Source organism: Pseudopipra pipra, chromosome 5 (assembly GCF_036250125.1).
Source record: "Pseudopipra pipra isolate bDixPip1 chromosome 5, bDixPip1.hap1, whole genome shotgun sequence".
Classification (NCBI taxonomy): Eukaryota; Metazoa; Chordata; class Aves; order Passeriformes; family Pipridae; genus Pseudopipra; species Pseudopipra pipra.
In genome coordinates, this window is record NC_087553.1 from 16,663,048 (window position 1) to 16,807,226 (window position 144,179).

At 38.4% G+C, this 144,179-nt stretch overlaps 1 protein-coding gene across 1 annotated transcript; it reads right to left on the minus strand.

The window, feature by feature from the left end:
- Nucleotides 1-10,476: 10,476 nt before the first annotated feature.
- MTPN (myotrophin) lies at nucleotides 10,477-47,017 on the minus strand. The gene is made up of 4 exons (XM_064654694.1): nucleotides 46,668-47,017; nucleotides 22,553-22,666; nucleotides 21,350-21,433; nucleotides 10,477-13,734 (listed from the first exon to the last, which is right to left on the minus strand). Exons 1-4 carry the CDS (start codon nucleotides 46,737-46,739, stop codon nucleotides 13,648-13,650), a joined length of 357 nt encoding a protein of 118 aa, XP_064510764.1. The 5' UTR covers nucleotides 46,740-47,017; the 3' UTR covers nucleotides 10,477-13,647.
- Nucleotides 47,018-144,179: the final 97,162 nt, after the last annotated feature.

Here is a 144,179-nt window from a genome sequence, read left to right on the forward strand (position 1 = left end):
TGCAGGTTAATTACTGATTGTTAAGGAACTATGCTTTGTAAAATAATTGTCCATATTGTTTTTTTCCCTATTGCTTCCCCACCCAATAGCCAATTGATTTTAAATAGAGAAACTTCTAGATAGAAAAACTTTCCAAAGACTTTTTACAACCTCCTTCACAAGAAGCTATTGAAGAAACCTGGCAATCAGCACGAGGAAAAGTTGTGGCACAGTTTAAAACTGGAGACAGAGGGAATTAGACATCAGTAGCTATTTCTCACTGTTGACAGAGGTTAATACTGGAGTGACCTAGGGACCAGCCTTAGGATTGGACTGAGGACATTCAACCCACATATTAATGAATTGAAAGGGAAGGTGAACAGCAAGGTGACTATGTCCCCTTGATTATTCTAGATGCTTGTGGCCAGTAAGGATTACAAGAAACTTTGGAAAGACCTAGCAAAGACCTGGGGAATGTGCCAGATGTGATGAGTTCACCAATAGCTATGTACAATTTTTGTTACTGCTGTAAATTAAGAAAGAAAAATTTGCTTCTTCTCCCTAACATCAGATAAACTCTTGTCTCAGGGTTATCACAGTTTTGTTATTTCTGTTAGGCCATTTTCTGCTTTTTCAGCTTTCTTTAGGATCAGGTGAGCATTAGTGCTAACACAGGACAAGAGGCTAGGGCTCAGCCCAAGACAGGGGGGAAAAAACCTGCCTTTTAAAGCATTTGTTAATTTAACTGTTTCATCAAACTGCAGCATAAATGATTTGTCCAAAGATCAAACAAAATCTGTCACACGAGGAAATCAGCTCTCCTGGCTCTGGAGACAGCCAGTTAATCATTTGGTACATCATTCTTCTCAGCAGGGGAAAGCACTGAACAGCAATATTCTACTGGCTGTCCACTCTGTCTTTCTGTACTGGGGGGTATCTGTAATTCTCTCACTACTGCTGCAGTGACAGCAACACATTTGTAGAAGCCATGAGAGCTCACATCACTGTACCTCACACCAGTTGCATAAGGATCCTTTACATCAGACCCCAATATGTTACCCTTTAAATAGATTTTTCTTCTTCCTCCTCTCTGGCTCACGGAAGCTCACCAAGCAAGGCCTGCAACATTATAAACTAAAAAGGTGTTTAACAGTGCTTAAAGCAAGCCTAGAGGTGACAGCTGTGAAAAATGAAGTCATTTACAGCCAACCTGCCCAGGCACTGCTGCCACTGCCAGCTAGGAGATGGGGAGCCTCCTCAAGGACAGGACTTTAGCAGGAGAACCTGAAGCTTTGTCACAGTGGATTAGCTACCCTTCAGCCAAATAAATTCATACTTCCCAACCTCTACTGGGATTGCTTATTCCAAAATGAAAAGAGTTTAGTGCTTGTTTATTTCAGTGAAATGTACATTTATCTGTGTTATTTCTGTATTAAGGATTACTGGGCTGGGTGACTGATTCCCAGACTTTTCTCTATAAGGAGGCTACATCAAAGTAGAAGAAAATTTCTCAACTACAAGCCAGCTATAAATAAATAAACAGAACTTGGCCATTCCCAATGAAAAGACAGAGTATGAAAGTGTAGAAAGCCTGTGGAAAGCAGCCTTTGGTAATTATTGTTCGCTTATACACTGCCAATTTTAAATACACTTTTGCATTTTAGAAGGGCTGCTGTGCTTGCCTATTTCAGGAAAAAAATATTACAACTGCTTTCCTGTGCATTTTGCAACACTATATTTCACAATGCTATTTCAACCCAGCAGAATTTAGTGGTTTTACAGTTCAAGATCAAATAATAGTACCAGTTAGAAAGCAAATATACCTTCAAAGCTGCAACCCGCACTTATGCAAGTATTTAAAATTGTAATAAAAGAAAAAGAAAACTAAATGAAAAAGCGCAATTAATTAATTTGAAAATATAATTACTATCTCAAGTTTGGACTTATTTCTTTTGCTCTCTCCCAAATTACAGCATAAAAAACCCCACAAACCTTTTTCAACTCTTGTATTACTATACTGAGTCAAAGCCCTCTGAAGCAGAAACTATTGGAGTAAACCTGAAGTTAATTAGTGAACGTATTGCAACACTCATTTCTTTCCTTTCCTATAGAGTAAAAACTCTTTCTGTTGCCCTGGCCACAAAGACACCTTTCCTCCAAGAATCATGGATAGGAATGCTGGCCATATTTCACCATTCTGTATTTTTTTCCCAAGTTGTTGTTGTAATGCATACTTTGCATTATTTCCCTCTTTCTTTATCACGTTGCCTGATAATTTTCTGTGTCCCCTAATAACACTAAGAATGTCCTGCTTTGCCCTTCTTATGTATTACCTTTAAAAATATTCTCTGCAGCAGCACCTTCCAATGTGACTTCCTCCAAAATTCATCAGTTCATCATCAAAGAGAAAGCAATGGTTTGGACCCTTTCCCCAGCTGGGATGACAATGTTTATGGTCATCAGTTCTCACTGGTTTGAGGAGACTGAGTTTCATTCAATCCTACATTTTTCTTCCTTGATTAGCAGGTACAATGAATACTGATGAATGGCTGCAGTCCTGGTATATTCCTTAGCTTTGGAAGGACATCACTCTCAGTGACAAGAGCTCCAAAAAAGCTATGTTGGGGTTCTTCCCCCAGAGGGTGGTTGGGCAGTGGCACAGGCTCCCCAGAGAAGTGGTCACAGCACCAAGCCTGACAGAGCTCAAGAAGAGTTTGGACAATATCCTTGGGCACATGGTGTGACTTGGGGATGGTCCTAAGGGCTAAGAATTGGACTTCATGATCCTTCCAACCCAGTATATTCCGTGATTCTGTAATCACCTACAAAGTGCAGCTGCTTTGACAGTAGAGCCACATGCACTGCAGGAAACCCTGCACACTTTAGCTTCTTGTCTTTTGTTTGCTGAAAAGTCCTCCCTGCCATTGGCTCTGCTGCTTAACCATATTTTCTTTTCCAGCCAAATGTAAATTCTTGATATGCAAGCAGGGCAAATTCAGAGTTCTTCAACTCGGCAGTAACATCCTGGGCACCTGCACTGCACGGGTGAACAGTGCTGAAACTCATGAGTATTTCCTCCTTTTCATCATCTCTTTCCAGAGGGAAATCATAACTGGCAAGGTCAAACCCAATCTTTTCAAGGAGGGATTTGCTAAATAACCATGAAACTAAATAACCATTTGCTAAATAACCATGCACCATGAGGGGTGCAAAGATTTTCTGGGGACTTAGCTTATTTATATGTTGGAGAACCAAAAATAAAAAAAATTCTTTTTTCCTCACTCCTCTACATACTTCTTGTATGAGTCCGAATTCCTTTATTGCAAAAATAACTTGTTGCAGGAACAACACTCAAAGTTCAAATTTAGCTTTACAAAAGCTAAACACTGCAGATGAAAACTGTGAAACTATTTAACACTATCTCTAATATTTTCCTCTAGTATTTCTCAAGAAAGGGAAGCACAGAAATAGAAAAGATCACTTGGCCTGGATATCAATTAGAACAATGCCAAGTGGAAACATTTGCCTGAAGACATGGTGGAAAAAAGAGAGCAGATGGCTAATACACAGCCTTTGAGCCCTAGTATCTCATGTTTCTCTGATCAGTCACATAACTTTGGGGAAATCAGGTTTAAGAGGCTACCAGTACTGACACAGGTATAGAGACAAGTCCCTCTGTAGGCTTTAGTATCAAAACACAGATAAGAAGCTGAGTTGCAATTCTCAGTTTGGTGGACAAGACAATAATCTCCCAACTGTCTCAGGCAGGACCACAAGAGTTATTTTTGCTGTTGGTTTTGTCCTTTTTTTGTTTTGGTTTGGTTTTGTTGTTGTTGTTTTGCTTGGAGTTTTTTGTTTGTCTGGGTTTTTTGTGAGGGAGGTTGTTTGTTTGTTTTGCATTTGAAAAGGAAGTGGAAGATTACCATGGTTATTTCCATACCTGCTTACCAGCTGCCTAAAACAAAGTACAGTCATTTAAATCCTCATTACAATGAAAGAGTTTGCATTAAATAGCTCTAAATTCTTCACTTTTCAAGAGGAAATTCGTATATATTAGGTATCAATTGTGATAACAATGATGTCTGGTGTGATCCATTTATGTACCATTCAATCAGTAGAAAAATTTCACCAGGTCTTATTCTTATACTAACCCTGCCAAAGATATACTGATGAAGGCATCAATTTTTAATGACAAAATTTTATCAAAGTCCAGGGATCAGAGAAATTCCTACCTGGTGATCAATGGTCCCTGAGTAAGATAAATTACCTTCTCACTTCCTCTCTAAAATGAAAGAACAATAACTAAAAAAAAAAAAAAAAGTCAACTTCTATGCCAGATATTAGTTTGCCTGTTTACACGTACAGAAGTTTCCCCCAGGCTGCAAGGGATTATTCTATTTTAATCAAAGAGCATACAAAGCACATATCCCAGCTTTAAAACAGAGAACTGAGACACAGAATAATGATTTCATCTACCATTATAGGTACATGAATTCATGAACACAAGGGAAAAAGCTGACAAAATTTCTCATTGTGACAAAAGAAACCCTGAAAAAATCCCAACTGCAGATAACATGTTAAAAAGTGACATTTCTTACCATTAACCTGTCAAAAGATAAATTTGGTCTAATTTCAAGGCCTCTGTAAGGCAAGCTTTATATTTCCTATCAGTCAAATACCTTATGAAGTGGAATCCCTTACTAGGTATTAGCCTTTATCACTGCTGCACTTACACAAACAAAAAGAAACTTGCTAAATCCTCAGTAAGCGACAACATGACCCATCTGTAGGTGCATCCTAGCACATAAACCTACAACCTGGCAATGATTTGAAAATTTCCTTGGGAGAGGATCCAGTAGAATGCGCTTTTTTTTTCTGAAGGAAGGTTATACTAGACAGGTTCAAATCATCATTTCCTCGCTTTGGTACGTTGCCACTACACAAAAAGAACAACTTGGCTGAAACCTTTTTTTTTTAAAAATGCGACAGCTTTCTGCCTAGATGGCCATGAAATTATTGATGGGTTTTCACAGCCACCAGTGGGGAAAGTGCATTTGGAAGTCCACATTGTGTCGCAGCTGCTCTTCACAGCGAAAATGCTTTTGTGTGCAGCAGGCAGCTCTGCACTGACACGGGCCTCTGCTTCACAGCAAAACTCCAGTGCAATAAAGCAGCATTTTTCAGTCTAAATGGCTGAGGAGCAAATGACACCTAAGCTCTTCTGGAAAAAAAAAAAACCAAACACAAAACCAAAAACACCAGAAACGAACAAACAAACAAATTCAGAGAATATGTTTCATCAATCATTGTGGAGCAGGAAGGCAACGAACATCATGTTCAGCATGAATGCACAAAAGTACTACCAAACACTGTAAGTCAAAATATTAATAAGAAAAGCCAACAAGTTTCATTCATTGGATTATATCTCACAAATGCACACAGAAATCTTATCCATTACATTACCAAGGACTCAGAGAAACAGGCTGATTTGTAGAACACAAAAACTGAATGTAATACACCTTTCTGTGCCTTACCTCAACTAGTATTGCCCTCCACCCCCTAGTATGAAGCTTAGGTGTTTATGAACTTGGCTTATAATAGTTACTGAAAAGTGTTTTTTCTCCAATGGAAATTGTGAAGAAATCAGCCTGAAATAGAAAAGTCTGTGAAAAACTACTCAGTCACTATGGGATCCTATTTTTTTATCCTTCACTTGCCTGCCTTAATATTCTAACTCTAGCTCCTCTTGGGCTTCTATGTCTGTCGTTTTACTCTTCTGCATTATGGCTGGTCTTTTAAATCCCGATCTTGAATGAAAAATGTCTGTTTCTGAGTCATCCTTCTATCAAAATGCCTAATCTTGGACAGGTGCATTTGCACTAGCGTGAAACAACTAACGTGAAAATTAGGAATCTCAAAGCCAGCTACACCGTAAAAAGCAGTAGGACCACAACATGTGATGTCTTCTATTTCTGCCAGCAGTATGATGGATTAACCATCAACAGTTCAGTACAATTAATTCAGTACCTTGTAGGTTTGAGATAATTATCTTGTTGCAGAGGTTGGAACAAAATAAAAGTCACTTACATGCTTCCTACCAACCTGTAGCATTACCATAGAATTGTAGAATGGCCTGGGTTGGAAGGGACCTTAAAGATCATCTAGTGCCAACTCCTCTGCCATGGGCAGGGACACCTTTCACTAGAAATTATGAGAGAAGCAGTCAAAAGGACATCAACAACTCAAACAATATGCACTACTTCCGTTACATCCACCGTACTTCAGGTTAGCACCAAGGATCTCTGTGCCACTACTGATATTAGTGGATTTTTGCAATCATTTTGTCTCCTAATAACTTTCAGGGAAAAAAAAAAAAAAGAAGTAAATTATTTTATTCCAACCCTACAACTACTCACTGTGCACCCACTGTGAAGAAAAGTAGAAAGGACATGAAGTATCCAAATTTTTTAAAAAATGTACAAACTACTATAATATTTAAAGTGAAGAATATGCCTGTAGTAGCAAAGAGATAAGAAGGAAAAAAAACCCTTTCACTTACTTAATTTCTCCCTTGTCTTTCCTCTTGTGATTTTAATTCTTCCTTTCTTGTTATAGATGACAGCCTTAGATCAAGTTTTTTCTAGTAACATCTACTAACGAGTTCTCTGCCTACTTTCTAGGCAGCTATTAAAAAGGGAAACTGTGACAGGGTAAAGCAAAGCTTTTGAAAGCTGTGCATTCAGGAGGGGCAGGTAAAGATGACAGATAGAATGGGAGCACGTGTCACAGGTCAGCTCTGGCATGCGGGGAACAAAGTCTTTTGACAGAATGTGATCTTTAGAAACCACTCTGGGAGGTTTTGACGTTAATTTATAGCACATTTCAATCTCCGTGCATCTCTGTAAGTCTCAACCTCTGAGCTTTGCAAATTGGGAACAAGGGAATTCTTTTTTTCCCCCCAAAGCAACTATCTGCTAAGTAAGTGCTGGTTACTTTCTCATTTTTTTAAAAGCCAAAAGAAAAAATGGCCAATATATATTCAGCTGCTTATAGTGAGAACACAGCCCTAGGAGCACCTCCTTGTTAAGTATACAGGTTATGCAGCTTCATTGCTGTAGGCTGCATCTCGTAAAAGCTACTGTTTAATATGGCTTTGTAAATATTTAAATTTATAGGTATCTTTAGAAATTTCTTTCATTTATAAGCTTGGGTCTTGTTCTTATGTTTTAAGCCCCTGACACTAGGAACTGGTGTGTGCTTCCCCCCTCTGTTTCATCACTCTCTTTAAACAAGCTCTTCTGTGCTTTTGAGAATATTGACATTGATTGCAAAGCACACTTTAGGGTGTGTCAAGACCTGACAGCTAATTCTCCCATCAGCTCACAGGTTAAGTGAACAAAAGAGAAGGAAAGAAGTTTTCCTACTGATAAGAGAAGTTTGTGAATAGACACAGAACAAAAATCTGCTGCTGTTGCACTGGACTCCAGTTCTAATGGTATCTCACTCCGTGTCTCAAAACCTGTTCTGGATTTATCTACATGTAGATATAGGTATCAGGTGCAGGACTAGCTTTTCATAACAATTTGTCAAAAGTATAGATGTGGGGTATCTTTCAGCACAAAAGTTGTTGCATAATAGATAAGAACACACAAACAGAGCCTGTATTTTTTTATTTCAAAATAATGTAAAAGTTAAACTTCTGTTGTAAAAGGTAAAATTACCACCTCACTTTATGCAAAAGAGCAATGAAAAAAACCCTCAAGAGTAATGTTGCTTGAGGAAGCTTCCTAAAGCACATGCAAGACAAAGCCCACGAAAATATATGCATGTAACAAGAATTACTTAGGGAAAGACTTCTGGAACTTAACAACAGGATTTATTGGCTCTTTCTAGAACACTATTATGTTATAAAGGCCATAGCTCTCCAGCATGATGACAAATTACTGTTTAACAAGCTTTAACAACAGTCTTCTGCATTACAGAAACTGAGCTAGGTAATAACAACCCCATCCATCATCTGTCTTTAGATTAGTCCTAATTAAACCACTACATCTGCCTTGTTCTACTGTGGACCATAGCACAAAGCTCAAATAAAAGATGCTACAGTGGTCTAAGGCATCATGCAGCTCTCTCAGGGATGTCATCACCCACAGATGTGAGTGATTCAAGCCAAGCTGAATCATTCCATAGGGACATTCAAATACTGATCTGGTTTGGTGGCAGAGAGAAGCTGGCAAAAAACAAAGAAAAAGATGTTTTCTGTCAATCTGGAACAGATCTGTTGGTTTTCCACTGAAGTAAATAATACGAAACAAAACAAGGTGGTTGGACTTTGTCACAATGTGCTGTCACTCTTTAGATACAAGGCTACAATTCTTAATTAACAGTGTATTCAAAAACTAAAGAGGAAATACAACTTTACTTCCCTGAAGTTAGATAGTTTTCAAGACTTCCCGCCTCCAGATACTTTTGAGGCAAAATAGTTAAAACATTGATCCAAAATAATCTTGTTTATTTTACTTTGAAACAAAAGCTTTAGTTGAACAAACTGAATGTTTTTCCATATGTGATGAGGAATTACTTTCACTTAGAGGAAACTAATAAGAAACAAATAAAAAGAAATATTTCAAAGGTAAATTATTTAATATATGCACCAAACCCGAGTTTACTGTAGGTCAAGAAACTACTTTTGAGACTCAGTTTTGGATCCTTCAAATTTATGCCCAGCTTGAGACAACTGAAAGAAATTTTCCTTTAATGAATTGCAAGTTTGATAGATGGATTGAGACATGCACTCTGTTGTGGTTTTGGCACACTGTCTTGCCTCTTAACTTCAATGGCCACGAGATGAACATCAGTGCATGAAAGCCTCTATTCTTAGTTTTGAAATGTTGCAAAATCATGTAGTAAATAAGAAGTGACTGAAAAGTACAGAAGAATCCTGTATTCTGTTGCAGCCTGCAGTGTACCAAAAACAGAGACGTTTGGGACATAGGAGAATGGAGATGTGCACTCAAGTGCTTTCCAAATGCCATTTGAAGAGCAAAGACTCAAGAGATTCCCATATTTCTATTAGAAAGAAGGCTCTCCAAATTAACGTTAGATCAAAATAGCAAGCAATGGTATGTAAAGGCAACATTTCCTAGTTTAAAATTATTAGAAACGCTGTTTTGACTACTAAGGTGGGGAGAGAGGAGTGCTGCTCCAAGGAAAAAAATGCTTATTCGCTTCCCAAACAACTCATCTGGTAAGTTTATGGCATAAGTTTGTTGAAAGCTCTTCCAAGATGTCAGATTATGAGTAAAACAAAAATATTTTGAGTAGAGCTCTGAGAATACAGTTTTCTCCAAACAGAGAAAAAAAATCAAGTGATGCAATTGAAAAAATTCTTTTCTTGAGCCAGCATCCTTTTGGAAGGGAGCTGAGAAACCAATTTCTTTCAAAAGATCAGCCATAGACAAATATTAGAAAGTCTTTATAGGCATAGACGAATTTGATCACCAGTCACTGAGAACTGTGAGTGACAGAAACCTGCATTCTGAACCTTATATTTCCTCCTACAGAAAAACTGTCCTTTAAAACAAACAAACAAGTCCAAAACAAAGCAAAAAACCAAACAAACAAAACTCCCAGAAACAAAACCCATAAAAAAAAATAAACAGTAATATGAACAGAGGAACTGAAGCACACACATCAGTTGCCACTGTTACACTATTTCAACTGCTTTGGTATTTATAGTGAACACATATTTGTTTTCTCCAACACATACAGCATTAGAAGTTCTTGTTTTCAAAGTTTAGCACAGAAAACCATAAAAAATTATTTTGAAATATTTTTTTATATTTCTAGGTTTTTTTACTTTGACACGTCTTCCTGTACTTCTTCTTTATAAGTGTATATTTTTAAAATAAATCATATCAAACACTTCAAGTAATTGGATCTAAATTTCTACTGAGAAACAAAGTTATAAAAGGAAGTTCTGACAAAGTCACTGTAGAGATGCCACAAGAATAATGGATAAACATTTCTATACAATTTTATTTATACTTCAGCTGTGTTTAAGGTAAACAAATATTTCACTTACTTTGATGAAGGAGACAACAAATTGCTTTAGTCTTCACAGGTAATGGGAGAAACATTCCACTATCTACAGACTATCTCTTAGAATTTAATATGAATAGAAGATCCTCAACATTATGCATTACCACTTAAGCAGGAAATGCAGACAAGACCACAGCAAATAATCAAAACCTCTTTTAAATGGATTTAAAAAAAAAAAAAAAGAACAACCCACAAAATAAACAACCACAAATAACATTATATATTTAGTTTTCAAAGCAGCTTCCAATCCACATTTTAGTCTTATAAGCACCCAAACTGTTGAATCACTGCACATGTGAGCCGGAACTTGGATCCCTTCCAGGCAAATAAAAAGTTGCAGCCCAAGGCCAATAAAACACAGGAGCAGGAAGGAAAATAAAACTCTACAGTCTCATATCGCACAATTCAAGTTTATTCCATTCATTCTTGCAACACAAACTTAAAAATACAGTATCATTTAGCATTCTGATGTCTATGAACCATGATAATGATGAACCCAACTGTGTCAAAACAGTTAACAATGGTGAAAAGAGAAAGTCAAATATCAAAATGCACAGAGCACTAATTTTTCTTCTGTCACTGCGTAGAAAGATGATTGTTTATCCATTTACAAAATATAGTTAAGACAAGTTCATTTTGAAATTTTGCATGCAACACTGCAATTGCTTGACCTAGGACACTCAATTCTTACCAGCCTCTTCTACAAATAATCAATGTTATGTTCAGTTCCATTGAACTATTGTACTCCTTTTCTCATTTGCTCCCCATTACGAAAAAGGAGCGGAGGGTACAAAATCTGAAATATACTTAAGGTTATAACTTATTCAGCACAAATTTTAAAGGAAAAGATTTAAGAACAGAGTGGATTTCCAAGCATATGCAATTCCAGTCTGATAAAGTTATTTAAGTTCTGTTAATAGAATGAAAAATAATTTACAGTTTGGTATTTTCATCTAGTTAGGACCTACTCAAAGATAGAGGAAGCCACCCATTATTTTTTCCACAAAATAGCTGACAAGAAAGGAACAAACAAACAAGCCCAGTCTCCAGACAATTACAAAAGCATAAGCTTTTATTTTTTTTTTTTTAAATCCTGGGCAAAATGATTAATCACCTGTTATGTAGTGCAAAAAGCAAAAAAGTATTTCTTCTTTATAAGCCAAGCATTAAATGCCATCTTTTCACTATCTTGAAAGGCAGCTTGGGTATATATTACAGCCAAATTAACACTTGTCTCACTGAAGTCTGTTTGCTTTTTTTCCCCCCTAGGGTGAAGTAAGAAAAAATAAGGTGTTCCCATAATTGTAGAAAAAGGGAGGCAAAATTGCCTCAGTGAATCACCAGAAGAGTTAGTACAAAGATGATGTTTCTTTGCTCATTTAAATGAGAGTTGAAGGGAAGGGCAGGAAAGAATACAGAGGAAAAATAACCCAACGAAAAACCGAAACCACTATGGCCAGACAACTTGACACTAATCAACATAAAAAACTTGAATGATCAAGTTCTCCACGTAAAAACAGATTGCAGTTTTCTAGACTAGTATTTTAATAGCTAAGTATTTAATAGCATAATATGGAGGCAAATTGATGCCAAAGATTGTTACTTTCATAGCTGAATAAAGAGTTAAACCTATAGTCTGTGTTCACACTATTACAATGACATGACAATCCAGCACTGATCAGAGATAAGATTTAAGAGTTCTCTTATAAATAGTTATTAAAAGCATTGTTCACCAAATATTCTCGTTCTTTTAACAGCAGCTCACCAATTGATTTATCACTGATTTCCAACCCTTCTGCTCTTCCTTGCCACCCATCTCCAAGAAAGAAAGAGTAATTGCACTGTACAGTTTATGGCCAGAGTTGATTGTTTTCTCCATTGTTTTTCTTATGGTATGTGTAGATGTAAATCAGTTTCTGCTCTCATTTTACAGTCTAAATGCAATGCTTTTCATAGCTGACACATTCAATCGTAATATGCAACGTGATTCAAGTAAAACTAAGTCTCCATTAAATATGAGTGGTAGTCACCAGTCTACTTCTACATACCCTCTCAATTTCAACAGTAATACCAAAATAATATCGGCTACATTTGTTTAAGAATTCATCATGAGACATTATATACATTTGATTTCTGTATTGTGTTCGTTACCACAAAGTTTGAAATCTGTATTCCAAAAAATAGGAAGATGTATAGTTTGTGGTATACAATTTTTTGTTATAGAATCTGTTACTCAGTTTTGGGTGAAACTGCAGTCTAGTGAAAATTTTCAGGATGAAAGCCAGAAGCTCAGACATTGCTGAGGACCATAAGATGTGATGACAATCCCTACAACGTCATTAAATACCTTCCCAGCAATTATCAAGCCTGTCATAGTACTGTCACACTTACTGGCATAGTAAATCTTATCTAAAAGTCAATGGTTAATGTTGTCTGTTTGCTCTGGGATCTTTCAGAACAAGCCTCATGCCTTAATGAAATTTAAGAGGTTCATTAATTCAACATTGAAACACTGATTTGAAGATATGCACAATTAAAAGGTTTTTTTCTACAGTAGTTAGAGCAAGTTAAGACTTCTACTTATACATCTTCCTTTTTCTACATCTGAACTTGGAAAGCTTACATGTTTTCTAGGAAATTTCAGCAACAATATTCATCTGATATGAATGTCTAAATAATTACTGTTCATTTTCCACGTTTGACTTGATTATCCTTGCGTACCAAACAGCCTATAAGCTTTCACATGTGTCCAGAAATTTTATGTTGACATGGTGAGTAAAGAAATTCTATCTTGCAATCCTTTTGGAAATAATTACAGTGAAATTTTGAAGTGTCTCAAAGCAGTTACTTAAAATGTCTGTCCTGGACTAGAACAAATATTGGACAGAAAAACTTCAAATTCAAGCATCCAAAAGTACCTTGATGCAGATGGCAGATATTATGGAGTGTAACACCACCATGCCTCAACTGGTCTTTCCTGGTTTACTCAAGAGTCAGAAAAACATTAGTGTGACATCCAATTAGTCAATATAAAGAACAGCTCAAATAACTAGTATCAAAAGTCCTCAAAACTGCAACGTAAGCTTTAGGCAGAAGAATAAAGCTACCCACTGAGAGAGAAGGGAGAAAAGCAACCCAGCCACCTACATTACTAGACTTCAGATTATGGTAGACACTTAAGAGCATGGGACTATTGTCTCCTTCACAATTAGTTTCAGGTACATAGCACAGTACTTCCATCTAAAGGAAGTACTTCCATCCATCTAAAAAAATCTTAGTTCTAACCTAGGAGGCTTATAAGAGCATGGTCTGTCTTCCTTCTTCCATTTTCACTAGAAATGGGAAGGGATTGTACACTGAAAAGAAGTCCTGGAGGGACACTGTTCATAATAGTTTTCAACCCTTTCCAACCAGATTATCTTCGATACAAGCCCCTAACTAGTCTGATTCATAAAGAATTTCCCTCCCCCCAAAGTATTTAGCTGAAGAAGCTGGAAGATGCAAAGAGTGACAGACAGGCAGCAGTGTGAGGCCACAGGAGAGACATTTAAGATATCAGTCCATCCGTCACTGAAGCAGAGTCTTGATTGCCTGGTTGTCAGTGGCTTCAAAGGCAGTTAGTCCATCTGGGCCTTTCACAGTCTTATCAGCACCCTGTAAAGACATTGAGAAGGGCTGTCAATTCAGAAAGCCAGGCTGTATCAGTATGAAGTGTGTCAAAACACTTACCTACCTTGCATAATTATATTGATTAGATACAGCTTTTTAGAGCAGTGCATTGTTTTCATTCAGAGACCAAACAGACAAGATTTATGTACAAAAGTATTCATCAAACAACTAGTCTAAGTTTCCAACTTTATCATTTAGAATCAGGAGAAATGTCACATAACTTTTGTTACACAGCAAGTTGAAAGTCCAAAATATTACCAGTTAATCTTGGGCAGAAACAGAACAACTACTCTTACAAATGCAGAAAATCAGTGTTACACACTTCTATGAAATATATGGTGCAACAAGCTCTCACATGCTAAATTAGATAGATAACATCTGGAAGAGCTTACTTACTAACAAATCATACTATATTCTTTCTATATAATAAAAGACTACACTCATCTAAGATTGTGCTTCTCTTCCATTTTGAAGAAAGTCCCTATTGCTACATCGGAAAAACAGCAACACAAAATCATTCCAAGTCCTAAACTGCTCAACTTTGTTCTGGATGAGTTATGTACACACCTAAAAGGTAACAAAACAGAGCAGGGAGGCATTGGGAGTATGCATCAGGTAGCTAAATTGCACAATAGTAAGCACAAGCACAGTGCCAGAATTATGGGATGAGAACAAAAGAAGAGAAACAGAGTGATTAACTAGTCATGTCTGCTTTGAGCACTGTGCAGTCATATTCACAGAAGGGAAAACACAGACTAAACTGTAAACAGGGTAATTAAATAAAGGGACAAAAGTTACTAGAGACTATAGGACTGATTTCAGAACAACTCTTCTCAAAGACAACATCCAAATCTTGCTTTAAAATGTGTGTATTTGCTCAATGACAGAAAAAACGTGGGTACAAACACACTTTGTCAAAAGTGTGTACAGCACAGGGTTGTCTTCAGTTTATGCATAAATTCTCCATAGAGTAAGTACAAATCCCTTCTCAATTAGATTACAAGGAAGAAAGAGCACAGACTGTTACTTTTAAGGACACTCTATAGTTTAAGAACATAATGGACGTAGAATTTCCAGAGCTTCTTTACTGGTTATGCACACAAAACCCCACTAAACCTCCATACATAATATCATGTCTGTTCCCAAGACAACTTTCACTTCACTAAACTTTCCACTGTAACTGTTCCTAACAGTCTAATAAGCTGGATCTGATACTATTATGATTTGCTGTCAATACTACTTTTCACAGTATAGGATATTTCCCTCTCTGAAACTTCTGTTGCCTTTATTTGCAAGTATTGAACCTGTCATTCTAAAAAGGTGGTTTTGCAGTGGCTTTTAAGGCAGCATTGCCCATCTTGTGGTCCGCTGGCCAAACCGATCCTGTTGGAGCTGTTCATCTTCTTTATATCCCCTAGAGACACTCAGTGCAAGATATGAGCTTGAGCAGACTGCTTTATCAGGGAAAAAGCTTGGGAAAAACAAAAATGTCTCAAGAACTCTAGTTAAAAAAAAAAAAAAAATCAGATAGGGATATTCATAAATGTAGCAACATCATCCATGCAGCTTATTTCCCCCAGTACCTTTCAGGTAGTGGAATACAGACATAGATTTTGAATATATGCAATGGATTCACGGCAGTGACAGGAGCAATTGAATATTTTTCTCTCTCCTAACACTATGTAACATCCTTGACCCAAACAACTCCCAACATGCTGCAACACCACTGTCCTGTGGGGTATGAACAGGAGCTGAATCGGCCTATTCCCAAATAGTGATGTTAGTCATTGCACACACACACACTTAGGTTGAAACCACTGAAAGCTATTGCTTATGAAACATTCATTTTTCCCTGAAAAAACACCCTGAGAGATTTAACAGGTATTCAACACTTATCTTAGTTGTCCAGGGAGAAGAAAGCCAACCATGAGAGTAGTAATGCCTTCTTTGGCAGGTGTTGATTAATCCTGCTGCTTTAGATAGCAGTCAGATTAGAATCCATGTGGAAATCAAGAGGGCTTCAAAGCTGTGCTTTGATGTTAAGCTCAGAAAACCTGAAGGAACTTCAACTTGAAGAAAAGTGGAACTATGCAGTAACTGACCTGCCAGAGTTTAAAGAATTTTAATTTATAAAACTCTCCACTAATGTATCAGCATTTAGGGTACAAAAGATAAAACTGTTAACTGAAGTAACTTTAAAGAGAGCTTTAATTTCAATACAGGACTACTTTCCTCCCTTGTGCACCTTTGTACTTCAGGAAAGTTACAGACATGCAAGACCTGAGTTTCTAAAACAGCTTTACTGAATGTAGGATAAGAGGGTCATGACTATCTAAGGAGGACATCGTTTATTACACTCTGTGTTAATAAATTAAGAGAATGGCCCATTAGCTAGACAGAAAGATTCCTGCCTAAATTGAATAGAAAGAGAAGGAAATAACAAAGTTCAGGTCAAGAGGAATTTAATTTTCAGAAGTACAACACTGACTGGAAGCAAGTTTAATAAAAACCTCATAAAAGTACAATGATTCCACAGTATTCTCTACTTCCTCAAAGTAAAAAGTTATTAACGTTTTATATTTGTGTTATGTTCTATTCTTAAAATACACATATACAAATAAATATAAACCCTCTTTCTTTGGCAGGGTAATAGGAAACAATGTTTGCCCTCTTAAGCCACCAGGGAAAGCACAAATGCTAAACACCCTCCGAAGGCGGCACAAGAGCTACTGGGCTGCAATTGTAGTTCCAGAAAAAAACCCAAATAAACAAACACAAAACCACTACAGCAGCTGATAAAGGCAATGCAGAGCTGTCACCAAACCACGTGAAACCAGCACTAGGGGCACTTAATGAAGCTGGGAGAAGACTGATTTACAGAGCAAGCAGCAAACTTCTAGAAGGAGTTGCCAGATGACACAATGGAGGCTGATGTCTTCTTGTTCAAAAAGCATATAGATAAATTCATGGACAACAAATCTAGAAACACTTCTTAATAAGTGATAGATGTGTGCACCTCTAAAATCCCCAATACAACAACTAGGAATGAGGGGAATGAGCGAGCAGAAGTGGTCATACTCACAACTCTTCCCAAATGGCCTTCTTTCTACCACTGTCAGAGGAGAAAAAAGGTGCTAAATTGCTCAACTCAGCAGGATATTTCTTATAACACATTTTTAGTAGCAAGCAGAGATCAAATTGCCTTAGATATCTTACAAAAAGCACAACTATTTTGAAAGTTGAAAAAATTACAAGCTTCCATTAGAAGCTTTCAAAGCCATTGTCTATTTTAACATATTGGTTTCTTCTACATTAAAAAACCCATAACTTCTTACATTACAAATCAAACATCAGATTCTTAAAGACAAACATTGAGCAACTTGAATTTTTATCTATCTATCTCCTTTTCAAATAGATATCCCTTAAATCCAATGTCCCTGAAAAAGCTAAAAGCAAATCAAAATCCAGTGACTGATATTACTTCAGTCTAGTTCTTTGTACTCACTACTTTATTTGTTATTTTGCTTTGTAGAAGGCTGGCACTTAGCGTGAGTAAAATAAAAACAATTCAGTTCCAACTTTGTCAAAAGCTACTAAAAATTCTTTTCCTCACTAAAAGTAAAAAACCTTCCAATAATATTATAATTATTAAATTAATAATTTAACATTATTAATAGTAATGAAAACGCTGAATTGAAAGAAATGAACATATAACACTTCTGTTTCACTTTGAAGTCACAATATTCTTGAAACAACTCTATTCTTTAAAATTACAAAGGACATTTTAATATGCTTAAAATTCCTAAAAAAAATTTAAATATTAATAAAAAGGTTTATCTACTGTAGTGTAGTAGTAAGACAAGCAGCCCTACCTTTGAACTAAAAGCTAAATTACTTTCATGTATGACAGTAAATCAGAGCAAAGGAACATTTTTCAACTGAAGCTCAGATGCTGATAGAGCAGTTTTAGGTATCAGCCCCAAACTTCCGCTCTGTGGAATGTCTACAGTATAATATTTCATGCATTTTTATTATGGTGAAAGATATACTAAGAATTTCTAAGACTCTGTCTAGGCTACATCTGTATTTTAGACAGAGTGTCATCATAGCATTCGTTCCATGTGTTATAAGCATTAGCTAAAAACCTCAAAATAGTCCTTTCTGAGGAGCAAAGTAACAAATTGTGGTTTAGCTTAGGAACACCTCATTGAAAGTTAGTTGAAATTCCTGCTTTTTAAGGGACAGCAGTTTTTACAGTTGGTGTAATGGCTTCAGCTATTAATATCATCTACAGCAAATTCTGTTACTCACGTGGCATGTACATTAAAAACTTCTGTAGAGATTGAACTGCTAAAAAACAATGTGGGTCCTGCAGTACTTTTCAGGTCATACTCTTATGAGTGCAAACATTCTAATATGAGCCTCAGAAGCGTGTTTAGTGCAACTGCATGACCACCAGTATCTATAACAGATTTAAGAGAGTGCAACACAAAGTGAAACTAAATGGAATCTCAGGAGCCGGCCAGTGGCATCCTGGCCTGTTATCAGAAATAGTGTGGCCAGCAAGACCAGGGCAGTGATTATCCCCTTGTCCTTGGTACTGGTGAGGCTGCACCTCAAATCCTGTGTTCAGTTTTGGGTCCTTCACCACAGGAAAGACATTGAGGTGCTGGAGCATGTCCAGAGAAGGGACACGCTGCTGAAGAGTCTGGAGCACAAGTCTGATGAGGAGTAGCTGAGGGAGCTGGGGGTGTTTAATCTGAATGAAAGGAGGCTCGGGGGAGACCTTATTGCTCTCTACAACTACCTGCAAGGCGGTTGTAGTGAGGTGGGTATCAGTATCTTCTCCCAGGTAACAAGTGACAGGATGAGAGGAAAAGGCCTCGAGCTGCACTAGGGAAGGTTTAGATTAGAGGTCAGGAAAAGTTTCTTCATGGAAAGAGCTGTCAAGCATTGGAATAGGATGCCCAGGGAAGACGTGGAATCACCAATCCCTAAAGTATTCAAAAAACATGTGGATATGGCACCTGAGTATGTTGTTTAGTGGTGAACACGGTGGTGGTGCTGGGTTAATGGCTGAACCCTTAGAGGTTTTTTCTTTTCCAATCTTACTGATTCTTTGATTCTATGATTGCTTAAAGGACGCTCTGTGGTCACACTACATGAAAGAGTAAACAGCTTACTTTCATCAGATGAGCGAATCTTCTACAGTAACAGAATATTTACAAAAATCCTAGATGTCACCTTGACTATCCTTTTTCATATTTGGTACTTTCATTAAAGAAGATTTTTTTGAATTTTACGTCTGATCAATGTTTGAAACACTCCTCCTCCCTTCAATAGCTCAAGAGTCTCACCTGAAAGATTTACAAATGTCCCCATGATTCATACACTACATAAGGCAATGGAGAGTGTTAGCTTAAAACAATTCCATTGCCAAATTAACAACTGTTTTCAACATGGAATTATTTATATTAAATCTAATCTTAGAAGAACAGTCTCTTATTTCTGATATAATTTTAACTTGATCAAGCTGCTAACTTTTTGATATTTGTGGTATGTGAACAGACTAAGGAGATAAGCATCATTGTTCACCGGTTCTCAAAACTTGTGAAAGTACAAATATTCATTATTTGTGCTTCCTTTTTAAAAATGAGTTAATGAGATAGTTGAATTCTAGTCCAACAGCTTAAGAGATACTGTATGATACAGGCCATGTATGTAAGAAATCAACTAACAAGGTAACTGAAGACAGCTGGAAGTAGGTATGTGTAACAATGCAGCTTCTTAGCAGTAAGTAGAAATTTAGTGTTTACAAAAGTAACAAAGAACAGCTTTGAAGAAGAAAAAAAATCTTAAAAATATTGCTCCATCATTCACAATTTAGTTCCACTACTTACATACACTAACATAAGACATTCAATATTTGCCCTGCATTTGCAGCAATGATAAAATACAGCCCACTCCAAAAGTGGAGAACATTAAGCAGTCAATAATTTTTAGGTGTTTCAGTAAGGGTTGAACTACCTGATCTCCCAGGTATCTGCTGTCAAAGAACATATGACTAGGTTACAAACAAACTGTGACATGTTTAAACAAATGTTTACACAAGGGTCATAAGATAACTGCATTAAGAGACAGAATAGCCTCTACATATAAGCCCTGCCTCAAACAGACTCAGCTGATGAGCAAAGTTCCAGTTTATAATATTTCATCAGCTAGCCCATGTGAATGGAAGCAATCACTTGTGGTACAACATTTAACTCTATTATCTGAAAATAATACCAGCTTTGCCAAATTATCCGATTGCAGTAACATTTTTAAAATCTCAACTAGTCCAAGTTCACTTTCTTTCAACATTCTGCACATCTTTGTAAAATTGCCTCATCTTTAGGACTGTTGAACTTAACCAATGCCCTTCAAACTGTACCAGGTAAAGAGATCTATACTTTCTCACATGCTGTGTGAAAAACAGTTGGTTCAGGATGGACCTCAGTGCCCTCACTGACAGAGACTACAATGAATGCACAACCTTTTGTAGCTGCCAAACCATTTGTGTGTGAACTCAAGTTTTGAGGCATCTTATTTATTATTTGAACAACTTTTCTAGAATGGAGAACCCTTCAAAACAGAAATGGAAATAAATCAACATGGGATAAAGGATACTTTTTTTTTATCATCCTAAATGAAGGATCAGTCCTCACAATAAATTTAAATAAGTTGGATGCACCATTTGAATCTTAAATTAACAGTCACAGTGTTTCTTCACAGAAAGGCATAACTAACATCAGACAAGATCAAGGAAGTTAAGAAAAGTGAAATTCACGCAGCATTAAGGCAGTTCAGGAAAACTTTACCCTGGAAGTGGCATATGAAAATATTACTCAGCATGATATCCTTTGGCCAAATTATTTTGGTGGGTTTACATAATGAAAATGTACTGTTAACTTTCTCTTTTCAAAGTGAGGTGTAAGAAGAAGGAGCACATATGAATGGGGACAAAACATTGCTTGAATTAACTACTGGTTTTTAAAACCGATCACCTTTGTAATACGAATCAATATTATGAAATAATATGAAAACTGAGACAGATTAAGCTTATTCTCCCAAAGACAAAATTTAGAAGCTCCATGACAGAGAAATCTTGGCTTCCTACTTTTACTTCCCCTCCCTCTGCCAACACAGATGGGTTTTCAGTCATCTGGCAAAAGCAGAGGGAAACCACACCTCCGAGCAACTTCACAGTAGAGATTCCATCACATGAAACACTTAAACAGCTGCCAAAGCTAAATCCCACTCCTCCCTGTCTGCTGAAGGAATGCATTTTCTTTTTTTGACTGATTTGCTGTTATACTCTCTAGTTAGAGCTCAGAATACTCTTAGTGGTCATTCTTACTTTTGCTACACCACAAAAGTCCTGGAACTTTCTCCTTCAACTCTCTCTCACCATAATCAGAGTACCCTCTTTGGTTTAGGAACACAAACAGCATTGGTTTGATGCTCTGAAGATATAATCCAGAGCATCACAATATTATTGAAAAGAATCAGAGTATTATATGCTTTGCTAATGGATAACTTATTCTAAATATTTGTATCTTACCTTTGACAGAAGCAATTTCACACAGGAAACGTGGCCCTCATAGACTGCTGATAGGAGTGGTGTGATATTATGTTTGTCTGGAGCCTGTAAATTGAGACAGTTATCTGAAGGACAATTTCACACAGCATTATAAGGTTTCACTTAACTTTTTAATTTTTTTTATCAACAGTAGAAAGAAGTAAAAACTTAAGAATATTATCCAGAAATGCATTCCTTTAGAATTTTTTCTTCCTTTTTTGAGAAAAGTCATCATTTAGAAAACAGGTAATAGCAAGATATTTCTTCCATAAGACTTCTAGGCATCTCAGAGCTTGTCTATTATTTTAGACCAATGATGGAAATTGTGAGGTTTCAGCTGACAAATTTTGCCCAATTTAAAAACATTACTCCTAATTCTCTGATTTCACAGCCAGTCTCACTTCAGAAAACAGTTTTGGCTGAAACATTGTTTTGGCTGTCTTCTCTCTAAACCATAGTCCTGGAAAGAATAAGAAATGGAAGAACAGAAATGTTATTTTTAACTCTTCTCCAATGAAGAACTCCCAAGGTGAACATAATCTCTCAAGACATCAAAAAATCAAGCCTTTCTGTTATGAACTAAAGCTAAAATGTTAAAATTAATATTTTAACTTGTAGACAAGCATTCTAAGGCACAGTATTTGAAATGTATGGTTAAAGTATTTAGGAACTTAACTTCAGGGAGAAATTCACTATTTTGAAGTGCCAATACAGCTTAGTCAAGTCTCTTCACCACAAAAACCCCATTCATGTCAGGCTACAGCGAAATGACTAAGTTTGTAAAAGAAAGAAGGTCTCCAAAGCAGAAAAAAAGCACACTGATTTAAACAGTTGACCCTGGCTTGGCCAAGGATGTCTTCTGAAATCCCTTTCAACAAATGTAATACACATTTCATGCAAATGTTATATTGATGGGATCACTGGATTTATTTTTCTAATTGTGGTGAAATTAAATTTAAACTTTTTATAGCTACACACAACTTTTCCTAGTGTGTCCCAAAAGAATTAAAACATTTAATAAACAAAATTTTAAGCTTCTAACCTCTAGGAGACCACCTCTCAAAAATGCATCAAATTGTTTAGTTTGATTACGTTTTTCAGTAACCATTTAGGCACTTATACCAATCCCTTATATGAGTGTGTGTGGGAAGATCCTAACACCTGCTTGCAAACTGATGTACATACATTAATGTCAGCTCCTTTCAATAGCAGAAATTCCAGAATCTCAAGCTGTCCACAGTCTGCTGCATAGTGAAGAGGCTTCCTCCCACCTTCAAGTGTCCGGTTGACATCTTCACCCTTCAAGGTAAAAATAATCTAATAAGCAAAATTTTCGAACTAACACGCCATGGAGAGCTTGAAAGAAATCCAACACCTTCAAATATGCTGAAGAATGTTCCATCAAAGTATTTCGGTCATTGCCTAAGAAAAATGAAAATTAAGTGGCTCAATTTCTTTTTCCTCACCCATGCATTAAGACTGTTAGACCACCTTGATCCCTCCTTCCATACTGCATGTCAAGTGTAGTGAGTACCCACGTGCACTATGAAACTCATGATTGAAAAAACAAAAAAGAAATTAATATGAAAATCATTTGAGCTTGTAAACAATGCTCACATTGGTTCATTTCATTTCTCCCTCCCCACAACAGAGATCCTAGTGACCTGGTCAAGTTACTTTATCTGTCTCAATGAATTTGAAGTTTTGCATATTGAGAAAGCTGCATAGAAGTAAGTCAGCATCACAACTACTAGCAAGTGAGTACAGGCCATCCACAATTTAAAACTCAATTTTGAAACTGTCCACCCTGTTTTATAAGTGGTACTTTCCAATTCTACGTGATACAAACAACTCTGAAGACAGTAAACCAAATCAGGACACAGGAAGTTGTATTCTAATGCCACTCAAACTAGTGGATTGAGACATCTCTTAAGGCGTAAACAAAATTTAATTTACTGAGTGCCTAATCAGCTTTGTTTCTTCACCTTGGGTTGTGCAACTGAGGATAAACTGATTTGCTGGCCTTCAGTAATGACAAGAAGTTACTGGAAACCAACTACGAGCAAGCTATGTGGTAAGTGGCTTCTTGTACGTAGGTGCAAGCAATCTTAGTATTTTAGGAAATGGCTAAATTTAGCATCATACCTTGAGCCCTGCATCTCCACAGAAAAGGGACCAAAACAATTTCAAGTGCAGTACCAACTCATAACTTCTCTATAGAGCTCCTGCACTTCCCTCAGTCCTGCCCCAAATTTCCAGGAAGTGCACAATATAGAGGGACTGACATAAATCTTCCAAACACCACTTTCCTTTTAAGAATGGAAGAGACAATTGTCAGAAGGATTTCTTACTCTGCTTTTGATGTTCTATATTATGAGAGTTTTACACTACTAGTTAAATAAGACGACCTCAGAATTCTCCTCTCTTCTCAACAGGATATTCTCATAATATACCCTGCTGCAAGTAAAAGCAACAAAACAGTTGTTTAACAGGTGTTTATGTAACAGAAACACTGCACACATTCTGTGGTCTCAGAGGTCAGGCCCTGGTTCTCACACTATTGGAAATTCTGGCTCCAAAGTAGCACAATGAAAAAAAAATCTCTGCAACTGCTGTTACTGACCCTGAAACATATTCAGCTCTGGCTTCTGAAGCATGTTGTACATCAGGAAAAAGGAAGCTTTATCTATGATTTTCAGAACAGCAACAAACCGTACTTCTAAACAAAGCCTACTACAACTTAAGCTATGTGGACTATCAACACTGTACAATAGCTCGTAACACAATATTCCGATGAGACTTCAAGGTCTAATTCTTTTTTTACCAGTAAAGTTGTCGCAGATAACATTGTGATATAACTTCTCTTTTGCTGAATTTCAGTACAGAACATTAGTGGGGATATGTTAACAACTGTGTTTCAATAAAAAAAAGTCATCCAGATCAAAGTACACTAAAAGCACATAAATAGCCACATCAGTCTGAAACGCATACAAGGAAGCATCATAGACTCATGCAGAAAGTTAAGCTCTACCCATATTCTTATTTGCACCTTGACCCTTCCCATGAATTTTAAAACAGCTGGCATTTAAATAAGCCATCATGTTTGCAGATACATTAAGGATTGGGTGCATAAGTTTAAGGAGCCAACCATATGAAAGCCACACAATCACTAAACCAAAATAGGCTCTAAAAACTCCTGTGAAGTCTAACATATGCCAAGCCATGGTAAGTAAAGGGGCCTGGAAGAAGGACAAGCAAGCTAACTCCTGGGACTGCACACAGTAAAGCCACAAGTTCACATTCAAAAGGAAAGTTAGAAGCATCACATCTTAAGATTAGGACAGTCCAGCAAAGCTCCCACTTCCTTAAGCTTATAAATATTATTTGGCTCACTGGTTTGCACTATAGGATTTTTTCTTTTTTTTTAAAGAATGAAACACAGATCCCTCTGTTCTCGCCTAAGCTGGCTGTGGAATGAATTCCTGCTGGACAATGAGCTTTCAGAAGGAAAAAACAGCACCCAAACACCTAGTTCTCTAAAAGATGATGAAAGCTTGTTTATAGGGGAGTACTTAGCAAAAAGTCTGCAAACAAGCATGTCCCAAACACAGATTACATGGATTTGAATACTAGGACTGAGAACACAGAAGCATTCAAAGCAAGTACTCCTAGATTCTGCAATAAACCAAGTGAAATATCCAGTTGTTTTATGGGTGTGAGAAGCCACTGTAAAACAGACCACTAAACGTTCTAAAGCTTTATTTGGCCTTTTCTACTGCCAGTCCAAGACATAAAAGTAGGAAGGGAAGATAAACCAATCTATTTAATATGCAGGAATCAAACCCCAGCAAAAACACCTGTTTCAAACACAGTCTCTAACACATGTACATCAGAAAATTGGCAGGACTCTTCATAGGTAATTTTTTTCTGTCCTTTAGATCTCCTATTTATATTGCCTAGGGCATCTCTCCATAACAAAAGCAGTGGTCTCCAAAGTGAGGTGTGAAAACCCAGAGAGGTGTGCAAGACAATCCACTAGGGTGTGAAAAGAAAATCTTATTGCGCTATTAAAAAAGTGTAAAAATAGTATTTATTTAATCTTTCTCTCATCTCTTTTTTGGGTATGTTTTATAACTGCATCTTACATAGTACAATAGTACATGTTACAGCTGCCTTAAAAATCATTAAGTTCCAACTGCCCTGCCCAGGGTCAGATTGGATGGGGTTTTGAGCAACCCAGAAGTGGAAGGTGTCCCTGCCCACGGCAGGCTGGTTGTAACTCAATCTTTAAGGTCACTTCCAACCCAAACCATTCTATGACTGCATATTTAAAAATATGTAGATACTGGTAGTGCATGCTCAATTAATTTTTTTTTACTGATGGGGTGCATGAGCAAAGTATTTGGTCAAGAGCTCTATCAGTATCCATGGAAACAAGTTAATTATTTTTCAGAGGGTGTTTCACGTTGGAAGACTAAGCGGTTTCAATGGTAATTCTATAGGTCAATTTAAAAAAACCTTAAACCTTACCCCTACACACAAATTATTCAGATTAAAGACCAACTGTTATAAAACTCACCAGAATAGTTCCACTTTTGTAAAGACAGAGTGCCTTTACGTGTGAAAATATTGACTTTATATATTTAATTAAACTGTATTTTAGGTTTTAATACTTATCTATACCAGCTGCCATTTATGTGCTTATGTAAAGCCTCCAAGATAAAAGTTGCACATAAAATCAGCTGTGAAATGGCAAAGTCAGAGAACTGCTTGAACCTTTGTGATCCAAACTGGTAGTACACTGGTTACCATAGCTGCAATAACCCTTTTACTTGGCTAGACAGAGATGTGAAACACAGCTAACATCCTAGATAAGGTTGACAAAGGTTATCTGAATAAGCTGCTGTTTTCCTTTAAGCTTCGAGTGTACAGTCCTGTGGGCGATGATTTTTGCCTTCACTGGATGAGAACTCCAAGTTGGATTTGCTCACTATTCCATGAGAAGTTTTCTGTTCAGCTAAGTGAGGGGAAGATGTTGACTTACGTGGGCAGTTGGGTTCTCAGCTTTGACAGACCAGCCAGCCATAACAGGCATTTTATACAGGGAACAGATCTTCTCTATATGGTGACAGCTCTACATGATTGACTACACACTAGAGAATTTAAGGATTCACCTTAGTGAAGAAATTATATGTTGGAGTTTTAGCAGCAAGCTCCAAATGCTGATTCACATCTTCATATGCTGAAAGAAAGTCTAAGCATCAGATAAAGATTTATGCCCCTTTCATAAATAGGGCAGCTCTGGTGAAGGTGTGGTTAATTATGTCAACAGAATGAGGCAAAGTGGTCTCACAAGCCCTGTAATACATTGCATCAGGAAACAGCACAGGAAGTAAAGACATAAAGAGTTATCCCTGTGCAAGTTTTCTGAAATTACTGTTTTTTTAATAACTATTGGCAAAACACATCATACTGAATGTCATTAAATTGGGTATCAGCAATCTTATCACAGGTGATGATTCTCAATACTGGACTTTGAGACAGCAAGGTAACCAATATACTGGTAGACTGAAACTAAAACTGTATTAAATAGCTGCTAAAGGTTTACTTTAAAAAAAGACCAGACTCTGCACAGGCATATGGTCAGAATCCACATGAACTGTCAAAAAGGAGCACAATTTTTCCTTTATGCCTCCAGGAACAAAATCTTGCACACTAGACAAAAAATGACAGAATGATTCTCCAGGGAAGTTTTATGGGACTTCAGTCAACTCCTAGAGTCTAACAGAGCAGCAACAAGGTTAATAGTTACACGAGTCATCCGAAGGAGATATAATTAAGCCAGCATCAAGGAATCATATCAACCCCAAAATAAAACATACCTTCAATCAAAGGTCACGCTTCTCCCGAAAAAAGATTATTTATTTTCACTTTCTAGAGCAGAGCTACAAATTCAGTAACTTGTGCAGATATTAGTGCAAAGGCTCAGAAAGTTTTCCCCATGCAAAAGGAAAGCCATGATCACATCTTTAACGACCTTCCAGAATACACTGAGTTTACTTAGTCAGATATTTAAGGCAAAGTCTGGCATAAACCACATCAGTAACGTTTTTCACTGCAGATCAAGACCTCGGGCACCAGCTATGCAATAACACTAAAAACCGGTTCAACACATGAAACATCAGAAACAGCAGATCACAGGTATCTGCTTTAATCCCCTCCATTAAAATCTGATTAAGGGTAAAGAAAAGCCTCTGTGAATCACCAATTACTAAACAAGGGAATGAAAGATTTTTATGCCCTATTTCAAAAAGTCACATACATGGATAACAGAAGAATATTCAATTAGAAGGACTTTAAGTATCACTGTCAGTTGAAAGCCAGCTATCAACTTTTCACTGAAGGAAAGGAAAATAAAAACATGAAGCTCGCTTCCAAATACTTTTAAGAACTTTATCTGCTTTTTAAACAACTAATAGTAGGATTCACTATAGCATCCTCCGAATGCGACTTTCACCCACTTTCTGTAATGGAGCAATTTAATCCATAAAAAGATCTGTTCTAACTAATTTCTTAAGTGAGTACTGTCAAAATTAGTTACTCTTGAACTTAATTCTTCCATTACCCTCTATCTCACACATTTTCCTTGCTTTACCTTTTCTTGCCAATATACCTACACAAAACCCCTGGTTATATCTCATGTCCTTTTCCAGTTTAGCTCTAGTCAAGGCTTTGACTTTTTTAGTTCTACACCTGCAAACCCTGGGAGTGCATCTACATTCTTCTTGGGTATCCACCCCCAATTCCACTTTTCATGCTCCCCCTCTTTCTATATGAGCTCAAAGAGACATTCCCTGAAAGCCAAGCTGCCCTCCTGTCACACCTGCTGGATGTCCCAGAGTAATCTGGAAGGACCTGCACCTTAACAGCTGCCCCGAATAAATTCTGCCAAATTTAATTCCTTATTCTTTTGCAGCCCTACTTAAAGGAATGAATCAGAGTTCACTGACTTTGTCCCTAATGCACATTATGACATCAGCTCATTGAAAATGTTGAACGAACAAGTTTAGTCATAAAGTACAAGTTCTAAAGCTCATTATTTTCCAGGCGGATTATTTAGCCACACCAAACTGACACTGTCCTTGAACAGCCCCCAGCTTTCTGTAGCCTTTATTACACAAGACTCTTCCATGCCTTCCTTGGCTTAGCTTTATCTGCTAACTCCCTCTTTTCCTGGTTCCTGCCAGTTTCAAAAGCATCAACACTTAAAGCCAAATGAGCTAAACTCAACACTCCCTGTGCTTCAATCACAGGCCTGTTTTGCAGTGGCACACCCACTGAAGGCAAACCTGAGCCAGCTCTTCATGTGGGCACCGTGGTTTGTCAGTCAGGAGTGTTGCTCCAGAACATTACTGCCATGCTACTCATGTCACAGCTCACCCATCAGTCTAGCACTGATTTTCTCCTGTGTGGCAGCTACAGCTTCACTACTCCCAGCCACAGTTTGATCCTTCCCATCCCTGCACCAGAATTAGTGGCTGAACAATGAACCCAGCCTGAGAATTAATTCGATCATTTTCTTCTTCCCAGACGAATCTGTTCCTTCATCTGTTCCACAACTTGGCATCTGAACACAGCAAAAATTAGTAGCTGGGATTTACACTGCAGTTCTACCATAGGAAGAGAAACTGAAAATTGTGGCCTCATTAAATCCTATTGCATAGGTTAACTGTATTAGTAGAGCAGTGTCTGTAATACTGGTGGCATTAAAATGCTCTTTCAGATTTAGAATCAACCCCACAGCCCCATCTGTACTTATCCTGCCATGCAAAAATAACTTCATCTCCCCATTTCATGCATTCCTTTCATTTCAGGTTTAATGAAGGAAATCAGATTCCATGCAGTCAGATGTCCCTAGAGCACAGGAAAGCATCTTACAGGAGCTACACTACTGTGTAATTTCTGTCTTCATTATTCTGGGAAAAAAATAACTCAGCCTGTTGCATTGCTTCCATCTCTTTGCCTGGCCAGGATGGCCATTCTTACACGGTTTTAGATAACTCTGACATTTTAAATAAATCAACAATTTTATTGTTATTGTCTGAGTGGGAAAGAGGAAGAATGAAAAATTCTCTTTCTATAAAGAAAAACTTAAGTCCTATGGATATTTTGAATATCTTGCTGCATATTTGGAATACTACTTCCAAATACTTCATATTTTACTCTCTTCCTCACAGGCCTTTGATCATGCTGGTTGTATTATTTGTTTTTAAAAATTCAAAGAGATTGAGTGAGATAGTTCATCAGAAATATTTCCAACCAATCTCACTGTACGGATCTACAGCAAAAGGCATTAAAAATTCAACTTGCAGAAAGCAGGAGTGTCTCAGGATTTGAGCATTTATATTCCTCAGGTGTTGGAACAATAAGCAAATATGTCCAGATGAAGGAGAAAAGCAAAATTTAGGTGTTGTACCTTATTGTTTCTTCGTCACATCACATTGCATGGCCTCTACATCAGAAGGACCACATGTGTAATGTTCCTTTATGCAACGTTATCAACATTTTTCACTTTAAAGTGCATGGTGTAACACCTAAAAAGAATACTCCTGGGATCTTATGCCAGAAGAAACACTTGGAAACAAACAGGTGAAATTCAGTGTAGCATTTGCTTTCTGTGTTAATCTTCACAAGGTATCTTTTAGAAAAAAAAAAGCTAGGTAAGCTTTGATACACACAATAGCAATGATGAAGGTTTAACTGAAATGTAAAATCTTCTTTTACATTGTGATATTCAGAATAGAGATCCACTCTGATTGAAAATACCATGGTAAGGTGTCCCATTCTAATTCTAACTTTGTAAAATGGAACTGGCAGAAATAAACTGTAATTTATGCTTTTGGATACAATCTCAAGATATATTTTGACATAACAGAAATTATATAGGTATCCACTGAATGAAATCTTTTCCTCCAATCTAATTTTTAGTTTTTAGATCAAACTAATTGCTTGTATTTTAAGTATTTAAGCCAAAGTTTACTGCTTAACCTGTTTGTTTCAGTTGTATGTTCATAGACTTTTCAAGTGTTTCCTGCTGCCACATGTCAGCCCTGCCATGTCATCTAACCCAAAAGTTACCTCTCTAGCACTGAAGATGTAAACACCTTGACTGAAAATCCTTAAAAACAAAACAGCAGAAACAACTGAAAAAACCACCCATTTTCTACACAGAAGGTCAATCATTCTACGATCTCTAAAATAACTGTGAGCTTAAAGATACTGTAAGCCAAACAAAAACTTCAGCCCTTATTCTAACAGTAAAAACAAGATGATGGTTTTTATATATCTAATCCATGGGTCATAAACACTGGTGGTAATGAGGGAAAACTCAAATACCACGCTTCCTGAAATCTGACTAATAATCCAAAAATACAAGGACAGTTTAACGCTGCAAGCTTGTCAGTGTAGTGACTCAGAATCACAGACTATTTAAGGCTGAAAGGGAACTCTGGAGGTTATGTAGTCCAACACTTGCTCAAAGTGGGCCCAATCAGATCAGGCTGCTTCAGGACATTGCCCAGCTGAGTTCCATACACCTTCGAGGACAGAGGATCACACAAGCTCTCTGGGCATAAGCCCTTCCCAGGGTTTGATCATTCTCACATTCAAGTATTTTTTGTCTTACACCTGATTAGAATTTCTCACATTTCAACAGGATCTGTTGTCTCTTACACTTTCGCTGTGCACAACTAAGCAAACTTCTCTATATCCTGCCCTTCATACAGAAAGATAATTGTAAAATCTCCCCTTTATCTTCTTCAGGGGAAAAAAAAAAAATCAAAACCACCAAAACAAATCCACCACCACCAAACCCCAAAAAGTCCTTCACCTGCCAATAAAAACTGAGGCAAAAGAGCTTTTACGTATTTTATCAGTAGGTCCTCTGCTCCATAAAGCAGTAGATACAGATCTTCCTTTGCCTTCCAGACCCCTTGCTAATTTAACCAAACTTCAGCTGTCACACCTCCACCTCTGCACATTTGAGCAATGTTTCTACTTTCCTTCCAGGGGACTACTTTGCTTTTACCTTCTGAAGAACTCGGTGTATTGGTTACAGATTCCTTAAAATATGTGACCTGGGACATAAGTTGCAGCACTGAAAAACACTCAACATCTCTCATGCTGCCATAAGCAAGTTCCAGAATCTTAAAAAAGGGCCCCTAAAGGATCTTAAGCTTCTTTACTTCAGAAAGGCTGCAGTGTCATCTCACCTGTATTCAAATAGCACAAGTACAATCTGGCCAGAGAATGGATGGAGAGCTGCCCTGGGGAGAAGGGGTGTTGGTGTCCTTGGGGGTGTTGGTGAGTAGGAAGCTTAACATGTCCCAGCAGTGTGTGCTTGTAGCCCAGAAAGCCAACTGTATCCTGGGCTGTATCAAAAGCAGTATGGCCAGCAGGTCAAGAGAAGCAACTGTCCCCCTCTACTCCAATCTCCTGAGACCCCACCTGGAGCACTGTATCCAGCTCTGTGCCCACAGCATAACACCACAGACCCACTGGAGCAAGTCCAGAGAGGAGCCACAAAGATGATCAGAAGGCTGGAGCTCCTCTCCTATGATGACAGGCTGAGAATTTAGGATTGTTCTGCCCGGAGAAGAGAAGGCTCTGGGGAGAATTTAGGGCACCTTCCAGTACCTGAAGGGGGCTATAAGACAACTGGAGAAGGACTTTTTACAAGGGTACAAGGGCATGCAGTGACAGGAAATGGGGTAATGGCTTTAAACTGACAGAGAACAGGTTTAAATTAGATATTAGGAAGAAATTCTTCACTGTGAGGGTGGTGAGACATGGAAGAGGTTGTCCAGAGAGGATGTGGATGCCCCAACCCTGGAAGTGTGTTCAAGGCCAGGTTGGACAACCTGATCTAGTGGAAGATGTCCCTGCCCATGGCAGGAGGCTTGAAACTAGATGATCTTTGAGGTTCCTTCCAACCCAAACCATTATATGATTCTATGGAATAACACAAAAAAAGGGAATCTGATCTTCCATTATAGAAACAGATTTTTATAGCTTTCCTCCCCTGAATTCTTCTTCCACTAATCAGCTGCTTAAGCACAGAACTGGAGCCTCGAATACACTGTTTGTCAACTAATTTGGAAGACTTCAGAAGACCTAAATTGAATATTATGAGTTCAAACACAAAAACCCAACACAAAATAGAATCATAGAATCAGCGAGGTTGGAAGGGACCTCTGAGATCATCAAGTCCAACCCACCACTTCCATGGTCACTAGACCATGGCACTAAATGCCATAATAAAAAGCTGAGTTTTATGAATGAAAAACTCAAGTCCTACTACCTCAGTGTTCTTACTACTGGAATTTTATCACTATTGAAACATTCCTTGGACTTGTGTGCAGAGAGCCCAGATTTCTCATGAGACCTGAAAGAGAGTGCTTTCATACTCCTTGGTCTGCCTCTGGAGTGGTTCCATACCTATTTCATTCTGTAACCCCAATTCTCACCTTATGACTGCTAACATGCTGATTCACATACTGCTAACCTTGACTCGAAGTAGGAACAAAGACAGCTACAAACCCAACATATGTATTTATGTAAAATATGTTGAAGAAATCTGACAACATTATAGAATACCAGTTCCTAACAACACAGCTCGCTACACGAAAGTATTCACCTGATTTGCCCTTTAGGCCTTCAGTTCAACGATCCCACAACATTCCATCCAATCTTTTGAAGCAATTTTGCAGTTCAATTGACTTTTGCCCCCACTCAAAGAATAGTTTCAGGGTATAAAAAGCAGCATTGACTCTGATGAAGCAGTTTTCATTCTTGTCAAGACAAACTGATTTAGCCAACCAAAATCCACGCTAGCCCTTTCACAGGTCCTTGGAGATTACTAGTAGGAAAAGACATTACGTCTGAATTACTGAATTAATTTTAAGAGTGTTTCTAAAAAACTTATTCATTGTTTTCAGATGTTAAAATTAACACTACTTGAAACACCTTTAACAGCAGGAAGAATAAATTAATTTCTTCTTCCAAGCTGCTATACCATTTTCTCATGGTAACTGAAATGGAGCACTAGCCTGAAGCAGTTTCTGCTGGGAGAGGTTAAATATCTACATTTATTACTGAAACTGTCACAGTTTGAAACTGATACAGTAGACAGACCCTCACATCATCTACCTTACTACAAATCCAAAGGTAACTGAACCACTAGTCCAGTACTTCAGACAAGAAAACCTTTTTTGTAAGCTTTTGGGTATTTCATCATAACCTGAGCTTAACATGCTGTTATCACACTCCCATCTGGTTTTATTAACTAGAAGCAAGAATAATTCAAATGACCAGCTCCTAACACAAGTCAGTGAAGCATATTATTTAAATCTCTGTACATTTTTTTTTGCTGTAAGAGTTAAAAACCTCTTGACATATGGTGCTTCAGGGACTGCAGACCTAAGAATGGGGTAGAGCAGTTGAAAATAATAAACTTCACATTTCCACTCAACCCGGTGCATTGAAAAAACTACTGAAAAAATACAGAAAGCCAAAGAAGAAGGAACAATTTCCTATGGCTTCTGTTCAGCAGGTTTGAATCTCAATTTTCTTATCTCTACCTTCTGATTCATAAGAAAAATTACCCTGTTTCACATGGTCAATAATATTCAACCCAAGAGCAAGAGTGGAACCTGGTGCAATGACTAATAACTCAAAGGCTGGGTGAAGTCCAAAGAGCAGAAAGGGAAGTAAAAAAATTAATGTTGTAACTTGTGAATTGTTTATGATTTTGAAGCAGATTTCTTCAGTTAAAAACTTGCAGGAAGATCCTGCCAAAGCCGAGAAATCAACTCATTGTAACTGTAAGTAGGCAGTTTCCCATGGCAACTGCAAAAATTTTGTGCAGGATCCAAGTTTTCATTTGAATCCCCTATACTTTCAAAAAATTACTTACTTTCAGTCCACTAAAAAAAATTTAACATAACCTGGCTTCTTTCAGCCTGCCACAGAGAGACTACTGCTGCTGTTGCTCCGTGGTTCAGCAAATTCTGACCATTCCAGTACTTTTCCAACTGCAGCCTGAGTGGACTACAGTTGTCTGTGGACAACTGAACCGAAGCAAATGACCTAGATTTATTGTATGGGATAACTACTTTCCACTTGGAGAATTTCAGAAAACCTAGAAGTTTTTTTGGTGTTTGTTTAACAGCTGAGACCAATTCCATTAGCCAAGTCTTTCTACTGATTATTTTTACGTTCATCCAAAGAGATATTTAATAACACCTTTTCAACACTGCTGGGTGTTTTATTCCCTGTCCTCTAAATTTTATTACCTAAAGCTGTCTTCTTTCTACCCTGTATGCTTTGGGAAATATATGGGACAAGCTGTCTTTACACCTCCCCCTTACCACATCTTACTGAAACAAACAGAAATAGCAAAAACATCCTCAAGAAATCCTGTAGATAGTGATCAAAAAGCAAATTCAAGTTAACAGATGTTGAGAAGAGAACTTGAACACAGAAAGTCAGAACTCTGTGGAAGAAGCTGCAGACATCAGTATCAAGTTTTTATCACTTTTCTGGATCCGTATCTAGTATTTTCTATTAGCTTTGCCTGCCACATCCATCTGAGTTTCAGTATTTAAAAAGCTGGAAAAAGGCTACTCAAAGAATTTCAGTATAACATTCCCACTAAACAACCCTCATTTGTTTATCAAAAAGGGATATCTGCTCTGATGATGCTGTGTGTCTCTCTAGTTGGCATTTTTTAGCAAGTTCTACAACCAGAGGAGAGAGACATAGATAAAAGAATCACAGAATATGCTGAGTTGGAAGGGACCCACAAGGATTATCCAGTCCAACCCTTAGCCCTGCACAGGACCATCCCCAAGAATCACACCATGTGCCTGAGCGTATCATCCAAACGCTTTTTGAACTCTGTCAGTCTTGGTGCTGTGACCACTTCCCTGGGGAGCCTGTTCCAGTGCCCAATCATCCTCTGGATGAAGAACTTTTTTGCAATATCCAACCTAAACCTCCCCTGACACAACTTCAGGCCATTCCCTCGGGTCCTGTCACTGATCACCACAGAGATCAGCACCTGCCCCTCCTCTTCCCCTCACAAGGAAGTTGTAATTGCAATGAGGTCTCCCCTCAGTCTCCTCTTCTCCAGGCTGAATAGACCAAGTGACCTCAGCCCCTCCTCCTACGGCTTCCCCTCAAGGCCCTTCACCATGTTCATTGCCCTCCTTTGTATGCTTAAAATGGATACCTACTTGGCAATTTTCAACTTTAGTAGAAGCCTTAACTGCTAATAACAACATTGACACTTGGTCTACACAAGTTAAGAAAATGATTTATGAACCTGTTGATGAATTTTGCCTGTTTTGATATGGTATTTAAAGTACTCTGAAAAGCTTTTAGAGGCACTGCTACACTTATTCTGGCTTAAGCCAACAAAAAGGTGCTTAACAAGCATACTTTTCAGGTTTTGTTAGTGGTAAACAAGTATCTAGCTTATCCACCATAATCAAATGCAATCTGAAGTCCTTTGTCTCAGTCAAAAGAACACAATTCCAGAAACAACTGCTAAATAAATTGAACTACTGAGCCATCTGTGCTTCAGTTGTTGTATCAGCATTTTGGGAGACAAACAAACCTGATACATGAGTTGTTCTGTAGAAGAGTAATGAACCAACTGCTTCCTAGCTACAGCTTCTAGAAACTTGTCCTACAATCCCAGCTTCAAAGATGTGCCAAATCCATGAGTTATTGAATACAGTTGTTCTCCCCTCCCCAAACACTTAATCAGTGTAAGACTTGAGTGACAAATAGTGTCACTATATGCATTAGCAAGTGATGAAACAGAAATGAAGGGATCAGTTGTACGTGGTCAGCTCCTATGAATTCTCATTTAAAAATCTGGTCCAAAAGCACTTGTCTCTCAGTTTGGCAACAGCTCAGAGTAATGTAAGCATCTAGTTCTGACAGAATAAGCTGATGCAGGCAAAGGTATTATTACTTCTAACAAGAGACTCTCTGTCCCAATTACCACTTTAATTGATAAATGTTACTGCACTAGATATTCTAGATCACGAACTGAAGCACCCAATGGTCAGACACTTTCCAAGCTATCTCCACTTAGAAAGACTGTTAGAATTTGGAATTAAAGTTAAAATGCTTTAGATATAGCTCGACATGATCCAGGGGCACAAACATAAATGAAAGCCTTTAACCATTAATTCTGAAGGAATTGCAGATCAATCTAATGTAATGTTCACTCTGAAGAGATGTGGAAGTACTGTATCTATTGAACATAGTGCTGTGTCCATTTTCACAAGCAACACTGAGCTGGCCTAAAACAGTTTTGCCTTTTTTCTCCAGAAGTAATTGGCCAGACACCATGTTTTACCACTGCTGCATTTTGGGTGACTTGATTTGGATAATACCTGCTCTAAGGGTATACTGAGCAGAAAATATTCCAGCTCATGTGGGTGCCAGATGATGGCTAAAGAGGAGACATCAACCATACTTAAACCACAAATCAGAGGAGGTCTCAGTAATCCAGTACTATTCCATCAGCAGACTGACAACAGATGACACTATCGAAAAATCTGCAAAACACCTGTTCCTACAGTTTCACATAAATTCAAATTTAACATGTCAGACATCGTCCCAAAATTTAACCAGCTGAGCAAAGAACAACAGCCCTTACCATGAAATCTGCACCGAGCTGCTAAATTCAAACACTTTCTCTAAGAGCCCTGCATCAACATCAGTATTAAACTCCTCAGCACAGGTTTGTCCAAAGAATGCACAGGAAGTGGGTGTTTTCCTTCAAGGCAAACAGTCGGCGCCAGCTACTGGGTTTCAGTTTCAATAGATGCCAGGTTGATATTTTGAATTCTCAGCACGATCTAAAGACACAGTAATTAAAAAATCCCCCACAACAATAATAAATATGAGTTCTCAAAGTTAAGGTTGTACTCTCTCAGGGAGATATGAGAGAATAAACAGGAAGATGAGTGTATCTCCCAAAGATTACTGCTTTAGTTACAAAAATACTGAATTTAAATGCTTTAATTGGGGCTTAGAATCATAGGCAGGAATTATTTCTCTAGAATCTGAACAAAGGATATGTCCAAGGCAAAATCAAGTGTTCTGTCAAATCCAGAGCAATGAAGCTTCGCTTCTAAATAGGTTTTCCTATAACAGGCATTATTTTCCTGTGCACATTGTTTACATTTTCTTCATGCAGCAATGCAGAAGAAAATATGAAATATCAAAAGTAGCATTAATGAGTTCTAGAAGATTTGTGCCTTAAGTTTTGTTGACATGTTGAAGTAGTTGATGACTGGAATCATGCAAAAACAAGACAAAGAAGCAAAAAACTTTGATCAGAAAAGCTATTTTTATATCCATAAAATAAATGCTGCTTTCTAAGCAATACATATTTTAAAAGGATGCATTAGCATTGACAGAATGGCTCCCTAAACCAATTATATACACTTGAAATATTCAGCTTCACTGTAATATTTTCATTAAAACTTACAAATATTCATATTGCACTTTTAAATTTTAAATAATCCACCTACAAAAGTTAAGCTATGATCTCCAGATTTCACCAGGAATTACTGCTGAAAATGATTTTGGTAAGTACAGTCTACTAACTTATCATAGGAACTGAACTACAGACTTTCATGTTATAATCTAATTAGAGGAACATACTTTGAAATTAAATATATTTACTGTCACTATGTCCAAGATAAATTTAAATAACAGACAATTCCTGCTTTGTCACAAGCCAAATTCGAGTTTTTTAAACCATGCTAAATATCCACCATTTTAGCCAAGGAAGCCTTAATAGTATTATTGAAGTTATTAAGAAGTCAGCAATCCAAAAAATAAGAATTATCCAAAATGCCTCACTTGAATACAAATGATTCTGTGATTTTTTTTTGTTATTGTTTCTTTTTATACAGGGCATACACAGAAATGCAGAGCTCACCTCACAGGAACTTTCCTGACCTGTCTTTTTTATTTAAGGACTCTAAACCTTCTCCTTCCGATTGCATGGCATGAATCAAGTACTGGAAGTATTTTTGAACAAGCATAAAAATACTTTTTAAACATTTATTGCCTAAGGCATTTGCATTCATAGCATAATTAACAAATCAGTTTAAAAGAGAGATGCTGATGGTAATTGCTCTATGGACAGCTCTCTCTATTGTCTCAAATGGCCTTCCAGCTCATCTTTCCTGCTTGAAGTTTATCACTAATTTATAGGTCACAAGTGTGTTCAAAAACAAGTTCATAAATTACTGGAGTCTGGGAAATGAAAGTGTCAGTCTTTCAATAATAATTATCAAGACTTGATCTTGGCTCATAAGAAACTTGGAGCACACAATTTTGTTTTAAAAACTGACTCCATAATTAGATATGCTTTAGAACATTCTCTGAACTTTGGCTGGAAGTATGACAGGGAAATCTCCAGAATACCTTTCTAGTGGTGTTTTGGTCTGTTCAGCTTATTAGCCACTGCATGCAATTACTCCATTTGATTTTCAAAGTGCAGCTGAAGGCTAACTCAAATGATTTCACTATTTCCCTTCTGGGCTGAAACCAGGGAGGAAGGCAGTAATATAGAGAAGAAAAGACAAAACTGCAGACCATCCTTCAATTCTTGGTGCAGCAAGAAAGACACAAAAATTCTTTCTTTGGAGAAAGGCAATAACCCTTGGCATATTATGTATCTGTACTGAGCTACAGATTTACACTGCATACAAAATAGTAATAAAGACTGTAAAAACGGGCAAAGTGCTAAAAGCACCAAAACCCAAGTCCCCCAGGCTACTTCAAAGCCACAGTTGTGTGCATTACGAGTTTTCAAGACCATATTTTTCTTTCCCTTCCTGCTCTCCCTCATCAGGATTTCAATTGCTTTCAGGATAACATCAAGTTATTTGCTATTCTTGTCTTTATTAAAAAGAGAGAAAAAACCCGCCACAAAACACACACAAGTACTCTCCAGTCAAAGAGGGAATTAAGACAAGAAATGTAGCTTGTTCAGCAGGACTTATTAAATGCTGATTGCCTTCCAAGTCAAGAGAGCAACACTATAGATACTAGTCCCTTAAACATTTAAAGGAAACTATTGTTTCCCTCCCCATCTCTGGCCTGAGATTGTTGAATTTGCCACCACTGGTCACAATCAACATAGGATTTAACATCAGTCTGCTGTAAAAAGAATCCAGTATCATATCCAGCATCCAAAAAAGGTTTCAAATTCATTTTAATATCAGCTGTGCTGATTTGTACCTACCTCTCCTTATAACGAGCTAAAGCAGAGAAACATCTAATTGTTTAAAACTGCTGAAAGTGCAACTTTTAAGAAAAACAATTGTATAACCAACTGGTCAGTTATTGGCACTCATTAATTCCAGCTAATGCTTTTGTCCTAGTAAGATCTGTCTACACATATGATAACTGCCTCTTTCCACAGAATTGTACTGGCTGGTAAATTCAACATTCATTTTGCTATGGGGGATAAAAAATTAACACAAACCTTCAACTTGGGAAGTGTGCAAATTAGGTACAAAGGAGTAATTTTGCTCACATTTTTGTCTGGATGCATATTCAGAAGTTCAAACAAGCATAAACCCAAAGCCATAAAAAAAAAAAAAAATCTGCTAAACTCAGCTGAGGATGCACATAAAAATGTGTATGTGACTTAAGCAATACAACTGTATACATCCCCTGGTTTTCTGTATCTTTCCTAAATTTTCTCTTCTGACCTTTGACTGGCCTTAGAAATTCTTGAACATGAGAACCCTCAATTCTGAGTCCACTATTTCTCGTTGCACTTGAGTACAATATTTGACTTTCAAGTCCTGATATCTTAACAACTAACCACACAGTCCTTCAGAGTAAGCATATGGAAGTTGTTTGGTCTATTTTAACTATCCAAAGGAATCCTTATTTATGCATTTTGACATTGCTTCAAGATTCATTCATTCACTATGAATTCACTTACATGTCCTGCATGACTCACCAATCCCACAGTACCCAAGTCAACATTCAATGCACAATCTTCACAACCAACACAACTTTTCATATTCCAAATGAATACAGATACAAACCACTGCAGAACTGTTCTCTTGGACTTTTAGAAAGCCTAGCTCATCATCTGGAGGCCCTCCTGTTGAAGTCAAAATTAACTAACTGAATTGGAAGAAAAGAGTTAGGCTTGAAAAGCAAGAATTTATTAAAGATAAAACTGATGCAAGAAGGAAAACTGTGGTTAGAATAAGGGAGGGCAGGAAGAAAAGCAGTATTAGAAGTAAATATTTTCCTCACACTCTTGCATTCTCTGCTTATTACTCAGAACCTATTCCTAACTTTGACTGTCATACTTACAAATGCACATGCCGTATATTACAAACTAGACAAAACAGGATATATTCACTATAGAGATAAAATTTGCTTTCAGTTTAGGGAACAAAATATATTAGCACATCAACAAAAAAAAAAATTGAAACTCCATGTTTTATTAAAATCTGATTTTAATAACTCTCTCTAGTTTTTGCAGCAAACACCAACTAGACACAGGACAAGTCAGCATAATAAGAACAGCCCAAACAGAAACAAATAAGGAAGTACTTGACTTGGTATTTTTAAACATAAAAAAGTCACACGTGAGTCACTTAGACAACATGTTAAAGCCACCAAGAGTTTCAGAGCACAGAAACCAACTCGATGAACAAAATCATCATAGCCCTGACGACAACATCTCAGAAAGAAAATACTACATTTAGCAGTTACAGATTCGTCATCAATTCAATGATCACAGCTGAGGTGAGCTCCACATACACTGCAGACTAAAATGGCTTAAGAATTAGTTATATCTTTACCTTCACAAAATGGACAGATTTGAGAATCCTGGGTTGTTCATTCAGCCAGTGAGTCACACATTCCACCACAATGCCAGGTTTGCAGGCAAGTTTGTTACTCCATGCTGTTCCTATTAACTACTTGAAGAACTGATGCACAAACTATTAATATTTGTGAGCAATTCTTTGCCATGTCCTCAGACTGGGGAAATTAATAAGCCATCCTGAAAAGGTGTTTTTTAACAACCTCATTAATTTTATTGTACACACTACTAAAAAGCAGTGGCTGTGCTGTGTTTTTCTAGCACATTTGTGGGGTTTTAGTTACGAATAAATCTACTATGAATATAGAACCTGCTAACAGCAGGTTACAGTAGCAAACAAGTGTCTTGTCCCATAAAAGAAAGATTTAGGTCATCATGTTCAAATTTACAAAATGTAAATTGAACACCAAGTTTAATTAGAACTAAGCAGTAAAAAAACCTGTATCTTTAGCAATCACACTCCAGCAGATTCAACAGCAAGAGTCTGGAAAGCAGAAAATAACAGAAGGCCTAGAATCTCCAGATAAAGACAAACCCACACAGTACAAGTATTGGCATAACACTGAGGAGTTACAACACAGAGACATCCAAGAGGCTCCACAGGGAATAAAGTCAGTCAGCAGTTCCCAGGTCAGGTCCCTGATATGCCCCTGGACAAACTACTGAGGCATAGATACCCTGCACTGTAATCCAGACAGGCTTTCAGGCTGTCACTTAAGAGCAAGAAATCTGTTGCCCAACCAGAAGCAACTCAGGTATCAATGTAGCAATAATAATAAAGTGCACTTCAGCATTCAACATAATGAGACAAGGTGAATTTCAGTGTATCCATGGTACGCTTACTCTGTAACTCAAGTAACCCACCCATACATACTAACCATGGAAGTGTTTGTTTTCATTTAGTTTGTAACTGAAGGTGGAAAAATCGTTTGAATGGACACTCAAAAGAACAGTTTGCCCCACAAAAGTTAAAAGATATTTATTTCTCCATGTTAATCTCTCTTCTCTCAGACATATTTAAGTATACCCCTGACTGCTACTTCTGTTTCAAAAAGGTATTTCTAAACAATGTTTTTACTTTAGTCTCTCTAGTTAGTTTTGCAGTAAAGGTTTCTGCATTTCTCAAGATGTATTCAAACTTCATTACATCCCAAAGAACTGCAAGACTGTTTGTAGTAGCACAGTTTTGACATGAATGCATAGGTGGTTGCTGTTTTCAAGTGGAGTTCTTGGAGGTCCTCTAGGCATTTGGGTTGGTTTGTTTTGTTATTTAAAAAAACAAGACCCTACAACAGAAATGCCTACTAGGCCAGTAGTACAGCATATACATACTTATTAAAAACATCCATTTCACAGGCTACCACCACTTCAACATCCCAGTCCCCTCAGCAGTAAAAGCCTGGTGCTTCCAGTTTGGTTGGCTGTCCTATCTTCTTATGGTATTAGGTTAGTTGATTTACCAAACATAACTGTAAGCAGTGGTAGGGGATTAAAGCAGCTCATGAAGTGAAGGAGTTCTCAGTTAAGCTACGGGAGATGAAATTACTTTAGAACAAACATTTATTGAAGACTCTTTGCTACAAATCTAAGTTTATTTTGCCAGAAACTTTGTGCCTGGTGAATGAACAGAAATTGTACTCAGCCCGAACAATCTGCTGCTGACTGGAAATGCTACATGCACGTGCTCATAGAGAAGTCTTTTTGAGCAACTGTACAGTTTATCGAATTCCAGTGGGGAAAAGGCTAAAGAAAAGGAAAGAGCAAACACCATCCATGTTAAGAAATTCCATAGGCTTAACATAACCTGCTCTTCTTTTAACTAATACTTTTTAACCCCTTCCCTACCTTGAGAGAAAGAAATCTCTCTAATCTGCGTGGGTCTTCCTCGCCTATGAAACTGCATATTTGATTAACCTGTTCCGATGAAAGCTTCTGCTTTCTTGAGGAATTTTAAAAATTTGAGTGGATGTACGTGGGAAGGGTGCAGAATTCCTTCAATCCCTTAGATTCCTGCGAAGACACCTCTGAAGCCAACATATGCTGGCTATATTCAGGACACCAAAGAGAGCAAACAGTAAAAACTACTTTTTCATCTAGTCATCATAAAAATAGCTGACATCGTACTTTGCTGGCAGAACACACTAGCAACAATACTTCAGGAGAAATTAACATTTACCATAAAGAAAAAGTTGACACTGCTACAAGTTGAGAAATGTAGATGCTAATAAGATGTTTCTTACAAAAAAGAAAAGTCTTAGAAGATTATTCAAACTATAAAAATAATCTTTCATATTTTTATCAAGTAGAAGCCAAAAATGTCTTCCGAATGCACAGACTGGCAGCACTAATATCTCTTTTGCTAAGCAACAAAGCAGTATCATTTGGCACTTGTCTGTTCACTGCCACCCCTCAGAACTACTGTTTCTGTGAAACATTTTTTTCTGAAGTATCTTCAGGAGAATGCAAGATCTCTTTACATAGAAATATATAAAAAGCAATCAGAGACTCTTGCTTCTGTTACTGCATCCTTTCTTTGTCCAGGAACTGTTGAAGTGGCAGAAACATTCTTTACTTGAAGAGGATAAGCCATGTCATTGAAAAGAAAGGTTTCCATATTATACTTTAAGTTTCACCTGCTGTTTGAATTAAAGTCTGAGAACCAGTAAGATACTTTCCTCTTGGTACCTACAAACCAAACATCATATGAAAAAAAAAAAGAGATACTAATGACTCCAAAGACAGAACCTCCACAGCTTATTATGCACAAGTGAAGAAAAGTCATGACTGATTAACAGAGTTCAACTCTTACAGTCCCATTTATACTATTATTTTTAAAGTGCTCAGGTTCATCTTAGTATTTCAAGCATTGCCATTCAGATATGAAACAAATTCAGAGGTCAAACCTTTCATGTGGTAATTGGCAGCAAAGCTGCAAGATTATAGTTAAAAGCTGTATGTTTCCAATCACATAATGAGGAAACAAGGCTAGAACAAGAAACAAAACAAACAAGAAGATGGGAAACAAAAGTTTCAGGAAGATAGACAAGAAAAATTTTTATGAAGATGCAGACTGTAAGATATATGACTGCCTCCCCCATTACAGGGAGAGGAAATTTCTGCTACTGCAAAGTTTATATAAGTAAAATTCCTGAACACTAAATCATACTTAGAACAGGAAAGCAGCAGGGAGCAGAAGCCATGTAACTGATAAGGAATAAAGTCAAAGAAGAACATGCAGCACAGAACAGATACTTTTCTGAGAACTGTAACTACCAAAGCATGATTTGCCCTCACATACTTCATTAATTTTGGAACCAAGAATGTGAAGTTCCAACTGAGGCTTCTCCTACATTCAGAGGATTTATAGAGTGCTCTTGCTCCTCCTTAACGTACATTTCCTCTTGTGTAGTAAAACCTAAGCTCATTCTTGTGTTCTTCTCTTCCGTGATGGTACCTCTCTTTATCTCATTTAGTTTCACAAAACCCACCTACCTGCACCCCTTTTACAAAAAATTAGCCAAAAAAATTAACAAACCATTAGGACGGAAGAGTCAAAACTTGCTCAAATAAGCTTTGTTTCCACAGGAAACCAGCCTATGAGTTTACTAGCCCACAATCTGTCAAGAAAACAGAAAGGACTGAGAACATTTGATTTCTTGTGTTATTGTCAAGTAGGATGTTTAACAACTGACAATAGAAAACACATTTGCATGTGGGAGAAAAGTGTGAATAAGATAGATCACAAACAAAAAAAGTTCCCATAGTTTATTCACCCTCTACATTAGAAGCAGATCCAAAATGTAAGATTGTTCAAGAATTGCAGGTTTCCTTTACTCTAAAAATCTAACCACCATCAGTATCTCTCTTTCTGCCTCATTAGTGCAGTTAGATGATGCCCTTCAGCCTCTTTACTACGGTACCATCCAGGCTGGCTCAAGCCTCTTTCAGTAGCAGATGGAACCAAGTATTTGACTTTGCACTGAAGCAGATGAAGAGTGATCACATAAATCCATTTGCTAAGAGTTGCAGTGCCACTCAGGAAGAGTGGGAATATATAAAAAAAAAAAAAGCTTTCTAATTAGTACTGCAGTGATATTGTAGATATAAACTGAATCAAGATGGCTACTGCCAAACCTTTTGCCTCAGCAACAGATACAAAAGGATCCAATAATTACTAGTGTGCAGTGAATTTTCTAGATACGCAAAGAATTCCTTTAAAAGCTGTAGGAAGAATTCAAATCTGCTGCTGACAGACTCTGCAAGTCCCCAAATATGAGAAGAAATTAGACACATCAATGTGTTATCCAGCGTTAGCAGAGAAGACATTGTACACAACTTTTAACAAGCAGCTGAAGTGGGATAATTTCATTACTCCCAGTTATTACCTCCAGCCCTTTATAGACAGCATGTGAGTGCACAGCCACTTTGATGCAAAGTCCAGTAGCTTAGCTGAAACTGTCAGAGAAGACTATTCAAGCTAAGCTGCTGGACTTTGTACCATAGCAGCTGGAAGTACTTGCACACATTTCTCTTTGCCAGGAGCCCTTCAAGTTTTAAAGTTGACAACTGGAGTAGAAAGAAATCATCCCAGCAAGTTGTGTCAGCATGTGTCAAGCTCCCAAAGACAATCATTAACTTGTTCAGAGATCTAAGTAATTACAGCTAAATTACATGTGAACCTCTGCTCTGATGTAACAGTTTCCAGACAATATTCCTGAACAGTAAGGATCCACCGAAGCAGAATCTTACCCTTACACACACATACTTTTCCTACAAACCTCATGGACAACCATGAGGCAAACGAGGACACAAACCAGCCTCCAAACACTGCCGTGTACCTGAAGGCTTTTCACCCATTGCCCAGGTGTCCACTGCTCCCGCAGCACTCACCCTAACTAGATATCAAAACAATTCGCAGAAGGTTAATGAATTAAGCCCCAACACACCCGGTAGCTTAACACCACCCTATTAAGGATGAGCCCGGAGGCACAGGGAGGAAGGATAACCAAACCGAGGCCACAAATACACCCGAGATCAGCGGGACAGGACCAGGATATTGCCAGTCAATCCATTTAAGTTCCACGCAGTGACACAGAACAACTCCGGCAGGACGCGGGAGGGCCGGCCGGGGGCAGCGGGAGAAACCCAGGAAGGAGGAAGCCCAGGAAGCGAGAGGCCCCAGGGAGGGGGAGGGGACCCCCGGCCCCGCACAGAGCTCACCGAGCCCGGGCGGGCCAAGGCTCCGCCGCCCCGGCCCCCACCCCCGGGGGGGCTGCGCGCACATCCCTCCCCCCGCATCCCCCGAGGCAGCGCCGCCTCGCCCACCCCGGACCCGCCGCCTCCGTCTACCTTGGCCACGTAGTCCTTCACCTCGTCCAGGTCGCCGTTCTTGAGGGCCCACATAAACTCCTTGTCGGACATCGCGGCCGTGCGGGCTCTGGGGCGGGCGGGGCGCGCGCGGGGCCGGCGGCAGCTCGGGGGGACGGCGCGCGGGCGGCGGCGCGAGCCCCTCCCCGGCGGCCGGGCGGGGCGGGGCGGGGCGGGGCCGGGGCGCGCGGGCGGCGCGGGAGAGGCGCGCGGGAGAGGCGCGCGGGAAAAAGGGCGCGCGGGACGGGGCGGGGCTGGGCCGGGCGCGCGCGAGGATAGCGCGGGAAAAGGTGCCGCCGGGGCGAACAGCTGCTTCGCTCGCTCGCGCGCACGGCGCTTCCGCTTCCGGTTCTCGTCCCGGCCCCCGCTCCGCTCCGGCCCCGACACCCACGCGGGAGCGCGGCTCGCGCGGCGCAGGGCGCATGCGCAGCGGGAGCGTCCCCTCGTTCCCCGAGATACCGCGGGGGGGTGGTGTGTGTGAGAGGGATGCGCATGCGCCCTCAGCTCCCGCCGCCCCGCCCCGGCAGTCGCGCCCCGGTGCGGAGTTGCCATGGAGACGCGGCCTGGCCGGGCACCGCCGCTATCTCGGTCCTGCGGGGCTCGGTCGGGCCCTCAGGGGCCGCTGGCTCGTGCCGCCAAACCGGCTGAGGAGCCCCGTGTTTAAGTGTCTGTGCCCGCTGAGCGAACAGCTAAATAGCTGTTCTGCAAGCCCCGAGGCGCTGAGCGCGCCGTGGGTAATTATCGTAATGCTGCCAAAACATGAGCTGGGGAGACATGAAAGTTGAGATGCGGTCGTTAATTAATATGTTGGGGCTCGGCGGTTGCATCTGAAGCCGCATGTTTTGCGTATGGAACAGGCGGCCTGTTGTGTGAGTTGTGCTTGTCTGCTGCTCTTCCTGACCCCCCCCCCGGCAAAGAGCATCCTCAGCATCCCTGGAGCTGGAGCTGCTCTGGGGCGACTGCACCCCGTCTGGACCACACAACCACGCAATCAGTTTGGTTGGAAAACATCTCTGAGATCAGCAAGACCAACCTTTGACTGAACACCACCATGTCAACTAGACCATGGCACCGAGTGCCACGTCCAGGCTTTCCTTAAACACCTCCAGGGGCGGTGACTGGAGACAATATGAAAATGTTCAGGCACTGTACAGACACTGTACATTTTCACACATCTCTTCTTAATGCGATGGAGATGGCACACCGTCATACAGCCAGAAAAAAAATTTGTTAGGTGGAGTGGTGGTACCACACAGCTTGTGATTTTTCCATGCTTTCTTTGTCTTTCTAAACTGCAGAAATGTTAAATGTGTAGGGCTTTGCAGGTTTGTTTTTGTCAGGGCTGGAAAGGTGTTTAATTGAAATAGCTGGAATGTTACTTGCAAAGAAATAAAAATCTATAAAGGTTCAAATAGGATTGATTACTGATTTCACTTATAAACAGAAACACACGATTTCATTCTTGTTCCATTTCTTAATGTCACTACTGAAAAAGAAGACCAAAAAAGTGAGAAAGACAAACTGTCAAATGCCCTTCCATGGTTTTGTCAATGCTCCCAGTTCACACATAGTATGAATTTTTCGCTGATTACTTTTTAGTCTGCAGAAAGAATATACAAGTTTGAATTTTTTTAATAACTGAAATCCAACTTCTGCCTTTTTTTTTTTTTTTTTTTTTGGAAGACCAAATAATCCTGAGTTAATAAGTCTGGTGAAAACATATTTAAAGTTCTGTATACTGACTTACATAGTGACTTATATACTGTATATACACCATGGAGTCAAGTTGTGACCATATATTTTAAAACGTTGCTGGACACTTCTGTTGGCCTATTTGCACTCACCAGCCTGTGAATCCAGTCTTCCAATTTTGCCAACAACCTACCTATGTTATCCTTACTCCTATCTCATCACTGAAGCACTTCATGCTTTCCACTTTCCTTCAAGTTCTGTTGCCCAAAGTACTTGGTTTAGCCGGACATTTCTCCCTTTCTACCTGATACCTGCCTTTTCTAGAAGTACCTCATCACTTAGATTCAAGCCCAAATTCTAAATGGCTTTTGTCAGCTTGGTGACCAACACTGGATCTCTCAGGCAGGCATCCAGAAATAAAAACCCATGCCTGATACCATTTTCTAACTGTGGGATGCTGTCACACATGCCATAAAAGCTTCATGCACCACCTTAGCCCTCTTGTACTCTTTTTTGAGCTTAGGTCCCTCTCCTAGAAGTCTGTTTGCATGTAAGGACTGTGGTTCTTTGGCATATTAATCAGAAAAAAATGTGAAAGAGATTCAGTGAATAAACAGTTAGCAAAGTAGTTTCTTAAATAGATTTTTTTTTCTCAAAGCACTATCAAGTTACAGATATTTGAAAAAGAAATGCAGTAATAAATATACGAAGTCTGTGGGAGCTGGGTTTGATTATAATTTTTAAACTAGGAACTTCTTTCACCCATCCCTCTGCTTGCCTTGTGCCTTGTAAACAGCAGTAGAACCACTTTCTGTTTGTGCAGAGGGTCTTCTCTTTGTGCTGTCTTTAACCACACTAACCAAAGCACTGGGCCAGCTGCAGTTTCATTGACTGGAGAGTTAATTCATTGTTGAGAGGGAATCCTGGCTTCTTGGATATACACCTTCACCTGATGATGTTCCCTATTTCAAAGGACTATTTTAGTCTATCAACAAAAGTCTCACCATAATATGCAAGTTGTGCTCCACGAGAGTTACGGTGTGAAGGAGACCCTTGAACAAAGTGCTGTTTGTATTTGGGTAGAGGCTGGCAAGAAGAAACATTATGCTGGTCAGCATAGCATAATTTCTCAGGTTCTCTATGAACCTTCATTTTCTGATTAAAAAGCGGTTCTTACTATTCTGTGTATTCTAGAAAATTTGTGAAGGGACAGGAGGTGCATTGCCCCATCATTCGAATGGCTGAAGGAGACAGGGAGGGATAATAAGCACCCCAGCACAGGAAGGACATGGACCTGTTGGAGCAAGTGCAGAGAAGGGCCACCAAGATTATCAGATGGATGGAGCATCTCCCCTGTGAGGAAAGGCTGAGAGACTAGGGATTGTTCAGCCTAGAAAAGAGAAGGCTTGGGGGTGACCTAATTGTGGCCTTCCAGTACTGGAAAGGAGCCTACAAGAAAAATGGGGAGAGACTATTTACAAGAGCTTGTAGTGACAGGACAAGGGGGAATGATTTTAAACTGAAAGCAGGTGGGTTTAGATTAGATATTAGGAAAAAATTCTTTACTGTGAGCATGGTGAGGCACTGGCAGAGGTTGCCCAGAGAAGTTATGGATCCCCCATCACTGCAAGTGTCAAGGACACATTGAATGGGGCTCTGACCGACCTGGTGTAGTGAAAGGTATCCATGTCCATGGCACAGAGCTTGGAACTAGTCCCTTCTAACACAAACCATTCTATGATTCTGTGAATCTATGATAATGAGTTAAAGTGTAGGAAGATTGCTAGACCAATGAACTGTGTCTTTTCTAGCCCAGTTATTCCCTTTGAGATAAAATTCAACTCTCTGCTTGCTGGTTAAGCCCTGCTTTGAAGTTCTATGTAATTGCTAAAGTGTCCCAGTCTGTTTCAATAAATAAATTTTAATTCATTGTTACATTTGGTTATAGAGTGTTATTATTCTATAATGCATATGCTTGTATAAATCATGAATGCAGTACACAAACAGTCTAGAATACACAACAACCTAATTAATTTAGCTATCCAAATAAAAAATAAAAAACAAAACTGAAAACTGAAGTGCAAACAAAACATAAAAAAATGAGAAAGAGACTTGAATATGTACTGGTACCATTGCTATTTTTATTTAAAAACATGTTTGATCTCATTATATTTCCTTTGTGTGATGCTGAACAATCCATATACTACAGCTGTTAGTTCAGCAACAATAACCAAGCAATAATATAAAATATCATCATATAGAACTCAGTCTATTGAGGAGAAAATAATAAATAGATAGCAACCTAGATAAAGTTATGGAACTCACACGAGAGATCTAGGAATGACAGGTGAAAATTGGACAATTGATTTTCTTTCTTTTTATTAGTTGGTTGTGTTTATACTGAAGGAAAAGGGAGTGTAAAGGAAAAGGAAATAAGAGTTATTTTTTCTCTCCCAAAGTCAAGCAAGGCTTGCAGGCAGGGAAACTCAACAGTTATTGACTTCATTTGATGTTGGACATACAGTTCCAGTTCTTTGGTCCTTGTTCATGAATCCCAATGAGCCTGGACCTTGGAAAGTAATGCAGTAACTTGGGGGCCAGCCTTTGGTAGTGAGGAAGGACGTCATACTGTGGAAATGCGTCTTCCCATGGACTGGAAATGCCTTTTCCTTGGACACTGTTCAGTAAACACAATTAGCAATTGCTAAACAAGGGGCTGGCTCTGAAAACTGAAGCAAGGAGTGATTCAGTGCTGACAAATACTTACAGCAGAATCAGAAGGCGAATAATAGTTTGGAAATTTGACATAATAAATAATCAGGCTGGGCTTATTTATTAACACAGAGTACAAATCTCCTTTTGGCTGTAGGCTGTCTTTCTTTCACTATTATTTGTGGATGCCCGTAGGTTCTTATAGCTTTCTTTGTTTATTTTACATTTAAGTACTTCACCTTCTTTTATTTACAAGCATGTGGGTATAAGTCATTCATACATTCTCCATGTCTAAACTAAATTAATATCATTGTGCCTTTGCACAAGAGAAGATACCTTTTATTTTTATAACCTTATTTCTCTTTTCAGGAGCAGTTCATAGGAAATGTAAGTTCAAGAAATTATCTTTTGATAATCTCAGGTATTTCTCTTAATCAAAATCATAAAGTTCTAGAAACACAGAATAATTTAGGTTGGAAGGAACCTCTGCAGATCACTTGATCTAATTCCCTGCTCAATCAGGGCTAATTTAAATGAAGTTGCTTAGAGCAACCAGTCAAGTTCTGAATATCTCAAAGTGTGATGAAACCACAACTTTTTCTGGCAACTTGTTCAGATAGTTAAACAAAACAAACAAAAAACCCTTCTACCTAATCAAAATTTCACTGCTGTAACTTTATATTTGTTACCTATTATCCTATACCTACCTCTTCAAGAAGAATCTGGCTCTATCTTCTCTCTGGATTCTCAGGAGATGGTTGAAGACAGCAGTAAGATCTTAAGATCTCCCTACCTTAACCTTGTCATCTCAGATCTGAACAAGCCAATTTCTTTGAGCATTTTGTCATACGTCATATGTTTAGAGCATCTTATCACATGTATTTTGGTCATCTTCCAATGCACTAAATCCAGTATGGCAGTGTCTTTTTTACCCTGAGAAGTGAAAAACTGGAAGCAGTATTTCATCTGCAGCCTCACAAGGGATGACTAAAACAGATCAATCCCTTGTTACTGATTTTCCTTTGAAGACTGAAATTGCGTTAAAGAAAACTTTGCAATGAAGGGTTAAACATCAGAGCATTTAACCATGTCATGCTGCCAGTGAGTGTCAACTGTCTCATTTCCAAAGCAAGGGGCTGTTCTGTGTAGTTGAGCATCACAAGCAGGAGAACTTAGCCCAAAGTTTTGCTGATGGTGCAGAGGCTGAATAGGTTGCAGTTTGTTTTTTTTTCACAACTGTATGGGCTTTGCACTGCTGACAAAGGTGAAATCTTTTGCTGGTAAGCAAACGACAGTTGGTGGGTGCATTAGGGACTGATACTGACAAAGAGGAAGCATAAGCAACATCATTTCCCTCACAGTACTCATTGTTAAAGCAATAAACAACTGACTACTAAAAATGATACCAATGTGATTTTTTAGCTAAATGAAAATAAATTGTTATTGCACTTTCTCAGCTGCATAGAGGTAATTCTGAATTATAATACCACAGGCGAATTTCTAAGATTTTACAAAGAGTTAGAAACCTGAAATTGCCTGACTCTTTAGTGAAGAATTGCAGATAGCAAAATTCTGCCTTTTGTACAAATGAGAGTCATTGAGGAAAAAAAACCCAAAACATCTATGGATGCATTTTTACCCTGATTCAGAAAATGTTTCTGTGTGAAAGTTGCATTTGGAAATTGAGTGTAAATTGGTGTAATTTATATGTTGGATTAAGGAAGGATTGGAGAGGTTGCGTAATACTAGAAGTAGAACAAACAAACAAAAAATGTCTAAAAGGTTCAAGAAAGCTGCCTCTGAATCTTCTGCTTGTTAGATCTGCGATTTTCCAGTCATGGACTATGTACTTCAGGATGTGTTACGGTTTTCTTACCCTTCTAAGTTGAGAATTTCCTGAGAGCCCCTTTTTTCATGGTGGCAAGATTTTGCAATCAGGAGAGGTATTGACTGCTGGCTTCGAAGTCTTGTAATTTTTGAAACAGTCTCATAATTTTTTTAGTGCTTTAAGCACTGTCTGAAACCCTACATTTTCAACCCAAATCACGAATTGAACAATCTTAGTACAGCATCCTAAGCTACAAAATGAGAGACAAGCATTTATATAACCCACATAAAAAAACCCTGAAATATGCTGTATTTCTGGTCTTTGAATGTTTTATGGATCAGTATTTATGGGTCTAGCTGTAAGCAGTAGAAGAAAACGCAGCTGCCTGAGTGTTGGACACAGATTTTACAGGGTATATAGTCTGTGTCTTTACTGTTAACTATAATTGTTCTAGAAAGTAAAGAGGTTTTGATTAAGAGGTATGCAGTAAATTTTCTTTAATCAAACCCACAGTTTTCAAGTTTAGAATGTCCAAGTTAATCATACAGATTATATATAGGGAATGTAATGTTTGAGCATTTAAAAACACTGATGAAAAATGTATGCTCATATTCCATTCACTACCGTAATAAAATAGGGACCACTGTTTCCACCCTGAGATGTACCATTTCAGTCCAGTATGATCCTGGCTTTGTGTAGCTGGTCACAGGTATAATGGTTGTCCTGTGAGCATCAGAGGCTAAAAAAAAAATAAATTATATAGCAAAATTCATTCGGTTATGCATGTTTGTGCTGATGTAAATAGTAATACTTTGAGAAATATTTTGAATATACTAATGATAAGCCAAGTGTCTGCTTACAGATATAAGGGCAAAGACAATAACTTCCTTATTTTCTTGGAGTTTGCATTATTCACTAGTTCAGTTAAACAAGCAACAAGGAATAACAGTATCGGTCATGGTGCCACAGGGAGACACTGTTGTCCAAACCATCATTTCCCATTCCTTCATTTTCCCATCTGTAATGCAATACTTTTCTAAAATTGTTAAGAGCCTTGAGAATCTCAGATGAAGGATTCTATATCAGTGAAAAATATTACAAACATGTGGTTAATGGGGTTATTCCTGACAATCATATGCTGTGATGAAGGATAGATAAGCGTAAGGAATCAATTACAATTGTTATTGCTTGTGTTCGGAGAAGAATTTAAAAAAAAAGCCACAAGCTAGGATACTTTGTTGAAAAGTAGATTTCTTCACAAAAATGGAACACATACTGTTTTTTTCAGACTCTTTGTGTCAAAAAATGAATATGTTTGGAAACAGTTGCAAGAAAGGCCTTAACCTCTCTACAAATTCTCGTTCCTGGTACAGCACTGAAAAAATTTGGTTTTTTACATTAATAAAAATGTTCTTCTTACATCATTTATATTTCAATTGTGTCTCCAACTGTGTCTTTCTTGTGAAAATACAGACAGGTTACATCAACTAAAAATGCTGTCCTTGAGATCTCTTCAGTGTTTTTCAGATACCCTGCTGACTTGATGTCCAGTTTTAATCAGCAACCTTTCCTTATGTGAAGCAACAACTGGGGTTTTTTTTAGCTTTGTCCTTTTAATTCTTGATCTTTTCTTTCTTTCTTTCTCTTTCTTTCTTTCTTTCTTTCTTTCTTTCCTTCTTTCTTTCTTTCTTTCTTTTTCCCTATTTTCTCTTTCTCTTGTCCATTTCCTGTTTAATACATGAACTATCCCTTCATGTTAACAGAGCCAGAACTGTGGTAATGCTCTTACCATAATCTATTTATGTAACAGTTTGGGCTACGTTCTCCTTTTTAGCAAAGGGGAATAGCTTCCTTGAGTGAATATATATTTCTCCTTGCTACATTGGCTGCATGGATTATGAAACATTTTGCTCTCAATTTGATGCGGATCTCCAGTATAGTACAGTCTGGAGCAGTGTTGTGTTGCAATGCTGCCCATTCCATCCTCCCAAGGTATGTTTTGCTGCATTTTCCCTGGTCTTAGCAGGCATTGGAAGGACTAAATGACACGCTAAATTTAAATGGCCTAAAGTTTGTCTTTGACCTCAACAGTGCAGTTACCGAGGGCCCTGGCAAACTTGTAACATTCATTGTTTCAACACCGTCTGCGGGAATACTGCAGGAGCCTTAGTAATCTCAAGACAATAGCTAGGTAATGCTCAGTATATTGTCAGACTGCTTGTGTTCTGTGTGTGTCACACCAGAAACACGGCTGCTAATGTTTGTGGTGATAGGTACAGTGACACAGCACACAGCCATCAGTATTGTTAACAGGCTGTAACTCTCCGTCAGGTATGTGCCCTTTACACAGAAACATCTGCATTGCTCTTTCTCATCCCTGGAGATGCTTTGCTGGAGCAGTGGGACCAGCTCAGATGCCTCTGTGCTGTGCTATCCGGTGCCTCCCAGAGTGTCTGCAGTACCCTTGATAATGGAAAAGACTGTGCACCGTAGCCCCTCCTGATTCTGCCACTTAGAGTTTATTGGTACTTTTAATCAACCAAGTATGTGCTAAGGGACACTTCTGATTAATTCCTTATCAGATTCATGAGATTATAAAGTCTCAACACAGAAAAAGAGAGGGAGAGTCCTATGCCCAGAATATTTCTGCAGCTATAGCTGTTCCTGAAACTTTGTTCTCATCCACCATGATTTGGCAGAGCCATGCAGTCAGTATGCTCAGGAGCTCTGTCACTATAAGGTTTCTCGGTTTCTGCCGAAGGGGATGGAGTATAGAAGCAGTGTGTCGACGCAGCCTGTCTGGATAAATCAACATGCAGTGTGTATGCCTTATCCCATATCTCTTCTCTGTTTCTGGTATGATCTTTGTTACCTTGCAAAATCACTAATAGTACCCTACTGAGTATTTGGAGTGTTTTCTCACAATTCCTGTTTCAAAGGCAATTGCAGATTACATTGTGTACGTGGTAATAATAAAGCCTGTACTGTGCTATGCTCAGAGATGTGACATTTATTTCTCTATCCATCCACCAGGTGTTACTCTCCAATTTCCGGGTGCTGTGTGCAATGTGAAATTCAGGGCCTAGCAGTGGAGGTGGAAATACAAACAAGAGACAAACTGAATTTTCTTATGTCTGTATAATTCCTTTTTCCTCTCCATGGAAACTGATGAGAACTTAGACCTCTCTTGTGGGTTTTTTGGGGGTTTTCATTGTTTGTTTTGTGGGGGATTTTTTTTTTTAATCTAGGGAAACTGAAGGATACATGGGTATTTGTCTGTGCACATGGTTTAGACTTATTAAAACAACATATATAAAATGTACAGGGACACACAAACCACAGAAGACTTTATTAACACTTTTCAATTTGCCTCTGTAGTCCCTGTTCATAGTGATAAGAGGTAGATCACTCCTATGAAAAATAAGCGAGTATGAGCCACATTTGCAGAAACAAGTCTACACCATTACAGGCAGCAATTAGACATTCATTTTTGTGTACCTATTCAGATAGATACCACCCAGTTTAGAACAGAAGAGTTCCCAGTTTTTCCCACTTTGTGTCATGCCAGTTCTGACATTGAAGCAGCTGCATAGAAGCTGTAGGACTTATTTCTTAATATCTGTAAAAGATGACATGAGCTATTGTAGGAGGAAAAGGTTTATCAGAAATCAACAATTATTAAAACATTAGCAGATTCTCTTTTAATGAGTAATATATGTTATGCATGGTTTCCTTTTTTTTAATTTCCTATCATATTGTGGCAAGTAGGTGTAAATTTTTTTGTGTTTCTTTTTTACCTAATACCACTAAGGACTTACATATTTATCACAACTGTCTCACAGTCCAGTAGATGGCAAGTACCTATACAGATTTTGGCTAACTTGAATAAAGTGATATTTCTGCTGGATGTGCTGATTTTGAAAGAGGTATCAGAGAGAAGTATCTCTAAATATAGATTTACAGATCTATACTGAATTAGGAATGTAGGAGATACAGCTAGATGTGAAGCTCAGTACATGTTACTGAATTTTCAATTATTTCTTCTATGCACTCTGGGTATGGGATCTGATAAAATATAGCTATTTGCAACTGAGTAAGCAAACCAAAGCCACTGTAGCCTTCTTTTGGATAATCGAGGCTACTTCAGTTTCAGTGTTAGTGGAATTATTTCAAATGCCTCCAAGAAATATAGAACTGCTGTCATAGCACTCAGCTGCACATCAGGCAGGATGATGAGTGCACCAGGTGGTGAAGTGGCACGTGGGAAAAAGAGACATGATTGTTTGAGGAAGTTCTCTGAGACATGCTCTGAAGTACAAAATACTACCCAGCCTTTTAGCTTACAACTCAATATGGGATGAAGGGGAATATGAGCATGTGTATTGGCGGGGTATTTTGATCAGAAGTACCACTTTTGTGGCCAGGAAAACCTGTGAGGCAAAGCAGGCCCTGGCAGTGTGGGCTGGCTCTCCCACTGAATGGTGCTACTGGTTTTGTGACAAGAGGTGGTCAACAGTGCACCTACTGAGCTTAACTTGTCGTGTTCCACTGAAGGAATAGATATCCCTGAGGAACTCACCAGAACAATGACAACTGAGTGGGAGATTCAAGGAAGTAGTTGCTGAGCGATTTTGCACATTTCAGTATGATATTCTGCATGTATTCTAAGATTGGGACTGCATTTCTCAGTCAGAGAAGAAAAAGAAGAAGAAAGCATTATAGTATTTTTCTGCATCTTATCTTTCCCAGGCATACTTTGTGTAAAGAAAGCAATGTGGAAAACCTGTTTCAGGTGGCAATTTGAAGATCCAGCAAAAAAGTAAACTTCAGGTAGATTTGAAGACTTGGTGGATGTTTAATGATCAACTGTGTTTACTGTGACCAACTTCTACTTATATAGAATGCCTATATTTAGCTGCATACCTCTTTTCTATACAACTATAAAGCTATTTACTCACTGATACCTTCATACCAGTACATGTGATCTGTCTTGAATATATCAGTTTTCAAGAGCGCATTTTTGCTTTCTGACATGAAAAGTAGCCAATATTTAAATCTTTTAATTTAAGTGTCACTTTGGTTACTCATTTCTCTTGCTAATGGCATGCTCAGAAAAATCTCCCTTCTCTTTGTAGCCATGATTATATCCCGCCTGACCTCTAGTGGTTTCTTCATGAACTGAGTCTCCTGCGTACAGAGTTCACTTAGGTTTGGCAGTCGGGAAAGAGATGAGCACAGATTTGAGACTACCGCCGGTTTAAGAGAGTGCAGCACAAAGAGAAACTAAATCGGATCCCGGGATCATGCCAACGGCATCCCGACCTGTATCAGGAACAGTGTGTCCAGCAGGACCAGGGCGGTGATTATCTCCCTATACTCAGCTCTAGTGAGGTCACACCTCAAATTCTGTGTCCAGTTTTGGGGCCTCACTACAAGAAAGACATTGAGATGCTGGAGCATGTCCAGAGGAGGGCAACAAAGATGATGAAGGGTCTGGAGCACAAGTCTGATGAGGAGCAGCTGAGGGACCTGAGGTCGTTTAGCTTGGAGAAAAGGAGGCTCAGGGAGACCTTATCACTCCCTACAACTGCCCAAAAGGAGGTTGCAGCCAGGTGGATGTCAGTCTCTTCTCCTAAGTAAACAATCAATAGGAGAAGAGGAAATGGGCTCAAGTTGTGCCAGGAGGGGATTAGATTGGATTTTAGGAAAAATTTCTTCACTGAAAGGGTTGACAAACACTGAAACAGGCTGCCCAGGGAAGTGGTGGAATCACCATCCCTGGAGGTGTGTAAAAGACTGGTAGATATGGCACTTAAAAAAATGGGTAATTAGTAGGACTTTGCAGTGTTAGGTTAATGGTTGGACTTGATGATCTTAGATGTCTTTTTCAACATAAATAATTGTATGATTCTATGATTTTTTTCTCAGTTAGGGTTGTTGCATGAAGGATTGCATGATTAGTTGTGTGTGGTTAAAGACCTGAAGATCCCTACATGACTTTAGGCATATCCTGTACACATCTTCGAGTTGAAATAAAATACCAAGCCATCTTTATATGGTGCTTTGAGATCTATGGATAAGTTTTTCATGAATTTAGGTCATCTTGATCTACGAGTGCTGGACACAAAACAGAAGCTATCCTGACCTAATGTTATAAAGGAGGAATGATCTTCTAGATCCATGTAAGCATGTGTGTATTCTCATTGTTGCGTATGTATTCATCATACACCAGTGCCTGCATACTCAAAGGTTATCTCTGTTGCTTTTAAGATCAAATTAAGACATCACAGTAATTATATGTCTTATCCCTTTGTAGGTAATTATGAAGGATGCCTGTCTTATCTCCTTGCAGGTAATTATGAAGCATGCAGGCATGCATGTACGTGTAGATTATGCTGATATGTGTTTGTACATATTTCTGCATGTTGAATCTGCATACAGGTTTCTATATGGTGTAATCCTATTTCAGTGGGTACAAAATCAATCTGATGTCCTCAAACCTGTTTTTCCTTTGCGCGTTAGTCATGTTCCTATTCTGTGTATTTAAACATTTCATGACTGTCTGCTTACTTAACAATTGCTATATGAAACTATGGATGAAGCATAAATAATTCATAATCACCAGAACAGGCATGTAAATAACCACGTTACCTGAGAAATGAATAGTCATGACTTATATCTCAGCAGATCAGCTCCACCAAATTCCCAGATGCTGCTGCACCTTTCCATCTAGAATCTTTTTGGCTACATTTACTGTGCTAATAGAAAAACAGTCTTGCTGTAAAGTGTGCACCTACTTCTGAAAAATGATCACTATATGTAGCTTTTTCTCCTAGAAGAACGGATGTGGCATTAGAATGTTTAATGTCAGTGCATACACCATTTTCTCTTTGTAATGATTTTAATGTAAGCAGTTCTGCTTCAACACGTTGACATTACTGATTTTTTTTTAGCTTGATGTTAATGTTTCCTGTCTGTATTGCAGATGCTAAAATTGGTAGGAGAAGCCTTCCTGTATTTGGAAGGGATTTCTGGTAAATAGATCCACCAGCCTGGGTAATGATATAAAATCTCAGTGCATCATAGTCTGAACATCTGAGAAGGAAATAAGGTTTTCTGTGCAAACAGCAAGAGAAAATAGGAGAAAGTGTGGGAATGTACTCTGAGTAACAGTAAACAATTTTTTTTCCTTTTCTCTGGAGCCTGTCACTGTCGTACCTAACTACTGCTTTAAAATATTAAATTTTAAATTTAATTTTCTGTTGTTGCACCTTGTGTGATTGATGAATCAGCCATAGTCTTTGAAGTATTACCTCAGTAAACTGCAGTTTTAGAGTTGAACTGAAAGTTCTGTGTAATATTCTACACTATCATCAGCAAGTAACTGGTCCATTTGCTTACAGTTAGGGGAATTTTACTCTGTAATCACCTGACATCAAAATAGTAACTAGTGTTTCAATTCAATACTATAGAATATCAAAATAATAGAATCTGAATTAAAACTCTATTTAGTGAAAAATACTAGTAGATGAATCATGAGATAGGAGGCAAGAAACTTCTATAATCCATTGGCAATTTTGATATTATCTACTTTTATAGCCTTGGGCTAATAATATCAAACATATTCTGTCAAGGCTTTCTGAATCAGGTAATTATGTAATTGAAGTATACAGTGTCTGTGTGGAGTTTTGACCATCATAAGTAGGCTTTACCTGCTCAAGACCATTGTTAATGAAAGTAAATTAAAAATGCAAGGTCAAGCGTTTCTAAATCAGGATGTACCCGAATAATTATTGTCCTCTTTGCAACTATTAACCAGAGGCTAAAATTTAGCAAAATTAAGAAGAATTGGGATAATGAACAGGCAGCCTTAATTAAAATCACCATTCCCACCTACTCTGAGAAAAAGAATTAGATATAGGTAAAGGTTAAACCCAGCTTTAGCCTTGCTATCTGTCATGGGTATCCCAGCAGTTGGGTTTAGTGTTACTGAGATCCACTTTCTAAGACACTAAGAACTGGATTTAATCTGCACTGGTGTTTTGAAATGTTTGCTTATTTTACTAGTGAACATCATATAAAACATATTGTTCCCTGATTCATTATGTATCTAAAATAATTCGGGGCACTTTATTTGAGAGTCGTATATTTTTTACTGCTGTCCTTAACGGAGCGACTCCAGTTGAAGGAAACAGAAAGAGTTCATTTATAGATGTCAGCACAGCACCTGTAATGGGATGCAAATGGAAGCTTTGCTCTGTTATCCTGTCAGTAAACTGCCTGTGCCTTCTTCAAGTAGACGGATTCAGCATTGCCTTCCTGTCAGAGTGGATGGAGGAGGCAGTTAGCTCATGCTCCTGTCCTTAATGCAATGTTAGGGTGTTAATTTTGGAGGAGTCATCACCGGGAGAAATGCTTGGAGATATTTTTGGGGAGTGGCATAGTGATTTTTTACCTTTTTAAATGAGATGGTATTAAACTGAATTCATCTGGAAGCTGTTCTGCATGGGAGTGGGGAGGTGAGAGAAGAGAGGGATGGTGCAGGATCCTGTCTGAACCTCAATAAGAAAAACAAATTGCTTAATAAGAGAACTGCTTTAATAAGATAAAATAATAAGAAGAACATGGATGGCCAGTAAATCTTATGTCCCTTCAGATTCTGGACACAGGAAGTTCATCTGATGGAGCCTGGATAGATTTTCCCACAGCACTGCCACAGGGCAGAACAGAAGAGAAGCTCTCCCTTTTGGTCATTTAAACTAATATATAATTTCCTTATAAGAACAAAACCCTCTTTTCCTACGGGATGATCTCATGAGAGATCATTCTTGCTGCACTTTTAGATAAAGGCAAGGCCAAGAAGGCAGGTGGTGCCAGTGCTGGCACCGTGTGGGATCTGTCTGCAGCCTCCTCAGTTGCAATGAAAGTAGGAAAGTAGGGCAACAGAGATGATCAGGGGGCTGGAGCTCCTCTCCCATGAAGACAGGCTGAGAGAGCTGGGGTTGTTCAGCCTGGAGAAGAGAAGGCTCCAGGGAGCCCTTAGAGCACCTTCCAGTACCTAAAGAGGGCTGCAAGAGAGCTGGAGAGGGACTTTTATAAGGGCATGCACTGACTTTAAACTGGTTTAGATTAGATATTAGCTAGAAATTCATCACCAGGAGAGTGCTGAGGCACTGGCACGGGTTGCCCAGAGAACTCATGGATGCCCCATCCCTGGAAGTATTCAAGGCCAGGCTAGATGGGACTCTTAGCAGCCTGAGCTAGTGGAAGGTGTCCCTGCCCATGGCAGGAGGGCAATTAAATGATCTATAAGGTCCTTTCCAAACCATTGTTTGATTCTATGATCTGGTGGTTATCCTGTGGCCAAGGATGCTGTGCAGTACCACACAGGCCAGAGGCCATTCTGGATGTGAAGGACAGCACAGCACAGACTTGTTCCTATGCAGGTTAGCTATCGTGTGGATCATTGACTCCCAAACATGCAGTGGTTTCTTGTTCAGGAATGATACAGAAGAGGGGAATAAAAGAAGGTTTAATCTCTCAGTGCCATACCTTCTCTTCAAACTTGCAAATCTCTGCAGAGATCACAGACAAATCAGCATGACTTTATGCAGTGTTTTGCTAGCACAAGAACTGAGTCACTAACCCCAAAGGATTATGATTTCTTTCTCTGTTTTCCTCATGGCATTCTAGGAAGTAAAGTGTCATTTACTTCACAAATACATGCATATTTTCTCCTGTTTCCTTGCTTTGTTTTATTACTATTTTCTATGTGAACTGTGTCTAAAATATATTTTCCTTATTGAACTTTCAAATGCAGGAGAAAGTGCCAGGATCTGTAGAAATGATGCATTTGCATTTAGATCTGACAAGCTATAGAATTTTCATGCAGTTTTCATATTTGTTGTTTCCAGAACAGAAGCTAGGTTTTCACTCCATGCATTAAAAACAAACTAACAAAACTTCAGGCATAAGCTTTTGAATTTTTTCTGTAATATACTCATGTTCAAGAAGTGAATTATCCTGAAAAATTAAGTGAACAGGTGACATTTGACATTTTAAAGCCTATTAAAATAATGATAGGTTATCAAATAAACTGTGTGCAAATTTGACAGTCTAACATCCCCAAGGTATTAGGGGATGCAGCATCCCTCCTTCAGTTTCCACAGTTTCAAGGTGATATTTCAATTTGTACTGTAGGAATGGAAGGGATCAGATAGCCAGCAGTGACAAGGTACATTATGAAATCTGCAATAATGAGCAAATTTTTGTTAAAAGGCAGGCTTCAACTCTCTAGAAAATCCATATTTTCTGTCAGGTTCAAGAGAAAACTGTAGTGCATGAAGGGAGAGATTGGCTAAAACTAGCTGGGGAAGATGAAAATAACACCTTGCGTTGTCACTGTCGCTTCTTGTGAATTGCAAAGGATTGACACACAGGCTGAATGTGAAGGGTTATCACCAGCAGCATTTATTTTGTCCCAAGAGCAGCAGTGTTGGCTGCATCTACACATCTATCAAGTCTTGGCCACTCAGCATGATCCTCGTCCATCTGACTTCTCCTTCACTGCTCCCCACAGCAAGGGCTTGCCTCCCATATTGACAGGACTTGTCTTTGACATTTTCTCCTGATATCCTTATCAAGGGCAGCAGTGAAGGAGACCACCTGTGAGGTCATGGGCTGAGATCATAAAATGGAGAAGAAATAGAGGCACCGTGTTGCTGCAAAGGAGCTGGTTACTAGTCAGACCTGACATGTAACATTGTCCTGCTGAGTGGCACAATCTGCACCCAAAGCCCAGAGCTGTGGTTTTTCCCAACTGCATGACCTGAAGCTCCGGGAATGCCTCTTGCCTGATGGGAAGATGCAGTATTCTCTCTTGAACTTCAGAAAAAGAAATCTGAAATGTCTGTCTGTGCTCAGCTGAATGGTTGGAATCATTTACTGAATCTGGTTTCTAGCATGGATTTGCTTAACTAAAGCATTTGTTTGCACTTCCAAACTGAAATCTCATTTTAGATGCCCTCAGAATATGAAAGAATTCATGTCTCACTTCTGGAATGTGGTTGTAACCATTTCTAGTCACTATAGATCTTTGTGGAGATTTTTTTCGCCAAGGGTCATAGCTATGTGATATGATAGCTGTTATAGTTCAACATAGAAAACAAAACTCAGTTTATAAATAAGAGGAACCGTGAAGAGGCTATAAAATATGTAATGCTATTTTGTGAATCAATTTTTCATTTAATACAATATTTTATATACTGACAGGCTTCCTTTTATCTATATTTGTTATCTGCCACTTGTCTTGAAATGAGAAATAGAACTACTTTGATAAATGGATTTGAAAGGTTATCTAGTTTCATGGTGGCTTCTCTGAGTTACCATTATGTGCTTTGCTAAAGTGCTATTTAGTAAGTTTCTGAAAGGATATTTTCAGAATCTGGGAGAGTGTTCTGGGAGAGTGATAGCTCTCCCTTTTTTCATTGTATGGATATACGTGAGAGGACATGTGAGAGGCAGGAACGGTTTCACTTTCCTTTGTGCAGACATCATTAAAATAGTCCAGAACTCTTTTCATTGTGTGTGGAGGTCAGTCATTCCAACCCCTTCTTCAGACCTTTAAAAACCACCCTAAGTCACTTTTTTTCTTAAACTTGAAGTGATCCATGAGATTTAGCTTTATCTTGGGCTGAATGTCTCAAACAGAACATAAGCTTACATGCTTGCTGATTTGCTTATTACATGATATACCTCAAGGTTTTTTAAAATAGCAATCCTTTTTACTTAGATAAGTTCCTTTATACTGGATCATTAGTTCAGCAGCAGAATTTGTTGCATCTGATATTTTAGAGTGATTCAGCGGTTTTCAGTATCCATATTTATGTGTTAGAGAACCAGCCATCACAGGGGTCACCACCCACACCTGAGATGATGATGTCTTGCAGGGCCAGTGCTGAGCTGAGGAAAGGCAAGTTAGCTAAAGGACAGTCCCTCCATGGGATTCTTCCTCACTGTCCCTAGTGAGAACTTTCCCATTGACTCCAGCAGTTGCAAACTCAGGCTGTATGACCAGAACCAAAGGCCCATGCACGAATGGTAGTCTTTCATGCAACTTGGGATAAAAGAGCCTGAGAAGATTCCATAGGCAGGATATGACCCTGGTTACTTTTTGATGCATCCAGAGACTTCCACCTGATAATTTATTTTGAAGAGAGCACTCTCATTGCCTAAGTGCTGTTACTCCTTCCATCTTCCTGTCAGGAGATATAGGGCTGGGAAAAGTAAGGTACTTATCTGGGGGAACAGTCCAAGAAAAGTAATGCTTTCAGGTATTTTCTGTTCTTTTATTTCAGCCAAAGACACTGTGCTCTTGCTCCCTGGTAAGAAAGGACTGTCCTGTTTTTCGCTATGGCAAATGACATTCTCTACTGTTGACCCACCATTTATCTTATGCAGATAGTTAACATTTTATATATATATATATTGCCCCTTTTGTCAGGACAATTTATTCTCCACTATGGTTTTTGGATCTCTTTCTCTTCCTCTTCACCAGCATCCCTTGTACAATCACTGGCTAAAACACCTATCTCTATTAATCACAGTTAGGTGTGCAGATTTATAGTGCATCATCTGTACTTTTATGGTACCTGCTTTATGTTTGAATCATCTATCTCAAGACAACTGACTGAAGCAGGATAAAACAAAAATATAAGTACTACTCTAAGCACTCTGCAACTGAATAACCCCTTCTCAAAAATGCTGAAGGAGATTGTCAAGGATATGGCAATGAAATATAAGTTCATTATTCATCATAATAAAGAGAGCTGGGAGGGGAAAAAGTACTGCCTTGTGTGGATATATTCATATATAACAGGCAGGAGAGGAAGCTAGACTTCTTAAACTGAAAACATTAAGTCATTTTTTTCTGGATGGGTCAAACAGAAGAAGGTTCAAATTTTGTACCTAAGTTTCTCGAGTTAATATATTGTAGTCATTTAATATAATTTTTTTTAACTGATTCTCTACACCTTTTTTCAAGTAGCAAGGGCATTTTCTTTAGTACTTTGTTTTGCTTGCCTATGATATTTTTTTCGAAGGCTACTTACTCAACCATTTCTTTATGCAATGCCCGATATTTTTACGAGAGGAGGAAGGACTGCGCTCTAGTGGGCTCACAAGCTGCTGCAGCTTAAAGGGCAGCAATAACAGGGCCTTTGTCAGACCTCGGCTGTGCTTAGGTTAACTGACAAAAATATTTGCCTTTGGAATGTAAAGTTCAGACCAGCTAGAAAACGTGTTGATGTGCCATTTCAGCAGGGGAAAGGAGCCGTGCTCTTCACCATTCTTTCTCCTGTTATTTTAAGACCTTTCTTCAGCCTTGCTTAAGTACAGGCAAGGAAGTTGAAATCTTCTGCTGAATCAGGGTCTGCATGTGAAGGGTAGAGTTAGAATAGGAATATAGAGGAAGCTAATTTAAAATCAGGAGGAAAAGGTAACAAACCCCTTTTGTTACTGTTGTATTGTTAACTGTCACACAAAGCCTGTTTTGCTAAGAACAGTGAATGTGATGCAGCTCCCAAAGAGCAAATCTGATGACAAGGAGTCATAGGTTTTCATTGTCTTTGCTTGAAAGAGTAGCAATTTAGACCCAAGTGAATAATTCACAGCAAACTATTTATCTGATGAGTTTGGCATTTTTCTTAGGTCATGAAATATCCATGAGCAAATTGTAGCTACCTCATACTCATTTTTTGACGAGTGCATTTTTGAATTTTTATCTTTCAAGATTGTGATTTACAGAAGTGCTTTAAATACAAACTGTGTTGTAATTGGTCATTTAAGTCGACATTTTGTGTTTTCTGACTCTTCAAGATGCTCTTTTGCCTCCATCATCTCATTCTAAGTGTGATGGGGACACTTAGTGGGCCTAGAGCTTTGGGATTTTTCCCCCAGAATTCTCCTCCATTGCCTATATGGACTAAATGTGAATATTGTTGTATGTATATGAAGAAAACACAAAAAAATCTGATGGGAAACTATATGGGTAGCAAAATTACCACAGGGATGACTGACACGACTGTTGAGAGAAGGGTGATTTGGGTTTCTGGGTGTCCTATCCATCTACCTGGTAGGTTATAGTTAATTGCCCTGCTTTGAAGATATATTTTCTGTCAGTCGGTTTCACCCTTTTTCCCCTGCTTTCCAAACACATACAAAGGCACAAGCATTACTGAAGTGAATTTCATTAAAACTGTAAATGAACATTGGTGGATATTTTTCTTTTATTTTTTGATTAGTTCTTCTGGTAACATAGAAGAGCTGCATATGTGTGACAGCTGAACAAGGCATGGAAAGATGGTAGTTTATTGAGATCTTTTTCTGTAAAAAGATATTCTGTTACAGCGCTAGCAAGCTCCTGGTATAGTTTGCTCTGTCAGCTAATCATTGGAGATAGAATGATGAAGCTTTTCCAGGAAAGGAAAAAGTCACCAGCTAGGGAAAAAAGAAAAGGAGCAGAAGGAGAGGAAAACAAGAAGATTATTATGCCAGATGCTGACTTGCACTTGATTTGTTATATGGGGTCATTCTAATGCAACATATTACCTTGTCCACCTGGGTATGTGCCTGCCTAATATGACAGTATTACTGTAAATGGAAAAGAGGTCCTGGGCTTGAGGGTCCAAATAAGGATTCAGAAATCTAAGGATCAGTCCCTAGACTGAGACACCTGTGCTATTTTAGACAAATCTTTTATCATCCCACGTTTGTGTTCTCCATGTGTAAAATGAGTGTCTATGCCTTTTTCTCTCCTGCTGCCATACCTGTAATGTTTGCAGTCCTCATGGGCAGAATCTCTTTCTAGCAGAGAGAGATCATTTTAACAGTTAGTGTTGAGGGTAAAGTTAATAAATCAGCAGCACACAACAGGTCTTATATTCAAAGCCTCTCTGTCAGCTGTGCCAGCTGAAAAGCGCTCTTAGTCACCTTCAATTCAAGAAGAGTGCAACCTTCCCCACCCTATTATGTCTGGCTTCTCACCGTCATCTTCTGCATGGGACCAGCTTCACTTCCTATCCTCAGATTTGATCTTCACTCCCCAGTACATGCTGTGAGTTTCTCAGCAAGCAGAAGTACCTTACATTGTCCATGTGGGGCACTAACAGTAACTCATACAGTTATCAAGCTCTCTTTTAAGAACCACATAATATTTACTTAGAATAAAATGTTTTCAAGAAAAATGTATCACAGAATTAGTAAACACAAAGGGTGTGTACTCTTTTTCCTAAGTCTTAATGTTTCCTGGATCCAAGAATATCCTTAGGCTCCCTTCACAAACTCTGCCTGTCAGCCTGGCATCAGTTCTGGTAATTGACCTTCTGTCCCTTCATCAAAAGTGCTGTAAAACACATTATAGTTCTTTTGATCTGCAGCCTGCTGACTTTGTTAGGAGAGTGATTGCTATCTTGGAGCTAGGATGCTTGAATCTAACAGCTTGTCTGCCACATTCCCACTGGAGCCTTTACTGTGTGTCTCCTGTCTCCTCCAGATATGTTGTGTGGCATTTCTTCATGCATTCCAAAAACCCCAAATCAGTTTTAATCAGTAAGTTCCTGTAAGGCACAGTGATACCTCACTGTAAGACTACAGTAACTAACCACCTGGAAAGTATACCTACTCTAACCTGCAATCTTTATGCTGTAACAGCACATAAGTAGTCCTTTTCAGTTTCTTCACTGTAGAGATTATCAAGCACTGGAACAGGCTGCCTGGGGAGGTGGTTGGGTCACCAACCTTGAAGGTATTTAAAAGACACATAGATGTGGCACACAGTGACATGGATTAGTGGTGGACTTGGCAAAGTTAAACCAATGGTTGAACTCAATGATCTTAGAGGTATTTACCAACCTAAACAATTCTACCATTTTATGTTATTACTCAGAAGTTCCATATACGAAACTCTAAGGATGTGAGAAATGTCCTACTAGCTCAGACTCATGGTCCATCAAGCTCAGTGTTGTGTTTCAGTGGCATTAGGAGATGTTGTTTAAAGAGTGTATGTCACTCTTGGTGCTTTCTTCAGTATGTTCCCCTTATACTCCACCTGTCCAAGATTATGGTGCTAGGATTGTTAGAAATATCTGCTCAGAGACATGTTGTAAAATGACTCTGTCTAACCATTTTGTAACCTACTCACACACTTATTACATTCACAAATTTATTTGATGATATATTCCAGAGGTTGACTACCCTTTGTGTTAATCACTTTCTTTTATCCATTTTAAATTGATTTTTGAATAGTTTTGATGTGTATCCTTTAGTTCCTATATTGTGATACAGTGGATAACAGTTCTTCATTCACTTTATCCACTGTTTTAATTATCTTGGAAATCTTTATCTCACCTTCCCTCATCCTGTTCTTCTCCAAATTGAAGAATGATGTCCTTTTAAGTGTCTTCTCATGAAGTAGCTTCTCCATCACCATGATCATCTTAGCTTCTCTCCTCTGTACCTTCTCTAAATCTGATATATCCTTCTTGAGTTACAGGGATCAGAACTGGTCACATGACTCAAGATGTGGGCAAACAAAGGTTTTAACAGCAACAAAATAATGCCCTTTGTCTTGTTCTCACTACCTTTCCAAATGATATCAAACTTTGTTGGTTTTTTTTTGACTTGTTGACAGCTGCTCCATAATGAATTGATGGTCTCAGCTGTTTCTGGGGTTTTGGTAAATTATATGTCAGTTCTGATTTTGGTAGCTCGTAACCATGGTTCAGGTTATTCTTTCCCTGGGGTCATTGCCTTATATTTGTGGCATAACGTGTATCTACATTCCCACAAAACATTTTTCTATAGTGTCACTCTAATTTATGAAGTTCTTTACGAGTTCTGCACTACTGACCATTTGATCACTTGTAAATCTCTCAAAACAGCATAAAGAACTCCACCAGAAAGAAGCATGTCCCCAGATTGTGTGCAAAACCTGCATTTTTCTTACTGCCAGCAGAAATGTAAGAGCAGATGGGGAGGCACACATGCCATATCTTTTCAAGGCCATGTTTTTGTGCAGGGCTTAAAAACATGGCCTCAGCAGTTTGATTTAACTCAACAGCTAGAAAATTGAGCACAAAAGTAACTACAGTGGAGCCAAAGAAAATCAAATCATATCTGTCTGACGTCACACTAATTCTTCTGACATGTAATATCCTGAAAACTAAGCACAACACCTTTGAGTTAAGAGTTGTGTTTCAGACTTTACTCTCAGCTCTATCATTCTCTTGAGCTTAATTTTTGCCTCCAATATTACTGTGTATAGAACTTCAACTTTTACAACTGCTTTAATTTTTAAAACAAGGAAAGTACAGGTCTGTAAGCGTCAAGAAGAACTGGATCTCAGCTGCCATTTTAGCTTCCACCAAGGTTTCCATCAAGGTTTCCATGAGTACATATATTCCAGTTCTTACAGCAGATGGGCCCAATTAATCATGCTGTCCTGAAAATCTTGCAGAACACATCAGATTATGCAGAGAGACCACATTTTGATGTAATATGGCAACCTTCACAGATAGCTTTACAGTGGTTAATGTAAGTCATCCCTGCTTTATGGGGATAAAGAGATAAGGTAAGGAAGCCTGTGATCATGGGGAAAATCTTTGCTTTGTCCTAAAATACAATAGGCTTTTGTAGAAACTCTTTAAAATGCCCAGAATATCTTAGCTAGAAGCTGAAATTGTGCCCCTTTATGCCTTTATGTACATGAAGTGTCCTGTCTAATGTTTTTTTTTTCTATGGTTTCAGGAGATGTATTTCTTAATTTTTTAACAATCAGCAGAAGCCACAGCTTTTACACCACAAAGGAATTAAATGTATGCAGTAACTTAATGAATGCATTTCCAATGACATTTCTCCTTGATGAGCCTGCAGCAGATTCATAGTCCAAAGACATCTTTTGTTCAGAATGACATGCTTTCTAATTTATTACAACGTGCTACCATCTTGCACTTTAAAATTAACAGGTGGAGCTTTTCAGAGCCACAGATGTCATTTACATGCCTCATTTCTACATAAAGTAAATGGGAATGAGATATACAGTTGTCATTCATACCTTTGAATAACTTTTCTGCTCTTATTGGTCCTCATAAATTGTTTGGTTAAATCTACTGTATTTTTAAAAAGAGGTCTCAGGAACCTCCAGTAACTTCCCACACAAATGGGTACCTCATTAATGGCCCAACCAGGAATGCTTGGCAAGATTTTATGTCTCCACAAGCTGCACTGAGCCAACAATCATGGCTTTAAATATGGATCCTGAGTGCTCTGGACGATGCTTTTCAGGCTGCAGTAGGGAGTTGGGCTGCATGTTTACTGTCAGCAAAGACAGTGAAGCAGGTTTTAAGAGTGCCTTTGGGTGTTCTGAGAAGACAGCAGCAAGCACACCCCTTGGAGTCATTCCCTGCCCCATTTGTTATTGCTTTGTCATAAACATTTGTCAGTGAAGACTGATTTTCAAAAGAACCACGTTTAGGAGTCTGGAAGTAAAGAGCTATAATATGAAACATCTTTAAAGGTAAATCAATTTTGTGGACTAATCAACTGAACAGCATCTCTTCAGCTTCAGCATCAGAAATGCTGCCGTGTATTAATCTGCAGGATTTTTATTTTCTTTTTCTTCTTTCTCAGGGACAATATGTTCTTGAATAGTATTTCTATTGCAGGAAAGACAGACATGTATAAATAACTGTACACATGGTGGTGATTTTTAACAAGAAGGTAATGAAAAAAGGCAACCAGAAACTCATTTTAACTCTTTATCCTGCAAGAAAAAGCTTTAAATATAGTAATGAAAGATGGATGGGTCTGCTTTGTTAAATACACTTTTCCATTGTGCTTAGAAGCAAACAGTAAAAGAATGAAAAAATGGATGAATTAAACATTCAGCCTTATCAGCTTGTACTTTTACCTGCAAGTAATCTTAGAATGTATAACAAATATCCCCCAAATATTGATTTAACAATGGTTTTAGATACTCACTTTTGGTGAATTTTATTTTGGGGAAGATATTGACCTAGACTATAAAGGCCTAGACCCATGAAAAGTTACAGGTGCTCAGCTCATTCTATTCTGTTCTATTCCATTCTATTCTGTTCTATTCCATTCTATTCTGTTCTGTTCTATTCTATTGCTTATTTGTTGTGCCTAAATGCCTCTCTGGATCTGGTCTTCAGTGCCTTACTCTAATTTCTGTTGAATGAATAAAAGTCATATTTTCCTGTGAAATTATAGTCTTTTTAGACAATACATTTGAACAAAAGAAACATATGGTTTACTTTAAAGGCAAGCCTGAATCCCATTACACATTTAGTTATTTGAATAGATGAGTTTAACTGGACCCTAAAACTAAAGATGTCTATACTGGATTAAGGCTGTAAGAAACTGTACTAAAGAAGTTTGTCAGCCTTTCTCTCTTAGAAGTACAAATAGAAAGAGGGATGGCAGAGATTTTGAAACTCCTGCTTATCCTCCCAGTTTGGAGCTAGTCTGTTTTACAGCTTTGTTTTTGTCCCCAGAATCCACAGTGCAGCCAGAATTACACTGTGCTGGAGTAAATGTCTCATATTAGTCTTATTAGTCTTGTTACTTCAACTGCATTCCCTTATTTTATATTCATTTGAATGTACCTCATAAAAATAGAACAATATATCTACCACAAATTAAGAAAAAAAAATAATACTTTAATACTCACTGATCCACTGTAAGGTTGTAAAGGTTGTCATTTACAATGGTAACTACTGTTCTGACTTATATTTTTTCCATAGTGTCCTGGGATTAAAGTAAAATCTAAAATTTGGAATTTACCCTCTTTTGGGAAATATTAGAAGTCATTTCAGGTCATCAAGACAAATTCTGCACTGCATTTAGTAAGTAGCCTGCAGAAATTTGGTTCATTACATGGGTTTTATTAGTCTTTCTCCTCTTTCCTACCTCTGACCCCTGAAAGGACTACAAATATTTCACAGATAGAAAAGGATTGCTGAGTTATAAGTGAATAATGAATAAGTTCACTCATATCACTGTAGAGAAAATTTATGTGGAGGAAAGTGAAGCTTATGTGTGTCAAGCCCATAAAAATTAACTTGAACAGGACTTCAGTGGTGCATGGGATCCTACCTACTCTGTTAGGCACAGCAGCAAAAACTGTCTAAATTTAGATGTCTACAAGTAAACTCCCCTGGCAGTTTTATGATTTTATCAATTTTTTTGCTTGGCTTTTGTTTCAAATATTTGGAAACACCATTTCCTTTGAATATTTCAATGTGGGAAATAAAAATCACCAGACTGCTAAATGGAAAAGACAGTTGAGGTTAGTATGCAGCTAAAAATCCTACTTTTTACCTGGTTTTGTTTTGCAATTTTAAATAGCTGCTGTGTGTTCTGACAGCTGCATGGAACTTCAAGCCCAGATCTGCCCTTTCCTGCTAATGACCCAATATCATCCTTTTCATCCATTTCATTTAAGACTGATAATTGTATATTCTCTGGAGCAAAGATGGTTTTATCTTTGTGAATGTCTGAGCAGTGCAGCTTGCACCTAAACTACTCAAATAATGAATGTTGATCATTATAGCCACCTTGTTGTGTTTTCTTCTCAGGCAAAAAAAAAAGAAAGCTTTCTGCAGAAGGCTTTTTGACTGCAATAACCCACTACTTCCTGTTGTGCAGATATCTTTTCTGTATTTAAAGATGAACAATTGTCACTTAAGCTGCTTTTACAAAGAAGGTTTATTACTTACTTCCCGGGTGATATGACAATTATTGAAATCTTAATAGTGGAATCCCCAGTTTGCAATTAACAGTATTTCTGTTATAGCAGGTGACAGCAGCAAAGCTTAAGCCTCTTTTTTTGCACTGCAGTTTTTCCTGGAGAAATACTATAGATCATAGTTGGGAGTTATTAGGCTTGAAGAGCAATTATTCCAGCTGCATAAATAATTATAAAATTAAAGATTATAATCCCATGGGGTATAACTGAATATGTGTAAATATATAAACTGCACTGTCTTGCATATATGTATACGTATATAAGAAGTAGATACACTTAAAAATATAATTATATTTTGTTAAACAATATATGATTATATATTTTAAATATATTTAGAGAGAAAGAGGTATTCAACATTACATTAACTAAATATTATGGCTGCAGAAACTTCTAAGATTCAAAAGCCAAAGAAAACCTGATTTAATTTTTTTTTCTTTTCTTTATGTACTTGCATTATTACATCATGCCTTCTTATGTAATCACTCACTATTTTAATGCTAATTTTGGTGGAAACAAAGCTTAGGAAATCACACTTCCAGGGTGTGATGTCACCTCCTAAAAACATCCATATCCAGTGGAGAATTTCAATTGGTTTCCAGATATAGAAGTTTCAAGAGCAATTCTGTTCTGCTAGATTTGCTGAAGAATGGGCTGTAGAGGATAAGAAACATTTACTTATAAACACTTGCAACGTTGTCCTGGATAAGTTTCCTTTCTCTTGGCTGTCACTGCTCATATATATGCAGGTAGTGGGAGATAATGTAGGGGAAATAGATTACTTTAGCCTAATACTTCAGATGCTTGAGTGGACAAAGAGATGGAATTTTTTGTTCGTACTTTGCTGGAGGACAGTTTGAGGGGGAAGAGATGGAAAAACAAGTTACCTCAGCTTCATAATCCAGTTATATATGGAGATAAAAGAAAATGTTGCTATAATTCAGTTAAAAAGTCAATCAAAAAAGAGACATAAATTCAGAAGAAACAAGGCTTTATCAATTTTGGTCCTTGCAGTACGATTTGTCTCCATGGGAAATCCTAAAGAAGAAAAAAATGCTTATTCAATGACTGGACCCAATACTAATTCAGTTTTCATTTTTTCTAGTTTGTTGCCTGGTGAGGTACTTTGAGTTCTTCCTTCCTCCAGTGTAAACAGAATTATTCATTTCCTTAGGGCATTTTTATGATGCTTTCACTCCATTAACTTAAGACTTTACTTTCCTTCATGGATTTAGTTGTGCAAAATCTCAGAGGGTTGAGGAGCATTTATTATTCACATCTGACACGTTTGGAACTGAGGTAGAGGGGTTAAGCCCCGCAGTTCTTAATTCATTTTAGTCAGGGCTGAAGTGAGCATCTCTAACACTTTCAGGGCATGTTTCTCTCCTTGATGTTTTTTTCACCTGCTCTTTACAACCTCCTCAGGCTGCACAGGTCCCCCATCTCAGTCCTTTCTGTGGAAATATTTAAAGGCTGAGGCAAGGGACGAATGTAGGTTCCATGGGGTGCAGGAAGGAGTGTGGGAAGGAATGAAGAGCAGGCAGCAATATCTTTTAAGCCTCATATGCTCTCCTTTTACTTCACAGCTTTCTCAGGCTTTGGCTGCTGCTGTAGAGCAGTTCTCAAGCAGTTGCCCATGGGGCAGCAGTGGAGGGCATTGAAATGAGGAAGGCTCTTCCAAAAAGTGGTAGACCACCAAAAGTGCTAGACCACCATTCATTAATAGTCTTAGTACTCCTTACCCCCTGTTTCCATACCCTAGTGCCCTGACAGGGATTTAGAATGTCTCCTAATATGGGAAATATTTGAAAAAATTAGCAATCCCAGAATTCTAGAATAGTTTGGGTTGGAAGAGACCTTTAAAGGCCATATAGTACAAGCCCACTGCAGTGAGCAGGGACATTTTCAACTAGATTAAGTTGCTCATTCAACCTGACCTTCAGTGTTTCCAGGGATGGGAGAAGGGGTATATTTAGTTTTGGAGCCCCATGCTTACTTCTTTCTGCCAATACATTTCTTATTCTCTCTTTCTACATGTTGCCAAAATTTTTTGTTGTAACATCAGATTAATAAAAACGTCTGATTCTCTAGGAAATGATACATGGTTTAGTAGGTGAAACAGTTTTTACCAGTACTACAGCATTTATCACTTTTTCATTTCCCACAGGAAAAGGAAGTGTCACAAATGATTTTGTAGCAGAATTGATTTCCCCTTTGTTTTAATGCTGACTCTCTTCCTTTCTTCTTGCAAAGAAATAGATTGTGCCTGTTTCCCGTCCTCCACTCTAATATACTCCGTTTTTCCTCCAAACCTGACCCTTATTAATTACACACAGAGATCAAAATATGAATAATTCTGGAAAAATTTTGGAGCATCTGACCTGGGATCTGTATATTATTGTACAGCTTAATGTGACAAGGCTTTGGTTGTTTTCGTCTCAGTGAAGCAAATGAGATAAACTCTGCAGCCAGAAATCTGCTGTTTACTTTAATTAGCTGCACTTAATTAAAGAGGATCTTATCTCTACATAGAGTTTTTACCAAAGCACATATTTAGTGCATCTGCCATCATCTCTCAGTCTCAAATTCTACGAAAGCCCTTAAACACATGCTCAACTTGAGCTATGCTTTAATTAAAGTCATAACTATGGATGGGCCTCACCTTTTCCTAATGCTGGACTTTCTCACAACACCATCCCTTGCCATACACCTGGGCCTTGTTGAGAACAAGGACTGAAATAAGGAATGTTTTTCTGTATTTAAACAAAATACTCAGATTGTTTTCTTGGTGGGCTAGAAATTACTCTTCCTATTTGACTTGTATATATATATATATTCACACTTTGATAGCTCTTGTGATGAGTAGCAGTAAGTGAGGCACTCCTGTATTAATTAGTCAGTGGAGACAGTTTCTTGGGCATGTTGGAGAAAAGGCAAGTGTGATCAGAGGACAGCAACAGAGTAGTTAGTAAGTGGTAGCTAGGGATGGAGATAGGAGGCAGAGAAATGGAATGATAAAAATATGAAGAAAAGGAGGAGCAGGGGAGTAAGAGCATAATCATCCAAAAGGATATAAGTGCAGGGAAGAAATACATGGCATGTATAGCCCAGCCTGTGCAAGGAATTAGACCACAACTGTACTGTTAACCATGTCATCAAAATGAGTTCCTCCTTCGCTTCTGCTGAAGAGGATAACCAGAAGGTTGTGACACCTGGGCTGAAATCCAATTTCCTCCAGTTTTACTTCAAAACACTTGAACTCGTTTACAGAAAAAGACCAACAACACTCTCTCCTTCTCTAGCAGCTTTGCACATGTGTGAACCTACTCATTGCTACATGTTTTAACCTCCAGCTCACAGCAAGGTCTTGGTGAGTGTGATTAAGCATCTTGGAAAGGGATGAAAAAATCTGCTGCTCCATCCCTGGCTACAGCACTGGCAGCTGGGGCCCTACACTGCTTCTGTTCACACCATACCACATCTTTGCTTCTCTGTAACCTAACTCTTTTTTTATCTGTTATATGAACAACATCTTTGATGGTGATCACTGCTACTACTGGGCCACGACCTTACGAGAAACCCTTTGTTTTGAAGAGGTTTTCAGGCATTGTGTTGAGTGCTGCCAGGGAGTGAAGGCTGTGAAGGAGGCACTGAGAAAGGGAAAACCAGTGCTTTTCCATTTTGCCTATTTAATTTTATAATTATAATTCTATTTCAGAACAAATTTTAAATTATTCCTATGAAAGTTTTCCTGATTAGTTAGCATTTACAAAGGTCAAGGTTGCTCAGCCACGTGAAGGAGATGGAGCCTTCAGAGCTCTTCCCACTGGCCCCACACTCACACAGCCCTCAGCTGCTTCTGCCTGTGCCCTGGAGAGAAAACCCAAAAGCTGACAGCTTATTTGAGAGACAGGGTGCTTTTCTCTTGCTTTCAGTAGGTAAGCCACCCTTCTCCCCCTTCTGTGCACACAGGATTTCTGGGAGGCAAAGGCAATACAGCTGGAAATCCAACACCTTGAATTCCAGTCTACAAACCCCTGGAGAAATTTGTGCAAACACAGATGTCTTGTTGCTCTGACACACAAAGGGTTCTTTTTTGCCCTACCTTTTCTAGATCAATATGAGATGTTTCTAAAATATAATAAGTACAAGTTCAATGCTTGCATTTTTGAGTAATACTACAGTATTAGTTTGATAAAAGTGAGGCTTTATCATAGGCAATATTTGAATGTAATCTAGACATAATGAAGCACTTGTTTAGATGCAAGCTTGGGCTATGTATGTGTACAAGGATACGGGACGCATTTCAAAGGCTTTTAGGTGCCTCATTCTAATTCCGTGACTGTTTAAAAATCTGAACCATAGTTTAACAAATCTTGTGAGCTACAGCTACCAAGAAGGGCACATAATAGGAAGAGAGAACTGACTATCAAATCATATTACTGCCTCCTGCAGAATACACATGTCAACACTTTCAGCTCAGTTGTAAGAATGTAAGTAAAAAACTCCAGGCCACTTCCATGTACTCTTTTTCACCTTAAAATTAAACTGTAGAAAATCTTAAGATATTTTGTTTCTTTATTCTTGTTCTAAGCAAGTTGGTGTTAATAATTATCCTTTACAGATGAAGACTTAGACTAGAGTTGATTGGCAGTATTTTTTTGTGTGTTTATCTTCTGTAGCTAGTGGGTATACTGGAACTGATTTTCTTTTATGTTTTGTTGTTGAAACATGTTTAAAAGCTGTCATTTTGCTGACATTTCAGTTGGAACTTCTTTTCCAAAATTATATATTATTGTAATGTTTCAATTTTTTTCTTTTGATACTGTTAGAATATTTGGGGCTTTTCAATAAAGAAAAAAATTTTGGAAATTAATACATAGATGTTCTACATAAGAGGCTTGACACCAGGATAAAACAAAAAAAGCTTATTTTTTATGAAAACAAAATATTTTGATCCATGGCCATTTTTTTGCTTCTCTACTGCTCACCAGCTTGTGTTTATCTCACAGCACAGCTGTTTCATTTGTAATTTTTCCTGCTGGTTAAAAAAATAAAATGTAGTGCCACTCAATTATCCCCTTTATCTCTGCTACCTGCCCTTCTATTCACTCTGTTCTTAGTCACTTAACCTTTCCCATGTCACTTCCCAGAGCCTACACCCTCAACACAATGAAGGTCTCTCATGAGTTACACCCACGTTTATGCTGAGGTTATAACTGTGATGGAACACAAGCACAGATTTGATGAGGAATAAATATAGCCCTGTCTTTAACTAGGTGTTCATTTACCTGGAGAGTAAAAACATTAAACTGTGTGTTTTACACATACTCAGTGGGCAATAGTAGAGCCTACATCACGTCTCTAACAGACAGGACAGTTGCAGTCCATCTGTAAACAAAATTGGTGAGACTCCAGTCTCAGACACGTGGGTAACAGAAGCAGGGCTCCAGTCCAATTACCTTGAAATTATATTCTATAGCTGAGAGTGGAAGGCAATTTACTATAGTTGAAGAACTTTTTTTCCAGCTTTCAAGCAGCAAATGTGCCCAGTATGGACAAAGCTATTGCAATCCTTTTTTACTTTTTGAGCAAATTCTCATATTCTCTCTTTCACCAGTTGCAGATGATATTTTGTAATTCTTTCAGTTCTGGACTTCTCAACAAAATTAGTCAATCCCAAAGCTAAATGAAGTCATGTTAGTGGTTCTGGATCTAGTGATAGGCAATCCATTGGGCCATGACAATGTATGTGGGGGCAGCATCAATTCCTATTTAAACTGTGGGATCAAATTCTGTGCTCATTGTGATTGATTTTTGCCATAAATTTAGAAGACTCTACAGTACATTTCCTTGCTTTATTTCTAGCTATCTGCCATCTGTTGTGTAGCACTCCAGCATATATTGATACTTCAAATTAAATGGAATACCCCTCCTTCAGCATTTCTTACTGTTTCTGATTTCTCAACCATGTAGAAACACGTAAAATATTTATAGCAAACATCTTTTAGTTTTTGTTTATTTCATGGAATACTTAGAAAATGTAATTACATTTTTTTCAATGAAATTATGAGCCTTTTACTGTGAGGATGATCATGAGTATATAAATGAGGATACACACACAGAGAGATTTATTAGACTCCATATGCCATTTTAGTTGCAGGTTTGTCTCAAAGAAGTGCTGACCAAAAACAAGATTCAAAGTGCCAGAAAAGTGCTTGGAGAGTTTCCTAGACCAACAAATACCACTGAGGTTGGTCGTTTTCTTTAAGCCTGTTTATCAAACATTTAAGAAGCTTTTCTAGGATTAAGAGGAGTGCCCAAACCCCTCAGAAAATGAAACACAACCAGAAAAAGGTTTTTCCCTGCTATCTCAGTAGAACAAGCATTAACCTACCAGTAGCCTGGAGATGAGGAGGTTCAGGGGAGGTTCTTTTTAGTGCCTATAAATGTCTGATGTGAGGGAGTGAAGATGAGGCAGCCAGACTCCCCTCTAGAGTGCCCATGGACAGGACAACAGGGAAGGAGTAGAAATTGAAATTTGGGAAATTCAGTCTGAACACAAACGTGTTTTTACCATGAGGGTGGTCAAACACCGGAACAAGCTTCCCAGAGAGGATTCAGATTCTCATCAGTGGAGATAATAAAAATCTGATTGAACGTGACCCCAGGCCATGTCAGCAGGTGTAGGTGATCCTGCTGGAGCAGCAGGGTTTGACTGGATGCTCTCAGTTGATCACTTCCTACCTCAACTGTCCTGTGCATAGTAGCCACTCTTTGAGTAGACACTCAAAGTTATTGAAGTTATAGCATGTGTTCAATGCAGAAAAACTTTTGCTGTCAGTGGAAGTCCTAAATCTTCTTCAGATTTTGGAAAACAGAACAAAACAAGTGTGTGGAAGAAAGTCAAAATGGTCTAGCATTTCTGAAGTGGTCTTAGTTCTTGATGTAACAATATTTAATTTAATTAGGGACATGCTGGAAAATGGACTGGAACCAAGGTGTCTCTGAGTTCCTGGAAAATACCCCTGATATTCAGGCAGTTTCAGCGATTTGTCTTTTTCATTCCCAAATTAAATCCAAGTCAATTCAAATTCCTGATGCTTTCCTTTTTGACCATTAGAACATTAATATGCTAGTGAGTAATGCCTCAATGCTTTCACAGGATGAATTTGCACTGTTTTCTTGTTGATACACTTGGGGATCTTTTAACAGGCTACGAGGTCATTGGCTTGCTTTCAAAAGCCATCAAATGCTTAAATATTCTGTCTGGAACATTTTGAAAAATGATAAGGACCAACCTCACCTCACCTGATGGTTGATAGCCTGGAACATTTGGAGTAGGCAAAGATCAGACACTTCTCTAGGGGCAGCAGAATAATCCCTCACATCCCAAGGAAGGTGGAAAGGAGGTTGTTTTGCATGTGTTGAGGGCCAAACCAGCACTGGATCGCTTCAAAAACTAAGAGAAGAGCTGCAAGCATGTAGGATATATAAAGATGTTCAGATGTTCAGGTGAAAAGCATAAAATTTAGGTCATTCGTGATTTAAATGGCTGATGAAAGGGCTTTTAAAAATTATTATGTTGGAAAGGAGTACTAACAGAAGCAGTTATGCCAAATTCAGATGCTTACATACTATTATATGTAAAACTAAATGGCTTGCTCAGAGCCAATGGATGTATCAAGAGAAAAAGTAATACTAACTCTCTTGAATTCCAGCTGGGTCACCTAATAATTCCAACTGCACCAGGAGGTGAAATCTTATGTTTGCAGCCTGGATGATCAGAAATTGTAGAAGATTAAAGTAGGCATTGTATTCAAGGTATTCATAGTATTGGAGATTTTCTAAAAAGGAAATACATCTTGAGTACATTTGTGGTCCCCTTTTTAGCAGCATTAGGACCCACATTTTTAGATTTTCTGACAAATGATGGGCTAATGACTTACTGAAAATAAGGATGGCTCTTGTGATTTTATGAAGGTCTTGGCTTTTCTTTTAAAAAGTATTGAAAAGTAGCATTTCAGAGAAGTATTACAATCCCACTTTCCAGGGAGTTTTGAAATTGTAGACTTTATTTCAGTTAGAATCCAGTACAAAGCCAGTTTACACAAGCTGCTGTGTTTGGCACATTGTCTGGAAAATCCAGAAGGCTGCTGGGAATGCAGTGTTTACGATAAATTTCATCTTTCCCCTTGGCAGCAAGTTGCAATAGCTCACGTGGCAGGTCAGAGTAAAGTAAGTTTGGAATTCCAGAAACCACACTGAAGATAGATACACATCTCCTAGCTTGTCTTAAGAACTAGAGTGCAACAGAAGTTGAAAATATTAGGAAAATCACAATAAAGAAAAGGAGAAAGGACTTCCTTTCCAGCTGATCTTTTAGGCCATGTAGAGCTCATTTCGGTCAGTAGGACTTTGGTGGATCTTAGGCAGGTAGAAGAGCTTGGGTGCTTGTAGTTAAAAAGAGGATGTTGCATAAAAAAGTAGCCTCAATAAAGTCATTCCTTACTTTCATGAGAAACTAGTTTCACGAGATGAAAGTCTTTAAAAATTACTCAAATGTCTTGAGTGATTCAGGATCTGTATGTAAAAAGTAGTTGAGGTGTTGCAAATTATTTTTCTTGTTTTTCTGTAACTAAGGATGATCGTTTGCCTGGTCTTGCTGACCACTGCAAAGGTTTAACAAGAAGAGTAGCACTCAGCTCAAACACCAGTAATCAGTATTGCTTTTTTTTTTCCCCTCAGCATCTGGAGAATTCATTCTGCTATCCAGGCTTCCACCCTGCAGACAATACAAAAAAAGACTTTCAAACAGAGCTTGGAGTAGGTTCTGGTCTGATTTATTCTTTCTGGTTGTCTATGTGTACACGGGCATATGCTACACAGCAGTGATGTCAGATGGTTACTGTGGAGTTACTGAGCTAAGAGTGGAGACTCTTGTTTATTCCAGAATAATAACCACCACACACATCTACAATCATTGATAAAGAAAATCTAATAGAATTGACACAACTGGGGGAAAAAAATGATCCTTACTTTTATACATTTGTATTATTACAGTTTAAACACCACATGCTGCACTGTAAAATAATTCTCTGCAGTGTGATTAAAAAACTACTTCCTCTGTTGTTTTTCACAATTTGCAAGGAGCCTCCATTCCTGCTTTCAAAGAAGATTAAGGTACTGCATCATGAAGACTTTCTAATCATCCAAATCCACTGTACCTGGTGATTTCAATTAAAATCATTAGATGTTTCCGATGAAGTTGGAAAATAGAGAAAGAAAAGACTAATGGTTATAGGACAAAAAAAATCACAAACATCTGAGCAGGCATGGAATCTTTAGGCAGGAACTGGAATCACCCTTTCCTGAATCTCAAGGAAAGGATGTGCTAATGCTACAGCAGAGGTAGTTTCTAGAAATCTGAGTATTTGCAGGGCATTTGTATTTGTGGGCAACTGCAGTGGAATCCAGGTGTGCTTGGTGCCTCCTGGGGATTAGCTCACACTGGAGCAAACAAGATTAAATGAGGTTGATTTTGCTTCCCACACAAGCCATTCTTGAGAGTAAGGTTTAGGTAAGGTTAGAAGTGAAGAAAGACAAACATTTTATAGTGTAGGTCTTAGTTTTGTGCCAGGATCTGATGTGTAGGAGAATGCTAGAGGTTGGTTGTTTTTAAGCAAACTGCTACAACAATACCATGTTGAATCTGGAAGTTGAAAGCAATTTTGAAAAATAGACTAGAGCTTACAAGGAAAAACACTGCTAACAAACATAACAGTTAAACAATGTGGACATGAAAGAATAAACCTGGCTGTTTTACGGGGAGATAAATCACCATTTGAGAAGGAGAAAACCAAATTCCAGGACACTTCTGATAAAAGTACATGCTGTATCAAGAAATATTTAAGGAGTAGAGAAATATGAACTAACATGGCTGGGTGCGGCCCTAACTATTGTGACATTTATGACATTACTGGTCATCAGCAGCATCAGTAACTGATGTAGTTCAGTGGAGTCTAAAAAATAAAACAATAAAATATTTTCTACCACAGCTGCATGAGGTTAAACATATTAGATACATGCCTCAGAAGGGCAGAAATAGAGTTAGTGACAGTGAGAAGCAGAGAAAGGGCAGTCTGGGTGTCCTACCATTAATGTTAATGAGGACTCCTATTGTTGAGTCACTCAAGACTGAGTCATGTATCTATCCTGGACTCTGTCTCAAAAGGACTAAAAGGAGGCTACATGTCGTATTCATTGCTATGGTCTGGAGGTTCCTGGAACTTTGTTTGAAATAACGTTAATTATTTTGGAGGGTTCCTATTATTTCTACACCAAAAGCATTTAAACAACATCTATAACACAAAAATAAAGAATTAGGGAACTGCACAGAGCAAACACAATGTGTTAAAGAGGACTAGGTGAGATAAACAACTAATTCAAGAGGAGCTCTCTGTAAGAATCTCAGAGTGTCTCATTATCTTCCTCAGCCTCCTCATTGAAATGCCCCCAGCCTCAGAACAACTAGAAAAAGGTTTGGCTGCTGGCATGCCTTCCCTTTTGATCATCATATTAAGTGATATTTCCTCATACATTGTTATGCATCCTTTTCTGTCAAGACTTATTTCTCCTATCTTGCCTTAAATTCATTTCTCTGGAGCCAGAAGCAAATTCATGTTGTCTGAATGATTAGCTTTGCATGGTGATCTGGGTCCATCTCTGCTGCCCCTTGTTCCTGTAGCATACAAGAGCAGCAGCCCTTCAGTGGGCTGGGCTGAGACTGAGCACAGCCAAATGGTAAGGGGAGGAAATTTTCCTATTCTGAAACATGTCTGTACAGATTCTGACATGCTCAGGTTATCATGCAAAACCCCTCTGCTGACTTAAGACAACTGCAGAGAAACATGTGCTAAAAGACTGATTTTTGTTCTTTTCATTTTGTCCCTTCATTAGGCTTGAAGATAAAATAAATATAACCCACATTAGGTTGGCTTTTTTCCGTGCTCTGTAGATCTGCTCAGGCAATCCACTGCATGAAAGGTATTTGATTTCAAGGTTGTTTTAGAGAGTAATAAAATTGCTAAAACAAGACTTAACAGTGACAGATTTTCAGTCTTGCTGTAGAGTTTTTTTCTTGGGATCTCATAATTGCTATACAGCTTCCTGCAATGAAACTGTATGTAACTCAAATTCTATTAAACATTTTTGGGGGAATCTTTTATAATTCAAACCCACAAATCTTCAAATATTTAAACATTTATTTGTCTTGTAGTAGTTGTTTGATATAATTTGGAATGTATGCATTCATTTAATGCAGCAAAGGCATGCCTGGAAGATGCTGTTTAAGTTTCAGAGGAATCAATCTTATCCAGTTGAGTTATCTGGCTGGCCTGCCTAAGTTTTGTATAATTTATTCCTGCTGTGAAAGAGGCCACCATTCCCAGCTGATTGTAGAGTAGAGCTTTAAGGACTAGCATTTGTTCTTATACAGCCAAATAACACATCTCCACTTAATCAGTGAAAATACCTCCTTTAGCTACAAGGCTGTGTAAAACATAGTCAAGGTGCAATGTGGTAAACTGCAGTTTTGGACTTTTCACTTTCAGCAGGAAGTCTTGCTGTTCAAGAGTTATCTTACAGGTAAATATTAATTTGGATGACAAAAGGAAACATTATTTAAGCATTCACTGTAATGTATTAACTCCTTTGTGAGTAAGTACATTGTGATTATGTTATATTGAAGTAAGCCTACTTGAAGAATTACTGCATTACCTGAAAAAAACCCATGCATTAAACTTTATCCTCTCTAGGAGTCCCTATTAACTATGTTCACTGTGCAGAAGAATATGTTAAATCCAAAATATTTTCACTACTGGTATTTTAATCAAATGAGAGACATCCCTCACGGATGCTTAACTAGGGACTTAAAAATCTGCATTTAAATTGAGATTCTAAAATATGCAACTTAAGAGGATGTACCTTTTTCAGTCATATTGTACATGAAGAGCATGATCCTTTAACTTATTTGTCATAACTTACTAGTTATCAGGAAGCCAAACTGGAGACTTAGATAAAATGAGAAATACGAGGTTTGGGAAAAATAACTGAAACATTGTTAGGGATTGATTTCTTGCCATCTTGAATAGATGAACAATTCAGAAGTTAACATTAAAGGCTGTGATTTATATTTACCATGACTATCTGGTGCTGTCTTTTCACAGAATGGGAGCAGATATAAACAATTTGGAAAAGATATTGCACTCGTCTTTCCTGGCATGAATATCTGCACAAAGGGCAGCAATATTGTGAACTATTGGTTGCACAGAAATTTAACTGTCTGATATTCTCCACAGTCTGGTGCTTTCCTCCACTGGTATAAGATGGCATCATTGGGCATTGAGCCCAATAACATACGAAAAGTCTCTGTCCACTGGAAATATTTAACATTTTCTTGTGTTGTCAAAATGACCTATTTTGAGGTAGTAAATTTTATTCCTTGAAATGAGAAAGCAACTTGGATCTGCAAAGCAAATCCCATTTCCCAAATGCTTCCTAGCATCACATAGCCTTAATAAGAGTAAAAATTTAACTGGGGAGGAAAGCCAGTTCCACTCTTCTGCCACAGCTTTCATGAGTTAGGTGAAAACAACAACAACAAAAAAAAGGCAAACCAAACCAAAACTGAAAAATCCCCATCATATTACCATAGTCTTAATCTGAGAAGGGTTTTATATCTTCTCCAACTAGTGTCTTAATCTGTCTCCATAAAACCCTGGAATGACTCCACAGCAACATCAGGACTTCAGTAGTTTGATTATTTGCTGTATATTGGTGTTTTCACCCCACAATAAAAAAAGTGTTTGCATATCTGAGAATTTGAATGTCAGAGAACCTTCCATCATTAAATATCTGTACCTAGGAAAAAGGCAGTATGTCCCAGAAGCAAGTTGTGTTATATCTTGTTAAATGTATTTATTAGAGCTGTTTGAGCAAACAAGGGAATAATTCACAATACTTTTAATCTTATTCACTTGCTCTGCTTAAAAATTTTAGGACAATGACTTTGTAATTGGCTCTAGAATCCCTAGAAGATTTTACAATTTTAGCTGGGCATTAGAATTTAATAAAAACAAACAAACAAACAAACAAACAAATCAAAAAACCCTAAAGTAAAAAAGGCATTGGATTTCGTTTTAAAAATCTGTTTGCTTGAGCTCAGTGTTTGTTCAGCACAATGAGTGGTCACAAGAAGAACCTCAAAATATTTTCTTCTCCTATACTGAAATGTCTTTTTCACTGAACTGCCCTTGCATTTCCTAGGGGAGACTGGTGGAAGTGTTACTTACGTTTTTATTTATGACAGGTAAAAACGGCAAGTACACTATAAATCACTTTAATCTGTGCTGATTTTAATTTCAGACCACTTTGGCAATCTGTTATTACTAATCCTCAGCAATTAGAACATACTTTCGAAGTTGTCTGAAGATTTACAGGTAAGCCAAAGTACAAGGTTTACATTGAAGCATATAAAAGTGATATTGTGTGTTTATATTACACAGGTGGCATCGTGTGCCTGCCAATCATATAAAGCATATAAACTATAAAAGTAAGAAAATTAGATACTAGATATTCTAGTAATCATTAAAAAACCCCAAACAAACTCACAACTGTGATAACCCCCTCCCTATTGCCTTAAAGTAGTTTAATTATAACCAAGTCAATGACATACAAGCTCAGGAATCAATCTGAAAAAATGTCATGGTTGCTTTCATGAGGACTGCTATAGTGAAAAGATTCAAAGGACCTCAGTGACACATATTTGTCTACTTTATCTTATTGCCATACAATAATTGATATCATATACTACTTTGTTCTTCACCAAAACCCCAACAAGAGTTTTATTCCACATAGTGCAGGCTAATGATCCCAGAGTAATGCCTCTTTAACTCAAATATATTTCATTATTTAGCAACCTGTTATAGGAGTCCAACTATGGTTTGACTGCCTCAGTTAATGCCTTTCAGCTCTACAGAAACAGCACCTGATCATATTCTATTGGTTTCAGAAAACTTTATCAGGATTGCACCCATAATCCTTTTTCTATAGAGTAAGGTACTGTTCTATTGTAGCTCAAATTATGAGGTTAAACCCCCACCCCCAAGTATAAATTAAAAAAGAATAACTTCCTCTCTGACAACACTACTAGGTAAAAAAAACCCCACAAAAATAAAAATTAAAATTATTAAGATGACCAAATGAGTAAAAAAAACATTTGCAACATCCAGCTTAATTTTCCAGACTCTGACTGCAGCTAGGGGTGGGATCCCTGTCTGGATCTACTGCACTATCCCCCAGAAAACATTGTCTCTGTGCATCTATAACAGAGCCCTAGTACTCTGATGGCACCTAGTGCCCTAATTGAAGTAGGCTAACTCAGGTGCCTAAAGAAAAAGAGAGCCTCCCTTTAAGTATGTCATGTGTCTACTACTTGTGTCTCACACAAGTAGTATGTTGTTTATTATTGAGAAGGTGATGAATGGAATAATGAAAAAAAACCAAACAACAAAAAACAGTGTAGAAGTTGAAAAGCTAGGATAAAAAATTTATATAAATGGTGATTTAGAAGAAGAAAGACCGTTCAAAGCCCAAGCAGAGGAAAAACATATAGGCAAGGCTTTTGTACCTAGGCTTGTTGTAGAACATTTTATTGCTCTCAAACCACTGTTTCAAGTAAAAGTCTTCACTATTTGTTATAAGTTTTGTTCCTGTGCCACAGCTAACTTGGAGTACTGAGAGCCACAAGAGCTCTGCAGTGATATGGTGTTTATTGTGGGCTGTATAACTCATCTTCCCTTTCCAACAGTTTTAGCAGTCCCACCCAAGCTCCCTGCTGCTGCAACTCTGTTCTGCCTGGTGTATGAATTAATCCTGGGTATGCTTGTAAGAACTGTTTAGCCCTTGACTCCAGCATTGATAGACTAATGATGTGCAATTAATGACTGCCCTCACTCCTGCCTGGAAAATCTTGAAAATACTTCTGAAACGCTTTCTCTTGGATTAAGTTATAAAAATACATCACTTTGGTTAACCGAAGTATTTTATTTCTAAGCCTTTTCCCCCTGCTTCTTATTTGCCTGGCAATTTGTTTGAGGTTCTGTTTGTTTGCTTGTTTTGTAATTTTAAAACAACAAAGGCTTCTTCAAAATTAGAATTTTCTTTAGGAGATATGTTAATGAAATTTTTTTTTCCCATTTTTCATCAAAATTATTTGCTGAATACTACCCTGATTGTCATATGATTTTGTTTCTCCTCATTCTTTTTTCCAACTCAGTGTTCTGAATCTCACCATTGTTATACTACTCTAGTATATATAATGTCTGTTTTCAAGAGGTTGGGCTGAGTGACCAAGCCAGATTAGATGTAAGACTGAATCAGTCACTGTGCAGTGGTCTGAAAAGAATGTTAACATCAGTTTTACTAGCAGTATGTGAACTTCAGTGTCTCATAATGATTAAAAAATCCTTGGCTTGAAGAAACACTATACTAAACTGCAATGGCAGTGACTTGTCTGGGCCGTGTTATAAAAATAACAGAAATTCGTCTCCTGTTCTCCCAAAAAGTAAAACAAAAAGAGGAAAAATTATTCTTTCCAATATGTACAGCAAACATAACAAATCAAGAGCATGAGCATAATTTTGGCAAACTATGGCAATTTAATGTTTTTTAGCTAATCAGAGGTACAAATCCTTCCGATGTTTACGTACATGTTGCTTGCAGAGGAACAATTTCACACATTTTGCAAGTATTACCATGTCTTTATAGATTATATTGTAGTGGAAAAGAAAAAAAGGGAAGTAAAAGACAGGGAGCACTTAAAATGGGTCATTTAGTATAGGAATCAAATGTGGTTGTGGTTAACATGTGAAGACACCTCTATATATTAGAAAGGGATCAAGGCTGTCATGTGCTTCTCTTAGTTTAAAGGCAATGGGAAAGGGGTAACTCAGTTTAATAGTCTTAGAAATACATCCAAAACTAAGCAACCAAGATATAGAAGACTTCAGAAAAGAAAGCCAGTCTGTGTAGATCTGACATGATACTTTGTAAGGAAAAATAAATGAAGTGGTTCAACAGAGAGAAAGGTTAAAACACTCTTTTTAGTGTGGCAAAATCAATTTTTTCCAGATGAAACTACAAATGTAGAATTTTTTATTCCATTTATAAATGAGGAAGTTCAATTAGCTAAAGTGCATCTCATCAGCAAGATTTCCCAAAGCATTGGCACTGACCTGACAGTCCCACTGATACCTATACTGATTTCAATACAGAAATGTAAAAGTCACCAGTGACAATTTTGTAGCAACATAATCCTCTTTGCTTTGTTGTATGGCGCAATCTCTGGGAAAGGTAGTGTGGCATATGGATGACTTTGGTTTGACTGGGGGACCAGAAAAAATTTAAGCAATCTCCATCTGCAAGTGAACTCTTGAAATTTTAATTTAGCTTCTTTGGCTGCATCTAAAGGATAATTTTTGTATAATTTCTCAAAAGAGAAATTTTTCCTGTACTTATGGTTTGTTCTCACACTTTTCCATGACATGCATCCGCATGTGTGTGTGTGTGTGTGTGTGTATTGCAGCTCCATATTTCAGAGGCAGGAGAAAGAAATGTGATAAACTGCTGAACTATCTTTTCTCTGAATATTAAAAGTCAGAGAAAATAGATTTCAGGCCACCAGGCTACTTCTGACAGGGGATGGAAAGGTCTTTGCTCCTGAGATCATCTGCCTGTAGGCATTAGACAGCAAGCCAGGATTTTGAAGCCCTCCAAATCTCTTTTTGTCCCTTTAAAAAAACAAACAAACATAACAAATTGAAGGTGGATTTCTCTCTTTGTGGATCACAGCTCTATGGCTGTGGTTTACTTACTCCATTGACCCCTGTGACCAATTCTAGCAGTCTCAATGACTTGGAAGTGAAGTTCAAGCACCTCCTCTGATTAATTCCCTGCAGCAACCACACTCCATTCAAATTACTGCCTATTTACAAAGAAGCATGTAACGATTTTATACCAAAAATCAGAGGCTGGAAAATTGCTTTGGAAGGCTGAGAATGATTTCTTGGAGTTTCTGAAGATAGACATCATTCACATTCAGTAACATAGTGACTTTGGGACCTAACGAGTTTGGTAGTATAACTAGTAAACTGGACCCACAAGATTTTTTGTGGTTTTGAATGGCTCATTTTTGCCCTAGTCACTGATTAACACTTTAAAGACAGAGTGATGACACCTCCAGGCTCCCTGAGCTTGTGCAGCTGGAAAACTTTGCCAGTTTGAACCCAGGACTTCCTAAATAAATTTTATGTGATTCAATTTCAACAGCAGACTTTTGTAGCAGCGCACTGAAAAAATACAGAATCCTAGAATTTAGTAAGATGTCTTGCAAGCTGTCTCACTCTGTGCTACAAATCCATCAGGTCTCACTGGTTAAGCAGCCATGGCATCAGTGCTTGGATAGGCACCTCCAAGAAGTGCCCATTACCAATTCTGTAGCCTTTCCAGATCAATGAATTAATAACACACTGCAGTGTGTGTGACCTGGGAGCGCAGGTAACACTGTTTTTTGGCTACACATCAATCTGTGGTCCTGTTCCACTGCAGCCAGAGGATTTATAGTGTTTTCTTAAGAGCTACTTTATAAAAATTCTCAAAGATATAAAATAATGAATAAATTTTCCACTTTCATCCTCGAAGTATACTATTTCTCCTAGATTTCAAAGCCAGGCACTGTTTAATTTTAGCATTTTTTCTTTGAACTTCTCTTCTTTCCCTCACCCTTTATTTCCCATCACAATCTATAATCAAGTAGTCCTTGTAGTATTTCTCATTCTTTCAGATCATGCACTCCCCCACATCCTGGGCTACTTCCCCCACCCCATGTCTATTTATTTAAATAAAACAAAGAAAAACTGGCTTTCTCGAAGCACAATGGCAAAGTTGGGCAGACAACTTGGACAAAGAAGGAAAATGTGTGAATGAGTATGGAAAGGCCCTGCAATGTCATGGAGAAGGTCAGGCAGGGGAGAAATGAGTAATTAAATGTCCAAGGACTGGCATCAGTAGAATAGATTATGCATTTCCAATTTAGATACTTCTGTACTGTAAGTGCTGATGATTGGTCATGTGGATATTCCCAACACCTTCATCTGGACTGTCTGTAAAAGATACAGTCATTTATGTAAGGAATGATGTCCTAAGACAGGCTCTGAGTCTGTGCATCTATCCAGCTCCAGTGTTAGCTACCCTTGTGGTAATCTTTGCATAGCATTACATTAAAAAAAAAAAAAAGACTTTTCTGTTTAGTACAGAATTTTAATTTGTGTCTTGCTGGCAATTGTGCTGCCTGCAGAATCCCTTTTCTTTCCCTGTCCTAAGAGTATTTAGTGTTTTATTGAATTACAGCTTTGTTCCAAAGACTACACTTTGGAAGAGTATGAAATGATCTATCCTATTCATTTGTAAAACATTTTGTGATGAGACTCTGTGTACATGTTTAGTCTTATTGTTGGTATTTAAATCTGAAAACTGTCTGTCTACAAAGGATGTATTCTCTGTACATTTTGTTGGTTTCCCAGCCTGTCTGCCCACACATCTTTCACTCCTCCCAATAGTTTTTGAAGCTATTATATCTGGTTATAAATCAGATAGCTGAAAGATGTTAAATTCCCAGTAGTCTTGAGAGTATGGATAGCAGACCAAGGGGACAGATACTGACAGTAATAATGCTACTGGTAGAAAAGCAAGAACTTACCCATTCAGAGAGGCAGCAACCAGCTGGGCAGCCAGTGGGCACCCTTTGGCTTGCCAAGCCTTAAACACAGAGTTTCCAGGCAGGAGCGGATAAGTATAGGCTGTAAAAGAAAGCTGTACTTGGGAATATGGCAGTATTATAAAAGGTGTGGGGTGTGGGAGATATGACTACATATATTCATGTCTTTATCTGTCCCACTGCTCATGAAATGCTGCCCACACACATTCAGTATTTGAATGTATTTCAGTTAGTGTTTAGTAAGGCTTAACACTTTTTATTTATAGATGTGTAGAAAAGGTGGCATTTTGAGCTCTAGTTAAATGGAAGAAAATAGGGATATAGCCAGGTCAAGAACCCACAGGAATACTGGTTCTTACTGTTGTGGTTTATCTGTAGGGCCAGTCTGGAGTTGAAACTTTGGGGACCTCTCACTCTTTAAGACACAGTTCTGGTAAAAGAAAAGCAAACAATGCAAAGTGCAGAATTGTGAAGCAGTGTGGAGAGAAGTGGCCATACTCTTAACTCACCAGAGTTGCAGAGCAGCATTATAAATCTAACAGGAAAAGGCCCTTCTCTTTATGTATGGCCCTTCTGATATTCATGAGCAATACAGATTTTATCACACAAAGGTATTTTGCATAAAATGTGCCTCAATGATTATACTTGACAAGCTTTGGCACATTATTTTACTATTTGTTAATCTTTGCTTCCATATACCTCAGCTCCATCTTGAGATGCATGTCCCATATTGGCAGGCAAATGAAATATTTGCTCTAGTCAAGTGTAAACAAATTATTCCTTCCTGACTGTGAAAGCTGTGAAGAAACTTGGAATGTAGTATACAATTAAAAATACATGTTTTAGATAAACATAGTGGCTCAGTGTTTTTACTGTGTTCGTCATCTCAAACATGCCATCTGTGGATGATGAGTGAGGGAACTATATATAGAAGTGAGCTCACTGTGTACAGACTTCCTTAATTCTATGGGACTAAAAACACATTGACATTTCCTTGTGGGCCTAACAGAAACAGCAAATTACAGTCCCAGTTTGATGGTATGTGTCATGTTAACCAATGCTTTAGGAAAAGTGAGATTTTTCTTTTTACCTATCGCAGGTTAAGGGGAAGAATAAAGGAATAAAAGAATAAAGGAATAAAAGAATAAAGGAATAAAATTCCCAGATTTCTCAGAACCTGTGCCCAAAGCCTGATCAGGAGATGCAGATTTGTACTATGTAAAGGTTGTACTATTTGAAGTATGTAAAGGTTGTCTACACATTTATCATTCTTTTTTATTTTTGCTTTCCAGAAATATTCCTTCATAAAAAACAGTGAATTTTAAGCACACAAGGTCTTGGTTATATAGAATGAGAATTCAAGCAGAATTGAACAAGCATTACTTCATAAGCCTGGAACTAAAAATTACTCTCGAGTCTTTGGGACACAGAAAGGAAAAAAATGTACTTCTGATATTTATACTGGTCAATGCATTTCATACTGTGAATGCTAAGGAGTCACAACAAAGCATAAAAAGAAAAGCAGGAAAAAAGAGTCCTCTGCAGGAATTCTTTAGTCTGGCATTGAAATATGAATTGCTTTCAAACAAGTTAAATGCAGCTTGAGGACTAATCACAAACAAAAAAAAAGTGAATTCAGACTGAATGGTGGTTCCCTTTCCAATGGGAATGTTTATTCACTTGAATGCATCGAAGGGATAACTGACTGGGACTATTTATGGTAGGTTATGAGGGTAGAGTGTGTTAGATGGCCTGATATTGCTGCCTTTTATGGACATAATGCACATGCTTAGTTGCCTATATGGTTATCTTCCTCCCCATCATATATCCTGTGTAGTGGAATCAGCAGCTAAATGGTCAGGAATGAAAAAATAATCCCCTCACACACAAATCAAAGTTTGTCATGAGCTAAATGCTTGCTTTTTTTGTTTTTGTTTATGAGTTAGCGGGAAGAGGAGGGCAACTGTGCAGCTACAGATGTAACACTCTGGCTTAGCGCATCTCTGGGAGTGGTCATTTGGTGTCCTGGCATCGCAAAACACACAGGAGATTATCACAGAAACTGTTAGAGAAGACAAGGCATAAACCAACAGGATGACTCAGTGCAATAAGGATGAAGTGCCAAGTATGACTGACTTTTGAGGATATTAATTCAGTTCTGAACTAATGATCAGAAAGACATCTCTATTATTAGCAGTGAAAAAAAAGTCTAGGGACAATAGATAAAATTCCTTTAAAAATTTCTCTGAGCTGTCTAGTATTTGCTATAGTCTTGGGTATTAGCAAGTGTTCTTGCTATCTCCTGTGGCAATGAATTTCTTCCTTTCTGTTTGGTTTCTAAATCTCTGGTGCAAGAAATATTACTGCTGGTTTCAGTGAAGAGCAAAGATACCATTGGCCGAATGAAAGACCCTCAACAAAAAAAGCTATAGAGACTAATCATGGAAGAAATTGGACCGTTTATCTGATTTTTATATACCTGTACTGAAGACAACCGTTACTTTCCAAAATTTGGACCTAACACTGGGAAATTAATGTTTGGATACAGTTTTCAGTCATGAATGTTCCTGACAAAAAAACCAAAGTCCTGTCTGCTTTTATAACTAATCTTCTACTCCTTGTGGCTATTCTAATAGTTCCTTGGTTCACAGAGGTATCCCCTTTGAAGGAGACCTATAAAAAAAAAGACCAAAGTTTAGATCCAGTCTAAGGTTTCATTTTTTTATTACACATTCACATTTATATTAATAGTAATAAATGTGAATACTGATATTTCTTTTCTCCTGTTTTTTATTGATGATGTTATCTTGATTCTAAATTCAAGGCAATAACTTAATACCCATCTAGAAACTTCAGATGATGAACTAAGCCAGTTCTGCCTTAACTTCAATATTGATGCCAATTCTTCATGCTGGCCACAGAAAATAACTGTCCTGCCACTAAAAGAAGTTGGATTTGGACAGTGGATCTTCAGAATGTGCTGGAGATCTAATCCTGTGTGTTTAGGTCACAAGCCTGAAACATGTAATACTGATGAAGGCCCATCTGATTAAGAGATGTAAATCCAACTGATCCAAACAGAAGCGTGGTCAGCCGTCCTCAAGTGCGTTGCAAGCAAAGTGTGGTCCCTGCAAAAGGAAGAAGGTTAGAGCAGACAGGTGGGATCATATCCAGCTTTACGTGGTGTCTAAAGCCTGATTGCCTTAATTGACCTGTAGAGGGAGTTTCAGGACTGGGCCCTTTGCATAGAAATAAAAGTAAGGTAATATATAATAACTGATTTATTAGTTTACAGTCAGCTGCAGCTTTTGGGCTGTTAAAAATTTATGCCACTTGCTATATTTAAAGCCCTATACCTAATAACTGGTTGTAAAACTTAAAAAAATTGACTAAAAAAATCTATAAAAATAATATTGACATGCTAAAGAATTTACAGTTGTCATTTAAGGGCCAATATGACTGAATGTAAAATACTGAATTACAGCCAAGAAATACTGTATTTGTGAACACCTCTGTGCCACGTGTCTGACTTCAGTCTTGATCTTCCAATTTCCTCCTGTTTCACATATGCTTTCTAACACCTCTTAAGCGTTGTAGGGTCAGAGGTTTTAGGAACAGGTTGTGCTGGATTTTCAAAGAAACAGAGCTGTAATTCCCTGCACTGAGTTTTTAACTTTTAATACCTTTTTTCAGGTTTCATAACGGAAAAGAGCTAAAACACTTCATTTTGTCTCTCCTGTCCAGAGCCAAAACATCAGGTTGTTGTCTGCATGGTAAGTTCTCTCTGCCAGGGGTGACTGATACCCTGAGTTGTTAGGGGTCCTCTCCACATGTCTCATTGCACAGTCTGTCCCAAGGGTTAAGAAATGAAAACTATGGAAGTTGACCAGGGATTCGGTTTTCTAGCCTTTATGTGAGCTCCTTTATCTGCCACCTGTTTCGAGAAAGTAACCACAGTTTTTTCAGAACTTCTAGGGAATAAATAGTACAAATGTAACAGCTATTTAGTTGGTCTGCTTACCAGAACTATGTAGAAGCTTGTCTGCAGAAACAAACCCAATGTGTGACCTTTTCTGTTGCAGAACAGAAGGATCAATGCATGGACAAAAGCTACTTCTGGGCAGTCGGTTTCCTGCTGCGGCTCATGTGACAGCTTTCTGGTTGACAGCTTTTATAAAGACATTCTTCTTATGGACAAAATAGCACAATTAGGCTAATATGGGCTCTCACAGAGATTAACTCCCTTTAACTGTCCCTCGTGCAATACAACTTTGTCCCCATTTTATGGATGGAGGGGACAGAAAGATTTCTGGGTTTTGCCTTGTCCAGAAAACTTTAGCAAGTGCAGTTCCTACAGCACTGGCAATGGCAGCTGCTTTGTATTTCTATAATGTGAGTCAGTGATGCCTATACACAAAGGGAGCAGCCTTTTGATAATCAGTATTTCAATAACCAAGCTGCAAAACACTGATTTAAATCTCAGGAAGAATGGGCCGAGATGCTGGGTGATAACAGTTCAATTAGTTCCTGTGCTCTCATCAGAGACTGTTAATCTTCTCCCAATGACCTCAGTGGTGTGTGCAGCAGCAAGCAAACTTCCCTCAGGTGTGAAGCAAAAAGAAACTTGAACTGCATAAAGAGAAGGCAGAAAGGATGTTGGATGCAAATTGCTTGCTGTGCAGCTGTAAGAGCAAGTGTGCACCTATCAGTTCTTTATTCCTAAACTCCATCCTGAAGAATTCCTCCATCAGTCTTGGGCTGGTTTAGAGCCCTTTCTGTCCTGTTTTTCCCATGATCCTTTGTATTGGAGACTGCACCCTTCTTAGATGGTTAGTTTGAGTCTCTACATTGGGTAGGTGGGTTTCTGGTAGGAAGCTGTGCTGTGAGGTCACAGACTCTGACTGCAGTTGGTTCAGAACTGGGAGATTAGAGAGGCAAAAGAAATAGACTTCTAAATAATAGTGCAAGATATATACCTAGGGTTAAATGTTGCAACAAAGAGAGTGAGCTACAGACACCTGGTTTCCCTCCTCAGTATGAATGAATTGCTTTGCTGTGTATTTAGAAAAAAGGATTTAATCATAAGTGAGTTATAAACCTGACTCAGCCCAGGAGCAATACATCTGAACAATCTATTCAGTGCTTCTAAAATACTGATGTCATGGCATGTATAAAGTAAATGTTTATTTTTTTTAATTTTTCATTTTTTTCCCTGAGTCATCATCGTCCACTGCAGTCAGTGCACAGACAGCAGCAGGTATCAGTCAATGCATTATGGTTCAGACCCTTTTCTAAGACTCCTAAAATTAAAAGGTCTGTGTTTCTCTCATGGCTACATGGCAGCTCTGAGTCATGGGTATGTAGAATTCTCCCAGGACACCCCACAGATGTTCCCTTCAGGTCACCTGCTCCAGCAGTGTTGCAGCCATACAGAAAGTCAGGAAGTTTGGCCTTGAGCCTGTTCTTAATATACAGTGTAGTTGTTCTGCTCAACAAAATTAAAGAATTACAAGGAGAGGGAAAAATAAAGTGCCAAAAGCAATAGTCTAGGTTTTAATTTTAGTAACTGGAGTGTACTATAAAACACAGGGTGGGAATTTATGAAGTTTCCTTTTCTTTTTTGCTTAATGTTTGCTGTCCTGATCTCATACAGAGACCTTTTTCATCTCTCTCATCAACAGCTGAAAAATGCTGAAAAAAATCAGTAAAAAGTATTTGCTCTGGTTTTTTCTAATGTAAAAATAAACCAAAACACTTTGTCATAATGTTACACTGCTAGACATACAAATGCCTATGGGGGTAGATTGATATTAGGATCAAGGTTGGAGAGCAGGATCAAATGGAAATTTCAGATGATCAACAATCCTTTTGCCTTCACTGATTCTTGGTTGAATGTCCTTCTATTTAAAAGCCCCTTGAGATGAAAAAGATAAATAAATTTGCATCCAATAAAGCTGATATGTAGTTTTAATATTTATTTTCAGATAAGCATAAAGTTTGTTTTTAATTTTATTCTTATTTTTTTAGTGAAAAGAGATTAATATGTACATTTTTATAGAGACAAAATAGGCACTGTTTAATGCACTGGAGACAGCCACTTTTATGACATGCAATTAGTATCTTTCTGTTTCATTACTTCTGTTGTTTTGTGAAACTGTAGCTCTGAGTTTTTGTCTGAAAAATCAAGTAGTTGTTTTACAATTTTAGTGAAGAAGTTCAAGAATTCACATATGTAGTTTTGAGCCGGGGCACAGATTCAAGTCTAACCCTTGTATTCCTTGAGGGTGCCCTACCATGAACTAAAGGGTGATATCTTCTTATTGATCCTCACTTCAAGGTCCTGGCTCCTGTATTTTTTATTACTGAGCAAAACACAGTTCACAAATTAAAACAGCAGCACACATGTAAATGATATTGTTTCTCAGCTCAGAATTTTTGGGTCTTTAAGCAAAAGGAGGAAGGCCACTCTGGTTTGGAGAGGTTACTTTTTATAGGGGGCTTCCAGAAGATTTTCAGACATGTTGAAAGGATGATTCCATCCTGCTTGTTTTAAAGCCAAATGCTCTGCATCAGAAATCATCTTGCTGTACGAATATGTGTGAAGTGAGAATTGGGCTTACTCTCCCAGACCAGGATTAGGCGGTGACCTTGTATTTTAGAGACAAAATTATGGCTGAGGAGCCCTTGCTGTAATTAATTCACTTTACTCTCCCGGATTTAGTAGTCTGGGGCTGAAACGAGCTGCATTCTTCAGCTCTCCAGGCAACCAGCTTGAGTCCTTCATGCCTGATATTTTATTCACTTATTAATATTCATTTTACTCTCATTACTAGTGTTTTTGTACAGTTATGTACCTGTATGACTAATAAACTCATTAATGAAGATCCTTGCTGTTGTTATTACAGTAAACATATTTTACTAGGTGTCTGGACCCACTGGAGGTCATACTGAGACAGATGACACCAAACACACCCATGCTTTCAGAAAGTTTGAGAAATGCTATTCTAGCACCTTCCTTCACTGTTATCTTCTTTCCTTTCATCTCCCAATTTCATTCTGTCTTCTTATCTTCACAGCATTTCTATTCCATTAAGTCTATTGTTTTCTATCTTCTTTTTATTCCTCTTTTTCTTTACTTATGCCTCTCTTTCTCTTATCAGCTCCGGTTTTATAATAGTCACAGTTGAGAAATGTCACATAACCAATATCTTCACTCTATTCATCTATGTAACTCCTTTTCTATAGGGACCATTCTTGGACTACCCAAGTACCATGCTTGTTTAGTTATAAAATAAAGCGCAGAAAAAATTATGTGTGAACTTTCATTTTTTCACGCAGCTCTTGGAGTTCAGCTCCAGGTTGTGCAGGATGGGATTCATCAGTGGCTGCAAATTCTTCGGTCCCTGTGTCTACACCCTACCTCCCTTCCACTCTGCTCTCACCTACTTTTGCTGCTTCTTTGCCTCTCTCTTTCACCTCCTTTTTATTATTTTCCCCTGCAGTTCTACATCTCCGTTAGTCAGATCTTTCTCTCTTCTGCTGTCTTCTACTTCCTGTTTATAATCCCAATCTCTTCCCAGTTTCTCTGCATCCTTGTCCTGTTGTGCTCCTGCAAGCTTCCTTGACACTTCCCTCTCGTGTATGACCTGAGCACCACTGAGGGGGGATTTGTGCTCTCCAGTTTCTGTTCACCCCAGCATAAAGTCACACTCAAGACCAGACAGGTGCTTTTCCTGCACTCAGGAGGTCTGGAACCTGGGTAAAGGGGCTCAACTTCCGTTGTCTTTCTTCCCTCTTGGCAGAGCAAAAAAGTGAATGAGGGGAGTGAGGGCAAAACCACAGTTCAAAACAGCCCTGGGTCTTGCAGAGTCTCTCTAAGGCTCTGCCATGGAGCTCATTTCTCCCTTGTGAAAGATGCAGACGATGCTGAGGAGAAAGTCCTGCTCTGTCCCTGCAGACCCAGGTGGAAACATTTCGCTGCAGACAGGCTCTCTGAGCTCTTAACAAGTTTTGATTGCATGTGTGCACAGAGAGATTTTTTGAAGCCTCTAACCAAAAGTGGAAGAAATTTCCTGGGAGCTGTAAGATGCCTATCCCTGCCATATGCATAAGAGAGCAAGGGAAGAAAAAGAGAAGTAGCTCTGCTGAATTTCAAGTGTCATCTTCAAAGGACTTCCTTATGAAATGGTTGTTAGGGCATATTTCAAATGGGCAAACCAAGTATACTTTCTCCTTCTTGTTCTCTGAAGTAGCCAGGCTATCTTTTTCCCAGTTTTCCAAAAATATTCACCTTTCCTCCCCATTTGTCTGGGGTTAGCTGAGATTTAGAAAAAGGTGCATGTGGGGGTGGTGGTACATCTACCAAACCTCTATGCACTTTGTAAGATAAAGTCTGGCTAGTCAGCAGCATTCTTCAAAGGCTGTAGATGAAATACCACATGATTAAAGATACCTTCCTACCAACAATGCCTGAAGGCAAAGTAATCAGTTTTGTCTAAAGTGACACCAGGGAATTTCCTGACTGCTCTTCAGTCATAAAAAAGATCTCAGGAATTGTCCATGGTAGGAACTCTGAGACTGCTGCAAAACAAGATAGTTTGACCCATAATCAAGGAAGTAGGGAAACTCATCCTACTTTCACCTCAGTGACTAATTTTTATGTGATGTGATGTGGTGCATTTCCTTACTGCTGAATGATGAGATTGCCTTCATGCAACTATGTTTAGAAAAAAAAAAAAAGAGGCTAATCAATTGCACAATGCATTGAACAGGAGCATGGAGAATTAAAATTCCATCTCTTTGTGCAAAGTACCAGGAAAAGTCTAAAAAAAGACCTATCAATCTGGAAGGGGCATAGGAAACAATATTCCACTACTCCCCTGCCCTTGTACATAGGCATTATTCCCTCAGAAGCCTGATTTCTCCACATGGTAGGAGAAGGAGTATTTTCAGTCATGAAGGAATATAGAAAGTTAAGTGTTCTTAAAACAGAATACAGGATAAACTGACTTGTATGTAGCTTCCACCTTTAAACTGATTGTGTCCTCCCATGTGGTAATGCAGAATCTTCAGCACCAATCACATTTCTCTGATGCTGATTGGAGAATATGGAGAAGATTGGGAATGATGATGGTGTTTGCGTTCACTTTCCTCCTAGAAAAACTGCCTTTGAAATGGAGCTATTAATGCTCATTGAGACATTTGAGATGCAGCAAACATAAAAAAAATGATTTTAGCTCAGTAAATGTTTTTAGTCCATGGTTAGATCTGTCTGTGTTAGTAAATAGCATAGCTTCATGAGAGCACTTATGTGATCTGAATTTAGTTTTCACCTGAGCAAATGCAGTTAGAATCAGTTACAAAATTATTGTCTACACAAAACCACTATCAATTTTCCACAGAAAATATGATGATTGTAGCATCATGGAAAGCCAGTGTTCAAAGCTATTATAGAAAAATGCTTACAAATGTGTTTGGGTTATGAAAAATATGTTAATTAGGTAAATTCATGAGGTTTTACTTTGATTTTGAAATTCTATTTCTTTATCAGAATAATTTTTAAATGCAGTTTTAAATGTTTTATTTCAGATATTTAAATATTTCATAAGCATCTATCTAAGGTTTTTTAATAGCATTTCTAGTTAGCTTTGTCAGAAGTGCATTTTGGTAAATATTTAATCAGCTCCTAATAAAATTAACAAGAAATTTTTATTCTCTCCCACTAATAGTACATTAACATCAAGAAATAATTTAATTATAAGGCAATTTAAGTAAAATGTGAAATAAATATAGATTGTAGTTATAACCTATTTGTGCTACAGGCTCAGGGACATACATCTAATGTGGAGAGCTATGGAAAAGAATCTTTGTATTCTCAGCAGAAAGCTGTCTAGGAAAATTGTTGTGACCTCAGAAATTGTTGTATTTACAACAAATAGGAAAAAAAAATCACAACCCAAAAACTTTTCTGTAAATTTGATGAAATTACCTGATTTTCAGCCACAGGCAATCAAACTTATTCAGATCATTATCACTGTTTCCAGAGCTCTGTCTTACTTTCAAACATGATATTAGGAGACAGGACCATACTCAGAAAGGGTTCTTGTCAGGTAAACTGATGTTGAGTGATCTCTCTCAAGCCCTCAGCCCTCAGCTGGTCCCTCCAAAGGTGAAATCCCTCTTGCTCTGTGCCCCTATGGGTACCAGGTACATCTGCATTGCCAGCAGTGTGGACAGAAGGAGTCTCACACCTCATCAGCTTGTTACTTTGCTCACAGGGCTTGGGACCATTCCTTTGAAGCCAGACAACTACACATTTTGGACATATCCCTCCTGCCAAGACTGATATCAGCTGTCTCATTTTGCCCTTTAAAAAATAGAGAGACTACTTACCAAGACCAGTGCCTGAGATGGCCACAGATTTAAGCATTATGAAAGCATAGCTGCTTTGCTTAACAGCAGGAGCAATGGGCCTCCACAACTTCCTAGCATTGTCCTTTCTGATCAGAGTGAGTTGATAAACACAGAGAAAATTTCAAAAGGGATTACCTCAGGGTGGTGAAGGAGACACGAACAAGAGTATGACAATTTGTTTTTCTGGCTGAGATGGTTATTACAAAATAGATGGAATCTGTGTTAGAGAGGGGATGATCTTTGCAAAATGCTGAAAAAACATGAAGTGGTATGATTTTGATTTCTTCAATTTTAACGGCAGTTTTCTCTTCATTTGTTTTATATTCTCCTGATTACCAGATCCACCTGGAGCTGAGTCATTTTAGCGAGGTTCTGAATTATTGTTTTCTACACTTCTGTCTCCACCTAAGTTACTAAATTAGAGCAACACATTCTTACAGATGTGAATGGAAGAAGAAAAAAGGGAGATATGGATAAGTAAAGGAGAATTTTGTTATATCACAAAACCAAAAAATATGATAGCACTACTTAATTCCAAGTATGAAACAGTTCACACATAATTTCTACAGCTAATGAGAAAACTCAGTCTTCACAGGAGCATGGCATAATTCTTCACTGTATTTCTTACCAGAACTGGGTAGAATGGATTTCTTAGTTCAGAAAGAAATTAATATGTGTCCAAATGGATGGTTGAGAGCTGTGATGATCCCAGCAGTAAGCAGGGAGCAAGGTATGGTCTGTTCTGGCACAGTGTTTTGGGCAGCAGGCAGTTATTGCTGTAGTGAAGCAACTGTGTCTCATTCTGCAGCCCACAAGTTCTGCTGTCTAGTGGGTCAGGGAAGGTAAAGCTGCCTCTTTGTGTTGCCTGTTCCGTGTTTCCTGGGGTGTATTCTCAGTGGAGCATCTTGTTATATTCTCTAAATCACAGTGGGCGTTTGAACTTTATCCACCTCTGCACTGCACCGAGAGAGAACTTGCTGACTTCCTACATATGCACATCCCCAAATGTATCTACATGAGACATATAAACCAGGTCATAACCAGGGCACAAACTCCTACTCATGCTACAGTGAGCAGTATCTCATTCCTCAAAAGAAGGCACTGCCCCTTGCTTTCTATGGTGAGCCTTGTGTAAAGCCTTTTATGATAAGGAAAGAAAAATTACTTTACAATCCATCCTTCAACTAGCTTATGACCCATGTCTGAAACTGGACTGATTGTACTACTCTCAGAAGTAGATATATTTTTATGATTTCTTTTAATTATGCAGTCTTCTAAAAAATATGCCTCTACTTTGATTTTTTGGCTTATGCATCAAAATCTCCTAAAATCCAGATATGATATGTTATGTGGTCATAACAGTGTAATAAATGACATCTTAGAAAATGGAAATGATGGTTAGATAGCTCTTTACTATGAAGAGTAATTTTACTTCCACTCAGATGATTCTCTTACTTTTATACAAAGTCAGATTTGTCTAATACAAATTAGCCATTTAAATGAACTGACTCTTGAAACCTTGTAATTATTCTGAAAACAAAATTTCCATGGACAGCAGGACTCGTTTTCTCGTTTTGAATTAAATATTTTCTGATTCAGTCCCATATAAATAAATCATAGACATGTCTGTGTTTCAAAACTAATGCTTGCTGGAAGTACCTCTAGAAACCCAGACTGATGGCAATATAAAGAATAGATGAAATGGTTCAGATTCCATTTAAATTGCAGGTTGGAAATGTACTTCTAAACCATAAATACATATGGATCTGTCTGCCTTGGTGTGTTTTAGATAAATACAATTCATTCTGATTCAGAACAACAATACCATTTAGTTGGCATTTAGATTTATGATCAAGAAGTATTATAGTGCAGTACATTTATTTTGCTCCATGTCTACTTTCTTATTAAGGGTCTCTCTACACCACTAGAATTAGAATCAATTCACTGATTTTGTTTAATTTGTTTTGTTTTGTTTGGTGCTTTACTTGCTCATATCTAGTGTCCGGAAACAGAGCAAGAGTGAGTAATTGCTGGACTCTCCCATCCAGGGCTGAGACCAACTGCTGTGCACATTTCTCAGTCTGAAGCACTAATCCTCTTGGGTTTTCATGATTCACAGGCACAAGCTCCACCACATAAATCCCACCTTGCACATTCCCTGTCAGCTGGCAAGAGCTGTGCTCAACTTTTCACAAAAGGACCTCTATTTTCATTGAGTACAGTGAAGGGTAAATTGAAATACAGATGTAAAACACCATCCTGGCAGGCCCTCTGCCTCGGATGCTTTTAGTAGTTATGCAGCAGTGTGCTATGTTTTCAATTTAACAGTCCTCCCTGTAAGTTTACTGACTCCTAAGATAACTATATTTTCATTCTATGTTGAAGAATATTGGTTTGGTTATGTGTAGATTTCTAATGCCTCTCACAGGCATCAGTACAAGACTATTCCCAAGCACTGAGATGCACCTCAGGCTCTGATTTTCCAGAGCAAAGAAGTGAGACTTTCCAAGTGTTATCACATTGCATGTGGCACACACTCCGGTAAGAGTCCCAGAATTCCCATGCTCAGCTGCGGAGAGGTGTTTTCAAGCAATAAATGTTTGCGTTCAAAATTTAATATGAAAAATATTGGATGAGGAATTTTGGTAAAATATAAATAATGGTTATTACATGTAGTTGCTACCAGCTGCAAAAATATTTGTCTAATATGACACTTCCCTCTGTGGGAGACTCTGTTAGAAGTTATCTACAACAAAGTGATGTTATGCTGCAATACCAACATCTACAAAGCTTGAACATGTCCCCTGCTGAGGCTACAAGTTTTACTTTATCCTTGCTGGAGTATGACAGGTTGGAGCAAGGCTGGTCAGCTGCCAGGGGTGTTTTACATGCCTGTGGTCCCATGACAGCCTCAGACCTCAGTACGTTTGCAGAGAAACTCAATCCTTTATTCTGCTCAAGTGAAAAAAAAATCACTTCTAAGCTGACTATTTTTCCAGTTTGAAAGACAACAAAAGTTTCCTAATTTCTGAGTCAACTACCCTTGTCCTTATGGGGGACTTCAGCTAGCCAGAAATTAACTGGGAGCATCACACAGCAGTTACAACCTGGGCCAGAAGATTCCTAAAAAACCTGGATGGCAACTTTATGGAACAGGGACCTGTCTCAGAAAGATGCCCTCCTTGATCTGCTGCTTGTCAACTCAGTGGATCTTGTGAGCAAAATGGTCTTGGCCGCAGGGACTATGAGGTGATTGAGTTTAAAATCTCTGATGACAGGAGGAAAAGCACCAGAAAAACCTCAGCTTTGGACATGAGGAGACCAGGATTCAGGCTGCTCAGGGAATTAGTAAGGAAGGTCCCTTGGGAAAATGTTTTTGCAGGTGCTGGGGTCTGTCAGTGCTGGTCACTTTTCAGACACCACCTCCTAAGGGCACAGTCCACAGCTGGATGAACACATCATGCAGTGGGTGAGTAACTGGCTCACAAGTCGAGCACAGAGGGTAATAGTGAATGGGATCACATCAGACTGGCAATCTGTCATTAGTGGGGTTCCACAGGGCTCCATCTCAGGCCCTGTGCTCTTCAACACCTTCATATAAATTACTTGGACACAACACTGGAAGGGATACTGAGCAAGTTTGCAGATGACACAAAACTGGGAGGAACTGTTGACTCCCTCAAAGGCAGGGAGGCCCTGCAGAGAGATCTTGACAAATTAGAGGGCTGGGTAATCATCAGCCATATGAAGCTCAACAAGGGAAAGTGCCGGATTCTGCATCTGGGATGGGGCTACCCTGGCTGTTCATGCAGACTGGGGAATGAGATTCTGGAAAGCAGTGCCAGGAAAGGGACCTGAGGGTCCTGGTCAATGGCAAGTTGAATATGAGTCAGCAGTGCCCTGGCAGCCAGGAGGGCCAACTGTGTCCTGGGGGGCATCAGGCAAAGCATCGCCAGCCAGTTGAGGGAGGGGATTGTCCTGCTCTGCTCTGCACTGGGGCAGCCTCACCTTGAATGTTGTGTGTAGTTTTTGGCACTGCAATATAAGAATGATATTAAGCTATTACAGAGCATCCAAAGGAGGGCAAGGAAGATAGTGAAGGGCCTTGAGGGAAAGTTTTAGGAAGAGAGACTGAGGTCACTTGGTATGTTCAGGCTGGAGGAAGAGAGTGAGGGGAGACCTCATTGCAGTTACAACTTCCTCATGAGGGGAAGAGGAGGGGTAGGCATTGGTCTCTCCTCTATGGTAACTAGTGACAGGACCCAAGGGAATGGCCTAAAGTTGTGTCAGGGAAGGATTAGGTTGGATATTAGAAACGGATTCTTCATCCAGAGGGTGGCTGGTCACTGGAACAGGCTCCCCAGGGAAGTGGTCACAGCACCAGGTCACAGCCTGATACAGTTGAAGAAACACTTGGACAATACTCTCAGGCACATGGTGTGACTCTTGGGGATGGTCCTGTGCAGGGCTAAGGGCTGGACTTGGTGATCCTTGTGGGTCCCTTTCAGCTCAGCATATTCTGTGATGTTGTGATTCTGTAATTTTTATTGCAGTGGGACAAATCTGTCCTTTGTGTCCTGTTTCAAACCCTTTATCTCATCACTTTATGGAAGAGTTTGCCTTCCTTTCCCACAGAATGTGAAACTAAGATCTAAGGCACTCTAAAATAAAGTGGCAGTATGTATATTTTTTATTACTATTTTTTATACACACACATACATAAAGACATACCAAAACAACAGTAGTGATACTTGTTTCTATTACCATAGCAGCCCAATTACAGCACTAGCCCTACTCCCTTTATATCTATACCTATCTGTATCTATACCTCCAGTTGATTCTCTGATTCTGTGATCTATCTATATCTATACCACCTATATCTATATCATCTATATCTATCAATATCTATACCTAATCTTATATATATATATATATTTCAGTGTATTTATACATATACATACAGTGAGTGATGGACTATGATGATATAATGCACGGTGAGACTCGGGGAGAAGTGTCAGTAAGAGGATAAAAATCATCATCTCTGCTTTTCAGTCTCCACGACCCCAGCTCAGGAAAAGATGTATATGGGTTCTTAAGCCTATCTCAGTGCATGAAGACACACAGATATATCCCTAGCTTTTAAGGAGCTGATTAAGCCTCACTGAAAATGTTATTCATGCTTGCTTAGATGATTAAATGCTTTTATAAATTAAGTCCTGAATCGCTGGCCACAGCCATCTGTGAATTTGGGTTCAGACAAGATGCAGGTTAACTACAGGCATATGCATGTAGCCCTCCAGCCATCCTTCCTCTCCATCCTGGTCTTTCCTATGACATTAAATATGGGAATGGTCAATAACTGCCCAGCACTTGTTTACTTTTCTGTGTGCATGACTGCACCCCTTGATGTGAGTATTGAATTTACATTTTTCACATAGTTAGGGGCTGTCTGTTGAGCCAGTTCTTAATTTTGCTACAATACGTTTGTGTTGCCATTTCTTTATCAGCTGACAGTTAGGACTTTTTCCTTGATTACATGGTAACAACATATAGCTGGATGATATTACAGAATTCCTTCAAGGGTGAAAAAAATAATTTGTTAATAGTATTTTCCTTCATCAGTCGCCTGTTTGGACTGTTGGAGATCTGAGGGCACAATAAACTTTAATGGTCCTAATCAGTCTCACATGGGATCTCTCCCCATACCCTGTTCATGTGTCCAGGGGCTCTGTGTAAGCTCAGCCCTAGTCCTTTAGCCCCTGCCCAAGTCATGTTGGGGACAATCCTGATCTCTGGCTCAGCCATGCCTGTTTGTGGCTATTAACTGCCTTGAGCCAAGCCCCAGCCTGCAATCTGACCTTCCTGGGTTAGCCTTGGACCTGCCTCATCCCCAAGCACTTCCCCAATAGTCTGTGCTCTTGGTTGGACCCAGCAACCAAGAGTCTGACTCTGCCCAGACCATATAGCATTGAAAATTGATTACCATACATCACCTACCACAAGCAAAAATGTGGCTCATTTACCCAGAATTGATAAGATGTGGGGGAAAGAGGATTTGAGGTAACACAACCAGGTGACTAGGCAGAAGAAATCACAAGTGTCAGTTCTCCCAGCATGTCCCCCTGCCCCCACCTTCTGTGATGCTGGCAGGGAAGATCTGTCTGCTATAATTCCTTTGGAAAAAAGGTAATACCAGTTTGTTTCTCACTTGCCATGTCTGTTCTGAGTATCAAGGTTAGCACAAAAATACTCTGCCTTTACTGGAGACTATTTTAAGGATTTTTTTTCTTTTATGACTACTTAAATTTCAAAGTTTCCCCTCATCTTCAGATATGAATACAAACACATCCTCTATTCGCTGCAGTATGGTGCTATACCTTTCATTTTACTCACTGGGTTGTTAATGAGGAAAGACATTAGCAGTCAACATTGACTCTTATTATCCTTCAGCTAAGAGCTCATCCTGCGAAATGCTGAGAGTCCCGAATGTCAGTGGCTCCAGAGAGAATCAATCACCAGTGGTAACTACTCATACTGCTTGAGAAGTATTAGTCCCTGCTAGATCAGACTCCTGGAGAATATCCAGTTCTTCAGCAGATAGAAAAGAACAAGGAGGCTATTACAGATGGTGGAAAGAGAATCTGTAAAAGGCGTCTGCAAATGTTCTTTGAAAACAAGCTTTTCTGGTTAATTACACATATGCTCTGTTGCAGCTGTATATTTCTATTTTTCCCTTGGCTATACACAATTTCTAAAAATAGCAGCTGACTATCCTGCAGCTATTTGAGGGAAATTAGGCTTATAAATCCTGAACAGATGCACATTATTTTGATAGGTAGGACCTTCATCTGCCAAATAGCTCTGTTTTCCTCATTAATTTTATCCTTTCTGGAGTTTTAGAAAAAGTTATGAAAGGAAGGTTTTATAGCAGTAACTAAGTCTGACCTGAGCATGGGCAGACACCAAGCAAGATTTCTACCTATTACCCTGATGTCATTACAAACTTTTTTAACTCTCACCTATGTTATTGCTGCACTGGCTTCTAGAACTACTCATATAATAAAAGTTTCCCAAGAGATGAATATTAAACCAGGCACATTTAAATTAATAAGCAGGTGGAACTAGCAAGGCTGAAGAGTCCCTACATGGATTTAACAGTGCTTTATCTTCAGCTTGCAATGTACAAAGGCTAGAGACAATGTCTTTTCCCTATTCTGTAGGCAGCACCAGGGTCATCCCCTCCGTGGGAGAGTTTACGTTGGAAAGGTCTCACCTTTCACAAAAGTAAAGCTCCTGGACTTCTTGTGTACAGAACTGGACCCTGCAGACCCCATACAGCTTACTTAGCATTGCTTCTTAGCAACAGTGAGTAGAATAACTATCTTCTGTCAGATTTAAGTTAAAGAAATTCTGGCAGTACTTACCCTGGAAGTAAATTTAGACTGGTTGGTTCGAGCAGGACTTCGGTGATTCTCCAAGAGTGCAAGAGAATGAAAAGGATCTTGGTTATTAAGAAAAAAAAAAAAGCAAAACCAAAACAATGAAATGCTTCTGCTATCCCAGAAACATACTAAATAGCACTGCAAAGAGCCATATCCTTTCACCCTGCTAAGTGCTTTATGTACTCTGTATTCCCCAAGCAATATTATAAGGGTATAAAAATGTTTTCTAAAGTTATGTCAACAAACAATAATAGTTTTAGAGGGTACTACACAGCCCAAGAGGGGGAAAGATATTACAGTACCTCATTTTAAAATTAAAGGTAATCAGATCAACAGATATGAAACCTATCTGTTTGCAGTTTTCATTATATTGTTAGCACTTAGCAGGAGGAAAAAGGAAGAAAGAGATAAGATAAATGCAGAGTATATTAGCGTTAGGGAAAATGGTGTGTGTGCTGGAGGAATGAAATCACTCGGTAGAAAAATATAAAACACTATTTGATATTCACATGAAAATATGACTCATTTCAGAGCAGTGCACAAGTGGGACATTTGTTAGAAAAACTGAGGTCTCAGGAAATTAAGATATTTCATTTCAAATTCAATACAGAGAATAAGTCAGTACATGACAGCAGAGGTGTCAATCACATCGCATTGCAGTACAAAATAAAGTTAATGGGAGATGACTTTGGTGGAACCAAACTTTGGTCCTCTGTACTTACCTATTTACACCAAAGCAAGTCTTAATGCTTAAGTCTTATTTCTGATCTCTGAAAGTTAGAATGTATAAACAAAGTAAAGCAGTATCCTGTCTCACCTTCATGATCACAAGAAGGGCACCATTATATCTTATTCATGAATTTCTATTAACCATATTCTGTCCTATTAAGTATATTTTGCCTTCCTTGATGATACTGTGCATAGGTTGAGTATTCAAAGCAGAACATCTGAGTTCCACTTCTGAATTCTTACTCAAACATGTATGTGAAGGCTTGTATTTAGCTCCTTAAATATCAGGATGGGAAGCTACTATTAAAGACTAACATTTACAAACTTCTTCCCACCCTAACAAGCTGATGTTTGAACTTGTCTAATAAAGAGTGGACAATACTCACTATTTTCATCAGGTTTAGGGTAGTGTAATTTTCTAGCAATCAAGGTGCTCTTAGTCCCTCTTTTATTATACCACAGGTTACCACTGAAGCAGTTCAAAGTGATGCCATAGGATTAATGCTAAAAGCAGACTCTAGCAGTGTTGTATTTGGCATTGTGAGGACAAGCTGTACTCAGAGAGGACAAATCTGTACTGCTGGGAATGTAGTAGCTCCATAGGATGGAGCTGCAGTTATTGATAAATTACCTGTCTGCATTTTTTTGTCCTTTGGCCTCAGTACCATGGGTAAACACATACTAAAATGGATGAAAGGACAGGATGTGTAGAACAAACAAACAAGCCACCTACCCAGCAAAGTTACCACATGCCCAAGTCATCACACTTGGTATTTGGAGATGAATCAAAAAAAATACATAGGCAAAGACTAAAACCACAGGACAGAGAGAAATGAAGCTTTTCAAAGACTGTCCAGGATTTAGCATTCAACCAGTTTTTTGCTTGAAAACTCTGCCAAAGATATGCGAGCACTGAAGGGAGCAGTATGTTCTTTCAAGAACAAATCCAGTGTCTGATTTTGTGGCTCAAGTAGAAAGGGAGAAAGAATCCACTGATGGATTGTTTAGCTTGATCTTTTTTAAACTGTTCAGGGGCGACAGTATCATGGAAAACTGAATGTATAAGTACAAAAATGGGGAGAGTACGGTACAGAAATACAACAACAAGCATTTCACAGTAAGGCAGTGAAAGTATGATACACAGGAAGAACTATTCTGGCTATGAAGGGAGATGAGCACTCATTAAAGAACTTTATATTAACATATGTGAGCACTCCTCAAACACCCCAGTGAAGCTACGGAGTGAAGCAGTAGAACTATACAAATATTTAGAAGTTTGGTGGAAGCTGAATATCTAATTCATTTTGCCATCAGTGAGGCTTCACAATTTTTTTAAGAAAAAATTTTAAAGGTGACTGTGAGACACTGGATTATTATATTAATTATTGTCTTGGACCAAATCAAGTGTGTGTGGGGTGTGTGTGTGAGTGTCAAACCCTCCATTTTCTATACTCCTGTAGCTGGACTTATACTGAATGTAGGAATGATATCTATACTTCTTCTTTTTTCTCTCTCTTTCTTTACTTCTTCTTTTAATCTCCCTTTTTAATATTTTGGGTAACTTAGGACCAAACGGGTTGGATTTTGCTAGATTGTATGTGTTAGCATGCACTGAGTAAACGTTTAGTGGAATGCTTTATTTTGGTTGTATGTTATCCTTTAAACTTTTGCCAAGTTCTCCTATTTCCTAAAGTTTATCAGTAAAAGTACCCTCTGAGAAAATGTGTGCAGCTTTTCTCCTATGCACTCTCTCTTAAGGTGTTAAAAGAACCAAGGGCTCTTTTAAAAATTCAGCAGGTGAATTTTTGGAGCCCTGTGTATTTTAAAAGTAAAACTCCTTCATTGAGCTTATAGCTTTGAGACTTGGTGTCTTACAGTGACTCTATGACACAGCAGCTAACAGAGGTAAGGCAGGTGGCATGGCACTGACAGTGGGGTCAACTGTTAAGATGAGATTTACAGGATAGATTTCTCCCATGGTGAATAAGATATGGAAGCTATAGGACCAAGAAGTACTACTCTGAAAGAGGTTGTGGACTTTTCTTCAAGGCAATTAATTAGAATCATTGAATTATAGAATGACTTGGGTTAGAAGTGACATTAATGAATATCTTCTCCCAATCCACCTGCCATGGGCAGGGACACCTTTCACTAGACCAGGTTGTGCAGAGCCCCATTCAACCAGATCTTGAAAACTGCCAGGGACAGGACATCCACAGCTTCTCTGGGCAACCTGTTCTAGTGCCTCACCACCACCAAATTAAAATTTTTAATTTAATTTAATTTTTTTCCTACTATCTAATCTCAACCTGCTCTGTTTCAGTATGAAGCCATTTTTCCTTGCCCTGTCACTACATGCTCTTGTAAAAAGTCTCTCTCCATCTGTCTTTTAGATTCCCTTCAGGTATCACTTGAAGTGCAGAAGATCTGAAAAAATAAGACATAAATGGGCAGTGCTAACTTCATGAGGTTGTCAGGAACTCCATCAGCTGGGAGTGAGGGGGAAGAGGAGGGGCAGGGAAACTTAAAGTCTCATCCCTGAAGAGCAGCTGAAACGACAATGAGCATTTGTAAATAGACTCTCCAATAATATAGAATGAGCACAGAGAAAAGAGAAAAGCACAGAGGCAAGGCATGTATTCTCCCAGAACTAAGTTAGAGGGACATGGTCAGAAAAGAAAAAAAAATAAATTTTGTTATACTGCCCATTATGACTTTTAAATGGATAGAGATGACTCAATGTCTCCTTTGGTAAAAAAGGTACAACACCTTGTATGTAATTCCAATAAGAAATATTAAATGATTCCAGTTGTCTCCCAGCTCAGATCCACCCTTCCTCATCCCTTCTGCACCCTCTCTGTTCTTTCAGGATTGCTGGCTTTTTCATCATGCTGCATTTAGCTCTTTTTCCACCTCCACGTGCTAACTTTTGAACTTCTTTTGAATTGCAAACCCTTCTCAAGTGAACAGGCTTCTGTTGCCAGTATACACTAGCTCTACTCCACACCAGCAGCTTGTTCTTTTTTATTGTAGCCACTCCACATCTTTATTCCTTCAGAGGGGTTGCAGGAACGTTGCTTGATGGAGCTGGAAAAAGATTGTGTATTTGCTTTTTTCCCTCCGAACTCTTCTTTCTTTCAAGTTACTTCTTTTCCACTAGGTGCCACTGAAGGCTAGGGGAGCAAATAGATGTTATGAAGAGCATTTGCCTTGCCTGAAATCCAGAGCTCCTGGGTTTCCTGGTAACTTGGGAGTGGAGTTTTTAAAGTGACTTAAAGCTTATGGAAGTTGAATTCCTGTTTATAACCTGTAGTGTTGAAGGTTGTGCCTTTCTGTGCTAACCCCTGAAAGATGCAATCTTTGGAAGCACATAATAAATATTTCAAAAATCCATACAGGAATTTGACAATGGCATCATTGTGACCATTCCTTTGTATGGTTGTGGAGACTGCTGCTCAGGCTCTAACCAACTGGGCACTGCTCACAGTTGTCTGGAGATGGCTTACAGGAGATGACTTAGGATCATGGAGCACTACAAAAGTACTTCTGGCTCTTCCTTATGCTGATGCATCACTGGCTATAAGAGCCATGCCTGGAACATTTTGAATTATCAGCAGTTTTGTCTTGCACTGCAGAACAGGGAGTGACCGTGAGCATTTGCAAGAAATTTTGATATTGATGCATGATCTTTTAAGGCATCACTGATGATGAACAGAAAGTTTATGTAGTTTTACATGATGAATGAAACTGAAGTGTTACAAGAAATCTATTTTTAAATTATAGCAGTATGAAAACACTGACATTGATTCAGATTTCATTCAAAACAGTATGTTTTTAAGTTTGACAGCTACAGAAAGGCCCAACAATCTTTTGTTTCAAATTCCCTCACTCTTCTTAAAGAAAATTCTACTATTTTCAGAGTACTCAAAACCAAGCTTTATTGCAATCTGAAGTTATGCAGTAAGAGGGGTATAGAGGTCTCTAAAACCAGCATATATTCTAAAGTTTGCAGTAGCATAATTATTAAGAAATGCCCTCCAAAAAGAAAACCACTTTTCTTGTAAATGTGAGGAGACTAAAGGAAGTTATCTGCATTTTTTTACCTCATTTATGCTGTTTATGGCTCGCTGTGGGTCAGTAGATGCACTCAGAGGTGACAGGTAGAATGAACCAAAGAAATAAAAGCATTTAGCAGCATCCTTCCCCACCTTCCCATCATCCTCTAGTTACAAATTGACCAGCCAAGCTCAATCACCTGTTTCAAATCCTCTGTGGAAATGGAGTCTGGGTAAAAAGGCATTTGCAATGATCTGTCCAAAATGACTCTGTCCACTCTGAGATCCAAACTGCCTGAGAAAAACCTGGAAATAGAAGTGCAATTACTCTTCTGAGAACCTAAGGTCTCCTGTGTGTTTGACTTCTGTAGATGTGTTATTGTTGTCTGAGGAGAACTCATGCAACATTCATAGAGGTAATACCACAAATATGACTTCACTGGTAATTCTGAAATTTTAAGGAAAGGTTAAAAGGGAGAAGAAAGCCACACAGTCCCAGGATGGTTCAGGGGATACAGTGCTGGAGAAGGAATTATGGCACTTAGTTTTCATTCTCGCCCTGTTGAATTACCTTTGAGAAATCACTGTGCCTCTCAGTTCCTCAGATTCTGTCTGTATGATGTGGCTGCTCATAATATTTTTTCTACCTTTATTCAGTGTTTTGTGACACACAGGTGAAAAGTGCTCTCTGACAACTGTGACATTCAATCTAAGGAGAAAGCCTAAGATTTGCTAAAGAAGTTTGTGTATCTAAGAACTTGCTCGTTTTATTCACATTTAATCCCACAGCTACCTGCAAATGTTGCCTTTCTCATGATAATTAAAAAAATCCCAATGAACAAACAATAAACCAAATGCAAGACTTTCAATGCTAGATTTTTTGTATATTCACCACGTAGCACCACAAATTATTTTTCCTTTCCTCTCACCAGATTCCCCAGTAATTCCTATGCATGGGCTCTTCCTTACAGCTGCCTTCATGTCCCCATGTCCCTTAATGTATTAACACCATTTTCAGGGAAGTTGATACGTTCACTGAACAGAGTGCCAGTGCTATATCCTATCAGCTTGCTAAATAAACTGCCTCTGCTGATAGCTGGGTTCTCAGTGGTGTACAAATCATAGCGGGACAAACAGGAATCAAAGTTTCTCAGCTATGATACCTCAGCTTCTGCAATGCTTCCTGCAGAAAGCAGTGCTTCCTACATATGCTTTTTTAATGTGCTGTTACTTCACATTTGAAGATGAAAAAATTGGCACAAGGCACAGTGATGAACTGTATCATTTGTGACAGAGCTGTGTTTGGGTGAAACAGGGATGTATAGATTTATTTTGTCTGACACTGTACCCAGCAGCTTGCCCTCTCGGTCTCTGTAAGCTGTCAGCTCTTCCCATCCATCAACCTGAATAGCATTCTGTTCCAGCAGTGTTATTATCTGTCTTATCTTCCTTTCTGTTGCACCTGGCAGAGGAATGATGCCTTTTGATGGATTTTCATTTACCTCTATTGTTTTCCTTCCCATCCCTTTTAAATAAATATCCTATTGAGTGCAAACTTGGAAGGATTTCAGAGCAAATTTCACTAGCAGGGATAAACAGAATTCTTTAATATTTATTCTCTTCAAACATTAATGGGTTTGTGCTTTGTATCAGTGTCATTGTGTTGATGCAGTGACAAGTGTACAGTATGGAGCAAATTTAGAGTAACTTGGTTAGTCCATACTGAGCTTTCTTGCAGACAGCATTCTGCTAGAGTTAAAAGGAGCTGTGCAGAGCAAAGTTCAGAAACTCTGTGTAGCCATAAAGAGTTTATAGAGACTTGCAAGTGTGTGGAGGAGAAGTCCTCAGCTATGTTGTCAGCATAAAAATGGACTTGTTTTCTACTCTGGTAGCAGTGGGATCGTTTCTCTGTGTCTCTCCTCTAAACAGGTTAGTGAGACCAGAGCAGTGGTAAGAGACTTTCCATAAAAAGGAACTGAAGATAAAAAAATTAGGCTCCTTTCAAACACCTCCTTGTAACCAGGGAACAGGCCACTGTTTGAGGCCAGGTTGCTCAGAGGCACTTGTCCGCAGAGGTGATGTGCAGAATTTACACAGCTCAGGAGTCTGTGAGTAAATGCCCTGTTACAGACATGACCCATAGGGCATATGTTCTGGGCACTGCAGGGAGGCCAGGAAGTGCCTGTAGCTCAGCACACTGACAGCTTTGTGCTGTATTTGTTCTAATCCTACCCCAGGACCCACAGCCCTAGCAGGCAAGTTTGTAGACCTTGGGTACTCCAGCACCTTGGCATGGCTGGGAATAGCTGCAGCCCAGAGCAGTGTCTCACTGTAAGTCCCTTTTATTCATTGTTGGCTGGCTTTGGTATCAGGACCCAAAGGGGTTTTTACTTTCTGTGGCATAGATTGTAAGAAACAAGATACCCCCAAGAGATCTCCACTTTTCTAACTTCAGCTTCCCTCTTGGCAAGAAGGAAGTGGGTATCATTTATTTTCTCTATAAACACAAAATGGAGCATTTCTACAGTAGCTCAGGTTTCTGGGGATTTCTGCATCAGTTTTTTCCCTTTTCATTGCTTTCCAAACAAACTACAAGGACAGAGACAGAATGCAGCAGATATCTTCAGTATTTTGTAAGGCCATTTGACACTGCATAGTATCTTGCTTCCAGAGGGCTCCCTGCAGCAACTCAGTGGCTTCCAAGTAAAAAGGGGACATAGGCTCTTTTATCTATTCAGATCACTCGGAGCTACCACACATCCCTTTAATGTTTAATCAATGAACTCTATTGCTTTGTTATATATAAAGCAAAAAGCAAATATTGGAATTGATTAGGTGAAGCACTTAGCTGAAACTGAAAGCTGTCTACTGTGGAGACTTGCCAAGTAATAAAGCTGATTTTCAGAAGACCAAACAAACACCTTTTTTTTTTTCCTGTAGTAATTTCAAATTAATGTTTTTATCAGTATGCACAATTTCTAATCTTATGAGTGTGTGAGAAAATGACTAGAATAAATAAATGTAGATATAAAATTAAATATTGATTGCTGACATGACTGTGGAAGTTGCCTAAACCAGGTTCTTTGTAGTTCGCTGCTGATTGCCTACTGGTTCTCCCAAACAAATTTGCTTTAATAAGAATGCAAGCTACTAATGGATGAGTGGCATATTCATACTCACAAAGATCAGTCTTGATGTCTGTGCGAGAAAGTGAGAAGGGAAAAGTTTCTTTTGCTCCCTTTGTGTGAGCTTTACGCTGATCACAGACAATGGAGCAGATTCATCTTTCTTGCAAAGCCCCATCGCTCTTCATCACCAATCTTATGAATGCTGCATCTCAGAAGCAGCCCAAACAGCTGACTCAGTACCTCAATGAATAGAAGCAGCACCAGGCTATAGGCATATGTGCCTCATCATGTTCAGAGCCTGTGGGAAGCCAGAAACTGGATTACGACATCAGATTTTCTTGTAGTCCTCCATCTGACATACAGCAGCACAGTCATATTCTCCTTATTGCTCAAATCCTTTGTCAGTCATGACCCTGCACATTCAGGCTCAAAAGTGGTCATTTTAGGACCAATTTTTATTTTTTCCCAGGTGGAAAGATAATAGAATCTGGAGAATTGGATCAGTGAAGACATGTAAGCAAGAGTTAATAGCATTAATCAGAAAGACAACAAACTCAATAATAATTCCTGCAAAAGCCTGTTGTTAAATCCCTTCAGCTAATTGCATGTTGTTAGTATAAAATGCTTGCCAACTTCTAGTTATGACTAATTCCAAGAGGCTCATTTTTGTTGCAACTGTGTTCAAATGAATTTATTTATTCAATAGTTTAAATGCTTCAGTTAAAGAATTTTAATTCAACTGAAAGTATTTTAACCTACTGCCTCCCCTACTTAAAAGAAGAGTCAGCATATAAAAACTATATGGAAGCCAGTTATATTGAAAGTTGCCTTAGGTACAGCAATGACTTTGAAGCGGGTAGTGAAAAAAAGCATGATGAAGTCAGAAAGGTTTATGGTGACAATTACATATTTATTGGAGTATTTGATCCACTATGGATTGCTGTAGAGCCAGCATTGCCTGTATCTGTACCCTAGAAAGGACAGCAAATGAAAACCACTGGTATGCAAGAAGTTAATACATGCAATATATTTGCGAAATTGGAGCTGTTTCAACCTGCTGGCTTCACATCAAACGCTGTCAACAAAAAGATATTTGTTAAATAAAAAAGGAAATGAACAGTCAGTCAGAAATGACAGTTGATTTGTGGGACTATTTAATTATCTGAGGCAGGAGAAAGTAGGTCATCTGCAGGAAAGTAGTGGACTGTAAAGAAATAAACTTGCTATTGATAGCCCAACATCAAAAAGAAGGTGGGCAGGTCTTCAGAGAATAAATACCTTCTTTTCTTGGATGGAGGAACACTTAACCGTGATGACATTAAAGTTTTTTTCATTATTCTTCTGAGGACAAAATTAAAAAAAAATATCACTAGTAATTAGGGGCTCTTATTTTCCCAGTTGTTGAGCAAAAACACAACACAGCTTTTAAGGATGGAATTAAAATGGGATGTGTCTAAAGCATTTCCATTTGGGCTCCTCAGAATTCAATAACCCCACACCACCACCCAGTTTTGATAAATTGGTGATAGTAAGTGCCAGCACGCTCAAAGAGTCTTGTTTCAGGTTGCCCACTGATTCAGAAGGACACTGTCCTGCCAGCTGTGTGCAGTACATACTGTGAAGTTTATGTTCTACACTGCCAATAGCAAAGTTTCGTCATCCTCGGGTTTCATTTTCTTCCAAAAGAATGCGAAATCTGCATCTTAAAACAAGCAAGCAAAGAAATAAACACACAAATAAATAAATAAAATAGATATTTTCAGCTTGTTTTGGTGCCAAGAGGCAGTACTTCTCCACATAGTGGTCATAAATATGTAAGTTCTTATTCTTAGCTAAATTCATGCTTGTTAGTTTTCTTACAGATTTAAAACAAGATTTTCAAGCCCAAAATTATCTGTGGTTTTTTTACTTTGTAAACATTCCCTAACAAATTGGCTAATTTATGTCATTAATATTTTCTCTATTTTAGGCTCACATGTATGTCACAAATCAGCTGCAGTATGAAAGATGTGAAAACCTCCTTCTTGAAAAAGATGTGGACACATATCTGCTGTAGTTTCTCTGCTAGTCTCTCTGTCAGAGAAAAAAAATATTATACCAAAACAACTACCCTTTCAGTGGCATATCATAGTCAAGATAATTGTTAAGAAATGTTGGGATTTGTTGTTTCTGGGATGTGAGATTTTGTCTTTACAGAGGTTCTTTCAGTCAGCATGAAAAGATTGATTCATGGCTTAATATAAGGAATTGTGTCCTGGCAATACCAAGACTTGTGTCCAATCTGGAGCCTGAGGAATGCAACACACAAGAATTATACTCATGTTCACTTGTTAGCACATGCCCTGTACCCACAGATGCCTCCAGAGATTGCTGTGGTGTGAGAATGGTCTGTGAGAACCTGCTTGTTACATCACTGAAGGAAAGACACAGGTTTAATATGCCCCCAGTCTTAGAAAACAATGCACTATCTGTAAGTCTTGTGAAGGTCACAAAAAGCCCCCAAGCCCCTGAGAGTCTCCTGCCTTAGGGTAATATGTCCAGTGAACCCATTCACATCACTTATAGCATTACACCAATTTGAAGGTACAAAGGTGTGGGAAAGATAAGAATGCAGGAGTGAAAATTGGTGACATGGCATTTCACAGAATCATAGGATCATAGAATGATTTGTGCTGGGAGGCACCTTACAGACCATCTGATTCCAAGCCCCCTGTCACAGGCAGGAACACCTTTCAATAGACCAGGGTGCTCAAAGCTCCATCCAAACTGGCTTTGAACACCTCCAGGGATGTGGCATCCACAGTTTCTCTGGGCAACCTGTTCCAGTGTCTACTATCTAATCTAAACCTGTGCACTTTCAGTTTAAAGCCATTCACCCTTTTCCTATCACTACTTGCCTTGGTAAAAAGTTCATCTCCAGATTTCTTGTCGCACCCACTTTAGGTGCTCCGAGGTCTCCCTGGAGTCTTCTCTTCCCCAGGCTGAACAACCCCAACTCTCTCAGCCTGTCTTAATAGGAGAGCTCCAGCCCTCTGATCGTGTTCATCTTATTCTTCTTTTTCTTTCAATAGTGAGTTTTTTGATTAATCTTTCTTCACGTTGATTACTTATCGAGTATGAAAAATCAGTAAAAAGACTGATTTTCCCTCTTTGTTCAACCTTTGTTTGATAACTCCCCACTGATAAGTGATGAAACTGGCACCAATGTGAGGACAACTTTTGTGGATAATTGAAGATCAAGGGGAAGAAAGGTATGGAGCAATAGTCTGTTTTTATTTGCCTGTTTTGTTTTTATGATTCTTATTTTTATCTGAGTCTTCTTTTTTCAGTGCACATTTTTTATAAACTTGGTGACATGGTTTTACAAGTGAAGATTATTTTTCAGCTTGTATCTAACATCAAAAGATGTTCTGAGAAATCATATTAGAATTTTCAGCTTATGGTTTGTTTGTCACATACTTATATATAAACACAGTTCCAGCCCAAATCAGGGGCAGCCTAACATCTATTTGTGATTAATCTTGCTAATAATCCCTTACTCTCCAGTGAAAATTGCTTTTGGATTTCTCAGCATGATTTGACTTGTCACTACTGTTGCTGTCTCTTCCTTGATCACCAGAATACAGAATACTGCAATTTCAGTTCTAGGAAAGAGATTCTTTCTGCCCTAATCTCTTGTCAACCTGTCTGTCAGAGGGGCGGCTTCTGGATTTTCCTTACAGGTGCAGGACATAGGTGATGGTAGAGAAGAAACAGAAGAATTCTTTTTATCTTCCCAGACCAGGAACCTAATTCAGTTCCATGCTATGTGCTGCCTGGCTATATTCCTAAACAGCAAGGGAAAGTTTCTGATGTGACAGTGTCTTGATCTTTCCTCCCAGTGCTGGCTCCAGTATGCTGAAGAGGCAGTGGAAAGCAAGTAAGTTAACTTCAAGGCTTTTTTTTTTCCTCTGAAGTCCAGTTGAACTCTGTTAAATGATGCACATATTCTTTACAGCAACAATGATTTTGTGACCTGGATTGGCTCTTTAGGGGCTTCTGACTGGTCGGAGCCTTGTGCCACATGGAAATACATTACTTGTCCTTTTTGATTAATTTATTGTTCCTTTTACATCTTCTGTGGAATGTGTTCTTTGAAGCCAATGATAGAGGCTGCTTTGCTTTTCAGATACTGCATTTAAATCAAAAGGAAGAGTGTGCCCAGGAAAGCAGTGGTCTTCCCTTTGCTAGTTAGGCTATTGAAAATCCTTGGAGAAGCAGATGAGATTATACAGAGCTTGTAACAAAAAAAAGAAGGGGTAAGATATTAATCAGGTGTTAAAATTGACATTGTAGTACCAGAGTATGTACACATTTAGTAATATGTATAGATTCATTAATGTTTTGAGAATGTTCAGACTATTCCTTCCAGCCATGGCAACAGTGACAGATTGCTGCTTATTTCTTTGGATTAAGATGATGCCTTTATGACAAACAGGTATCATGGTCTTAAACTACCACCTACTGCAACACACAGAAGCATAATATATAAACAATGAAAATTTGGTTTCATATCATGCCTTTAAAGTGCTTTTGAAAAATCATGTAAGTAGAGTATCTGTATTTCCAGGATCCAGATTTTCAGAACATGTGTAAGTGGGGATGGGTTTCTATAAAGCCAAATTTTGGTTTAGGAAGTTTATAAAATATATAGTATGTAATATATACTTGCAGTGCACACTGTATTTTTTATCTGGACTTGTTTTCAGCCATATGAAGTAGAGAGATACCTCTATATTCTATTATTTTTATTGCTTTATTATTCACAGATAATTTAAAGGTTGATACCTGCCCAACAGGAACATGTCTGTCACATATTATTTTAAAGAACACCAATGATATTTCTAACCAGTAAGGATTTTACCATAGATGAGGTTTTTAATTGTAGATTTTTTCTTTTTTTTATATTTTTATTTCAACAAAGTGAAACATGCATTCTGATGGAACTTTGATTCTGTTATAGATTATTCTCTGAGGCAATTTAAATGACTGATAAGAAAATTATATTGCCAGACCAAAATTTGAAAAATATCAACTCAAAATGGCACAAACTCAAGTTTTCCAGTAAATCATCAATAACAAGATGATAATGGGGAAGCAGAAAAGAGCTATATCTTCAGTTGGCTCCTTGGACCATAAAATAGTACTCCTATTAGCAGTATTTCTTCACTATCCTTAAAGAGCCTAAATAAATAATAAAGAAAGAATTATTTACAAACTGCTTTTCATCCTGAGACTGTCAGTAGCAGCCAAATTTGTGACATCATAATTGAAAACATAATTTACATGTCTGAACTGGTTAAAACAATGGAACAGAAAAGTACAGAAATCATCAGCTTAAAAACGGTGTGAGGAGAATGAAATATGTGACCTGTCTGTGAACCTCACATGCTTCAATATGCTTGGAAATCCAGTGGAGGCTGATATGATTGGATTGATTGTGTTTGAAGAACTCTTGGGACCAGAAGGTTGAAGTTCACAAACTTGGAATGTACTTTTTTTGCTCAGTTGCAGCTTTTCCTTTAAATTGGAAAAGGAGCTAGGAGGTCAGTAAGCCTCACCTTAGTCCTTGGAGAAAACATTCTCTTGGAGTTCATTTGCAGGCATGTGAATGGCAGGAAAGTAATCAGGAGCACTCAACACAGCTTTGCTGAGGGCAAATCCTACTTGACCCAGATGGTGAAATGACCCAGCTCTGAAGGTGAAAAGTGTGGTGGGTGCAGTGATTCTCTGATGAACACGTGCTCATCATTATGGACCCAGATGGTACACCATCACTCTCCAAGGTTGTGACATTTCCAAGAAATCTGAACCCTAATGCTGAGAAAGGAGTAGGCAAGTGCTTAACTTGTTCTCTTCCAAAATCTCCAGACCCTTCCTTTATGTCCATCTAAGGTCACCAAAACCCAGCACTATCTGTGCCACTTAAATCATAAATGCAATTGCTGAAAAGCACAAGTGCTGTTGCTTCCTGAGATGTTTAAATAAAACCATGGAAAGTTCAAGTGAGAACACAAGCACACATACAGCATTGCTGGAAAATCTGGATCCTTCCAGTTTTCAGAGCAAAACATCTGAGTCTGCAGACTATATTACTCGTTAAACCTTGCTGGAAATTTTTTTTCTGGCTACTTTCCACAGCAGTTCTCTTGTTTTTTGAACATACCTTTGCTACTTCCTCCCTGGCCACTTTAAATGGACATTACCTAAAGCTGACTAAACCAGATTTGGCTGGTAAATCTGCTCTAAGCAGCTTGCACTGACTGCTAATGCACAATTCACAGTATTCATTACTCCTGGAATTAAATTACTATATTTGGCATTACTCTGAAATTCTACCAGGAATCCTGGAGCCTACCTCAGTTTTGACGAGATTAGAGAAACATGGGCCCTAGTTTCTGACCATATGTATGCATGCAGACTACCTAGCCCTACTTTTTGCCTTTCTTTCTGGAAAGTTTGGGCACCTTGTATCTATTTGGAGATTGGAAAGCAAATTGGCTCTTCCAGGAGATCTGCCCATGAGGATTTGAAGAGGGGATCAGTTCAGTTCTCCAGCTGGTTGGCTGGCAACGTCTTGTGGGGAAATGATGTACCCTTTGCACTGTGGGCTCAAGACCTTCCCTACCTTGCTGCAGTCTGAAGGAATCTGGAAATGAGTGATACAGGTCTGTGGATCACCTCCTGCTGTAGGGAGGCTGTGCCACAGAGGCATGTGGTTCAGTATCATGGATATCTTTGGGTTTATGTGATGTATGAGCCTGGGCTATTGCTAAGGCATGTCCTGATGGACTAAAGAAAGTAAAGCACATATTTCATCAAGTTATTCCTCAAGAGACTGAGTGAGAGAAGTGGCAGCATCTTTCAAATCTTTCATCCTTCATGTCTTATACTTACCTGAAAAACACCCATTTTAGCTATGGTGTGCTGAGGAAATGGCCAGATGCTTTGTTCCCTAAGACAATGAAGTTGATGGCACATAAAAAAGGATCATGTGTCTTTGGGTAAAAGGTAGCACAAATGACCAGAGGACTTTTAAGTAGAGGTACAAGGGAAATATCAATAGAGAGACTACAAGGTGTTTTGTCTCAACAGCTGGAAAAAAAATACTGGGAATTGTGTCTTCCCCTAGGCAATGACTTCATTCTTCTTGCTAACAACTCTGTGCACAAAAAAGTGTTTTACCTATTCTTTTCTTCAGTGGCCCATATTTTTAGCTCTTGTTTCTCTTCATGCTTCTCATTTCTTTGATAACATTAACCATTAATAGACTCACAGACTCCTCTGAAATAAGAAAGTACGATCAGTATTTCACAGACTGAAATTGGAAGCACAGATTATAATAGGACCTTTCCACCTCATAATAAATTAAAGCTGTGCCAAAGGCCCAGGTATTCTTTGTTTAAAGGTCAATGTCTCATATGGACCAGGTTTCATATCCAGTAGACTATCCAACTTATGCTGCTAAATTTTGATATAGACATTGGCCACAGTCTCTGTTTGGCTTATTACATAGCCATGAGATGGGCCTACACTGCAAACAAACAAATGAAAAATCTGAATTTTTAGTACAATGGCAATCAAGGGGGTTTGGTTCAACAATATAGTCCATGCCCTACAAAGGCTAAAACAGCTACAAAAACGTGTGGAATGTGATATTGCTACTCAGTACAAAGTTTAAACTTAGCATTTTGTCTGAGATCTGCCTCTTCTCAATGTGCAAGACAACGGCTTTAGATGTCTCAGCAATAAGTCTACAGCATGCCCTGGTGTCCTAGCTTTCTGTTAGGGAACCTGTCTGGACCACATTGTTCTTCCTTTATGACCCTTCCAGTGGGAACCAAAGTATCAGGAGATAGAGGAAGAGTTTGTACATAGGAATATGTTTCCTCAGAGTGAGGTCAAGATGCAGTCAGGTTATGCACCCAAACCTGAGAAGGTAGGATTAGTTCAGGGACCTCCAGTATAGTGTCTTCTGGGGCTACAAGAGTGTGACATGACTTCTAGGGCTCTAAGAGAGTCATGGCCTTTGTTCAGTTGTCAGAAATAGTTACTATTCCTACTACTGTTGGTTTAGATCACTGGTGTGCAAAGGCTTTGAATGAACCAGGTGGGAAGGGGTAGGTCTGTGCCTGCTTGCACAGTTCTCCATCTGAAGTAGATCGGTTACTACAGGTTCATGCCTCAATCGTTGAAGCCTGGGTTAGATGTCATTTACTAAGTAATTACTCCACAGGCTACAGGAGTGAGGGGGAAGCATTCCTACCTGCTAGATTTTTTTTCAAGATGTCTTACATAGGAAGGTTTTCAGAAAGAATGGAGATGGATAAGCAACTCTAGTTCTTATTTAAAAAGGCAATGTCAGTCTCTGTAGCTGAAGACTAAAAAGATTAGGGCAAAGTATTGAGCACTGGCTAGGCAGATTTATTCAGCAGTCAAGTTCTCTCATTTGGAGAGAGATGTTTCTACTTCATTTCTTTCTGATTAGTCAAAAACCTTAAAACTCAGTGCTGGTGTCTAGTTCTGGAACAGTCCAGTCCTTCTAAAGCCAAGCTAATTGTACTTCAGGAGCAATTTTAGAAATCTCAGAAGTCTTTGTTTTGAAAGGTATCAATAGTGACTTGAGCTAGTGTTAGAAAAAGAGAAAAATTGTCGTGTGTGTTTGTTTTTGTTTCCCTGGGGTCTATGGATGGAGAAATGCCTTAAAGAAGACACGTAGACATTTCATTAGAAGAACAGAACATCTCCCTGCCTGAAGGATAACTGTGTCATAAAAAGGGTGCTCTGTTGTGATCTTGGAACTCTTCTGTATATGAGTGTGGTCAGAGCTTGTATCTCTATATAGCTAGTACTCCCATAGGCATTTTTAACTTTGCATTCATAATGCCCTGCTAAATTACTTCATTTCAAATGTGTTTTGAGGAAAAGCCCTGCTAGGAGAATTCTACCTTTTGTAAGAAATTCAGTTTCTAACTATGTACAAAACCTGATGCATTTCATTGCCTACCTTTCCTGTGAATAGATCCCTTGAGAAAGGAAAACGCTTGTGTCTGACACACCATTACAATGTTTGCAACTGTGTGTTTTCAAATAGCTCTTACTCTCAACCCCCTGGCTTCTGTGAGATTGTTATTGCCTTTATCTAATGCTCTCAGATTGCTGATTGATAATTCATTTCCACATTTTCTTTTGAACTTGAAGTTCTTCAATTTTAGTTCTTTCATTGTTACAAGAGGAGAATTCCAAACATGGAAATTTTCTCTCTTTCCCCAGGGTACACCAGTGAGGCATCAGATGTTTCTACTGAGTTTCAAGTCTAATTACTCTATCATGCATGTTAAAGGCTCTAGTAGAAGCAAGCATGCAAAGAAATCTGAAGTTGTTTGAGTAGAGATTTCTTCCATTAAGGCATTGAGATGGGTATAAAAACCTTTCACTTAGAGAAAAAAAATTCTTAGTATTTTCAATCTTTATCATAGTTCAGGAAATAAATTTCCATAAGGTTTTTTTTTTTTTTTTTCAGAGTTATGTATGGGAATATCTCCTATTAAGTTCAAAACAGTGTAGTTTATGTCAGGGTCACCTGGTGGCACTTGTCAGCTAATCCTACTGTTACAGCAGACCCTCAGTAGCCCACCAAGAGCCAACACCTCTTAAAAAAAGGCCAACAACTTTAAAAAGAGGCAAAAGCAATTAAATACTCCTAGCATATGAATAAGTTTTATTATCTTCACCGATAAGAAGTTATTTGTTTTCATACCATATGTTTGGGGGTCAGAAGGGGAATCTGAAGTGACTGAGAGGCTGAAAAGACGTTGTCAATTTTATGAAGTGATCAGAGGCTTAGATAAAAGCATTCTCTTGCTCATTGCAGCCTGTTCTCTTTGATTAAAATGATAAAGTGAACTGTCTTGCACTGCTAAAAATAAAAAGACATAACTGGGAGGATGTTTCAAGCTGCTCTACCCCTGGCCACATCTGCCCCAAGGATGAGCAGCTGTCAAGCAGTGCAATGTGCTGTTACATTTGCTCATCTATACCTCAAATGAGCCTCTGGGTTGCAACTGGTTGTGCTGTACATAGAAGCAACAAATCTTGTGGCATGGGTTCATATTGTATGAAAGGGCTTTATTATTCCTCACTGGAGTAATGACTCTCTACTTCTTCTTTTAAATATTTTTAAATTGTTGTTCTCTTACATATTTGGGGTTTTTTTCTCCTTCCTCATAATGGAAATCAGTAGAAATGAAAACCTGTGTCCTTTATACACCTTCCACCTCAACAGTCCAAGTTCTGAGTAGTGTGTCCCTAAATGGTTGTTTTTTGATAACCATCTTTGTCCTGATTGCTATCTGTAGCTATAAATTTCCCTTGACTGTACCCTAGAGGGATGTGCTATTGCTCAATATGGGTCTTAAGCTCTGTATCTTTTGTAGTTTATCTATCTGCCAGTGCTTCCTCTTTAAATGGCAGTATCTGCCTGTGGATTTTACCTCTGTGCATCAATATTTGATCTCTCCTAAGAACACGTATTTTCTGTACAGCTGTGTCTACATGATTTGCCTATCAATTCAGACATTTTCCTTCCAAAAGTCTCCCTAGCAGCTTTCTAACATGAACAGGCCCCTTCTCTGCCACTGTTGTGTGCCATTTACCTGAGTCTTTCCACTTTTGGAGAACTGATTCTTTAAATGTTAGTAGGTCAAATTCCGTGTGCACTTTGTGTCGTTCTTAGAGGCAACTTTCAATCACAAAATGAATTCCAGTGAGAATCAGCACAGAAAGATGTGCTACCTATGAAACCAAAGGGAAGAACTAATGAACAATAATTCCTAAGTTAAGTGAGATCATATTCTACTTAGCAGAAAAGTATACATTCTGTACATGCAAGGGATTAGGAATATACTATTTCATATTTAGTTAGAATCCACAGTCTTTGAGCAGTGGGAAGAATTTCTTCTGTATGAACATGTGAGTATATGTTCCCAAAGAAGGATGTGCTTCATCCTCACCTTAACTGCCTCCAGAATAAATAGAACAACCTGCATTTGTGTTTATAAAATCTATGCCTGCATTGCCTTTAATGCAGAAAGCAAGGAAAAACCTCCATCCCTCTTGTCCTCCACTGTATAAGTGTTTAGTCCACTTTTAACATAGAGAGCACAGCCTTCACATTCCATAATGGGAATAGATCTTAGTTAAATATGGATAATAACAGAAAAGCTCCAGACTTCTGTGCGTAATTTGCACTTACTGATTGTCCCTGAAACTCTGCAAAACTATTTGAGATGTGCAGCTGGAGACAAAGCTGCAAAAACAGCAAAGAAATCCCTGAAAAATCACTGCTACCAAAATGCCTATCATCACCTATGAGTTTCATGCTAAGCAGAAAATGTTAATGCAAGTGTCAGGAAAGATTTTCAAAGAAGACTTATCAAAATAAAAAAGATGTGTCTAAGTGTGCTACTATAGCTCAGGTAGGAAAAGTGATATTAGAATGGGTTTGGTAAAAGTGGCTCAATGCTAATAAAAAAAAAAAAATTAGAGATGAGGGATTTCTCCAATTTAAAACATAAGCAGATGTAATATTAACTTTAAATGCAGCTTGCTATGACACTGCAGCATTTCAAGTCAATATTTCCAGCAAAACACAATCACATAAAAGATAGAAAGCCCAACAAAATTAGACAGTTTCATAGTAAATCAGGATGGAAAAACCTGGGCAGAACGTTTATTTAAAAATTTGACCTAAGAATAGGGTGATATGGTCAGAGAACCAATTACATTTGAAAGCACCATTAAAATCTGCCAGTCCTGGATTTCAAAATGGAGAGCTTAATAAATCACGTCACCTAGAAAATGACATTACAAAAGGAATACTGAAACACTGCATTAATTGCGGTCAGAAAAAATTATCATTTCTGGTTCATCCGTCATTCCAAGGTATTTAACCTTCCATTTGTACATCACTTGGGCTAATTGATTGTTTCTTCAAATGGGAAATGGTGTAGTTACAGGGGTACTATGCCGTAGCATTCAGGACCAAATGCTCATTTCCCAACTCCTGGAAAACAACTGTAAACACAGGGCTTCATGAGTATCATGCTCAGGGGTGAAAACTGCCTGATTTTCTCTCTCAGAAATGAATGCTGTTGACCACCCTTCCAACTGCTACAAAGAAGAATACTGGAAACTGTATGACTTTGCCAAATCCTTGTTGTCAAAGCAAGAATTAAAATAACATAATGCAAACAGATGACTTAGAAAAAGAAAGGGGATGAAAACAGTTTGTGCCTCCATCTTGACTCTCATTAGCCTTTATGTGAGTGGTCTTTTAGTCAGACAAAACCAATAGAATAAAGGATGTCTAGTAAGAGAAAAATGTCTGCTGTGAATTGATGACCTTATCCTTCCATGATCTGAACTAGACTGTTCTCAAAGAAATTTAGAGTCACTCGAAACAAGCTACTCTAATACGCAAATAATATTTTGCAGTCCTAAAGCAGACAATTGAGACCAAAATCTTAATACTCTCTAGAGTTGAGCACAGCTTCTATTCCATAAGCTTTAGCCTTACAGTATATGTGTCTAACTTAGAATTAACTATCAAAATATTGCAAGAAGAAAAATATACCAACCTCCAAATGGGCTCCAGCCCCAAGGAAATAACTCTCTAATATCCAATTCTCCAGCAGAACTGCTTCTATGACCTTTCTCAAGTTTTTTAAAACTCCTCTGACAAGATAAGGAAATCTGGGCAGATAATTTAAGGAATCATAGAGTCATTTAGGCTGGAAAGGACCTCGTGAGGTTTCTAGTCCAACTCCCTGTTCAAAGCAAAGCCAATGCTGAATTCAGACTAGGTTGCTTAAGGGTTTGTGCAGAGGTTTTGTAAACCTCCAAGGAGAGAGATCCCACAATCACACAGCCGCGTTCCAGTGCTTAATTATTCCTGTAGTAATTTTCTTTTCTTCATTCTATCTAGACATAATTAACACTGTGTCAATTCATAATCATTATCTCTCAGTCTTCTGTGCACCTCAGTAAAGAGCCTGGTTCTCTCTCTTGAATGTACCATCAGACTGTTATTACCTCTCCCCAAAAACTTCCTTTCTGTAATCTAATGATCTCAATTCCCTCAGCCCTCCCCACAGGGCTTCAGTGACCCTAGATGCTCACCAAAACCATATGATGAGTATACATTCACTGCAGTAGCAGCTTCAAATCAGAGACCAAACAAAGCTGCTCTCTGTGGAATGGACTCCTCAGCCAAAGTAGCAAATATTTCAATATCCCCACTCCCCAAAACTGTGTAATTCCAAAATAAAGACTCTACATACCTCACCCTTAAGACTGGTATATCATCTGATGTCTCTACCGGTAGTAAATAGTCCTAAGCAGTGCAGAGAGATGTTCAGGAAGTGTGATTGCCTGCAAGAACACAGTAATTTTTTTCCTTAAATTGGTCAATCCAATAAGCCTGGGTCAATTGCCATTGCTGGTTTTGCAACATGTATGGATAGCTCCAGTAGATCCAGAACTGAGGACAACAGTTTAGTGGTGCCTAATGGACAGCAGATCTAATTCTCACTGCCCTGTTGGCTTCCTGGAGAATATCAAGTGTCGGGTTGATTTTGCTTTGCTTTGTAGAAGTTTTGTAGTTCATAAATTAAATTTGCATCAATATTCTCTGTTGCAGACAAGAGATACTTCCATACGTTGAAAGAAATTGTCTCCCTTTCAACCAGTGGATTTTGTGGAGCTTTCCTAATAATAAGTGCCCAAACCATATCTGGGGAACTTGATTTCAGACTTCACAATTCCCTACAGTAGAACTATAACTCCCTTGCCTTAGTTGCACTGTTTACACACTTAGCTTTGGACTCCAGGCTTTCTGTTTATGACAGATGAGGGAGAATAAAAGATAATCTAACAATGATTTACAGCTGTTTTTTAAACCCATGGTGACAAAAAGATACCACCATTTTGTCAAGATTCTCGATCCTTTTGTTAAAACACTTCTTGTCTCTCTTTTTTTTTTCCCCCCGTCTTTTTTTTCCTTAGGAAAGATGAATTGGGAAGGAGTCTTCTAGACCTTTTCTTACAGGAGCTGTATTATCACATTTGTCAGTTTTGCTAAATACAAGATGTTTTCTCAAGGTTGATTTACCTTTACTGATCTTCCTGCATGAATGTGGCCTCTCAGACTGGCCCAGCTCAATCAGATCTGATGACAGTGCCAAGCAATATTCCCATTTCTCAAGTGAACACACTTCCTCAGGGGTGCCAGAGAACCATGATAGAAGTGGCAATACAAGTACTGTAAACTGCTTGATAAATCTAGCCTGGGAACAAGTGTTTGGGAAGCAGAAGCAAAGACCAAGTACAAACAAGAGAACACAACCCGAGGGAAAATATGGGAGAACCTGGAGAACCAGAAGTGTTTCAGTGGTTTCATGCCTCCATCCTCATTCTAGAATTAGGCTGTTAACAGCATTCTCTACCATTAACCTCTACTTCTCTCAGACAACTTGGATCAAATAAGAAGAAAAGAAAGCCCATCATTTTTCTTAAGGAAGAGGCTTTTTTTATTGTGTGAATTAGGGGTAGCATTTCAATAGCAATGGAAGAAATTCTCTGTTTCCTAACTCTGATGTGCAATGGCTTGTGTGCAGGGGTTGTATTGTATAGAAAAGTCACCAGTGGATAAGGCTAACTAATTTTTTTTATTTCAACACTTTTGTTATCTTTGTATCATCTTTGAAAGGTTCTTTGGATGATATTTTCATACTGCATGCCTATTTTGCTATTTTATTTTTCACTATGTGCAGGAAAATGTAAGAGGTTAATTTGTACTAGTAATTCCAAGATACTTGGAAGATTTCCTAAGTCAAAAGGGAAAGGAAATGAAATTCTGCTTGTATTGATTTTGGTCTTATTTTTATTCAGTTCTAATCCATGACAGACTTACTTTTTTATTTTCTAACCACTGACTACTACGAAGAAGAATTCACAAATCCTCTAGGGTTATGGTAAGGGTCAAGGTAAACAGAATTGGACTCTACAGCAAATCATTTGGCCCTAAGGAAGCTCAGCCATCATCCTTCTAATACCTGGGATGAGGTTTGCTGCGTTGAGCTGCCCTCTTGTTGCTTGGAGACAGACTCTAATTAGAAGACATGAGCCCAGTCCTGTAACTTTAGTAAATCAAAGTTTCTTTTAACAGATTAAAGCACTGGTCTGTTTATTCCCCAGAGATGATGAGTGATGTTATTTTAATAAGAAGAAGTGGGAGCTAATGGTCTGAAATCGTTGTGCACCAAAATGCAGTAAGTATCTTAAAACACGGCTAAGCTAGAGCACATAGTGTTCACAGATCTGGGTGATTACAGGAGCCTTACTGTTGGAAGGCACACTAACATCAAATACAACAAAGAATGTTTAGCTGAAAAAAAAAATTCTTTTTTCTTTTCATCCTCTGTTTTTAATACAATTTCTCTACCCTCCATACTCTCCTGCAACCCTTCTGTGTTTTGCATGGCCCCAGCTGATTACAGCGTGTATCAAAGAACACAAAATGCCTTATGCAGGATTACCTTCTCCTTCGTTGATGCACATTCTGCAAATATAGCAGTATACTCATTTGGAGGTATTCTCCCCTCCTTTCAAATTCCCTATAAGAATTTTCTTAGTGAGCTACCCTTTTTTATTGAATTATAGGACTGTTGAGAGTTATTTATGACAGAAATCAGTGTATTCAAACAATCCCTTCATGTCAGTCTCTGCTAATGAAATCTGGATATATTCAAGATGTGATAAGCATAGTCTGCCAAAGTTAACACTGTGATGCCCATTTCCTATTAACCCTCTATGGTCTTCATTTCTGCATTTAGGACAGCAAGTTTTATTGAATGCACTGTTTATTTTATTTTTACAGCAGTATGTACAGCTCAATCCGGGCGTCTGTGATTATTTCACCATAATCTTTGAGAATATAATCCCTGCTCAACAAAAGAGCACATTATTTTCTGATCTGTATGCTTCATAGGGTTGTCTGATTTTGTGGTTGTTACCTAGTCATCAACAAACCAAAATTAGATGTGAAAAGTGAATGGAGCTTGGCTAATGAAGTTTTGGCACAGTAAGAAAAAAAAAAAAGGGAGGGGGGGGAGAAGGTAGGAAGATATGAAGAACATTACATCTTTCTGCTAAGGGAAACCAGTTTTCCTGAAAGCATGATTTAAGGAAAACAAGATTTCCTGAAGCAGAACCATTTGCTGGAATGGAGCTTTTGTTTGGTTTGATTGTAAACCCAATAACTCAGGCTTACTGGCAGCTTGTTTGATTCAATCACAGCTTCAGCCTGAGCCTGGATGGCCTTTCAGAAAATATGCTTCAAACAAACACATTTTGTTGGGTGTAGTCCATCCACAAGCAGCTTTTTGTTAATGATCTGAAGCTTGAATCCCAGCTGAGCTAGAATTTTGGTATTTTCCATGCAACACTAAATCTGACACTAAATCTGAGCTTCAATTTTTTTTATTAGATGGCCCATTCCCCTCTAGAGAATTATTTCCACTCACTGAAATTTATAGTAGCATGTTCTTTTAGACTGAAATATTTTGTTTGCATTGTATATTTGTGCTGATTTTGTCTGGGATAGAGTTAGTTTATTCCACAGTAGCTAGTATGGGGCTTTGTCTTGGATTTGTGGTGGAAATGGTGTTGATAATTTATGGATATTTTCCTTACTGCTCAGTAGAGCTTACACAGAGTCAAGGACTTTTCTACCTCTCACCCCACACCACCAGCAAGTGGACTGGGCTGCGCAGGAATTTGGGAGGGGACACAGTGGGGACAGCTAATCCCAACTGACCCAATGGATATTCCATTCCATATGATGTCACGCTCAATGTATAAAGCTGGGGAAGAAGAAGGAAAGGGGGGATGTTTGGTGTGATGGTGTTTGTCTTCCCCATTCCCTGTTTGAAGGAGCTCTGCTTTCCTGGGGATGGCTGAACACCTTCCTGTCCATGGGAACTGGTGAATGCCTTGTTTTGCTTTACTTTTGTGCTCAGCTTTTGCTTTACTTATTAAACCATGTTTATCTCAGCCCATGAGTTATCTCATTTTCACTCTTCTGACTCCCTCCCCCCTCCAGCAATGAGTGAGTGGCTGTGTGGGGCTTAGCTACTAGCTGGGGTTAAATCCCAATAGTCCTTTTCACAATTATGCCACATGTACAAGAAAAAAAAAGATTAATTGTTACATAAGCAGACTCCCAAGCCACATATGTATTACTAATATTGAAAATATTAATCATTATCTGACAGTTTATAGACTAAGTGTTATGAAATTAAAACAGCATGAAGCTAGTCCTGTCATCACTAGTGAGAGAGAGACAAAAAAATCAGGATATTTTTCGCTTTGTAGGATGAGCATCAGGGACGTTTTTGTTAGCAAAGGTTGTGATCTCAGGTTCTCTCCTCCTTTCACAGGTCAGTGATAAATGCCTTTCCTGAGCTAAGCCTCTGTCACAAGTTTCTCTTCTATATTCTATTCCTTTGCAATTATGCTCCATCTCTGTATTACAGTATCTTAAACATTCATCCTTAACACTGCAACAGGGAGGTTCAGTTTTGAGAAGACAGGTTACTGTAGCACAGCCTATCCTGAAAACTTCTGATCAGAATTCATTCCTGACACAAAAGCAGTTTGTTTCACAGCAGAAGACTAATGAATGAGCCAAGAGGGCATTGAGCTTCTTCCCTTTCAAAATTTCATTTTAAAAGGGAGAGGAATGATGGTTGTGGAAGACTGGTGCATCTAACATTGCTTTTCAAAGTACCAAATCACAACTTGAAAGGTTCCCCCCTTGAAGGGGAAAATGTTGATCAGGATCCAACTAAAGTCACTACTTATATGTGGAGTTTTGTCATTTTTCCAGCAGCTGCTGCAACACATTGACTTGCTTTTTTGTAATTTCATCCTTAAAAAGAACACTTACCACATAACGATCTAACAAGGATATCAGAGTTTAGAAAACACCAGATGGATTCTGAGGTTTTTGAGTCCCTTTGGAAAAACAAGAAAGCAAACTAATATTGTCTAGGCCACATCCCTCCTATGATTCTATCTTATGAAGTCACTCTAGACCAAATTCACAATGAAATTAATTTTCATGAAGAAACAGTCAGATCAGATCTAGCTTAGTAAAGTTTTAATGTCTTCATCAACAAACCAAACTGTACTAACAAGTCAATGATGAAGATCTGATAATCAGTGTCCCTGCTTAAATAAATCCTGTGAGGACAAGCAGATTGTAACATTATACTGGTCAGAAGCCCAGTTTTCCTTCTGTCTGCTTTTGGTCTCACAAACTTAAGAATTCAAATTAAAAAAAAAAATCATACTTTTAGTGCTGGAAAGCTGCTGAGAAATCCCTTTGAACTGAGCAGATATCATTTGTCAACATGTGCAAGTGGTTGTCTCTCATCTAACAGTGGCACTCAGTCAGGGACTGAGTCATTGCCAGCCCCAGCTTCTGGCAGGTAGTGACTGACTGCAGAGGGAAATTTTGAAACCGAGGAACCCACAATTGCACTGGCAGGTCTGGCTCTAGGTAGCTGTGGTTCGTGAAACAGCAGCAGGTTCCCCATGTGCAACGTCGCAGTGTGATGTGAGGCTTTCCCCCATGGTGTGGTGCATGACAGTCACATCAGCACTAGTTTGGTGTTGGTATGACCTCCCATACTCTTACCTGCGCCCTGCAACAACTAAGTCTCTTGAGTTGGCCCAGATGCTTTTATATTTTCAGTCCTGGGATTATCTAAGGGTTGATACTTTCGTTCGTATGAAGTTATTTCTCTTTCATAAGAATCTTGCATCACAGGAGCTGCAGCAGGCAGACATTAAAATACCAGCTAAGGTTTTTGGAGCCCACTCTTTTTCAAACAGAATTTAAAACCTCACATTTATGTTGATAAGTTCATCCATCATTCACAGAATATTTCTGGCACTTTTGACAAAGTATTTCATTTAGATTTGTGAAGCGCTCTTAAGAAAAATTAAAAAACATCTCACCCACAAGCTTGGTGACCGTGGTGTCTTCACAAAAGGCATGGCACAACAAGTGAAAAGCATGAGCTATGAGTGAATAATGCTGTTAATGTAAGCTCTAATTAAAGTCTCCTAATTAAAACTCCATGGAAATAAGTGTTTCCCACCCTATGTTAGTAGCAACAGTGTACAGCTAAAGTTAAACTATTGTGGAACAAGTGTATCACTTCTTAGAATTAATTATCTCTATTCAATGCTGCATTATATAAATAAATAGATATTTTTTCCACACTCTTCACTGATAGTGTCTGATATATAATAGAGCATCTTTTAGCTAACACATAGTCCTGACCTGCACTGAAGCAGTCAGAGGGAGATATTTCTTTTTTTGAAGGCCATGTTTGGTTATTAGCTTTAGCTGCAGGCTGGTATCATAATTTTGTTTGCAGAGTATCATTTATCTTTGGGGATGTCCCTTTTTTAGAGAGGAGAATATGACGCACATCCTCCAAATGTAAAACGCCTTCTCATCTGCCCTTCCTTTCCTGAACTCTGATGAAATATTCTTCAGGACCTTTTAAGATATATCTACTTCTTTTTGTTTTTCCTTTCCTTTTTTTAATGTTCTGTAAAAGCAAATAGGGATTAACCTGATGTCATAGTTTCAACCTTACATAAAACAGATAATTTTTGTCAATCAAAAGTTATGTTTTGTTTTGTTTTTTTTTTAAAAATAAAAGGAAGGGGAACTTGGAAAGTGTGTTATTAAAGTCTCTGAAAAGGATCTCCTGCACCACTGACCACCTTCTGCAAGGCACCTCAGTGTCATTTATCACTCCCTGTTCAAGGGTTAGGAGCAGAGAGGTGTTTCTGCGAGTCTCTAGTGGCTACAGTATCATGCAGTCAACAGTCTGGGTTAGGAGATATTTGGAAAAGAGGTGGTGCACCCTTCCATATAATATTTTTTTCTGCAACCATGTGGTTATTAGCTAACGAGCTGGAAGGAAACCACAGAGATACCAGGCACAGGGCAAATACTTCATGGACTTCAATGTGTGTCAGAAGAGCCACTAAGCATTTTAGATCCTCTAGTTTTGCCCACTGGTTGAAACTGTGATGAATTGTCTTTTGACTCTTCAGGAAAATTTCAGATAAATTTACTTTCTATCTCTATTATTCATTAGGAAAAAATTATCTACATTCAAGCTATCACCACTGGCAAACAAAATAAAAATATAGATTTAATATAGTAGTGCTCAGTTTGTCAGAATTGATCTGAGGAAATTATTGACATGCAGCAGTACTAATTCCAAGAGATTCACAGTATACCAGAAAGGCTGAATAAGTCCATGAAGCTGAGAAGAGTATCCAAAATTACTATAATAAATATTGTTAAAGCTCAGTGTTTTTAAAGACATGTAAAACATCAAGCTTCTGGATATAAACCATCCACTTGGAATTACAAACTGGGAAGATGCCCAGTCTTGTTGTCCTTTTTACAGCAGTAATCAAAACATAGAGACATCAAAACATGGAGACTCCATGTGCTCGTGGAAGCAGTATGATCTTTGAAATGGACAACCAGTCTGTTTCTAAGTGTTCTTATCCATAAAATGAGCTAAAAACATGTCTGTGGAATTTCATCATTTGCATTATCCTCCCCAACCTGAAGGAAATAACAAAAAAAAAAAAAAAACAACAAAAAACCCAAGATGTTTTTCTCCAATAAGACATTTGATACTCTAACAGCACTTTCTGTTTTCATTCCTTCTTTGTTTTATTTTCCAGTCTTAACTAAGAGGCATTCTTTTTCTTGAGTTTATAATTTAAAGAAAGGTTCTGAGATCTGATATCAAGTGACTGACAAAAATGTCATAGCTGAGATTCATAAAGTTATACTGGCACTGTGCTATTAACTATACAAAAGCCTGATGCAACAACAGAGAGTTGCAGAAGTGTTTCCTCTTTATACATTATTATTTATAAATAATTGATAAAAGAATTCAAGATAAAATCAGATAAAAGTTCAATCTGATACTGAGATCTAAGTATCTCCAAATGTGCATTATGAATTGATTCTAGAAGCAAAGTCCAGATTTAAGAACATTCTTTCAATTCTCTGGTTTTCTCTCCGTGCTTCTGCTTTTCGGCATCACTTTCATTCACCTAATTGTACGTTTGCTGAGCCTAAATTAATAAAACATGCATGACAGTGTCAGAGTGCTTTCTCCACTGCTGTGTGATCTTAGAATGCTGTCTTTTTTTCAGAAGAAATATCAAAGAGCATTTAAAGAAAATGAGCAATTGCAAGCAAATAGTTTAACATTACTCCCAGCAGCATGTTTCTGAGGAAACCAAAAAAAATATTAGGGACATAGCATATTAGGTATTGCATGAAATTACCTTAAGAGCTGTTTCTTGCCCTCTCTTTCCTAGTTCACCAGTGCAGAGATTAGACATAACTGCCATTTATAGATGAAGAAAAGCAGCGTGTAGTGTAATACTTCTATATATTTGTAGAGTTTACGCAATATTCTTCTAGGGAAAAGCAAACAAAATAACTCTGTTTGTGTGGGTAGTACATACTTTGAATTATGGAGAAGCATTTTCTAAATTCCTATGATTTACATTTTGACCAATACACTTAGTTTGAGAAATAAATATGCCATCATCATGCAAATCAACCAGTACAAGGAATTCATAAACAAGGACCAAAAAAAAAGCAACCAGCAACTGCAGCATTTTTGCATTACAAGTCGCAGAGATGCTTTTCTTGAGCAGAATTAGAAATGGGCACCAGGAGTAACAACATTTGGAATTGCCTAGGAGCCAAAGAAAACAAAAACATTGCTTTAAACTTGCATATAAGACCTAACAGGATCTCAGATTTACTGGCAACCAAATGTGTTCTTGGTTCAGTTTCAGGTCATAGTGGAAAGACAGGAAGGAAGGTTATTTTTGTTCTGTGTTCTGGAGAAAATTATTCTCTATTTGTTTAAAAATGGCCATCTGAATTTCCACACCTCCTTTCAAACTTTTTCTAGGACTTAGAAGTAGTTCAGAATATTTTGTACAGGTTCTTTCACCAATATTGTAGCATTGGTTTTGACTTAGCTTGACAATTTAGTTGAGTGCTTTAGACTATAAAATTATTGCCCCTCTGTAGTCAGTTTGAGTCCCAGCAGGGTTTAAGTGGAAGGAAAAGTTTCAAGGAGGAAATAGAGAAATCAAGCGGATAAGCCTTAGCAGTAAGATGCTATTAAATAATGGATACCACGGACAATGTTAAGATTTATTTTCTGCATAGGTGTGGAAGGCACTGGATAACAAAGCACATGCGAGAAAGACAGATAAGCATGCAATTTCAGTTCTGGTAAATCTGTTCTGTGACAAAAACAAATTGTTTCAACTTTGCAGCATCTTGGTCTTCAGTTCATAGCAGCTAGCCACTGCCCCTTCCCTTCCAAGAAATCTCAGCTCTCCTGAGCAGTTTCCATGGTTACATAAAAACACACATTTGATTTCTTCTACCAGGTAAAACACCTTTGAAGGCACCTGATGATTATGCATGTGAAAGAAGTAGTTGATTAAATGTTTCTCTCCAGAGAAAATATTTGTATGGCCGTGCACAGTTTCTGCTCACTTCAGTCTCCGACTGTGGGTAAAATCCTGTATCAGCACAAAAACCTCAAGCTGAGAAGATTGAGAGAGCTGGTTGCAGGGCTAGCTGGCAAATTCTGAGCAGAGAAACCAGCCACAGGTATAAGGTGCACTCCCTTTGTTATCAGGAAACTTTAGAAAGTGTGCACGGTGAATGTGACCACTGCTGATACTTTTTGCATTTGAACTAGTGTCTATCAGAACAGCAAAGAAGGATTTTAGAGGGGTGGGAGGGAATATCTGACAAGGTGGTCCCTGCCAGATCATGTGCTGCGTGGCCACCCACTTGTCATCCCAGAGTATTTGAGAAAGCTCTCAAGAGGGACCTTTGTCTGGCAGCAAAGGGGAACAGATAAGACTTCAGTTCTTAGAATGATCAGGCACAGGGGCTTATTTTGTTTAGACTAGCTTTAACAAGTGTTGTCTCTTATAGAAATGCATTAAAATTCTTGTACTTTTATTTATGCTGCTTGATTAGAGGGGAAAAAAGCCCAGTCCTCATATGTAAATGCTAAACATCTGCCTTTTCTTCTTCTTCTTGAAAGGGGATCAGTCCTTTTTTCTGTGAGAATGCTACAAGTTCTCAGAAGAAAAAGGGATTGTCTTAAGTAATGTGAAGTAACAACTGGGTTCCAAAAAATAAGTGGAGAAAATGGCTTTAAAATCTGACTTCTGAAAAGGTTTTTTTTTTATATGCCTCCGGTAGCCTTTCTTTTACACAAATTCTCATTATCCATGGGTGTCAAGGAATTGAATAAAAATAGAATAAAATAGCGATTCAGATGAATGAAATTATTTGTCTAAGGATCTGCACAATGATGCAGGCAGAAACAGAATCCCAATCTTTGCATCTATCTGCTGTTTAAAAGAGATTGTATGACCACCTGATATTTCTCATTGTGTCATTCTTTTGCCTGGATTTAAGAGAACTGTCCTCTACTCTATAATCATTGCTATTTTTCTGAAATGTTCTCTGAAAATCTCTAGTAGAAATCTTGACCTGACTTTTTTTTCGCCTGTCTAGTTAGTGATTCAGTGCAGTAGGATCTGGTTGTATGGCAATCTTCAAAAGAATCTCCTAATTGCATTGGCTGAGTAAATAGATGCACTGTGTCAAATGTTTAAACTAATACTACACACATAGCCCTGTGTTCAGAGTCTAGCTGTGCTCTGCCACCCAATTAAAGAAAAATATCCTAAAGTTCTCCCTGTAGACCAGTAAAATCTCTGGGGATCCTGGACTGTCTGTCAGGTAAACACTAATTGACAAGCCCAATATGTAAGACTGGATACCCCATGGAACCTACCTGTTCTAGTAAAAATGAGGCTGTGAGACAGAAGTTATGATGATTTAAGAGAAGCCTGCAAAGTTAGGTCCTTTCAAAATGAGAGTTTCAAAGCAAATCTGTCACCAGCTGTCACAAATGCATTGAAGACTGTGACAAAGTACCTTTTGCTAGATGGAATTTTTTTGATGCTCTGGGGAAGTAACAACTAGTTTCTATACCTGTCATCTCTTTGTCACCATTCTCTAATAGGGGGCTTTACCAGTACGAGGAAGCAGATATTTTGCTGAAGACTCCTTTCATGCCTCTGTCTCTCTAGCATCCTCTGGAAGGATGCTGCCCTGGTGGTTTTTGGGTTGGATAGAAGGAAGGCAAAGGGCTGTGATAACTAAATGTCTTTGTCCACATATTTTGAAGTGGGTTCATAAAATATTTGTTTTTCAGAGTGAATTCTCATAGTAGTATCCTGCTGGCAGATTTTCTCATGATTAGCATTTGTTCTGTCCTCTAGAGATGCAATATTTGAGATGTATCCCCATGGGGAATGCAAAAATGCTTCATCAGAAGGGGCTCCTCAAGTAAAGATGTACCAGCTTGGAACAAGCTATATAATACAATCACCAGCCAATTGCTTAGAAGTATATTCTGTTTCCTCTTTGCTGTTTACCTCTTCTCAGAAAACAACAGCCCACAGTTCTAAACATCCTTTTGTGGGGGCCAGTTTTGTCATTTCTTTGATAATACAATTCTCCTAACTAAGAGAAAAAAAAAGACTTATGATTAAGGACTTTTAATTTCTATGCAGTAGAATCTGGTCCTCTAATTCAACAAATGCTGCTTAAAATATTCTCCTCCAGAGAAAAACAAAACAAACAGCCCCAACTAAATCTCTCATGAGGGATTGTTGTTCTATGAAGATATAATTTTAAAGTGAGTCTGTTGCAGAATCCATGCTCTCTTTTTGCCTGGTTCCACTCATTGACTCAAGCTAGCAGTTGAATAGCAGGTATATCTGTTAAAATAGAGAGCAAATGTTTTGTTTTTCTTTGGGGAGACAATGAAATATGACAAACACATTTGTTCATGCTGTGCTCCTCAGGTTGGCTTGTTCAGCTCTCTAATCAGGTGGCTCTGAGTGATTTCTGCTACTGATTATTTTTTCAACAAATTGTATTAAAACAAAAAACTGTTTTACAAATACATAACCTGAATACAAAGTTTATTTACTTTCAGGTCAGATTGACTTCGATTTGGTCCTTAGGTTTTGAGGGTTGGAACAAAGTCAAGACAGCATTTCCAAGCATTCATTTCCTAAATCCTGGAAATTGTTATTCTTCCGCTAAAATTTCATGTTGAAAGGAGTTTATTTTGTTATTTTCTATTTATCAATAATGTTCAACTTTAAAGAATCAAGTCAGGAACACAAACATCAACAGGTAACTCATGGGGCCAAACTTGTAACAGAGGTACAGAAAAAATGAAAATAAGCAGTGAACTTCTCACAAACCAGAGATTAAGTGCCTATTTGTTCGTGCTAACATAGTATGTTAAAACAAACTGAGAAAGGAAACCAAGATGAAAAGCTTGTAAAACAATATTACACTTACTCCAGGAAGAATATTATTCATGAAGTTTCAGAATAGGTTTGCTTGATGATCCAATCTAACCATTAGTGTGGCTAGGGTACTGCTAATTTACTCTTGATAATTAATTTGTTCTTAAAGCATGAATAGCGCTCTGGGTGCTTAACAAACAATCCAGGTGGCTATAAAGCCAGGGTACCTGTTGTGAGGAG

Excerpts from the sequence above, each read along its gene's own strand:
- MTPN (XM_064654694.1), bottom strand. The coding sequence starts at position 46,739 with ATGTCCGACAAGGAGTTTATGTGGGCCCTCAAGAACGGCGACCTGGAC. Across the intron at positions 22,667-46,667 it reads TGAAGGACTACGTGGCCAAG|GGTGAAGATGTCAACCGGAC; the intron begins GTAGACGGAGGC and ends TTTACCTTGAAG. Across the intron at positions 13,735-21,349 it reads TGAAATTGCTTCTGTCAAAG|GGTGCTGATAAGACTGTGAA; the intron begins GTAAGATACAAA and ends ATGTCTTTACAG.